General features: G+C 41.9%; 1 protein-coding gene across 4 annotated transcripts; it reads left to right on the top strand.

The window, feature by feature from the left end:
- The first annotated feature begins 20,719 nt into the window (after positions 1–20,719).
- TMEM184B (transmembrane protein 184B) lies at positions 20,720–107,700 on the top strand. 4 transcript variants are annotated; one of them, XM_063426441.1, is made up of 12 exons: positions 20,720–20,832; positions 21,440–21,583; positions 49,975–50,160; positions 63,203–63,368; positions 98,338–98,428; positions 100,403–100,478; positions 100,907–100,998; positions 102,133–102,302; positions 102,703–102,897; positions 104,058–104,089; positions 105,683–105,706; positions 106,734–106,837. In XM_063426441.1, the coding sequence occupies exons 3-12, from the start codon at positions 49,978–49,980 to the stop codon at positions 106,749–106,751; spliced, it is 1,047 nt and encodes a 348-aa protein (XP_063282511.1). In that variant the 5' UTR covers positions 20,720–20,832; positions 21,440–21,583; positions 49,975–49,977; the 3' UTR covers positions 106,752–106,837. The 4 variants fall into 4 exon arrangements, with proteins under 4 accessions (XP_063282511.1, XP_063282508.1, XP_063282510.1 ...); XM_063426438.1 differs by lacking the exon at positions 104,058–104,089 and having other exon boundaries at positions 106,734–107,700; XM_063426439.1 differs by lacking the exons at positions 20,720–20,832; positions 104,058–104,089 and adding an exon at positions 21,110–21,180 and having other exon boundaries at positions 106,734–107,700.
- The last annotated feature ends 3,352 nt before the right edge of the window (positions 107,701–111,052 follow it).

Genomic DNA, 111,052 nt, shown 5'->3' with positions numbered 1-111,052 from the left:
GTTTACAACTATTTTATTCTATTGTATTACTTTTTTTATTATTTTTTAACATTAAAGTACTTTTTTAATTGGACCTAACTTTGCTGCTGTTGGATTATTTGGAGCTATATCCCTGGTGGAAATCATACCACCCAAGTGCTTTGAATTGAGCAAACCGGAACTTGCTCTTTAGCATATGAGTAGGTTTAACTTATTTATTTCTGCTTACACTCCTTTTTACGGTGTACATTATTGTGGTTCTGTTTATTTCCACATATACACGGACGGAATAATTTATATTCACACCTGTATTCTTAAGTGGGGATCATACCACTTCAAGCGCTATCAGAGGAGCCAGGTTTTACGGCTCCATTACACGTGAGTGTACATTTTATAGTTTTTACTTACTCTTGCTTCATAGCTCTACATACTTCACCATATACGATTTTTATTTGTTTTTATGAGGATACCCCCTACCACACCTATAACTCAAAGAATTGATCCATAGGTGGGGATTATTCCACCCAGGCGCATACACGAGCTGTATTGAAGCTCCAGGAAAGTGTGAGTGCACATCTTTTATTTTACTTCTCACCACTACAGTATTAAATGCTACACTATTATTTCTTCTCTGGTTCTCTTAACAAATACCTTGTCAAGGATTACTGAAGCGCTGCACCTACCCCCCTGTTTTTATCAAGTTTTCTGATCGGAAAAGAGAACATATTTGTGTTCAAGCTGCTTTTGGACTATTCTCACTTTTGCTTCCGCGCTAAATTTATTTTTGTGTAATTGTGTATAGATTCTTCTGCACCTGTGGTTCTAGATGCTAACTACTAATGCTAACTGTCAACACATTTGAAAATATTTGCAAGAGCCTATAAATTACTGCAGCTACAAGCAATTGTGTGTGGGACACCGTGACCTATACAAGAAACACGTGTTGGGATACATTGACTAACCTCCTCTAACTAATTGATTTTATCAAAAGTGCAAGAATTCCAAAGGCTGTCATTTAGCTGAAAATGTAAACCAGAGTATTTATGCAGATACATACAGTTTTAAAAAGTGACAGAACATAATTTGCAGGAATTTTTTTTTTTACAGGGGACTTAGTTGCAGATCATGTTTGTGACTCCTGGATATGAGTGCAATCTTCATATTGATATATGGAGTCTCCCAAATAATGGCAGCATGTCAAAATATGAAATGTAATAGCCCTCCTCCAAACTAAGTAAGTGGTACGTAGTTTATTTTAACCCTGCAATGTAAAATATTGCTGTTTTGTAGAAACTGCATTTTTTTTTTTCCGTTATGGGGACACTATAGCCGCCCAGACCCCTTAGCTCATTGGTCTGGGTGCAGTGTCCCTGTTGCACTTAGTGCTGCCATGTTAAATATAGCAGTTCCAGCAAAACTGCAATGTGTACATTGCAGCACTAAGTCTGCCTTCAGTGGGTGTCACGGGATGTCGGAGGAGGCGGAGCCGCAAGCCAGCAGCAAGGGACATCTGTGCTGGCATAAGGTAAGTATAAAGGACTTCTAACCCTTTTGTTACCGTGGTGGTGGGCACGCAGATTGAGCTATAGTGCCAGGAATACAGGTTTGTATTCCTGGCACTTATATCCATTTGACAAACCTCTAGTGGCTATCTTCCAGACAGACACTAGAGGCTTGTCCGCAGAAATAACAGTTAAACTAGGTTATAAATTAAATGACTCTGCTAGAGCAGCATTTGACTGGCATAGTGCAGCGTTTTGACATGCTCATGCACTAGTCTTCCAATGTTTGCTTATGGGGAAACATTGGATTGGCTGCGATCGTCAATCATAATCAGTCAGGAGGTGGAGCAGTAGGATGGTGACCAGAGTGTTGTGAGGACTAAAAGGTAAGTAAAACATATCTTTAAAACCCTCACTGGCATGGGGGATCTAAATAGGTATACTAAGACTATAGTGTTATGAACACATGTTTGTATTTCTAAAGCTATAGTGTTCCTTTAACATGTTACTTTTTGGGTCTTTGCACAACTTACAGGTAACATTTTATTTACAAATGGTTTTTATTTTTTGATTTACATTTTATTTCAGGCAGTCCTTGCACAGCCAGTGTACGCAATGCAAATGACAGACATCAAGGTCAGAAAATGTAACTACAGAGCTAAGGGATAGTCAAATTAAAGGTTAGGTGTATTGTGTTGCACCATCTTAAAACTTCACCAGGCACTACTGCGCCTGACATGGGAAAATGTGTCACATGAGGAAATTGTGTGAGTTTGTTGGTCTAGTTTATGCTGATACCCAAGAAACTGGGGCACTATGTGAAGCTAGGCACCAGCTTAAAAAGTCATTCTTAGTAAGAGATCTACTAGAGCTCAATACATTGGCAATGGTACAGTGTTAAGGTGGTTAAAGGACCACTATAGTGCCAGGAAAAACGAGTGCACTATATAGTGCTTAGGTTCTCCCCCCTCCCGCTGTGCTGAAGGGGTTAAATCCCCTTCAGCCACTTTCCTTAAGCCAGTGTCGGGCTCCCTCGGCGCTGGTGACCTCTCCTCCCCCTCTGATGTCAGCTCTCAAGTGGAGCCAATTGTGCATGCGCGGCCAGAGCTGCACGCGCATTCAAACCGCCCATAGGAAAGCATTTCTCAATGCTTTACTATGGACGTTCTGCGTGCTCAGTGCGATTTTCGCATTGACCGTCCCGGAAGCGTCTCTTGCAGCTATCAGGAAGACAGCCTGTAGAGGCTGTATTAACCCTGCAATGTAAATATAGCAGTTTCTCTGAAACTGCTATGTTTCCAGTTGCAGGGTTAAAACCTGGGGGACCTGGCACCCAGACCACTTCATTGAACTATAGTGATCCTTTAATGTCAAACTGCCTACCAGACAGCCACTAGAGGGAATTCCGGGTGGTTAGGCGACCAAAAGTTGGCAGATGCTGGAAGTCCTCACGCTGTACATGAGGACAGCCAGTGTTTGCTAAATCTCCATAGGAAGGCATTGATACAACGCTTTGCTACGGGGGAGCCTAATGCAAGTGTGGAGGAGGACATCAGTGCTGGATTCAGGTAATTGACTGAAGGGGTGTTAACTTGCACTATAGTATCCCTTTAAAAGGGATAGGTACAAATAGGTGGAGTTTTAAGAGAATGGGGTGGGTCTTAATCAGGAAGAAGTGCGGCCTTGACAGGAAAGGGTGGGGCAAATTTAGATTAGGGAGGTGCCCATGTTTAGTCATTCCTAGTACATGCATTTAATAATGTATTTTTTCAATGGGATTATATATAAAAACTGCAGATCTTTTATCTGCTGCCTTTGCAAGCCCTCCTCTTTTAAACCTGCCCGGGCTTTCTGTGCCTGTCCAATCACAGACTTGCCGATACAAAAACATCTTATTGAAGTGCAAGTCAGTGCAATTGCAGCCTCTTGAGGTCAGCTGCATTGAGCTAATAAAACCAGGAAGTAACATTAAATATTGTCTGCTTGAAAGCAAAGGGGGTGTAACCACGTTAATTAAAAAAAAAAAATGTAAATGTCTATTGAATACATTTCTAGATTACAGTTTAGTTGAGCGGTCTAAAAAGCAAAGAAACAAGGCTTTTATGCTCCTTATATAAGAATGTAGTTGAGAAACCTGATATTAGAAAGTCAACTAAAATACCTGAGAATAGCCTCACCCTTGACCACACACCCACTCACATCTCTAAAATTAAAGTGTGCCTCTGCCCATTTCAAATGTTAAGAGGTGTAAGATATGGCAATGATAGATAGGAAGAGCCAGTGGAGATATGTTAGATCAAGCATATCAAACTCGCGGGCCACAATGAATATCTTTGCGGCCCAGCAAGCCGCGAGTACATGCATGTGCCTACTCTGCTAAAATTTACCCGGCCGGATGGAGAGGAAGCTGGCGGCAGCGAGCACAGTCTGTTTTTCCCCTTCGTATAAATGCAGTACTTACAAGTGGGATGTTCCTTATGGTTCTGGACAAGAAGCTCCCCCTTCTTAGAATTTAATTGCTGTGCTCCGCCTGCTGCCTGCATATAAGCTGTAACCCAGAGTCACATACCAGTTCTTCTTGTCCTGGCAATGGGACGGACAGGTTCCCCCACAGTGCAGGAGGAGATTTGGTGCGGTCAGCACAGGTGGCTGACCGGGAGGTGAGTGCCCGATAGCTTCCCGGGCGGGAACTGAGCGGCAATAGTACTTCCAGGTTCGCGTTACGGAACGCGACCGGGTACTGGCTTTTGTGGCATTTCTGCGCATGCGCAAAACGGTGTTTGGCGCCAAATTCAAAGTTTGGACTTATGTTGCTGTGCAGGACCTTCCTGACCCCAAGGGTGGGTGTACAGTCCTGGTTCTCCGTGTCACCAGCCCTCCTACACGGATCTTAGGTGATTTGAGGTGAGATTTAACTATTTAAACTCTCCCTTTTCACCTTTCATTATGCATGCTCCTAGAATTATTTTATTCTGGTGTTTTTTTCCCACAGACATGTCCTGTCCTATATATCCAGATAACACAGATAAAGACAAGATGTCAAAATCTGTTCCGAAAAAAGCCACAAGCAAATCCAAGCACTTATGTTGTCTGGAATGTGCGGTACCTCTACCTGACGGATGTCGCAAAAAGACATGCAATCAGTGCTCAACAGAATTGCTAGCAAAAGCCAAGCAGACTGATATGGCATCTTTCCTGGGCTGGTTTCAGGAAAATTTGTCCCAGACATTTGAATCTTTTAAAGATGCTGTGAAAAAAGAACCGGCTATTCAAGAGAAACTGCCTACAAAGCGTAGGAGGAATAGATCTCCTTCTGTGTCTGACGTCTCTTCAGGTGAATGCTCTTTTTCTTCACCTTCGGATATTTCCAGCCTGGCTTCAAGTGTGGAGGAGGGTTTTCCACCAGAAGAGCTGAAGAAATTTATTAAAGAAGTGACGACGGCGGTACAAGAAACTGAACCTACCACGGGTAAGGTTAAAGGTTTCCCAATGTCTCCTAAAATCTTGGATCTCCTTCATAGAGAATGGAAGAATCCTGAAAGACGTGCGTTTATTTCAAAGCATTTTAAACTGCTGTTCAAGCTACAGTCTAAAGAAAAATGGGAAGATCTTCCTAAAGTGGGTGTTCAGATTGCCCAGCTATCAAAGAAAACCACTATACCCATTGGCGAAGTCTCAGGACTTAAAGACCCAATGGACAAACGAGACGAAACTTCATGTAGAAGAATATTCCAGGTCGCAGGATATCAGTGCAGAGCTGAAATTGCAGGTTCAGCGGTTCTCAGAGCTCAGAGCGTTTGGCTACAAGCCCTGGAAAATTCCCTTATGGGAAAATCAGATACAGATCCTTCCCATCTCATGTTCCTACTGAAACTATCCAATGAATTCCTTCCGGATGCCTCTGATGAGTTTCTTAGTTTATCAGCAAGAATTATGGGTTTGTCGTCAGTAGCCAGAAGTGCGCTTTGGCTACGAACATGGACAGCTGATTCTGCGTCTAAGGCAGCCTTATGTGAATTACCCTTTGAGAGGAACAAACTTTTTGGTACTCCTTTGGAAGACATTATTAGACAGATGTCGGAAACAAAGAAAGCCCTACCTCTGGAATCAAGAACCCAGGGATATAAAAGATTTCAGTACAAGGGTCAGAGGTCCTTTCGTTACCAAGGGCGGTTTCGCAGGTTTCAAAAACATGGTGGAATCAACAGCCAGTGGTCTAGACAGGAATCCAACAGGCAAGACAAAAAGAGGAAGTTTTGATGCCAAAAGAGTGGGAGGACGCCTTTGGTTCTTTGCCCACGAATGGAAAAAGAGTACTTCAGATGGGTGGATTACAAGAACCGTTTCAGAAGGTTACAGAATAAAGTTTTCATCAAGACCACGTCCATCCTTCCCTACTGTCAAGCTATCCTTCAAGGGTAAAAACAGAGGCACTCCTAACAGATGCTCTTCTTCTTTTAAGAAAAGATGTGGTAGAGAAGGTACCCAAACGTTGGGAATTTCAGGGAGTTTACTCACGCCTTTTCCTGGTTCAAAAACCAGATGGATCCTTCCGGCCGATCCTAGACCTGAAACAAGTAAACACCTGCATACCGTACCAGAAGTTCCGTATGGAAAGTATTCTGTCTGTGACACACATTTTACAAAAGGGAGATTACATGGCAAAGTTAGATTTAAAAGATGCTTATCTCCATGTACCGGTTTCAGAATCTTCCCAGAAGTTTCTCAGGTTTGCAGTTCTAACAAGAAAGCGAAGGATTCTCCATTTACAATTTAAGGCTCTTCCCTTTGGCCTGTCCTCAGCTCCTCGAGTTTTTACGAAGATCCTGGCACCCATAGCAGCAGTTTTACGTCTGAAAGGTATCTCGATTGTTCCATACCTGGACGATTGGTTCCTGAAAGCCCAATCAAGACAACTGCTAAATCTTCATCTCAAGATTGCAATGAAGGTTTTAAACGGTTGGATCCTGAACCTGGAAAAATCCAAGTTCGGGTAGAATCACAGTCCCTCTCTCTTTTTCTACCAATAGTGAAACAAATGAGGATTTTAAAAGCCGTATCAAAGCTGCAAAAAACCTAAGCTCAATCAGGGATGCTATGAGGTTACTAGGCCTCCTCACTTCTGCAATCCCGGCTATAGCCTGGGCAAAGGCAGAATCAAAACCGTTACAATGGGACATTCTTTCCCAATGGACACGAAAACAGGAAGATCTAGACTCTCCCTTCCACCTATCCGAAGGGGTGAAAAGACAACTGAACTGGTGGAAAGACAGAAGCAACATCTCAAAGGGCCTATCGTTTGCACAGAAACAGTGGATTACGATAAGCACAGGTGCCTCCCAGACGGGTTGGGGCGCCCATCTAGGTTCTCAGTTCCATCAAGGTCTTTGGAACAGAGTGGAGGCAGGCGCTTCCTCAAATTTCAGGGAATTAAAAGCGGTTTGGAAGGCACTGGTTTCCTTCAGTTCAGCCATCACCAATCAGTCAGTGAGGATTCAGTCGAACAACGCCACTACAGTGGCTTATTTGAATCACCAGGGAGGCACGAAGGTGAAAGCTCTACAAGATCTCTGCTACCGCATAATGTCTTGGGCCCAAGCGAATCTTCTCGCAATATCAGCTACCCATATCAGAGGGTCTCTAAACATTATTGCAGACGACCTCAGCAGACGCCATTGGTCTCAGGCAGACTGGGCACTGTCAAACCAAGTTTTCTTGGAGCTGGTTTCATGCTTCGGCAGGCCAGAGATAGACTTGTTGGCCACAAGGAGAAACAGAAAAGTACAAAGATTTGCTTCTCTCCTAGACGGTCTATCGATCCCTTGGAACTTCGACATGGCTTATGTTTTCCCTCCTATCGCTCTTATACCACGGATTGTTAAGAAAATAAGATGGGAGAAGGCAAGAATTTTGGCAGTCCTGCCCTTCTGGCCGAACAGAAGTTGGTTTTCAGAAGTGGAAAACATGACCATCTCACGTTGGCATCTCCCAGTCTCTTCTCAAATATTGGAGAATGTGAATCTTCCCGTGGAAACCCTGGAGATGTTTCACCTGACGGCATGGTTGCTGCAAGGATGATCCTTCAAGGTCATGGTCTCCTCTATCCCGGAAATTCTTTCTTTTTTGCAAGATGGGTTTGAAGCCGGCCTGGGAGTATCTACGCTCAAAGGCCAGATTTCAGCTCTAAGTCACTTCCTGGTTCGTGACATTGCCTCAAACCTGCTTATACGAAGATTTCTTAAGTCCATAAGGCTGAAGAGGCCTCCCAAGTTAGTACCTTTTCCTACTTGGGATCTGTCTCTGGTGCTTCAAGCCCTTTGTGAACCACCGTTTGAACCATTACTGGAGGTTCCTATCAAGCTGCTTACCTTCAAGACGGCTTTCCTGGTGGCTATCACCTCTGCTAGAAGAGTAGGTGAGATCCGAGCTCACTCTTCCTCTCCGGAATTCAACATTTTTCATCAAGACAAGGTGGTCCTGCACACCAAGCCTTCTTTTTTGCCTAAGGTTATTTCTAGTGCTGCTATTAACCAACCTATTGTCCTGCCGGCTTTTTGTCAATCTCCTACATCGGATCTGGAAAGAAAGTGGCATCTCCTAGAGGTTAGAAGATCCCTGAAGATCTATCTATCTCAGGGGTTTAGATCCTCAGATCATCTATATGTATACTTTCAAGGCACTAACAGGGGTTGTGCTGTCTCAGGACCATGTTTGGCCAGATGGCTGACAAATACAATCAGGTTGGCTTATCAATCCAAAGGGATTCCCCTTAGTTTCCCGTTAAAGGCTCATTCCACTAGAGCTATGGCGACCTCCTGGGCTGAAAAAGCAGCCGCCTCACCTAAAGACATCTGCAAAGCTGCTACTTGGTCTTCCTTACATACCTTTATCAAGCATTATAGGCTGGACGTATTCTCATCATCTGAAGCTGCTTTTGGGCGTGAGGTGCTACAAGCTGTGGCCTGCTGAGTTCCCACAATTTGTTTTGTGCAGGGATCTTGCTATATCCCACTTGTAAGTACTGCCACTATACGAAGGGAAAAACAGTAATTTTACTTACCGTAAATTCCTTTTTTCTTAGTATAGTGGCAGTACTGGCTTTCCCTCCTCTTTCATATAGATTAAATTCTTTGCATTATTCGGTCTCCGTTTGGTTCTTTTGTATTACTGGTATGTGACTCTGGGTCGCAGCTTATATGGAGGCAGCAGGCGGAGCACAGCAGTTAAATTCTAAGAAAGGGGAGCTTCTTGTCCAGAACCATAAGGAACATCCCACTTGTAAGTACTGCCACTATACTAAAAAAAAAGGAATTTATGGTAAGTAAAATTACTGTTTTTCCTGCTCTTCACTACTCACGTGCGTGCTTTGTGGTGCTGCTGCCAGGTGCCGGAATATGACATCATTCCAGCCCGGAATCACTAAATTGCGAGCATGAGGGAGCAGGAAGGGAGACCTCCAGAGAGAAGATCCCCAGGGAGAGGCCCCACACCAGTCAGTGAGTGTGTGTCGGTCAGTTTGCTCTGGCCGCGGCTGGACAGTGGAGGTGCACGGAGGCACGCAACGCCACATCACATTCCAACGTGACGCCAACATGCTCCACCTTCACAGGGTTTCAAGGAGCAGCAGGAGGATCCGCTTTGGCACAGGGTGTGAATGGGGTAAACTAGAGGCCGGACTTCCGAGTCGCATACTTGCAGCGGCAAAGTGAGTGGAGTCTGCTTGTTGGTATATATGTAAAGGCTTTGCCTGTAGTTGTGGGAGGGGCTTGAATTCCCTTAAAAGGGCTGCCAATCCCCTCCCACCTTACCGTGGACAGTCTGGCGAGTCACGTGACTTCGGACTGAACTTCCGGTTCCCTGATGGCTTGCAGCTGTTTCAGAATGATGGCCAGCAGTTCCTCCTGTCAGCTGGCGTTCCTCCTTTCACGGCTGTTTTCGGCGGGAGGTGAGTAGGCAGGCCGGTATCATTGTACCGACCTGCGGACCACACACAGCCTGACCCGCCGAGGTCCATGGCTGCTGTACAGGGGCATCGGCTCAGGGATTCACTGAGTTCCCCGCAGGGGGGCCGGGCCCCCATGACAACTTACCCGAGTGCCAAACTAACCTAAGTACCCCCTCAGCCGGCACTCACCACAGTGCTCTGCTGGCTACTAGTCTCTAGTGCGGCTCGGTAACCTCCTCCCCCACGGTGTCACCTCCAGGGCAGGAGTGTACCCACATGCCAGGTCCTTACTCCCCCCCGCCCCCCCCCCCCCCATCAACACGGGCACGGAAGATTGTCACTTAGCAACAGGGGCGGAGGGGTTTCACTTACCGGCCACGCATCTCCCTGTAACAGGGACACCAAGGGTAGTTGACGTACCGACTTCCCTCCAAGACCGGCGTCGGTCCATTTACGGCAGTAAAGTAAGATCTTTCCACGGCTCTGCACAGCAGTATAGGCGGGAAAACACTAAGTCAGCTCAAATCCCATCACGCTCAGCCAGTAAGTGAGTAATAATGGCACTGTCAGGGAAACGGCGTTCCCACACAATTTCTGTTTGTATACATGAGGGGGAATTTTGGGCATTCCTTATTATGTAATATCATTTGCTGTGGTTGTGTGAACTGGTATTGCTGACTGATATTAGGTTCGGCTACATTCCAGCTATTCGGTTACACGATTTAGCTTGTTTCAGTCTTGTCGCCACCTGGTGGCCTGATTGTGTAATGTCATGTCCCTGGTTTTAAGTCATATGCCCCTGTTGTTTTAACCCCTTAAGGACCAAACGTCTGGAATAACAGGGAATCATGACATGTCACACATGTCATGTGTCATTAAGGGGTTAAAGGTTTAACCATATGCCCCTGTTGTTTTAAAGGTTTTACAGATTCCAAGTAAATGTATTTATGTGTGGGTGTTCTAAATATACGGTATGCAGCTGGTTAATTTATCTGTTAGCTGGCAATTATGTTGTTCCTACAAGGTCATTTCAGGATGTTAAGCTTACGTTTCTGCGACATCGCTCCAATACTGGCCTTATTAGGTTGATAACATGATTGTAGGTTGTACGCATTGCAAGTTATTTTATTGCATTAACATCTCGCTTTTTAGGTACCTAGGTCATGCTGCAAGGTTGCTTTACAAGCACTGCAATTCCTTTCACCTACCTCTGTCTTATGTTCATTGTTTATCTTTAGGTTCTGGTAGGTTTTCCGTTATGGTTTGAGTCCTCAATCTGGGTCCCTCACATAACTGGTACGCACAGATACTCCCCTTATCAATTTTCTGAATTGCAGCACGTATCTACTGCCACCCTCTCGCTCCTATTTTCCTGCAAGTGATTTCGTCCTGACTCAAACTTTATCAGGCACATTTCACAACCCCGTACTTTCTATTTAGAGTGGTACTGGCTTTTGGAGAATTAGGTTGCCCAACTAGGTTCTGTTTTCCGGTCTTAATCCATACGTTAGTGGTCCCGCGAGGCCAACACCCATCCTCATACTCGGAGGTATACGTCCCTCGGCCCAAATCATAGGTAGCCGCCTCGCATGGTTGCATAGGGAGGGCCTCCCATGTCACTCCCATTCTATCTTATGCTTTAGTTGCCACCGAGAGGCCGACACCCTGCCACAACGTTCGGTGGCCTCAAAATATCCCCTCGGGCCAACGCATAGTTAGCGCCTCTCACGCCGCTTGGCATTTAGTAGGGACTCATCTGTCACGTTGAGGTAGCTTAATTCTTCGCCACTTGGCTTTTAGCTAGCCTGCCAGTACCAGGTCCTTTTTCCTCATATAATACTCAGGTTACATATGCACGGGTACTCAATCCCCTTATCGTTTTACTAGGTTACAGCACATATCTAACACCTCCCTCGCTCCTATTTTCCTGCTGGTAATCCCACAAGGTATGTTTTTCTGGCCTTCTACGCCTTACGTTAGTGGTCCCGCGAGGCCAACACCCATCCTCAATTCGGAGGTACGGCATCCCCTCGGGCCAATGCATAGCTAGCCGCCTCGCTTGGTTGCATAGGGAGGGCCTCACTTGTCACTCCCTTTCTGTCTTATGCTTTTACAAGTCACAGAGAGGCCATCACCCCGCCATAATGCCAATGGCCACGTACCCCACACGAGCCAAATCATAGATAGAGCCTCTCAAAGCCACTTGGCTACTAGCAGGGCCTCACCTGTCACGTTGCTTAGTAATTCTTCGCCGCTTGGCATTAGTAACAATATAAAAATAATAAAATTAATTGTTTCTGTTAGATGTCACAGTTCCGGAGGGGCTGGTGGTTGCTGGTTCAGATGCCGTGGCATGCTCTGGTTTGACGGCCTTCGGAGGGAATATATGGCGTTGCGCGTCATGACCCATAGGCATTAAGTCCCGATCCAGCTTCTCCTATACTCCAAACTTGTTTCATATGATATCCGTTCATGAAGCTGCCATAGCCTGGAGACCAATATGGTCCAGTCACACTGTCAGACATTATTCACATACACCATTGTACATAGGGGCCGATCTTCATCTCTGGTCTTAAGGAGACTAGTAAGGGAAAACACGTGTATAGCTGCTTGCTAATTTTTCTCTTGTATTCACATGCCGGGTTTCACAAACGTCTCAGCGGACCACATTCATCGGTTTCGTTTCGGGGCCTAAGCCAGACACTACTCACCTCTTCCAGGATAGCTTACCGGCCCGCCATTCCGAGACATGCTCATGGAATAAGGTATGGTTTAACCTTGCACATCACATTTCTCACCTTACACTTTCAGTCAACAAAGGTAAAGGGTGTTCACATATTTCACTAAGGCTGTAGGAGGGTTCAAGCTATTGACATGTTTGCTATGGAATCTGTTTTGGGGTTCACTTCTTTTGCCACCTTAAACTCATAATCATTTAACACAATTAAACGGGATCTTATGGATATCCAACACCACATGCTCCTACAACACCCCAACGATACAGGATTCCTTTTATATTATCTGATAAAGACCTACTGAAAGGAATTCATATCCAAACACCTGTGCCATATCAAAGGCTACTCATCCACACGACATATTCATTCACTATCCAACTATGTATTCAGCTCCTGCGGAACACATGACCATACAACAATAAAACAGCCAAACCTCTAGCATACTATGGGTTCTTACATCCCATGACTTACCACTAAGAACCACAGACACCATAGACCATTAGGACCTATCTTTACATCAGCCTATACCTAGCCCTATAGCACATACGGTTAACATACCCCTATTACCTACTCTAAACTATGAGGCCCGGTAAAGTTCTGGATACTTATTGCACCACTTTACAGATACAGCCAGTCCAGCCATTTTCAGAACTTCATGGCTCCCATTCATACAGCATCTTAAGGTATGCTTCGTGTTCACTTACTGTTAACTAGGCTCGGCATATACAAACCTTTCATCAGGACACTCCTACCCCATTGGGGCAGCATTCTCAGCTTCCTTCAACCATATTCTAGCTCATGTCATCGGGACTATGGGATGCTGGACGTGCTCCACCTATACTCTTTACAGCCCGAACCAGTGGAAGAGGTAATACAAGCTTTTGTGACTCATCCAAATAAACGATTGTTGTTATATGATAAATTGGTATGGTATTTTCTTTTTGCCCACTTTTATTACAGGCCTACTGCTCTGTCGGTTCCGGCACACCACAACCGACTGGTGTAATTTGAATATGTCTATTGGTTAAATATACTAGGTTACACTATCATTACGGCTAGATTGCCCCGACCACAAATGTAAAGGCTTTGCCTGTAGTTGTGGGAGGGGCTTGAATTCCCTTAAAAGGGCTGCCAATCCCCTCCCACCTTACCGTGGACAGTCTGGCGAGTCACCCCTCCCACCGCTCCCTCTATTCATATCACCCTCTAAGGTGGGCCCACTTTTATTACAGGCCTACTGCTCTGTCGGTTCCGGCACACCACAACCGACTGGTGTAATTTGAATATGTCTATTGGTTAAATATACTAGGTTACACTATCATTACGGCTAGATTGCCCCGACCACAAATATATATATATATATATATATATATATATATATGTTTATTTTTTTTAAGCAGGGGTTTAGTATAGGGGGAGGACTGAAATTTAGTAGAAGAGGATGCTGTTTATTTTATTTTTTTATATTGTACTTTTCAAAATAAACCTACGTTTCTATGAAAATTTTAAGTTTTTGTTTTTTTGCGGTGCACATAATCTTAAACCTTGTTTATTTGGCCTGTGCTTGCTTTTGAGTTTGACATGCTTGTGTTAAATTTACATGGCAAAAAAAATTTCCTACTCTGCTACAGTAACAAAAACCGAATTACAAATACATCTCCAAGTCAGCTTGTTTCAGGTCACTTTTTTTATTAAAAAATTAAACTTGCTTTGGGAATTATTCACTAATCACAGAATTGTAAACAGAATGTCAATATTTAGACTAAACTAAGCAAGTTGTGACAAATACTGTGTTGGAGAACTTCTCCAACAAACTAATCTCTCGGGCTTATTTACCAAGGTTAATATTGTGCCAGACTTAAATCTAAATTGCAAATATTCATACTAAAAACAGCTGATCTGGGAAAATGCTCCAACTTGGGTATGTATCACAGCTTGACTATTTTAGGCTGAATGTTGCCAGCAATATTTCAGCTGACTAAAAATAGTAGTTTAGTGGATGAGGCGGTGAGTAGATGTGGCTGAGGGTGGATGTGGATCAGGGTGAGTGTGGCGGAGACTGCGTGAGGTGTGAGTGTATGTGGCTGATAGTGAATGTGGCTGAGGGTGAATGGATGATGATAAGGGTAGCTGTGAGTGAGTGGATGAAGTTGAGATTGGATGATGATAAGAGTGGCTGTGAGTGAGTGGATGATGATAAGAGTGACCTTGGGAGCTCGCTCAGCATTGCTCACTGTCCATCACCATACTGTCATTTCGCTAGAAGTGTGGCTGAGGCTGCGTGAGGTGTGAGTATATGTGGCTGTGAGTGGATGTGGATGAGGCAGTGGATGATGACAAGAGTGGCTGTGAACGGATGATGATAACAGTGGCTGTGAGTGAGTGGATGAAGTTGAGAGTGGCTGTGATTGGATGATAAGAGTGGCTGTGAGTAATGAGTGGCTGCGAGTGAGCGGATGATGATGATGAGAGTGGCTGTGAATGGATTATAAGAGTGGCTGTGAGTGGATGACCACCGTCTGCTGACTTTTGACATCGGCATACCTAAGACCCAATTGACACCACCGTCTGAACATCAATCTCACAGAAACCTCCAATATCTTGACCTAAAGCATTTTTCACTGATCTCCAAACTCTCATTTTACATATCTCAAACCTCACCTGTCCTAGCTCTGCAACCTCCTTCTACAATTCCACCCTCTCCTCTCAACTAGACATCATGGCACCTCCTACATTTAAATGTAGCAGGCGCCCCCAACAACAACCTTGGTACACCAAGCTGACTCGATAACTCCAAAAATGCTCCAGAACTGCTGAACGCTGTTGGAGAAAGTCTCACTGTGCGTCTGACTTTCTCCACTATAAATTTATGCTGCACTCATACAGCTTTGCTCTTTCCTCTGCAAAAGTAAATTACTTCAATACCCTCATAACCACACTCTCCCGCGAACCCAAACGACTATTTCACACATTTAACTCTCTTCTTCGCCCTATTGTTCCTCCTCCACCTACTAACTTGACCGCCTCAGACTTTGCAACTCACTTCAAACAAAAGAACCAACAAATGTAAACACCACAAGGTAGTATAGAATTACTTAGCTTCAGTTAATGTGCAGCCTCCCGGGACCGTTATCCACAACAAACGATCTTTACAAATACAAAAAAACACAACCAAATCGGGATACGGCTGTAAATTCTATAAAGAGAACATACAAAAAAAGCACAATGGTGTGATACAGTAAATACAATATGTCTTGCGCTAATAATAAATGCACTCACGAGATGATGTAGATAAAAGCGCTCATAGGGTGCCTCCCCTGATGGTATGGGGGGCTAGTAATCTCCTTTCCAATATGGAATAGCTGAAAGGTACGCGGGACTCCGAATAGGATCAAACTCCAAATATTTTTATTATATAAAAGGTGAAATAAACACCATTAAGATCAAATTTAGAAATGCGGTATTAGGTCCTACGCGTTTCGTTCAAAACATGAACTTCATCAGGGACCGCAATAAAAAATAACCACATACAATCTTACAAGCAGTAAAATCATGCATCCTACTCCCCCCTTAATACAATCCCTTTAAATAGGGCTAGTCCCAATGTCCAATTAATCAGTGCTGTGGGTGTTCCCAGTCTTCTCATTCTTCATTGGTCCTGGGACAAATCCTCTCAGCTGGTCCTGGGACAAATCCAGTCTTCTTATTCTTCATTGGTCCTGGGACAAATCTATATTACCATCTGAGAGGGAATATACAATCAGGGAAGAGATCTCTCATCTTTCTTCTTCCCCTTAAAATACTTCCCCTAACCTCACTCCCTCTGCTGTTCTATGTTCATTCGCACCTGCTACAATGGAAGAGGTTTCTGCTCTGCTCCAGTCCTCCCGCCCCACCACCTGCTCCCTAGATCTAATTCCCTTGAATCTCATCCGTACTCTGTCTTCTTCTCTTTCTCTACCTCTGTCACATCCTGTCCTGTTCTGTGGAGATGTCTGGCCTTGGCTTCTGGTATCCAGTACTCTTTTTACAATTATTGTTTAGATTTCCTTGGTTTTTCTGGTTTTTGATTCCATGTCTGGTTTTCTTTATGCTGTTTTTTCTGGGTTAATTCCTTTATTCCGTTCCTGGAATTCCCAGTCTCCTGGATTCCTTTAAATGTTTCTTTTTTGTTGCTACACCCTTTCCTTTCCCATTAATCCTTTTTGTTTCAGTCTGGTCCTGCAGCAGTGGTTACATTTCCTCTGCTCATTCCTTTGCAGGTAAGTGCTGTGTGTGTTTTATTATGTTTCATTTAGCAGACATTAGGCAGTTAGAGTAGGACCTGCCGAATGTGGGGTGTGTTGACGTTGTGGCGGGCTTGTGTGGTGTATGATCATATAGTGCAGCTAAATCCCCATAGTTTTACATATATAGCACTTAATTATGTCTTCTCTTGTTTTGCCTTGTATCTCTTGTCTTGTTTTATTTTGTCTTGTATTCCTAGTTCATGTACAGTCCTGTCCTGCCCTGTTCATGTTTGCCCTTAAGTCTTGTGTACATGTTCTGGGTTCTGCTTTCTGTCCTGCTCCGGTTCTGGGTTCTTCCAGTCTTGTCCTGTTCTAGTCTTGCCTTGTTTCTGTACTGGATACATTTCTGCTGCAGAGCCCCCCTATCCAGTTCCTGGGAGGTCTGCATATCAAGCTTCTAGCTCTTGGGATCCGCAGTAGCTGCATCAGGGCCCTGGTATGTGGCCGCATAAACGCTGGTGCTCAACACCAGGGGGCGTGTGGTTACCCTGCACTAGGCCCTGATAGTCCATTTCCACGCTGAGACTCCCTTCATTATCATCAGGCACTTGGGGTCCCGGTTTCCGTACCACCACCCGTGACAACCTCTCACTAAAATTCTCAGTCTCTCTCTCTCTCCTCTGGCATATTTCCATCGCCCTTCAAACATGCAACTGTAACCCCAATTCTAAAGAAGCCCAACCTTGACCCTAACTCCCTGTCCAATTACCGTCCTATCTCGCTACTGCCTTTTGCATCCAAGATCTTTGAAAGAGTTGCGAATGCGAGATTGACAGACTTCCTCGAGTCCAATTCTCTCCTAGACCCGATTCAGTCTGGTTTCCACGCTAAGCACTCGCTGCAAAATCTCGTAGTCACTACTCTATCCTAATTCTCCTTGACTTTTCTGCGGCTTTTGACACTATTGATCATCAACAGCTTCTTCTCATCCTCCGCAATATCAGTCTACAAGATATTACTCTCACCTGGTGCTCCTCCAAACCTCTCCCAGTGCTCTTTCAGTGTTTCTTTCTCTGACTCTGCTTCTCCTCAACTCCTCTCTGTTGGTATTCCCCAAAGTTCAATCCTTGGTCCCCTAATGTTCTCCATCTATACTGCCTCCCTTGGTGAATTCATTAGCTCCTTTGGCTTCCAATATCATTTCTATGCGGATGACACTCAAATCTATCTGTCCTCTCCTGATTTCTCCCCATCCCTCTTGACTAGTGTCTCTGACTGCCTCTCTGCTATTTCTAACTGGATGGCTGCCCACTTCCTTAAACTCAACTTGACCAAAACTGAAATTCTGGTCTTTCCTCCCTCAAGTGTTGCTACTCCTGTGTCTGTCTCCATCCAAGTCAACGGTGCTACCATAAGCTCATCCACGCAGGCTCGCTGCCTAGGTGTTCTCTTTGACTATCGTCAAATCCTGCCGCTTCCATCTCAAAAACATTGTGCGCATCCGACCCTACTTAACGCCAGATGCGACTTAGGTGCTGGTCCATTCCACTGTCCTTTCTCGCCTTGACTACTGTAATCCGCTTCTCAGTGGTCTTACGTGCTCCCAACTTGTGCCGTTACAGTCCATAATGAATGCGACGGCAAGGCTCATCTTCCTGTCCGCCCGCACCTCACCCTTCTGTCAGTCCCTACATTAGCTTCCTGTAAGATATAGGGCTCAATTTAAAATTCTGGTTCTTACTTTCAAATCTCTACATAATGCTTCTCCCAGCTATCTATCCTCCCTAATACACAAGTATGTCCCATCTAGGCCCTTACGCTCTGCTGGCTTCTCCAGGGCTGCACAGTTTCTGTGGAACTCACGTCTCTCCTCCGTTAGATGCTCACCCAGTCTCCACTCCTTCAAAAAAAAATCATTAAAAACCCACATCTTCATAAAAGCGTATCAATTAAACTGTTAAGAGCTCCCGACTGATTCCTCTCTTGCAACTGTTATTAGTCTAATACTATCCTTACCTTTTGTGTCACTTTACCCCACTTCCTCTACCATGTATGCTCATTGAGCAGTACCCTCAACCAGGGATGTATTTACCACAAGGCATTTGCCTAGGGCGGCACTTTCAGGGGGGTGCCAAAAAACGCCACCCTAAGTTTCCAGACAAATGCCTTGTTTGCCTCTGTTCTGGGGCTGTCCACCTTACTGTGAGTGAGTGTAACTGTCAGTGTGTGTCTGTGAGTGTGTGTCAGTGTGTGCATGTCATTTTATGTGTATCTGAGAGTGAGTGTAACTGTCAGTCAACGTGTGTGTTGGTTAAACTGTGTGTGCCAATGACTGTCTGTCAGTGAGTGTATATCAGTGCATGTATCAATGAGGGCATGTGTCTGTCAGTCAAAAAAGTGTCCTTGACACGAATTGGGAGGGACAAATTTTGATTTTGGGGGTGCTCGAATTTAGTCGTGCCTAGGGCAGCACAAATCCAAACTACACCACTGCCCTCAACCCCTCTGTTCCTGTGTGTCCAACTTGTTTGTTCATACACCCACTGTAAAGCGCTGCGGAATTTGTTGGCGCTATATAACAACAATAATGATGATGAGAGTGGCTGTGAGTGGTGGATGATGAGAGTGGCTGTGAGTGAGTGGATGATGATGATGAGAGTGGCTGTGAGTGATGCATTAGGTTAGCTCAATGGGCTAATACACTAGCAGTACACTGTCCATATCTTATGGTTCACAGGATCTATCCCAACTGAAGTAGATGAAATAGGAATCACCTATTTGGGTAACCAGAGAATGTGTTCACGATTTTTAGAGAGAGTTCAGAGAAGGGCTACTAAACTGGTTAATGGATTTCAGGATAAAATTTACCAGGAAAGGTTAAAGGAACTTAACATGTATAGCTTGGAGGTAAGACGAGACAGGGGGGGGATATGATTACATGTATTTAAATACATAAAGGGAATCAACACAGTAAAGGAGGAGACTATATTTAAAAGAAGAAAAACTACCACAACAAGAGGACCTAGCCTTAAATTAGAGGGACAAAGGTTTAAAAATAATATCAGGAAGTATTACTTTACTGAGAGGGTACTGGATGCATGGAATAGCCTTCCAGCTGAAGTGGTAGAGGTTAACACAGTAAAGGAGTTTAAGCATGCGTGGGATAGGCATAAGGCTATCCTAACTATAAGATAAGGCCAGGGAGTAATGAAAGTATTTAGAAAATTGGGCAGACTAGATGGGCCGAATGGTTCTTATCTGCCGTCACAGTCTATGTTTCTATGATGATAATGAGAGTGGCTGTGAGTGAGTGGATGATGATGAGGAGGAGTGGCTGTGAGTGAGTGGATGATGATGAGGAGGAGTGGCTGTGAGTGAGTGGATGATGAGGAGGAGTGGCTGTGAGGGAGTGGATGATGATGAGGAGGAGTGGCTGTGAGTGAGTGGATGATGAGGAGGAGTGGCTGTGAGGGAGTGGATGATGAGGAGGAGGAGGAGTGGCTGTGAGTGAGTGGATGATGAGGAGGAGGAGGAGTGGCTGTGAGTGAGTGGATGATGAGGAGGAGGAGGAGTGGCTGTGAGTGAGTGGATGATGATGATGAGGAGTGGCTGTGAGTGAGTGGATGAGGAGTGGCTGTGAGTGAGTGGATGATGAGGAGGAGTGGCTGTGAGTGAGTGGATGATGATGAGGAGTGGCTGTGAGTGAGTGGATGATGATGAGAGTGGCTGTGAGTGAGTGGATGATGATGAGAGTGGCTGTGAGTGAGTGGATGATGATGAGAGTGGCTGTGAGTGAGTGGATGATAATGAGAGTGGCTGTGAGTGAGTGGATGATGAGGAGGAGGAGTGGCTGTGAGTGAGTGGATGATGAGGAGGAGGAGTGGCTGTGAGTGAGTGGATGATGATGAGGAGGAGTGGCTGTGAGTGAGTGGATGAGGAGGAGGAGGAGGAGTGGCTGTGAGTGAGTGGATGATGATGATGATGAGAGTGGCTGTGAGTGAGTGGATGATGATGATGAGAGTGGCTGTGAGTGGATGATGATGATGAGAGTGGCTGTGAGTGAGTGGATGATGATGAGAGTGGCTGTGGGAGCTCACTCAGAATTGCACACTGTCCATCACCATACTGACATTTCGCGAGAAGGCAGAGTTTGACGTCACTCCCAAGCCACGCCCAGTCAGTCACCTTGTGGGCGGAGCCTCACGACACGGATGACGCGCTCTCCCTGGGGCTCTCCCTCTGACGTCGCCATGCAAACAGAGCCAGGCAGGCACGGGTACAGGATGCCAGCGCGAGGCGCATGCGCGGAATAGCGGACCAGGAGGAGAACACATTGACACTGTGTAACAGCATCGCTACTGCGCTATTCCCAGCGACTGCTGCCTGTATCCCCCCCGCCGGGCTCCGTGTCGGGGTATCACCTCAGAGCCGGTATATAGCAGGTGAGAGCGCCTCCTCCGGCCATCGCTCGCGCGCAGGATTCGGTGTGAGGAAATTTTGACCGGCGGGCGCTGATTGGCTGCCGCCCTGCCTGCTCCTGGCTGACCGAGGTGGCCGCGAGCTGCGGTGCCCTGGATACTGCCCTCCTATTGGTCGGTCTCTGGCGCGCGGCTCGGCGCCCCTCCCTTTGCGCTGGGTTGTGTGATGACTTTTCATTGGCTGTCGGGGTGCTCGCTCCACCTCTCACCTGGCCGGCCCGCGGGCCAGTCAGAGGGAATCCTCCTCCGCCCTCATTAGTTACACCAGGGTCTCGGAGTCCTGGGAGTGGTTATATTCAGGGATAGGTAAAGGTGGGTGCAGCACAGCCCTGGGCTGACTGAGCATTGTGAGAGTTGTAGTCCAACAGGTGTTAGCGTAAAGCATTCTGGGAGTTGTAGTTATACAACAGCTGGCAGTTATCCCATGTTTGGACAGCACCCACTCTCAGATCATGTTGGAGACATCCCTATCTATCCATCTATCTATGTATCACATTCCATATGTACTTTGCTAATTTTTGACCCATTTTTGTTCCCTTTAACTGACCTTTGTGCATTTCTCTCCCTGCAGTGGACAGCACCTTCCAGGACTGAATGGCACACACCTGGCTAGAGATGGGCTCCTGATCTTCTACCACAGCAGGGACACTGCTTTCCACTGACATCTCTGGTGCAATCTTTTTTGCCGTATGTCTATCAGCCCCTAATTTGAGAGGTAAGAATACGTAAAGATATATACTGTACTCAAATGGTAAATTACATGTTGCTGACTACTCCATGTTTATCCCATTAAATTAAACAAGTGTGTATGGGTTTATAAGAATATCCCTTTCTGTCACATTAGAGATTTTTTGCCTTTTAGATGAAAGTTATTTAAATGTGCATAGAGATTTGGGATAGTGCACGGGTTACTTTTTTTTTTTTTTTGTTCTATTTAGAATTAGTGGTTGAATGACAGTATGTAATTAAATATTGTAGTCATCGCCACATTATTTTCCAGCGTTGATAAGCTGTCCGGTCACTGCTGTATTAATGCATCAGTAACAACATAAAGGTGAACAGCAATGCTTTACAAAGAAAAAAAATTTGGATTTAGTTGTTCAAAGGCTCCCTTTGCTGAAGCAGTATGTCCGTATGTAATATAAGAATAGTCTGCCTAATTTAAGTAGTACCCAAATATGTGCTGGTACCTGATTGTTGGATACAATCAGAGTTATTCACTAAATTGAAAGTTCAAAGTCAATTTTAAATTTAAGAGCAAAGTAGCAGAGCCAGAAAACTTACTTTGGCCTTCACATTCAAGTCTCACTAAAGTGAATAACGCTGTATTCAATATAAATGTACCTAACTGTATCAGTAGAAATGTGTTGGAGGATTGCAAGCCATATGAGGTTTGCTGAGTGAAATTATTTAACAATGCCATTTGACTAATATCAGAGATTATACGAATTGCACCATTTTGAGCCTAAATGTTTTTGTACCTGCAATTTTCAATCTGAAAATCTTGAGATCATGTGAGTTATGGCCATTCCAGCACTGAATGTTTACAGAATGTCTAATCCAGCTAGGAGTGTCTCTTCTTTATAGATCATATATGTTGCCGTATTTCATAGATATGAGTTTTTTCTGTTTAGTTTATGTCAGTGATACGGACATGGTGATATTTCTGTGATTTAGTGTTTTAGGAAAAATGTATGCATACCTCAAACCAGATAGGGATGAACAGTTTCTTGTTTGCTTACATTTTTAAATGGCCTCTAAAAACCATAACCACATACAGTATGAAGAATGTATGGTTCAGGGGGCATACTGTACACGTTTTTTCCTTCTTTGAAATTCATGTCTGTTTTGAGGATACTTTCGGTTAGTGTGCGCTTAAACTGGTGTTTAGAATTTGTCCAAGGTGATGGTTCAGCATTTGCAATTTTGTTTCTGCTGTACATAATAAAATGCAGAGAAACGGGGACTGTAGAGTTAATTGATAAGAAAAAGGAGCCGAAATGCTGATATAAAAGATTGGTCCTTTTGCCAGATGGAATGTCTTACTCATTTTTTGACCTGAAGGCATTTGCTAACATAAGCATTGACATGGGGGTAAAATATACACATCCTTTATTCATTTGAAGTGTGACACTGAACAGTGGGATGGTGCCATGGGACCATATCCACTTCAGTGCTTCCAGTGCCTCTTTGTAAGGTTAAAAATAAAACGTAGTTTGTTCACTAAAGAGTGAATAATGGAAAATCCAACTGAAGAGAACAACATGGCTTGCTCTTCGTCCAAGAATATGTTTAGAATTCTGAATTGCATATTTGAAAACTATAGCTCTTTAAACGAACAATATAGCGTTAGGAATACAATCATGTATTTCTAATTTAATAGTGTTCTACTCCGTTTTTTGATTCAAAGAGCCCCCGCCAACCCCCAAAGTTTAATAAACAAAAAAAAAAGCTTTACGTACACTTTTTCTAGCACAGTCTCACTCTGTGCAACAGTCTGCTTCACATCCCATGACACTTCTTGGAGGCTGTTTTCTCATCCAATTCAATGCTTCCCATAGAGAAGCATTGGGCCCAATAAGCGTAAGAGCTGGCAATTATACAAACAAATGCTTATCGTAGGCCTCATGGGGTAGCATTAAATCCAATGCTTCCCTTTTGTAGGCATTAGAGGATATTATACATCCTCATGCAATGTGTGTGGAAGTCGAATGTCACATGATAGTCTGCCTTAATTGTAGTATTGGGAGCAGTCTCTAACTGCTGGCAGGAAGACAGCCACTGGATGTGTGTTTTGCCCTGCAATGAAAACATTGCCATATCTACAAAATGGCAATGTTTTACATTTCAGGACTAAAAAAATCAGAATGGACGGTAAGTTCCTGCACCCAGATTACTTCATTGAGATGAAGTAGTCTTGATGCCTATAGTAGTTCTTTCTCTTGTGAGATCCTGGGTTGCTTTCATGACAGAGCTAAACAAAAGTGCCATTTTTTATAATTACACATGCAATTGGACTTTTCCTAAATGTGTACCTTGGCATTAATACTGGACCAGTTTGCACAATTATTCCATCTCCGTAACATTTTACACCTCTCATATGTCCTGCCAGCTTCCCAATGTGTGAGAACATGTTGAATTACGTGTGTGAATTTACTTGCATATATGGTCCGGTAACGTTTGTTTTATTGCAGCTATGGTTTTATAGTTATCATAGACTCTCTTTCTTTGACATGATATGCTTTTCTATTGTGAACATTTTGTATTGATGTCCTTGAATTTTGTGTTCACTTGACAACCACCATGTCTTCAGTTTCCATAGATAACTAAAAGGGTTGGTTTTGCTTCTGTGTTATCGTAAGTACACAATAAGGATGCAATCCTGTTGAAATGTACTGCTGTCAAGATGCTGCTTTAATTTTGATGCTGTTAGGACAGCTGGTGAGAAGCAGTTTTAAAATCTCATGGCTGTGTATCTCTATAGGAGGATTGTTTGTCCTTGGCTGAAAGACTTCTTGCTTGACAATTTGCTGCTTATTGTTATTTTATTTTTTCTAGTGAAGAAACCTAAACAAACTACATTTCTATTGCAGAATGCTGAACCTTCAAATAATTTACTCTCTCAAACCATGTTTGGAATCTGTATAAGACGTTAAATAGATAATGTAAACAGCATAACCAATTCTGCTTGTTGAATTGGTTTTGAAGGAAGGACCATATATGTGCAACTTGAAGCAATGCCATTATGAAGATATTGTAATTTTGCCACCTCCGCAAGCTGCCATATTTGTTGATGATAATAAAATTAGATGTGCCTTAGAAATCTTTCCCTAATTGATATGTAATGGTCCAAAAATATTTGGGAACTATTGACGCAGCTTTTTCTTGGGTTTTTTCTTGGTTTTTGTGGTCTGTGATGTGACACTCTCTGAATCTGGAATTTAGGGCACTGCATTATTGGATATTAGACTTGTGCACAACAAAACATTTTGTTCTTGCAAATTGGTATGGTTTTGATTTTTTTTAAATTGTTCAAACCAATCTGTAAATTGCTGTGGGAAGTCTGAAATGATCGGGGTGAGAGGAGGGGAAGGTGTCCATTGTGTCCCTTTAAACCACCACCCCCCCCCCCAAAAAAAAAAACTCTCAAACTGCAAATGAGTGATTCCAAGCTGGTGTTAAGTGGCAGTGGCTATTAAACTTGTGTATGTTGAAAATGTTTCCATTCTTCTAAATTGATACATTCCAGTTACTTTTGGTTCTGAATAATTTCGGCCAAAGTCCGATTAGAAACTTTAAGATTTAAAATGACACAGAATTTGTTGAAATTCTGACTAATCCGAATCTCCATGTTAAGTAGATATCGGAGAGGAACTTCCTGTCCATTCTTTCCCAGTGAGTAAAAACCAAAGAAAAGAAAATGTTACCTGCGCTTTCTCCTTAATCCCTATGTATATTTAGACAAATGGAGGTCATTTAGTTGCTCCAATGGCCATTGGAGGGAATGGCCATTGGAGCAACTAAATGACCTCCATTTGTCTAAATATACATAGGGATTAAGGAGAAAGCGCAGGTAACATTTTCTTTTCTTTGGTTTTTACTATATATTGGGGCTGATGTGTATTGTAGTCGTTGCTGCTGGCCCAGTAGTAATGGGACTAAGCGCAGGACTTCTCTTTTTGTATTTGTATTTACGTTGTATCACACAGCCTGGTTACAATGCTGCTGCCCATCCCATGTGTTCCCTATTAAGGGTTAATAAGTATAGGGGTGTATATATAAAAAATACCCCTTTCTGTCTCATTAGAGATATCTTTGCCAGAAGCTCAAGGAAGCAGGCTGAAGGGTCAGTGTTAGGACCCGCTTAGGGGGGTCTGCCTTGACGTTGGCAGGCGGGCATTCCCTCCAATGGCCATTGGAGCAACTAAATGACCTCCATTTGTCTAAATATACATAGGGATTAAGGAGAAAGCGCAGGTAACATTTTCTTTTCTTTGGTTTTTACTATATATTGGGGCTGATGTGTATTGTAGTCGTTGCTGCTGGCCCAGTAGTAATGGGACTAAGCGCAGGACTTCTCTTTTTGTATTTGTTTTCCCAGTGAGTAACTGGATTCATATCTTCGGTTACGGGACAGGTTGTGTGGTGGACGCACTACTGTTCTGTGGAAAGATACCTGATATCAGACACTCAGCTCAACCAGCTTTTATTGACCATCTTTTTTTGAAAGCTGTATTTTGGTAGGTTTAAAGTTTCAAACGCATCTGCCTTTGTCCATGGCTAGACCCATGGTAAATAGAGCATTGCAAACTTTTAGGACAGAATATGAAAAATTAGAAAATAATGTTCTCAGCTGTTTTTCTAGTGCATCGATTCTAGCTTACAATTTGCATTTCTTGTTCTGTCCAGACACGCTAATTTTCCCTTAGAAAGCTATGGAAGACCAGCAATACCAGATCTCAGGGGGTCATTTCTTTCTGTGTAAAAACAGCAGTTCTGGGGATAGAATGAGAGATGTGGATCAACTAGGGATGCACCGAAATGAAAATTCTGGACCGAACCCGAAAATTCAGGATGCCCTTGGCCGAACATTTTGTGCCCGGACCTAGGTCCTGGGCGCCACCATCTTTGTGTGGGTAGACGAAGGCCCTGCGGGACACGTCATCTGCCCACACTAGATAGCGCTGTGAAATTCCAGCGCATGCCCAGTTAAACATTTTGGGCATTCGCTGCGGGAATTTCATCCATTCGTGAGAAAGACGAATTAATTGAAATGTCAGACGAACAAACAAACACTCAATACCGGTTTTGTTTTGTTTTTTGTTCAGTTTATTACAAGGAGGGAGCTACCGGCGCACATATGTAAAGAGAGAAGCGAGGGAGCTCCCTGCCACTTCCTAAGCCCCCCATGTCCTCCCTCACTCTGTGGGGGTCAATATGACCCCCCATATTGGCATAAGGGAGATTGAAATCTCCTGAATGCCCCTACTTGCTATGCGGTGAGTAGGGGCATATGTACTAAACAGTGAGCAGCCTGTGGCTTTTCACTGTTTAAAAAAATATAAATACAGCCGTCGTCCCCCCCATGAGCGGCGGGTTGGGGCCCTAAATGACAATAGGGGGGGGCCTATTGTCTTTCCCTGCCCCCACCCATGGGCGACGGGTGGTGGCTAAGTGTAAAAACACCCTCCAATAACTGTAAATAAAAAAAAAAAACACATCTACATTTACCTGTCACAGCACTCTGATTGGTTGGCTTGGAATCAAACCAATAAGAGTGTTTTGTTTATTTTTTTAAATTTATTTACAGTTATTTAGTTTTATTGTCTACCCCCTCACTATTTTTAGGGTGAGAGGGGGTAGGTAGGGCTTTATTTAATTTTCTTTGGGTGGGGACAATAGTTTTTTTTTTTTTTTTTTTTTTTATAATTTTATTAATATTTAGACTTTTTAATGAATTATTTTATAAGACAAATAAAAAGACAAAACGCAGTAATACTATACTTATGCGTTTAGCATAAAAGGATATAAAGTAAGACCCATTTGATTGCAATAAGAGCACATGTCAAACCTTATGTAATGTCACACTACAATTAAATACAAAACTCCCTCAATAGGCACACGTTTTATGCACATTGCAGGAAAATCAATTCGATAATGCAACAGGCATGTGTTATTACTGCCCTCCCACTAGTCATTAAAAATAATGCATTTCTCATTCAATATGCATGGCACGTGCTCTGTCTCTACAGGTGCATTCAACAGGCAGACATTTTGAACATTCTGACATAAAACTTCACACAATATTACTAATATTCTGATGCAGAATGTTCTATGGACACTGGGAATTGTGGAAAAGCAATTCCAGGGCAAAGTTTAGTAAATGGAGCCGTCACTATGTACCGTAATTTAACTTAATGTCCCTGATGCAGATTTTTCATCTTTAGAAGTTTGCCTCAGAATTTTTTTTTTTAAATTTTTTGTTTTACAGAACCCTTAGTCTGTTACCATGGTGAATACCATATGTTCTCCCTTAATGAATATGGATGTCGAAGAAGGGCCATTCCTGCACTAAATGCAGTGTTATCTAAGTAGTTGAAATTGAGTCTAAAAAAAAGGTGGTTTGAAGCAAGTGATGTACCCCTTCCAGGAGGCAAGCTTCATCCGTCTCTGAACATATGGTAACAAGATGCCAAAGTGTTCAAGCTACTTCTACAGGACTTTGTTCGCAACAAAGCACCATTATATACTGAATACAGTATTTTGTTAGCACTCCTTCTTCCCTTTTTTTTTTTTTTGTGCATCGCTATACTTTCTTATTTTTTTTTTTTTTTTTGTCAATCTTTCTTTTATTAGAGGCAAATAAGATGGGATACATAAGAGAAATTGGGGGGAACGTGCAAATGAATTACATTATAGGATCGGTACAGCAAGGTTAAATGACATTTCCTGAATTACGGTGCCTCAATTTTTAAATTTTTTTGTCGTTAAAACAGTAGTTAGAAAATACAGGCTAAGGATCATAAGATCCGGTAATTAACATGCTAAAACATTAGAGGTCCTACAGGTGATTTCACGTGTGTAGACAATAAGCTTACAGTTTAAAGAAACAGGGGTTAAACATTAGATTAAATGTTATAAAAAGTACATTAATGCTTATAATGTGATTTGCAGGTCTTGTGGTACACTTAATAGCAATGAATAAGAGTGACATGCTTTGCACACAGGATATGGACTGAGGCTTAAGTCACAAAATAAAAGTATAGACTATTGGTACAGTAGCTTGTTAATTAAGTAAACGCTAAATATGACATGCTGTTTAGTCATGTCTAGAGTGAATGAGCATATAATGCTTAGCTAGCCTAGGAGAAGCTCTAGACAAGTGAGAAAGGTATAAACATATAACAATTGCTTTATCGTCCTCACATATAGATCTCGTGAGTTTGCTCTAGTGCATTGCTTGGCCAGTCACGTGGTCTAAAGAATAGTGCAGGAGTGGCGTGGGGTGGCGTGTGATCGCTGCAATGGGTACCAGGGTACCGTATAGGCCATTGTGGTCTGTGTCGCTGTATTGCATGGTACTTGCTAGGATGGTTGTACCGCTAAACATAGCGCTATGGAAGTGCTAGGCGCATGCGTATGTCGTGCAGGGTGGGTGTTCAAGTGTAGCGTGAGATATCATAGAAATATATAAAACACAACACCTAAAACTGCATTGCTAACATTTGCAAGTAAAACGAGTACTACGCTAACAGGATTAATGATCAAAACTTTAGGTGTCGCGGAATCGTGCATAGTAAAGGTGGTCTGAACACATCCAAGTAGTTAACAAGTTAAGAGTACTATCTATGGTATGAGGTAACAATTATAACCACAGGCTGGATCGGTACTGGTAAAGTTTACTTAAGGTTTGTCACAGATCAGTCCGTGTACCAGGCAGCAGGGGAGGCGCGAGGGAGTCAGAGTTCTTCAGCCAATACCCCTTACCAGAGGCTCAAAAGGGGTGGTTGAGTGTTTCCATTATGTGGGGATTGCAGCGGTGCTGCGGCTGAGAGCCTCTTTGGACATATATTCCAACGAGTACAAGTAAAATGCAGATAATTAATAATAAAAACCTTAGACCGGAGATGATGAGCAGGAATAGTGTGTGTCAGACGGTTTGTTTTTGGCCAGGGAGAGTCTTAGTTAAGATTGCGTGCACGCTTTGGGTCTGTGCAGTTCTGGCTTGTTTAAGCTAGAGTGATATCAGGCCCAGTATTGAGGGCAGATAGGCTAGTGGAGGCAGTAATATTTTGAAGGGTATGGCAGGGCCTATGTGTGTATCTGTCAGCCTTTAAGAGTTAATCAGGGGCCTAACTCCAGCCCTATGGTAATAACAGTGTGATCGACATAACATGCCTATATTGAACTTGATTTCAGGCTGTCTATATCCCAAGCTTAGTAACAAGCTTATCTAGCGCCAGCATTAAAGTGGAGTTGATGCAAATAGTATAGTACAGTTCCTAACTAACATTTTTGTATAACTAACATTTTGATATCCCCAAACCCTGCATTCCCACGTATTGGTGTGGTGTCGGATCCAGCCATATCTGTCCACATCAGCGGCAAGTCTCTGCTGCAGGTCACCATCACAGTTCAAACGGGGGGCCTTTCTAGTCCGTTTCAGCTGTCCAAACTGGCTGTGCATGTCTGAGAGGGAAGAGCGGGTTATGTCCCTGCCAGTCTCTTGACTCAGGAGGTAGGCTGTCACATTCGGGTTCTTTTCCGAGGTCAGTCTATTTGCTATAAGGAGGCGTGGGGTCGGCCGAGAGTCCTGCTTCGGGTCCGTGTGGCCACTGTTGTACTGAAGCAACATAGTCAATAGTAGTTTCTCCATGGTCTCTATCTGCCTCCGTCTATTGTAGTTGCGGACTCATCAACCAGGGCGGTGGCTAACACTTGGAAGTGGGTTAGGCAATAAATTCGAGGGTACCGTCTTCATAACAGCGGGGTCACATTTGTTTGGCTTGCCAAAAGGGCTAATGGGCAACCTGCCCTTCTGTCTCATCTGTCGGGTAGCCTTAAGTGGTGACTGCCGCGTAGGAGATCGGCGTAGAGCCGTGTGGTATGAATGGAGTGACCCTTGTCGGGTCCCAGGTGTGGGTTGGGGAAGTGTTGTTGGGTGGCCCCTCTTGGGGGAGAGGATCTTGCGGCAAGCCCAGAGCTCGCAGTATGGCTGGGGCGTCTTGGATGTCTTGGACGGTGTGTGTGTTGGTCCCCTCCGTTACTATCAGGGTTCGGGAGGACCGCCAGCGGTATGCGATCTTGTGCTGTTGTAGCATGGAGGTGAGGGGGCGCAGCGACCTCCGCCATGCGAGGGTGCCGCTGGATAGGTCTGTAAAGAAGGCCAGGTCCATGGTTTCGAAGCTGAAGGGGGTTTTGCCCCGGAGGGCTGAGAGGACCGCCACTTTGTCCCTGTTGCTGCGGAAAGTGACTATTACGTCTCTTGTGCCGGTGGCCGGGGCCCTCAGTGGTTTGGGGACTCTGAAGGTTTCCTCTGGGGTGATCGGCTTGCCCTGTCTGTGCGGTAGTATTGCTGTTATTACGCGCCCCATAACTTTCGGCAGCTCAGCGTTCGGTATCCCCTCAGGTACCCCCCTCACCTTTAGATTGAGCCTGCGCCTGAAGTCCTCTTGAGCCGCCATGCGGCGTTCTTGTTGTAGGGTCTGCGATTGTAGATTCTGCACTGTTTGTTGTAGCGCAGCAATGTCCTGGGCTTGGGAGTGTGAGGTTCCCTCCAGCTTCGTGATGCGGCCTGTCAGGCCTTTCAGGTCTGCGCGTATCGCCATAACATCCTCGTGGATGTGCTTTTGGAGGTCCGCAAACATCGCCTTTAGGGCTGCTGTGGTTACCGGCTCTGAGCCCGGTCCTGTGCCGCTCCGTTTTGCCCGTTGTACCGGGGTGGGAGGCGGCTGGTCTTCCTCCTCCAAGTCCTCAGACATGTCTTCCGAGAAGTCGGAGCAGCCGCCATGCAGCGCCGCCATGTTGGCTTCACTGGCGCCTCGTGCGTGGCTCCACATCTCCCCGATCGTGAGCCCCGGGGCAGGCTTGTTTGGTATTGTTTTTTTCCCCTTACGCCCCATGTATCGTTGTTGTGACTTGCAGTCGTTTTGAAGGGGTGGTGGGGTAGGGTAATATTAGATTTTCTCCGTTTGTTGCTCGGAGCGACCTGCACGTGCGACCGTTCTCTCCTGCGGTCTATACTTTCTTATTAATAAAAGTATTCCACTATTGCAGGTGACCATTTGCGCTTGCATTGTTGATGATAAATCTCTCCCTGTCTCCCAACCCTATAGCTTAAAGAGACACTAGAGTTACCAGAACAACTACAGCTTATTGTAGTTGTTATGGTGAGTATAGTCAGTCTATGCAGGCTTTTTGCTGTATTTTTTAACCCCTTCAGGACGGAGTCAATAGTGCACGTTCTGATCAAAACAAAACGTAAACAAAAACTGGAATTTGCTCTATATGTCTGTTCACCCGTAGTTCCCCTCTTTCAAATTATATGCACCCATACTTATTATATATCATTTTGTTCAGGAGAAACAGGGCTTTAATCTATCATTAACTATTCATATATGGAACATAATTTATTATGAATACAATTTAAAAAAATGTGAGAAAATAAGATTTTTTTTTACATTTGCATTTCCGTCTGACATTTTAACTGTGAATGTCATAACACTGTTAGGTTTTACTGCAAAAAAATGCACATATTTGTAATCAGCGATGTCTCACGAGTACAACAGAACCCCCCATTAATAGGTTTTATGTTGTTTTGGAAAGTTACAGGGTCAAATATAGAACATTCCATTTTCAAATAGAAATTTTCCAGATTAGTAATGTTACCTTTGAGACGGTGTGGTAGCCCAGGAATGAGCATTACCCCCATAATGGCATAGCATTTGAAAAAGTAGACAAGCCAAGGTATTGAAAGTGGGGTATGTTTAGTCTTTTTTAGTAGCCACTTAGTCACAAACACTGGCCAAAGTTAGCGTTCATATTTGTTTTTGTGAAAAAAGCAAAAAACTAATATTTGGCCAGTGTTTGTGACTAAGTGGCTACTAAGAAAGACTGGACATACCCCACTTGCAATACCTCGGGTTGTCTACTTTTGCAAATGGTATGCCATCATGGGGGTAATTCTCATTCCTGGGCTACCATACGCTCTCAAAGGCAACAAAACCAATCTGGCAAATTTCAATGTGAAAAAAATGAAATGCAAGCCTTATATGTGACTCTCTAACTTTCCAAAACACCATAAAACCTGTACATGGGGGTACTGTTATTCTCGGGAGACTTCACTAAACACAAATATTAGTGTTTTAAAACAGTAAAACATATTACAACAATAATATAGACCATAAAAGTGCCGTTCGCTTGTAAAAAATGCGAAAAACGTCACTTTTACTTAAAATATCATCGTTGTAATACAATTTACCAGTTTGAAACACTAATATTTGAGTTCAGCGAAGTCTCCCAAGTAAAACATGTACAGGTTTTATGGTGTCTTGGAGAGTTACAGGGTCAAATATAGTGCTTGCGAATTAAATTCTCTGCACTTTCTCCCTGTGTTGTCAGGCATGTCAATCAAATTTTAATTAATCAAATCACATAATTACGTTAAAAGATTATTTAAATATACACGTAGAATTTTAATATATATGCATTTATAGGTATTTAAATTCTACGTGTATACTAATGTAATCTTTTATGTAATTATATGTATTTATCTCTCTATATATATATATATATATATATATATATATATATATTTGCGGTTATTTGTATTTTATATATAGATAGATATATATAGAATGTCATTCTAAGTGTATTTTGTTACTGATATATATATATATAACAACAAAATACAGTTAGAATGAAATTACATATGCATATATAATTTATATTAAATTTTGTTTTAATATTTTATTTATTTTATTATTTTATTTATTTATTATTTTAATTAAACGTATTTATATATATGTACATCTATTATATATAATATATATACATATTATATATATGTAACGTCATTCTAAGTGTATTTTAATATTAATATATGTACTTATATTAATATTAAAATACACTTTGTATGACGTTACATATATATATATGTATATAAATATATTTAATTTATTTTTAAACATGTTTATTTTATTTTTTTTACACCTCCTACCAGCAGGGCGACTGTCTGATATTTCAAACCGTCCTCCTGCTGGCAGATCCATAGCTAGCTATAGGGGGCCATGTGATCGCTCTTTGAGAGCGATCACATGGCCCCCGGGGGCCTCATTTGCCGGAACGGGGCTGCCTGGGCTCTCAGGCAGCCCCCCAGCAGAGGATCGCGGCGGAGGTAAGTACACCTCTCTTCTTGGGGGCTTAAGCCGTTACGGCGTACCATGCCGTCGCAACGGCTTTAAAACCCATTTAATGCGTGACGGCATGGTACGTCGTAACGGCGTTAAGGGGTTAAAGAAAAGACCGTATTTTCATTACTGCTTAGGGACACCTAAGTGTTTGTATTCCTGACCCTATAGTGTTCCTTTAAAATTGTTCTAAGTCGGAAAGACAAACACAAATGTTTGTGTGTTCGTGTATCTATATCTATCTCTCTCAACCATATCCGGCTGAGGAAGCTACAAATCATAGTGAAACGCGTTCCGGTATTATATGTGGATATTGTTCCCTATTTTATTTATATGTTTTTAACAGTATACTAATACATTGTTACTCTATAATCCTGGTTTCCGGTATCACGAGCTGCTTACTTACAAAGGGGGAGTGTAGTCCCTAACTGTACAATATGCTACTACAGAGCCACATGGACTTTATCTTTTGTAAGTATTGATTTGGCACTTAAACTTACAGCATTATTCTATACTGTGCTACTCTATTTTTTGCTTCATATGCTCCCCCTAGGATTGGACGTTTATCTCCTATAGGGGTGGGTCGCCTTAACGGACCTGGACGCTATCCACAACGGAGCTAGGTTTAATAGCTCCTTGTTTGTGAGTGTTCTGTATATACAGTTTCTTATATACCTGGCATCTGGAGAGTTGTATGATTAGGAGTACCTGGAATATTATTTTAAAAGGTAAAGTTGCCTTCTTATAAGCGCTACACTTTTTGATCTATCTACTTCTTGTTTGTGTTATTTCGGAAAAGTTACACGTTTGGTGTTTAGCTGAGATCTATTGATTTGTTTTGGAATATTCCACTTAGTCTCTTAATTTCCCTAAAGTGCTAGTATCTCCAATTTTTGTTATTTTTCTATATCGAACTATGTCTACATTTTTATGTTACTAGTCCAATCAGTTTTCACTGTGTAAACTGAATCTGTAGTCCATTCCCAACACTTTATATCTTTGTGATGAGTAGACAAACAAAACACAAATATATAAACCGCAATCTTGTACTTGGCCTTCATCGGACCAATAAGCTTAACTAGATTAAAGCCAAAGTTCTCTAAGAGCCATATGCGTAATAGGACTCTGTGGGTTCATACCTTGAGCAGCCATCTTATTGCTTAAACCCTCTTCCGTTGTATCAATTAAAGGGGAACTGTAATTTTTGTGAATTTATACCATCAATTGAAAGATTTTGCTAACTTTTGTTTTTGTTTCCACTGAAATGCTCCTTTTTTCTGAGTTATTTATAAGATTTTGCAAATAGCATCAAAATCCTGTTCAGACAAGTCAAAGCCAGGACAACCATTACGAATCTAGTTTGTCTATGCTGACTGGTTATATGGACAAAGCTTATAACAATGACTGACTGAGAAGACGCTAAGAGGGAAGTAATCAATTGCAGGTTAAAAAGATCAGAATTTCCACATTTAATTTTATTTTCATACTTCACAAGTACATATAGTGATAAGTAAACAAAAGCCTGGGAAGTGACAGTTTCCCTTTAAAATCAGGAAGGGACATTGGAATTGTTCTCTAATTAGCATATTTATTTTTATAATCTGTAGCATGTGACATTGCAATTTACATTTTTGTTTTGAGGTGTGATAGAAAGGGCAGTGCTGACACATGCCGTAGAGTTGACAGCTGTAACTGGGAAGCAGTTTCTTGCACGTTCAGCTTTGTGGCGTGTGTGAGTGCACCTGTCAACAGAGTCTGTACTTTGCTTTCAGTGGATTTTATTACCTGGCTGCCTTGGAGGGAATATGGAACACGTCTGGATAAGTTACACTTCTGTTTTTGTAAGCAGCAAGCAGTCAGCTGTGACCATGTTTGAAATGAACTCCATGTTTAGTTAAGGCTCTGCTTCTGCATTTCTCTCATCCCTGTGTATTGTGTGATTAGCGGTTTTACAGCTTGAATAGCCAGTGATTTGAAAAGAGAGAACTAACCCACTTACTGCCAATCCAGACAGGCATTTGACTGGTGCCTGATCTAATGAATATACATGTAATACAATAGCCTGATACCCAGGGTTTAATGGGTGCAGAGTTACATTTGCTAAAAGAGGCTAATTGAGTTGTTTACTAAATGTGTTCTATGAGCCAGTGAACTGGACTGTCATTGGCTTACTTAGCTACCCAACTCCAGTTGTATATTTCATATGATTATCAAGAATGTGCTGTGCATTTGTCAAACCTATGACTGGCCACATTTCTTGATTTCATGATAGGACTTCATAAGCATCTAAAGTGTACTGTCATCTTTAATAGGGGTTGTCTCTGGGCACATACTTGTAACCTGCAGTGTACAAAACATTAGCTAATCTAATCATAAATACATATCATATTTTGCTTTGCAAGGCTGTTTTTCTTCTTTTTCTTTTGCATGATATCCAATATTGCAGATCCAGGCACTTAACATTTTAGTTCCTAACAAGCCATTATTTAAACCTTTATTGAGTGGCAGGGGTGTAAAGTGGCCACACTTAAATTATGCAACCAATTTATTTTCCTTCTCACTTTGCATAGTAAATGATGTCTATATAGACATGGTTAATGTAGTGTGTGTGTGTGTGTGTATCACACACACACAAATGTAAATGTGTAGAGGGAGAGAGAGACGTATGAAGATAGCTCTTATGGAAAAGCATCTTTGAATTCAGAATTGTAGACTTCAGTATAGTCCATTTCCGAGAGTTGCAATTAATGAAGTTTTTCATTCCTTTCCTTCTAGGCCAATGCGCTCTAGATGTGTTAGAATAAATAAGATTAATTTCGTCGTTGAAGGATTTTCTGTCACAAGATGTTCACATTGCTAACAGAAAGATATCCAGGCTGCATTCCTTTCATCCCCTTCACCACACCCAGCTTTGCTACTAATGTTTTCAACTTGCAATCTCTCTGGGAGGACACTTAATTGTTCCCAGTATTTTGTCTCCACTTGTAGTTTGATGCCATTGTTTATGCAGTCAGGTGGTATTGAAAGTGGTAACATTATAATCAGGGCTTAAAATTTGAAGTCCTATGCTATTAGCCAGGGTTGAAAGTGCTTGCCGCTGCAGGCCTTGGCATACTCGCCTGAATTGAATTTCTTCTCACCAGCACTACATTTTCAGTCACCAGTGGTGAGTAGTAAATTTGAGTCCTCTTATAAGTATTACATTCGATAGATAATGTTTTTATTGTATTGTATTGGATTACAAAAAATAAATCATAGTAAGATTATATCAAATCTTAACATAATACATAAATACACTTTATATATACAACAGAGAATAGCTATGCTATTGTTTAATGTATAAAAGGATGCTGTATAGTGTATACGAACATGTATATCGTCCAATGCCTGGGACATGCCGTTCCAGGCGAGTAATTTTCCTGTTTATTTAGCCAGCAGCAGGGCTACTGGGGAAAGGGGAGGCTAATTTGGTGTGGTGGAAGGATTGTCTGCTTCACCTAAAGCCAGCTAGGGGCTGCAGTGGACTGCCAGTCATGCCAGAAATGCTAGGGGCAGCAGCTGCTTTTTGGCGATGCTCAGAACTGATGACAACATATTCTTGAGAAAAATACAACGATGGTAAGAAAGGAAAAACCTTCCACAGGGGAAGCAATGGTTTTGGAATACTCAGGGCATAACCCAAAATGAACATAGAAAGTCAAGGCATTTTAACCTATCAATGATAGAGCAGTTTCTCTAAGGGTAGTAGGTCTGTTAGTGGGTTTGTTTATTTAGATTACCTCTTCCAGTCCAAGTGGGTCAGCGTTTTAGTTTGTGTGTGTGTGTCAGTGATTGTGTGTTGGAGTTTGTATGTATAGGTTAGTGAGGACACAGTTTGATTAAACAATTTTATACTTTCTCTCTTAAATTGTGGAGAATTCGAATTGTAATCCGAATCAGACACTTAAAAAATACAGCCAAGACATACAAACAATACATAGAGCCAACACAAATCCATTACATACAGGCAGCACACACCCATTGGATACAGGCTGCACACTATGACACAGGAAGAGACTACACTCTGGGTAAATTACAAAACTGTTTTGCTATATGAATCCATAAGGCAAAATTGAACCATACTACTCCAGTTCTAACGATAGCAAAGTTAGGAAATATTTCCAGATCAGCTATTTTTCCTCAAAATGAGTTTTAGTAAGCATATATACAAGACAAAAAAAAAAATCTCCTTTCCTGAGTGTTACACTAAAACATCTGCATCTTCAGAAAAAGGTAATACTACATGTGGAATAAAAGATGTTTCCAGGGGGGCGGGGCCTGACCACTGACTGGAGCGGTCGCAGGTTGCAGAGGCTCCCGAGCAATGCGACAATCTTGACCATTTCCACCTGAACCAAGGCAGATTTAAGGTCCCTGGGGCCACCCACTGCCAGGGAAGCTCGAGACGAACCCGCAGACACCAAGCATGAAGGGGTCCCGGACCGCGCGACCCACCAAGCTCTTGAGGCCACGAGGCACGGGCGCCATGGGAGAGACGGCCGCTCTCCCGCCGCCACGACCCTATGTGGACCCTACACGGAGCCCCAGTTCCCCCCCCCTGGACCGGTGGGGGTTATCCCGGTCCGCTTAAGCATGGCATGTGGGCTATCGGAGGCTGAAGGCGGCACGCATGAAGGCAGCACAGGGCCTAGCAAAATGGCGCCTGCAGACCATACTGCCGAGCCTAAACACACCCAGTCCCTACACGAGCGCTTAGACAATCTGTTCCGGCGTTTCTGGGAACAGTTGGAGCAGAGGAAAGCCCAACAAATTACTACATACTACAAGGTGATGGAACCGGCGGAGAGCATGTGGCGGGAAGGGCAGATCCTGGGCATGGCAGTCTCACAACAGCGGGCTGAGCGCCCTTCCAGGCAGGGGGTCACCAGGAGACTACCTCCAAGACACAAGCCACCTCGCAGGAGGGTTACCCGCCGCTGGCGACGGAAGACCACCAGGACCCTCCGCAGCGCCCAGAATGGGAAAGACCCGGCCTCAAGAAGGATCCGAGTCTGTGGCCACAGGGTGTCGACTCCGCACGAGACCTGGAGCTGGGGAGCAACCCCCCACCGCATGCAATCCTCCCCCACACCGCAACACCCACAACCGCTGCCTCTGGGGATACCCAGTGAAGGGGCTCCTGACGCTGAATCCCGGAACATTCCAGCACTGGGTATCGGATGAAGCACCCGACGCCGAGCCTCACGGCAGACATACCCTGCGCTACGAACTGAGAGCATGTTACAGCTGAAGAACGGTGCAGTATACGCCTTACCGATACCCTCACTTCTCCACTCCCCTGGCACTGTTGGCAACCCATACCTTGCTGGAGTTGGTTCCAATGTAAAAATATATGACCCAGTGACTTCCTGGACAATTTTTGCGCATACCTGCAGTGATAATATTGTTTCAGCTAACTGCCGTTAAGTTGCAAACCCCTACTGAGTGACGGTCCCTATAGTGCTTAGCTTGTTTGACTCACGATAATGTATGCATGTCTAGCCTAGTATGTCCTCCATTAATGTTAATATACTATATAAAATGGCTACCTGTGTCTTCATGCAGGCACTCCATGTTTTTACTATTCCTGCTAGCCTAGCCACTGTTTAGCTTTGTATATTAGCCTGCAGCTCTGTAAGCTCTACCAATAAGCATTATGTTCAGCGAGGTATGCGAACCAAGCGCCCCATACTAAGTTCAGAAATGGGTAACAAGGTGCTTTTGAGTTTGTTCTTCTTGGATTTATTAATCGACAAATGCATACGTGCCCTAGTGTAAACGCCTGTAAAAATAACCCACCTTGTATATCCTATGATATGCTTCCATAGCAATTCTAACCTAATACTCTGTGACGCAGACCTCTTGTATTGCATACATTGAGCCTATCTCGCCTGATGAACCATGTCTCTAACGTCTAACCTATACACCAGATGTATCCCGCATATCTAACTTGTTCTCCCTTTATATAAAAATGGCTGTATGTTCTATGACCTTATCAACATAATCCCTATGTTCATGGATAAGGCTTTATGCCTCTCTTGCAATGTTAGGTCATGATATATAATGGAACTGTCACATAAGTGCCATTGCATATTATTCAAGCCTGTTTATAATATGTTTTCGTTAATCAACATAAAAACAAAAATGAGGCATTAATATCGCGGAAATGTACACCATCAATGTTATTGCTGTATTAACCCTATATTGTGTACCACTTGCACGTTTCCCTTTCTCTATTCTGTAACCCATCTTGCATGCCTCAATAAAAGAAAGATTGACAAAAAAAAAAGACGTTTCCATAAAAGAAGTTTTAAATATGTATGTACATGTTGGTCAGGTGGCCCATTTGGCTAATGTCAGATAGTTCTCCTCCTAATAAAGATGTTGAACTCAAATGTTGATCCTTGCATAGCAATTTATACATTCAAATAGGTGATTAACAATGTTCGTACTAAACCAAAGGTGCAGTAAATAATTTCACTTTCCAAAAATGGTAGCATTTTATTACAAATAAACACTCGTATCCTTTCAACGCATATTATTTATCAGTAAAACATCAGCAGATTCCAGTCTTGTGTACAGGGCAGATACAACATACAAGTCAATGATGATATTACTGGGACATTAGTAGAGAATGACTGTGTGTGGTCACACCTTTCTGTACAAAGATTGTTCTCTTTTCTATAAGGAGATCTCTAGGTGAGGTATTTGAGTCATATTTCCGGTTACTGGAAGAAACATGTTGCATGGCCCCTGTACAGCAATACTACTTCTGGCAGTGTCAATAGGCTTAGAATACGGTTTTCCTGCAACAGTGAAATTGTTTTGCAAAGGCCATTATTTGTGCGTTTCACCAGCATTTAGAAACACTTAAACTTTTATCACAGCAATTTATTGAAAGTATTAGGAATTATTTATTGGTGATCTTATGTCCAGCCATGCCTAACTGCTTTGGAATCAGAGCTATTTAGTATTGCTATGTGTTGAGTACAAAATAATTATATAAATATTTAATTTTTATATATAAATATTTAATTGTTTCCCCTCAAAATGTGTTATCCTTTTTGCTATATGTTTGTTCAATCATAATTTCCATCTTTTTCATTTATTGCACCTATACATTATAAATTGTTTTGATAAATATGTATTTGTCCCGATTTTTTTATTTTTTTGTTTGTTTGGCCTCTAAGTTTAATAGCAGTCTGAGAAAACAGGAATTTATGTTGGTGGTATCTTTATTTTTATTTATTATCATTTGTTGTTTCTCACTTCATATTACCATCATTCTGCTAAAGTTAATAACAATTTTGTGGTGGATACAGTGATATCAGTAATGTAGGTTTTCTGGGAACTTGGAGGGTCAAAATTAAAGAGTTACACACTTCATTTATTTATTTCTCTTTAAAGGGACACTATAGTCCCCAGAACAACTACCGCTTAATGTAGTTGTTCTGGTGTCTAAAGTCTGTCCCTGCAGGATTTTACTGTCACTCAGAAAGCCACTAGAAGTGCTTCCTGGGTCAGTGCTGCATAATTTTCAGCACTGACATTCACTCTTCACGCTCTGCATGGGGACACTGACCATTCCTCATAGAGATTGATTGGTATCACATTGGTTTAGTGATATTGATTCAATATGAGGATTTGCTGATTGGCCAGGGTGGCCTTTAACTCCGCACCTGCCCTGCCTCCTTGGCTAAGGTAATCAGTATTGGCGATCTCAGACAATCCAATGCTTTCCAAATGAAAAGCATTGGATTGGCTGAAATTCTCAATTCTGATGTCAGCCAAGAATGTGGATCTGGGGTGGGGCCAATGCAGGTGGATCTGCGCAGTGCTGGAAAAAGTTGAGTTGTATAACCTTTTTAGGGGGAGGAGGGGGAGGGTGAGTGGGGACCAGCAACCTAAATGGGGATTTTTTATTTTTTTTTCAACTATATGGTCAGGAATAAACGTTTGTGTTCCTAAACCCTACACAGGTCCTTTTTTAAAATAAGAAATTAAAAATGTTTTACTAACCTTGTTAACCAGAGCTGGAAATTCTTCATTAGGCAGCTGCACCACTTATTCTGAAATCATCCTGACTGATCATCTCCGATCCAATCAAATCTACTGGGCATGCACAGCAATCACTTGCCAAAGGCAGACTAATGTTTCTCATATAGAAGGATTTAATTGAGTGCTTCTTTGAGAATCATTCAAAATGTTCAATTGTTGAGATTCTACATGAGGAAATTTCACACAAACGGCAATTGTCTCTGCACCAAAACCAGTACATTAAGAGGACTTATGCACAAATCATTCCTGAATCCAAAGACCACTACTCCATAGTATATCTTCTTAAAGTAACCCTATAGAGTCAGGAACAGAAACATGTATTCCTGACCCAATAGTGGTAAAGCCACCATCTAGCCCTCCCTTGCCTCCATAAATATATTGAAATGTATTCAAATCTGCAGCTGCTGCCTCTGCCTCTGCCCCTGTCTGCTGTCATCATCAGAAGTGGTGGTCTGAGCCAATCACAATGCTTCCCCATAGGATTGGCTGAGACTGTCAAGGAGGAAGATCAGGGGCAGAGCCAGCACAAGTCAAACAGAGCCCTGGCCAATCAGATAGACAGCCACTAGAGGGACTTCCGTGTTCTTAGAACACGAAAAGTGTTTTAAACGATGCTGGACGTCCTCACCGCCGAAATCCCCATAGGAAAGCATTGGATAATGCTTTCCTATGGGGAGGTGTAATGTGTGCGCGGCTATTGCCACGCATGCGCATTAGGTCTTCCCTGCCGGCTGATGTTGGCGGGGGAGGAGCATGGGCGTAGCCTGACCCAGCGCCAAGGGACATCGGCGCTGGATTCAGGTAAGTCACTGAGGGGGTTTTAAGGAAAGTTCAGTTTCTGCATGCAGAGGGTGGAGACACTGAATGGCAGTGCTGCTTACTCTGCAACACTGAGGAGTGGCCACTGGAGGTATCCCTAGGCTGTAATATAAACACTGTATTTTCTCTGAAAAGACAGTGTTTAGAGCAAAAAGTCTGAAGGGAGTGATTATAATCACCAGAACAAATACAATAAGCTGTAGTTGTTCTGGTGACTATAGTGTCCCTTTAACCTCTCTGCTGCTTTTGACACTTCTGATCTCGCTTATCCAAACTGTTTACATTATCCTTTCCTTGTTCTTGTATTCTATGTTCCTATGTTTATCTCTACACTGCCTTTCATGGTAAGCATATTAGTGCCTTTAATTTCCAGTACCACTATATAGTGATGCATAAAACTCTCCCAATATTTTTTATAATGTACCCTTTTTCCTCTTTTCCATTTCCAAATGGATGTCTACCTACTTTCTAAAGTACATTTTTCTAAAGCTTACCTTAGTATTGTCTTTAACTCTGCCTTGCATTTACATTCCATATCCAAACTGTCAACAAATCCATCTTTATCTGGAGCTTGTTGACACATTTAATTTCCCACATCAATAACTTTAACTCTCTCCTAATTGGTATTTTCAGAACTGCCCCAGTGCTCAGTCCATACTGAATGTTTCTTCCAGCTTTGTTTTTCTTTCTCCTCTCTTCTCACCAGTTTGCAAATCATTATGTTGGCTTCGTGTATGCATTCGGTTTAATTAAAGCCTAAAAAGCTCCCAGCAACTCTGTTCCTAATTTTATATCGTCACAAATTCATTGGTTCACCACTTCACGAGCACTCCGTTATGCTAGTGACCTTCTTCTTCTATTCTCTGTTTGCACCCGTACTGCTAATTCTCACCTACAGGATTTCTGAAGGGCAACTCCATTTCTATGCAACAGTCTACTTCCGCCCCATCAGATTTTCTTTAGTCTACAATCCATTAATAAGTCCCTTTTATAACCTTCTCTTCAGTCTGTAGCCTACCTAGATTATTTTTATCCCTTAAAATGGCTGCGGCATCACCTTTTGTCCAATCCCAGCAGCCGTCACAATTGAGACTGTGGGATTCATACATCGATCTATTAAAGGTATCATGGGATCCTCCATAGAGGTTGGTGATGTACTCCTTCTCTTCAGTTTTGCAAGGATCCCCAAAAGGTACAAATCTGCTTTAAATCTGACTGCATCCTCGCTTCTAGCATAATCAGTGACTTTATTGTGCATTTTACTTTTCCACCTTCCAACTCTATTGCAAATCTACACACTCGCCCTTCTCATCCCCCATGATCTCTTTCTCTTTATAACGTACCTTCACTGTATTGTAAGCTCTTTCAAGCAAGATCACCAAGAGCCTCTGGTTTACACGTGCCTAAGACAAAGTATTGCAAATTGTGTTATATCGCCACATTAAAGGAGCGCTATAGGGTCATGAACACAAATTTCAATTATTGACCCTTTAGTGTTAGAAAACCATGTTAGCCCCCCTTGCCCCCTTTTATACCTTAAAAGTTATAAAACATGCCTTTCTCCCAGCGCCTTGCAGGTCCGCTGGCGTTGGCTTAGTCCCCATCCAGCCTTCATTGCTGACCTCATCAAAACTGGGAAAGCATTGGATTGGCTGAATCGTCAGTTTTGATGATGTCAGCAATGGAGGCTGGGCGGGTCAAAGCCAAATGCCCCACTGGCCAATCGGCATCTCTTCAGAGATATACATTAAATCAATGCATCTCTATGAGAAATGTGCAGTGTCTCCATGCAGAGCGTTGAGATGCCTAACGACCGTTACTGACCCAGGAAGCACCGTCCTAGTGACTTCCACTGGATGTGCCCCTAGGGAGCAATGTCAACACTGCCTTTTCTCTGCAAGACATTGTTGGAAAGAAATGTAACTTTTATTTAAGAAAAATATATATGCTTAGTGGAGTTCCACTTCAGAGCAAAGTATTGCAATACCTCCTGGTGTATATGTGTGTATCTACACTGGGATGTCTGGCAATTCTGCAGTTGTGCCATATAAATACATTTCAACAAGCTCACTGTACTTTGTAACCGTATTCCTCTGATGGCGATTGCTGCCTTTATGCAGTACATATGGTGAATAGTTTACTCAATAAGTACATTTATCAACAGGAAAATATATTCAGTCAATATTTCCTCTGTGCTGTTTCTGCTCTAATAATTTGTGTTTGGTTGTTTTGACCCACATTCCTTTCATCATACAAGCCCAAATCAGCCTCACGCAGGCCAGGCTTTCTCTTCTTAATCCCCTCATGTTGCGTTTCATTCAGAATGCTAAAAGATGCCAAGCTGTTTCTTTTTCCCTAACAATGTGCGTGTGGCCGCTGGAACCATGGCTGCGTTAACCTCTTCAGGACTAGCAACCTGTCAGAACTATTAAAATAAGCGATTTGCCTAGTTTAGGTTCCAAAGAGGTTACGTTTTAATGTAACCAGTAATGAGATAGCTAGAGTAAAATTCCTTACCCTCATTCAGCACGTTCATCAATCCCTCCTCCCACATCCGATGCTTGTCTTCTGCTTTTAGCTATACTTTAACACTATGTCACTTCTCCAATTCCTACTGGTCTTGCAGACCTTTGTAGTGCATTTCGAAAAGGAGGTAAGATTCTGGTGTCCTCTAACAGAATGGGTCCATTTTATTTTTAGGCCAACAAAAATGTACAGAATTGTGTAAGACAGTATTTGCAATGGCAGAGGTGGACTAAAATATTATATGCCAGCTGTTCAGGCTGACAAAGAATCTTGTAAGTCTATGCAACAGTTTCTTGTTTATCTGGTAGCGATTCCTGTACTGTAGCATCATTTAAACACAGTGTTCTGTCCAATAGAGATTCCCTATGACCTTTAGTACTTGTGGGAGTGAGGTGATATTCTAAACTATCTGAGAATGCGGTCAGGTGGGGCTTTGAGTGAAATCACTATGAATGGAGACAGGTATGTTTTTCACAATTATACATTTGTATAGATATAGAACATCAATTAAATGCTCCCACCACCATTTCTGCAAGATTCTGTTTGTCTCTTCACTTGATGGTAAACCATATTTTGTTTGGCTGGTTATATTTTGCCTTAATAATTAATCCTTTTGTATCATAACTCCTACTTGAGCGTAATTGTAGTTATGGTCAAGTAAGTTTTTTTTTTGCAGAGTATTAGCTTATACTAGTAAATACAGACCTTCACATGTCTGAATGTATTGTATGATTGTGTTACTGATTGTATGATTGTGTTACTGAGGTCCTACATAGATGAATGGTCCTTTCCATTTATTTATGTGTGCTCTTTTTTTTTTTTTTTTTTTTTTTACACACTAGTTGTAACATTAGAATTGGACATCAGTATTAGAACACCTGTCTGTAAGTAATGATAATATGAAAAAAAGTGATGGTTCACCTTTGAAAATAATTGCTCTACCTGGAGCTAGTAAGTAATTGTAGTTTTTCTATTCATGTCCATCTTTTAACCAGGAAGGATTCACTGTCTGATTAATATTGTATGTACATTGCTCACGTGTGAATACCTTCAGACATCTGACACTCCTAAGGTTAAAGTACATTAATATGAAGAGAGTACCCGAATTTACCTTTCCTCCCCTCATCTTTAAATCTACCCCGTATCTCATGTTACCAACTGTCATGCTAGGTGAAGATTTGACCACTCCTTCTATTCCCAAACTTCCCGTTTCTACTGATATTCTAAATTATTAAATAACCAAGGACAATTCCAAAGTGTTGTTATTGTTTTATTCTTATTTTTTTTTTTTACCTTTTTACATTCTTCTCTTCAAAACATTCCGACTTACAAAACCCACCACAATTCTACTCTCGTGCAATTGTTCACCTCCCCATTTGCCCCATATATCTAGAACTAACTTCAGTTGGATGTTTTTCTTGAACTCTTTAACCCCTTAAGTACACATGACATGTGTGACACGTCATGATTCCCTTTTATTCCAGAAGTTTGGTCCTTAAGGGGTTAAGGAACGTAATGGAAATTTTCCATCATACTGGCCTTTTACTTCTGAAACCATGTCCTTATTTAAGCACCATCTTTAACAGTTCCCCTAAAACTTGTGGCTAATGGAGTGATTACAAAGCTTTCTTGACACCCATCGCCTTTTATATTCACCCTACCTATTTATCCTGTCTTCTTCCTCATACCCTTATCTGCACTTTGTATCTCACCTGCCTGTTTGAAAATTTGACTGGAGTACTCCGGAACATCCTGCACTTTTTGTGTCAAACAACATTTTCATTTATCCTTTTACCCATTTTATCTTCTTCTTAGTGTTGTATAAATGATAATTCACCTGGAAATGTTTTACTAGTTAATACATCTGTCTTTTGCTCCTTTGATGTACCTAAACCGCTGCTCGTTAGACGTTTTTGAGAAGAATTGCATTAGATTAGAATGTACTTATGGAACTGTTGTTGCTTTGATCTGGGCTCTCTTTGAACATTAAACTAACATATTCAAACGCTAAACTTTGCCTTTGTACAGCAGTGTTTTTGGTTGTGTTTTTTTTGTTTGTTTTTATAGTAACTTTATAAAGATAGTTTATGGATAATGTTGGCTTTTTGAAAGACAAAAAAAAACCCTAGCACAACCATTTGCTAACTTTTTGTTAGCTTTTTGGTTGTGCTGAAATCACGGAAATGGACGTTCCTCTTTAAACTTGAATCACTGATTATTTATTTGAATTAATCCTGCCTCCCAACATGTCTTCTAAAAGGAGTAATTGATGTTTGCCTGATGTTAATCATGTACAGATTGTCTCTGCAATGAAGAAAAGGCTATACACAAGGATGCTGTCATTTTACAAATACTGCAATCATGTATTCGAGCATATTAAAAGCTTCTCATAAATCTCTTTAGGATTAATTAATAGGGAATAGAATGCCTCTGAAATGTTCATGTTATTAACGTTAAAAAGGAAAACCCTTTTTTACATCATTGATTTTTTTTTTTAAATGTTTGTTTCCCACCCTCCCCAAATGCTGCTGTAGTAGTCTGCTTTCTACAGATATATATATCCCCTTACATAGCCATGAGATGAAGGAGGGGAACTATTATTCCGGCATATATACACACATCTAGGAATTGGCTGGGATTGCTTATTTTAGGGTAAAATAGCCAAGTTTAGAACAATTATCCAACTATGCTGTTTTTCTTGTTTGGCTTGTCTGGCCATAATTTACTATTACCTGGGCAATTCCTACAAAATTCCAGTTTCTGAATAATCTTTCTGGGTTCTGTTGGCAAACATTTCTTTAAGTCCTGTGTATGTTTAAAAATGTGTTTATTCAATAACGTCTCTTGCTTGTGTATAAAATGTATATGGTTGTAATTATACTGTCTAGTGATATGTTACGCATACTATTGCAGTTAGGCATTTAGCTATTAGCTATTTCTAAATCGGTTGTCCTTTTGAATTCATATATCCAGTTATTTGTTGACTGCTACACTTAATGTAAAGGGTATGTATGTATGTAACAATCAAGTTTGATATTTCCTTGTAGTCTTGTAGTAAGCTTTTTATGCTTAACATTTAGCAAAGCCATTTTATTGCCCTAATTATCTCTGTGTAGAATGGGCCACAATGTGAAGATCAGATCATGCTGTCTTGTAAAAGGAGTCTTGACATCTTTGGGTAACAGATTTCCTTTAAATTCCTTTCTACAACCCCCAGAGAAAGATAATGGTCAATGAGAGAGACCATTGTTAGACTGAAGTCAAGTAGCTGTTACTATGTAACACAAAGCATTTTATAATAATAGTGTGATAAGATTTACTTTGTAGTCTGTTCTGATTAGAATTTAGGAGCCAGTGAAGGCTTACAAAATGCAGGGTATGAGCCTTTAAATTACCACCAAGAAAACTGCAAATATTCCTTAGATCGGAGTAGCATGTTATGCTCATCATCTTTACTGGATTTTGAGGGACACCAAAATACCTGTTGCTGCTCAGTTGTCACTTCTAACATTTCTTAGCATATGGGTGCAAGCTAGAGTTTGTGTGTGTGTGTGTGTGTGTGTAAATATGTATATATAATATAATATATATATGAAGCTTTTTGCAGATATGGGGTTTAACCTATAATTACATGGTGGTTCACTTTGGAATCGCATAGTATACCTCAGTGTTGTCAAAACCAGTCCTCAAGTCACACCTAGCAGTCCAGGATTTAGGAATTACCAAGTTATGTCTAAGATTTTTTTTAAACGGGGGAAAAAAACAAAAATACACAACTGAATAATCCCTAAATCCTGGACTGGTTTGAAAATCACTGGTAGTCCAGTGGAGGAGCATGTGGACTGAACCTCTGGCTGGTGCAGACCACAGAAGCCCTTCCAGTTGGCACTCAAATAAGAGGAGCTATACAACATTATGTTCATTATGACTGACTTGTATTCTTAAGTGTCTTTCCATGTCGATGTGTATTTGAAGAGGAACTTACTTTCTCCCCTATAAATTGGTCACTCGCTCTGTGACACATGCTGGCTTTGCAGTTACTAATGGGGCTTGTGTCGAATGAGGGTTACTGGTTGACCAGCAGATTTGTACTGTCCCTTTAAACTGCTGATTACATGATAAAATCACTTAGTTTAACTGCACTACTGGTGGGAATTAATATCAGCGGCAGGGCCACACTTACAATAAACTACTGCTTTCATGCAGCATAAGATCTTTGCCTGTTGTTGACTTAAAGGATCACTATAGTGTAAGGAAAACAAACTTGTTTTCCTGACACTAATCCTTAGGGGCCCCCTCCCGCTGGGCTGAAGGGGCTAAAACCCCTTCAGCCACTTACCGTTACCCAGCGCCGGACTCCCTACGCGCTGGTGACCTCTTCTCCCGCTCCGATGTCAGCTCCCGAGTGGAGCCGTATGTGCAGACAGAGCCGCGCGCGCATTTAAAAATGCCCATAGGAAAACATTTCTTAATGCTTTCCTATGGACATTCTGTGTGCTCAATGCTATTTTCGCATTGAGCGTCGGGGAAGCGCCTCTGCTATGTTTACAGCTGCAGGGTTAAAATCTGGTGGACGTGGCACTCAGACCACTTCATGGAGCTGAAGTGGTCTGGATGACTATAGTGGTCCTTTAATACTTTGTTCTTTTTATTTTCTATATTTTATACTCTCTCTGTCAGAGAAAATAAACTATAATTATGTGACTTGAGAGAAAAAATAATCAGGTTTACATTTGTCATTTTTGTTACCTCACAGATCATGGATACCAGGGCACCTGCTGCGACCATTGCAGGTGCAGCTACATCTGCCAGCCCAAATTATTCCAGGACCCCAGAGGAGGAACCATTTGCCGTAGAGCAGCCTATGTTTCTCATGACAACCACTGCTCAGGCAATATCTGGATTCTTTGTATGGACTGCCCTGCTGATCACTTGCCACCAGGTAAATTAACCTTCCAGTCAATTATTTCTAGAGTGAGTACTTTGTTGTAGAAACATTGAAGACAAACCAAAATATGATAAAATGTAAATAATCTACCAATCTCCCAAATACAGTGCTAAGAATGCTCAAATCAAAATAAGTTACCTACTTTTTGTGTTTCCTGAACTTTTATCATCTTTTATTTTATTACTTAATACAGTATTTTTAGTCCACATTATCTTCAGTTTTTACTCACTTATTTATTAGCATGTTTACAGAAAGCACTCAACTTGATTAGTGGAGGGGAGAGTTTGAGTTGGTAAACCCTAATTATGTATTATTATACTGTTGGGTATGGCTATTCCATCAGTCCTCCATGCTTTGCAAATGTAACTGCCTAAACTCACGTGGCCAGATAAAACCAAAGATAGTTTTAGAAATGGTTTGGGCCAAACAAGAGAATGTCTGCTTCTAGTTATTGCATGGGTTAGATTTCACATTTGTTCACTTACATAAACAATCCAAGCACCATAACCACTACAGCCCACTATATAGTGGTTTTGGTTCCAGGAATGCCTTGGTGCGCACACAAGTTAAGTAGTCAAAAGGTGGTTCGCTGGGTGCCTACTCCTCTTCAGACAGAAGCTACTGTTTACCTTAGGGTCACCCCTGTCACCAAAACCACTGCAGTATGGTGTCTGTAGTGTTTACTGTTTAACTCTCCAAAGAAATTTGGAGCAATTCTGTTTATAAATTTGCTAAATTCCTAAACTTCGCTTTTGAGATGTGCCATATTTCAGCAGAGTTAAATTGCTCTAAATCAAATTTGCTCATTTGAGTGCAATAGTCAAATTTTGACTCAAATTCTCTTTAATTCAAGGGCAGATCGGAATATTTTTTTTATTTTATATAGTTTAGTTATTTTATTCATTTTGGTTGTTACCAATTCATTTTGTTCTAATTATCACTCTCTATGTTCCATGCTTACTGTAGCAGTACTATGTTTTCAAAATGTCAGGACTACAGCTAAGGCTTGTTTCAAGGTATCCTTGCATTACTACAACCTATATAATTATAGACTAGTAACAGATTGTAATTTTTCTTAATCTACCTGAACTACTGCAGAAATTTCTATAAATCCTCCACTTTGGTTACTTTAGCTAAAGAAGCTATTGTACACCATACTAGTTTCATTGTCAGAACTGTGGAAAATGTGAAGGACATAAAAGTTATGATATGACTTATATGAGAGTTGTGTTTATGCTTTTGCCATTTCATTCCTGGTAATATAGAATTTCATATACTGACTTTTATCATGCAAGGATCTGCACTGTTCATGTCCAGTACTGGCTAATATTCTCCAAACTCTCTAAATCATATGAGATAAACCTGTCCCAGTACATTCCATGTATAGTTTTGGTAACGGTTTCAACCATGTGCCACTTTACAACATCTTTCAACAGTTTTATCAAAATACAATATATATATATATATATATATATATATATATATATATATAATGTGTGTATGTGCATGCTGTGTTCTCCTATGTCACTTGTGTGGGTCATCTTATGTTTTCGTATGGGGGAAAAAATGTAATCGTGGTAATTTCTGGCTTCGGACAAGTGTTAGAGATATCTGAAAACCTCCATCTGAGCACTGCGACGACATACAATGTCACTCTGCTGGTTACAGTGAACATGTCATGACCGGTTCACTTCATGTCATAACATCGCTTCATGCACCCAACATGTTATTTAGCATAGTGATACAGAATGTATAACTTTGCTGAAGCAGATGATAAATGGCTACTATAACCATTTTCACCAATCCCTTTGGTGAAAACCCCAATTTTTAGTGATAAACTTGCAATATAGGCTCTAAACTTACCTAGAATTCTGTGCTGTGCGCAGCTTTCTGTGCTGGTTTCCACATCCCTGTCCAACATTACCACTACTGTATTGTGGTGCAAACAAATGCTTAAAAAACACTTTCTTGGACCATTTTTCTGGTTAAGAGCACATGGGTTCACTCTGAGGACGGAGGGAGTGAAAGTAAAGAATTTAAATGTTTTTTTTTATTATTATTATTTTGTATTTTTTTTATGATTGAAAAAGACAATTGGGAGGTGGGGAGGAGAGAGGTATGCTTTCTCTTACAAGTGTGCTACCTTCATGGGGAGAATTGGAAAACGTCATTTGCTAGTGCACAGTATTCAATGGCTACAGATTTATTTTTTGCACAAAATTTACACTAGGCACCCGGAACAGAGTTCTGGGCTGCCTAATTCACATGTGCCGGGAGTGCAACTAGCCCCTGGACAAAAGTGCAATAATCTCTGTATGTGCAGCATTTAAAGTTAAAATGCTACATGTACAAACCTCCTTACTCTGAAGTGTCTTGTGTGGCATGAAACATGTTGGCATCTCCCTTCCTTGTGTCCCCATTCTCTGCATATTCTGTTCAAATATATGGAGGCTTCTTTTTTTTTTTTTTTAATAAAGAAGTATTTTAATACGTTTGATGTAGTTCAGCATTTAGTCCTGAATGTAGTGAATGGCGGTGTATGTCAAGTGGGAGGAGAACCTGGGCTCTCACACAGTAAGACCATCTGATACCTTATAACACTCTGCCACTGCATTATTAAAGTTTAGGTCATAATGTTGGTACAAGGTTCTTAATTATGCTGCCATTTCCATTAAAATCTTGTTCCACGCTGATGGTTCCTTGAGGCTAAAATGTGACTTGTTGCAGCTGTCTCTCCGTGACCTGTCATGTGATTTGCCGTGTGTGACCTCATATGGAGCAACTTTCAATGTGAGCAGGAAGGAAAGGAAGCTGCTTTGCTGGAGCAGAGCATGGCTTCTTGGCTAAAAATAACAATTCAGAACTGCACGTGAGCTGTACTAACTTGTGATTTTAATATAATTAAAAAATCACAGACCTATGCTATACAGTAATTGATGTCAATACTATTTCTGTTCTCTACAGGTTAGTTCCACTCGCCTGACTGCTATGTACTAATACCAGAGCACATCCTTTGGCACAGCACACAGATCAAGCCAGAAACATTGACTACCAAATTTGATGTAATTTGATAGAATCATTTTTATAATTAAGATGTTTGAGATTTTTCCCTAAGAAGATAAAAGTAAGGCATCAGAAACAGTTCTCCTAGCACAGAACAATGGTAACAAGTAATTCAAGAACTAGACGGGTTCACCAATGAGTGGGATAACTGAAATACGGTGACATGTAGGTCGTAAACAATATAGAGAACCGAGAGGAAGGGCAGTAGAGTATCTCCTAGCAAGGCTTATAGCAGAGAGGGTGTAGTCTGCATCCTTCTATGGAGAGGCTTCCCACTATCCTATACTTCCTACACTGCCATAGAAAATGCAGTAGAACTGGGCTATGATGTGTTTGAGTTGCACATAATACTGCGCAGGGGTCCTATGTCCCCATAATATTGCGCAGTGGCCCTATTGTTCACTGAGTTTATCTGGGATAATATTGCAAACTGAGTTGCTTAATAGTATGAGAAAAAATGAGGTGCCGCCATCCCCTGTTAGTTGATTTAGTTGTGGCTTGGTGAACCTTCCCCTGCTGCCCTGCCATGTAAAAGAATTTTCTCATGGAGAGAGGCCAAGTCCCTTTGCTAATGCGGCAATGGTATGGAAAGGAATAGGTATAACATTTTTGGCGTTTTTACAGCGTACATTTGCCCTAAAAATTAAATGTCGGCCATTGAGCTATAAGCCCATAGTTCGCTCCCACAATTTCGGTCCATCACGGGGCGACCTGAATCCAGAAGGAGGTGATGGAGTCTGTTCGCCACTTGAATGGATAGGTCCTCTCCAAATGGGTAACTAGGGATGAGGGCAAATTAAAATTTAGAGCTTTGCATTTGGAGTGATTAATCTGGAAACTTGACCATCCTCCCGATTCTCTCTCGTATCACCAATTTAGATCTACCGAACAGAAGCAGGGCCTCACTTTTAGAAAATGTATCAGAAAAATAGAACAATTCACTGAAGGTATCTTCATTTTAGGAGGTGACCTTAACACGACACAACTTCCCTCACCTCCACATATGCGGCGTCCACTAGAAAAAGACTTAACGCATTGTTAGACTCTGCTCACTTATATGATGCATGGCGAACTGCCCACCCTTACTCAAGGGACTGCTCTTATAACTCCGCAGCTACTAAAACATATTCTAGGATAGATATGTTCTTTCTACAACAAAGGTTTTTACACCTAATTGAATATAGTACATACCGTCCGATCACGTGGTCGGACCATGCACCCCTGTCTCTTGCCATTAAAATCCCATCCCTCCCCATCAAAACGTTTCAATAGAAACTAAATGATATGCTCCTAAATAACAAGGTTGTTATCTCCCAATTCAAGGACACCCTACAACATTACTTTAAGGAGAACTCTACCCCCTCCATATCACAATCACGCGGGAGGCACATAAATGTGTCATTAGAGGCCATATGATTGCCCTGGCTTCCAAACGTAAGTTACAGTGAGAAAGTAGAGTAGACTCACTCACGGATGAAATTAGAGGCCTTGAAAACACACACAAGCTCGATGCGGACTTAACTCCACAAACTATTAACTCTCAAAAGAACAGAACTTCAGCAACTCTTAAATGCACAAATTGCCCGGAAACTGAGGCTTTCCAGACACCAATATTATTCCCAGGGAGGGAAATGTGGAAAATTATTGGCCAAAGCCCTACAAAATTCTAGGCAATCCACCTATATCGCCACCCTCACAACAGGAAATTGAAAGTTTCCTCTCAGAATAAAACAGACCATTCCTGACAATGTCCTACACACTCTAGACAGTCCCATTGTGGAGGAGGAATTCTATCAGGCTGTCAAAGGGCTTCCATTGGGCAAAAGCCCAGGACCAGATGGCTTTACAGCTAAATACTTCAAAACGTTACTGCACACACTCAAACAACCCTTCCTTAAGGCGTTTAACTCCCTATCCACAAGAACTTCCATTCCAAATTCTGCGCTGGAGGCGCATATTACACAGCAGCCCAAACCAGGCAAAAACCTAATGATGTGTGGGAGCTACCGCCCCATCTTGTTGATAAATCTAGACCTAAATATTTTTACAAAAATACTGGCTACCCATCTATGTCTTCTGCTGCAGGGACTAGTCCACCCAGACCAGACAGGTTTTGTGCCAGAACGAGAGGCGAAAAACACCACCACCACCAAGCCTCATACACCTCTCCAAAGCCAGACCAACTGAAAGCTTACTCCTATCAGTCGACTCAGAAAAGGCGTTCAACAGGGTGGACTGGTCCCTGCTGCAGGCAACTCTCTGGGCAATGGGATTTGGACTTCGCTGGCTGCAATGGATAGACACTATTCAAGGCCAAGCGCAAAACTCAAGATCAATGGGCAACTATCTGAACCTGTCCACATCCGAAATGGCACAAGAGAGGGGTGCCCACTCTCCCAATTACTATTCATACTCATTCTAGAACCATTCCTCCAGGGAATGATGGATAACCCCAATATAACAGGCATTAAAGTACAACTACAAGAATATAAAAGTAGATGCTTTCGCGAATGACCTCCTTTTTACACTTACAAATCCGACGACATCCATGGCCCCACTCATCAAGGAAATCACAACATGTAACCATCTCTCAAACTTCAAAGTAAATTTCACGAAAAGTGAAATAATGCCCCTAAAACTCATACTACATATGCACTCAAAAATCTCTTACCGTGCAAACTTGAATACCTCTATGACCTTAACTTTGTACCTCTCCTTCAAACCATATCTAAAGATATTTCAAATTTGGATAAACCTCAGTTTGGATGGCCATGCAGAATACACATACTAAAAATGAACATTCTCCCTAAAATTCTTTATCTGCTCCAAACACTCCCTATAAGGATACCCAAGTCCTTTTTTCCGTAAATAGAAAAATGTTCCATAAATAACCAAGTTCACAAGAGTCACTGTAAACGCATATCACGATGGCATTATACACCAGCACAGATACATTGCGTGTTTCCCACTTCCTCAGACACATGCTGGAGATGCGGTGCCCATGCAGGTACAACAGGACATATATGGTGGACATGCCCAATAATAAGAGAGTACTGGGGTTAGATAATCATACTTGTACACACAATCACTACAGTGACCCTGACCAATACACCTTAGGCATGCCTCTTCCTTCAGTACCCCACTCCAATGCCAAAATTCTGGCGCACACTCATTCACCACCTAATAACTGCGGCCAACCTGCTCATCCCGATTATGTGGAAAAGCGCTTTGGCCCCATCAGTAAGAGAATGGATTAGCTAAGTAGAGTCTGTACCCTTGATGGAGGAATTAACTTATTCCCGATCGTACAAATACACAATATGTAACAATACTTGGAGTCTGTGGACCCAATTCCTAGAAAGGAACCACCCAACCAGATAATCAGGAGTGTTTATTCATCAGAAATCTGAAACAATACCCCTTTCAGACCATAAGCTACTCACCCTTAAGGGATCAGACTCCAATTCCAGCCTCACTAGATGCACACAGGGTTATTAGTCCATTTGGGACTAGTCTTTGACAGACACGATTGAAATACTTTACATTATCTTCCTAACATTAGGCTTTAAGTTAATAGATAATACCTCTCTGGTTATATGCTTGGAAAAACACAATCTCTGAGCAGACGTGGCAATCCACTCTATACACGTCCGGGTCAGCGACAGGAGGAACAAACACTCTTCAGGGACAGTTTCACTTATGGTTCAATCAGCTTCATGCTCACAGATATCTGGGATATGCACCAATCCAGGACTTTCTTCTATGTAATGGTGCTTGAATGCCACCTCAACTTAGAGGTTTGACAAAACGAAATGAAGGCTCTTTGTATCACATATCCAAGATTAAGATTATGGTATGTAAATGATTCAATGTACCATATTCATCCCTCAGATGTCACATGTAATATCTGATTTTAACAATTTGGTATTCTTTCTTTACATGCCAATGTCATCGCTACTGAGCATTTTGTCAATGTCTGTCATATTTTGTATATGTTTAATAAAAGAAAAAACAAAAACAAAACAAATTACCAAAATGAAAAGTAGAGGAAACAGTGGGCATTCCTTTGTCCACCCTCACCACAGATCCAGCAACCTTATTCCCTTCATAAAAATGGCCACTGATGCCAAAGCGACCCAGGGTCCACCATAGATAGGTCCAATCTACCCTATCCCTAAATCTTTATAGTTAGTCACCGAAAAGCCGTCCAGCACTGGTGCTTTAAAGGTTTTAAATTGTTTTAGATTTTCCCTGTTGATATACTTTATATCCTCCCCCTGCTGGGTCGGCAAACTGCACTGTGAGAGGTAACCACCTAATTTCCCCTCCCTCACACCTCCCCGCCCCGCCCTAGAAGGCACATTAAGACACGTCTTGGTTCCCAACTATAGGGACCTAAAGTAAGTCTTAAACATTAAGAAAACGTATGGAGCACACTGTGCATTACCTGATTTGCTGATGTAAGCACTTATCCAAGATTGTATCCAGTTTGTTTCCTTTGTCAAAATATTTTTGATTAGTCCATTGCCCAGTAGGGTAACAGTATGTTTAGTTGGCCCCGCATATCCACCAGGGTGAGCAATATTGCAGGGTCATTAGTACATTTTTGCCTACATTCTAAGGACCGCAACCTAGTTGTTAGGTCTCGTTCAAGTTGTTCACGCTGGCATTTCATCTTGTAGGCTATAGCTATAGCTATCAAGTGTCCACTTATCACACGCTTGTAAGAGTCCCACACTGTCAATTTAGACCATCTGGGGTCTCATTATTGTGAAGTAGTCTTGTAATTCAGCAGAAAACTCAATAAATGGCACTTGGATTCCTTAGGAGGGAGTTGATCATTCTCCATGTGCGGTGTCCTGCATTTGAGGCTAGACCTATAAAATGTGTCTCTACCATAGCGTCTTTCGTCCACATTATCTCATAAATGTGAGCATACTTAAGTTCTGAGTCCAGAAAAGGTAGTCTGTTCTTGAGTACATATCATGTGGATCATAAATGTGTAGTCACACGCTTTGGGATTCAGGACCCTCCAGGTATAGTAAAGTTTATGGGTGTCCATAACAGATTTCAGGGGGCAATATCTAGAGTGACCCAGATCTTTTCAAGTAGGGATTCAGCGCCACATTAAAATTAGTATGATATTGTGGTTCAGGAGGTTCCAAAACTTTGCCACCGAATGTGTGTGACTTTTTCCCCTATGAGGCCATCAACCATTAGATATGTCCTGTCCTTGTCGTGTTATGTAGTCTTGTGAACAAAAGGGACCCTCCTATGAATTAATATACTCCATTGCGTCTGGTCTGGCCCACTGCATGAAACTGGAGGAGAAAGCTGTCACCCCAGTTTGCTGGGATACGAGACCTGGTGAAATGTGTCTCCTGCATAATCACTACATTAAGATTTATCATTATGTGCAGCTTGTCTGAATTTAATAATTGTGATATTACCTTAGTTGAGCATTTTCTCAAGGGAGGGGAGCACCCCCTGCTGCCCGCCTCTCCATCTCTGGAGATGGTAAGTGTGCATTTAAAAAAAGGTTTGGCCAAAGAGAAGAAGGGGGAACATCAGAAGAGTAGCAGAGACTTAAGTTAAGGTAAGAAGAAAGGGGATTAGTAAAGAAGAATAGCAGCCCCACCTAAGAAAGTATGATTACTAGTTGGTTCCACAGAGCGGGAATGTGTAAAGATACAAGGGGAAATGAAACAAGGGAAGGTCTCTAGAGGTTAGTCATTAGTAGCTGAAAGTCCAGGGCTCACTGTCTCCACACTACATTTTTGTGGTCAATTCAAGAGGTTTTCCATTGGTCGTCTGTGTCCTTGTTTACAGTGAACAGATGGAAGCCCCAGCGAGGATCTCTTTATTTGAGCAACAGTCTCCTATGTGATGTACTGGCAGTTTGAGAGAGCTTAATAAAATTATTATAAGAAATAATACATTTTAAAACAGTGGAAAGTAAATAAAATTCCTTGCATCTTGTCAACTAGCTGTGATTTACTTGAATTCCAAGTTTGTCAGCATTTTAAGGTGGGCTCCCCTCGGAGGACCCTGAGGATACTGATGTTTCTTGAGGCATGTCAGAGGAAGGTAGGCCCGGAATCATGGGTGTTATGGTAATTCCAAGCATCTTCGTGAATCCTCTGCAACCTGCTAGGTTAGGGGATGTAGTGTGGCTGTGGACCCATTACGACTAGCTATTAGACGGAAATGGTACCAAGTACTAAACAAAGTTATGGCAGAAGTACATTTGACATCCAATCCTCCAGTTACTAGGCTACTTTAACCTTGATGATGATCATCAGCACTCTGTGTAAACATATACTCTCTGCTCTGAATTGGCTATAATGTTTGCATAGCAGCATGCAGGATAATTTGATATACATGTCTTATGTAAATAAAGATGAAAATGTAAATTAAAAATGTTCTTTATCTACACAAAACCTGCTCTGGAAATTGACCAGACACACAGTACATTTTGTGATGGGGAGTTTTGTTTTCACTCGCGTAATTTACATTTGTGGTTAGGTTGTTTTTTTGTTGCCCCCTCCCTCATCCATTGAGCTTGCATCTTTTATCAACATGCTCTTCGAACAGATGATTATTATTGTTTTAACCATGTAGCACACTGCTGCTACCAAAGCAACATAACTGACACCCAGCAACAGACAACAGGTGTGCAGCAAATGACGTGGGTTAAACTCTCTTACAGTGATCTTGTGAGACTGAAAATGTAATTGATAAAAATCAGTCTGCATTGAGGCTATTTGTAAAAACAACCAATTAACCCATTTCTTTCAGTGAAATAAAAATTCTGGAAATTTAAATGGCTAATAAGGCAGCCTGTCATGCCAGCAAAGCAGTAAGAATGAGATCTGCAAAACCTGTGAATCTACAATTTTTTTTTTTCTGTAAATATAATTTTTATTATTTTTGGTGCATGCCATTGAACATATATGCCAAGCATGTAGCATAAACAAGGAGACACGTAGGTCTCGGGCAAAAATGGCAAAAAGAAAGTGATGCTTCAGTACAGTGTGGGCTTGCAGGCCCCTGTTTCAGTTTATAGCTTTTTGGCTTGCAGGCCTCAATCATGACCCCCCCTTACCAGGAATGAGGGTAATCGCATTACCACTATTATCAAAACTATCACTGGAGTCAGACATCCTAATTGGAGGCCCACTATCGAGCACATGACTCCTTCTCTCACCAAATAACCTAGCGTAGCCGCTCTTTTAACTCTTGTTTAAAAAGTGTTCCTCATAGAATTCTTCTAATGAATGCTCAAAAACAAAATGTGCCAATGTATACCTGTACTTAGTGTTTTTGATGTACATATTCTTTGATATTAATTTAGTGCATGTGACTCACTCTGTTTTTATTGTACACAACCAAAATAAATAATTATAATTTTTTTAAAATAAAAGTAAGGAATGGTGGAATGAAAACGATAGAAGGGATTAAATGAATTGGAAAGTGAAAATAAATCAAATCGACAGAGACCTGTGTTATTACTATTTTACAGAGCCCTGGGATCTAAACTGCAAGGAGCATGTATAACCTTTCTATGGATTTAGAGCTGTATTAATAATTATTCTATTTATGCAATCAAGGTCACTTGATACATAAATTAGATTTGCATTTTAAATGGGTACAAACTGACATTTCTATTAATAGATCATTTTACAATTGTGACGAGGAAATGGGCTCTTAAACTGGAAAATAAATGGCAAAAAAAATTAGCAATGCTCTAAATCGGGGGTAGTCAACCTTTAAATACCTACTGCCAACTTTTGTATCTTTGTTGATGGTAAAATTTCCTTACCGCCCAACAGTGCCGCAGTACCTTGATGGGAGTACTCCACAGATAGTGTGTGCATATCCTCTCTACCTTTGCAAATATCATGACCAGTCTCTGCAGGACTGATAAATATTCTGTTTAGCTAAAACCAAAGTTCAGCTTAGCACGTAAGTGTTTCTGCACTGCCCTGTCTTTGACTAAAATCTTCAATCTCCCTCTGGCATTTTCTTCTCACCCGTCAAACATGCACTAACCATGTGCGTTCTAAAAAACAAAACAAAAAAAAACTTTGCTTGACCAAGATGCTTTGCCTAGCTGCCGTCTTACCGGGGGGGTAAGACGGCAGACGGCATGCTTTCCTGAAGAAGTGTATGACCTGTACCTTTCTTTGCCTGATCTTTCCTCCCATCTGCTGAATCTGTCACAGACTACCTATCCTCTGTCTCTGACCTTTTGCGCTTATGGTCAGCAGAGCTATCATAACCTCTACCACACAGGTATGTTGCCTTGGTGTGCTCTTTGACTCGGACTGTTACTATTCCATTTAACATAAAATACTTACCAAATCCTGTTGTTTTCACCTTAAAATCATTTCTCACATTCACCCCTTTCTCATTCAGGACGCAACTAAGACACTTGTCCGTGCTCTCATTGTTTCCCACCTTGATTATTACCCTCTGCTTATTGGCCTAAAAGGTGCCCAGATTGCCCTTCTATGGTCTATAATGAACACCGATATTAGACACCTCTACATTACATCCAGCAACTCTCAAAACCCACACCTCTGTCAATCTCTACAATTGCTTCCTGTTTCATTTAGGATTCAGTTCAAAGTTCTCATGCTTGCCTACTCTCCATACTCATACCCCTCCTTACATCTCCTCCAGCGTGGCCTTTTCACTTTGCTAATGGCTTAGTACTGTCCCTTTTTTTGCGCCTGCACCCCACATTTTAGCCCGCCGGACTTCTCCAGGGTTGCCCCCTCCTTGTGAAATACTCTTCTACACCGCATTCTACAATCCCAGTCTCTGCAGTTATTAAAAAAAAATCCATAAAAACATACATACTTCTATACAAAAGCCTCTTTTAGAGAAGCTCTCCCCTTAACTCCTCACCCCTTACAAGCCCCCTCAACCCTTTCCCATCTGCTGTGCTCCCTTTCCCCTAATACACCTCCTATCCTTTCAGGTACATACAGATTACTTAATTCACGAACTTCCCATATTGTATTTGTCCCTCATCCCTTAAAGTTGTAAGCTGGTTAGAATTATTTTTCTTGTTTACATACGGTCCAGCTCTGTGGAATATGTTGGTGCTATATGCATAATGTTGTCTACATATAAGGGTAGCCTGGGTTGTGGATGCGCAGGGACCAGGTATAAGATCAATATTAAATAAATGTGGAAGGGAAGTTTTAAAAGATAAGGCAGGTGGGTCCAAAGAGTTGTGATCATTGCCTGCATCATTGCCAGGAATCCGTAAATTATTCAGATTCCTGAAGGGTGTTTAATTTTGCTTCAGAAGGTGTCTCATCACAGTTTATCTGAAAAATGTACTCCTTTCTTCTTGTTGCACTCAACAATGTAAAATGCTGTGGACTACGTTTGGCACTTAATTAAAATGTTAAAATATATAGAGTCGTATAAGTAATTCCTCCTGAGCAGAAGAAATCTGCTTAGCATTGGAATGTTTCCAGGAAAAACAAATTTCAGGACAAACTAATGACTGCTCATGCGACTTTCTGTTGATCTGAAATTACCAATTTTTATAGAGTTACAGACTGCTTAAAGGGACACTCTACGATTTAATATTCTGGTTCAGTTGCCTTGAGTCTATGGGCACACTGATATTGTGTAAATATTAAGATAGTTTTTGTTTTGTGAAACGGCTCCTGAATGATTTGACATAAACATAGTGCCTAGAAACTCAACATTTCAATTACTCTGAGCTCCCCCTTTAAACTAGGCACTGTTACCGGAAGTGCATGTTAAAGTGAGTCACCAAAATGCAGGATGCATTGTTCATACACCTCTTCCACTAATTAGCAGAACTGCTGACCATCCCCCTCCCCTTCAAACCATTCTTGTAAAAAGGTATTTACATTAAATGTAATGTAAATGTATTCAATTTCTTTGACAAGGTGGATTTACTGTAGTTTTCTGTTATTCTCCCTAGATATACATGCACCTACGATCCTATAGCTGCCCTAATGAGCAGAGACACATTGTACGGATCCTCTTCATCGTCCCCATATATGCTTTTGACTCTTGGCTCAGCCTCTTGTTCTTTACAAACGATCAATACTATGTTTACTTTGATACAGTGCGGGACTGCTACGAGGGTAAGTAAAACTGATACTTTTGTAATCTTTGTGTATTAACACTATCTGTGTACAAAATGAGTGATTGATTCATATATAATAGTATATTTCTTTTTAGGAAACTCTAATATAAAGATTAAAACTCTCAGCTAACAGAGTATTGGGTAACCAAGTAGCACAAAACCCTGAATATTAGGCACACATTAGGACTGATCAATCGTGGGAGTCTGAATAAGAGCCAAAGTAAGAAGGTTCTTGCTCGTGTAGTGTCCCTTTGGCAGTGTCAATGTATGTTTTGTAACAGGAACACACCAAGATTTTGATAGTTGATATACAGCTCTTCAAATGTCTTAGTTCAGTTTCAATGCATTCAGTGATGCATACGAATATAAGGTCAGAATCTTGAAGGCTCAAGGTTTGCAACCTGCCAGATCCCAAACATAAGAAACCTAGAACATCTGTACATTTGTAATTTTTATTTTAAAAAAACAACAACTTTTTTTTAAATGATGCTCAGGGAAATAGGGTTTGATTAAGGGTTGAGATATTATTTAGAATACTTATGTGAAATGTTGATAACTGCACTAGGTGGCTAAAGGGATGCAGATGGCTACTTGATTATTTCATTCCAGAATTATAGGCATCATTATGGGATTGGCCCTGCTAATGGCTTTAAAGTATCCACACGCATGAGAAGGGGCTCTACTTGATATCAAAACATTGCTTCAGAAATCAGGTTCTTTTCAGCTAAACGTGCATGGATGAGGTTGAGCATTAATGCTGGGCCAAGGGATTTAGGTCAGGGTTATGTAGGCCAATAACCATTTGAGCATCCCATTTCTTTATGGAGCTTGCTTTCTGTGTGAGCCAGGAAAGGACATTCCCTGAACTGCTGTCACAAATGTGGAAGCACATAGTATACAAGCAGTGTCCATGCATACTAGGTAGCTATATAGACAAATGAAGCGCTATAACTATTGTAGTTATAATAGCTAAGACTCCTATATATAAAATAAAAAACACATGCACACTTTACTACCAAAAGATATATTTGTTGTAAAGTGTGCATGTGTTTTTATTTTTATTCTATAAATAGGCATCTTTGGCTATTATAAACCACTTTTTGTATCTATAAGTTTGTTTGGAAAGAGGGATGTATGTAGAGCGCACACAATGTAGGAAACAAAGCACACAGAGGCATCCAGCCAAACTGGTTCTGGTCAGTAAGTAGCTATTAATCTCATGGCGGGATTTGCTGAAGGAGAGAAAATCTGCCCTGCTATTGCTAATCCCCCATTGAGCAAAGAGTGGGGAGTCTTATCCATGGAGGATTGTATTTATAAGCAAGTGATGAAAAGATTTGCTGCTCAAATGTTGAAGATTTATACATCTTTACACAGCGTTATCCATTGAATATACTCTCTGCATAGTTGTAGGAATTTAGCTGTGTTATACTATTTGTTTTTGTTTGATTACTGTGTGTGATCCTTGCATTTATATCCTGCATTTATTCCTAAAAGCCGATGGATTGTTTGTGTTTTTTGCAAACATGTTTTTGTAATCCCATGGAACTTGAAGCTAGTTTTGATCCTGTTTTAAATCACACAAGTTTTAGTCTTGTTTCCATGGGAAGTTTTACTTGAGATTCTATTAGTGATGAGATTCAAATTGTTTGTATATGACAGATATTTGTGTGATGTAATGGAGACTGGCCGTCTCTTGACTTGAAATGGCTACTTTCATTGCACTGCATCCTAGCAACGTGCCATTGCCACCTCCCTGTAGGGAGATTTGCAGCACACTTAATATAGGTGCAAAGCTTCTCTGTAAACAAAGCATATCTCTGTATGGCTTCATGATAACCTGTTACTTATGTCATTCAAGCAATTGCTTTCTCTCCCTATTCCCTCCGCTCTTAACCCTAAGGTTACCTTAAAATATTTTAGATGATTATATAGGCACCCAGTTATTGCAGGTAATGTCTGGAGCTGTTAATTACTGTAATATTAAGCTGGCATTGCCATCTTTTCATGCTATTTAAAGACACACTATAGTCACCAGAACAACTACAGCTAATTGTATTTGTTCTGATGAGTGTAATTATTCCCTGCAGTGTTTATATTACAGCCTAGGGATACCTCCAGTGGCCACTCCTCAGATGGCTACTAGAGGTGCTTACTGGGCCAGTGCTGTACAATGTGACACTGACATTCAGTGTCTCCACCCTCTGCATGGAGACACTGAACTTTCCTCACAGAGATTCATCGATTCAGTGCATCTCTATAAGGAAATTATGATTGGCCAGGGCTGTGTTTGGCTTGTGCTGGCTCTGCCCCTGATCTACCTCCTTGACAATCTCAGCCAATGCAATGCTTTCCTATGGGAAACCATTTCCTGAAGGAAAATAAGAAACATCAGAGAAATATCATTCCTTCCTCTATAACCTTATGTAAGAGCGTAACTGTTCCTATGAGGAAATGTTTCATGTGCACCTAGCATAGCCATTCCATTCCGTTCAGGTACTATAATTCCAAGATTTTACTATTAACATGACGTAAAGTCATGATTTTATTAATGGCACGGAGGTTCAACCTCCTTGGCAATAAACTGTAAAAAGACAAAAATATGGTAAAATCCAACCTCAGGACCCATCAGCATATTAAGGCAAGCCAACACGCCATATGCACAAAGCATAGAATCATGAAAGGTAACAACATATATGACATTCAAGGAGCATATCCCACATTATCCTTACCTTCACTTACCATGCGGAAATATCACCACACCTCAATTAATATCAGACAACCCACCGGGAGGGTGGGTGGGAATAAAACTCTCCTCCGTGTCATTAATAAAATTATGACTTTATGTCATGTTTAGAAGTAAAATCTTGGAATTTTATTAATGACAGGGAGACTCCTATTATGCTAGTTCAAAGCTGAGCCACAACCGGAGAAGAAAAAATCGGTGGAAATAGATATCCCGAAATGTAGATTCGTGAGACCAAACCGCCTCTTTAAATACATCATCAAGGCGACAAATCATCCTGGAAACCTAAGAGAACATGGCACCCGTAACCAAATGAGATGAAACATCAAAGTATCAATCCCTGTCAAAGATAGGAGGTCTCTGATCCACCGGAAACTGACTTGCAGCCGACTTAGTCCTACGAGATATGTTGAACGATACTCCTTCTGTGGTGAAGGATATCGCGATTCAGTCCAAGACCCTGACATTGGAAGTCCCCTTACAGAAGAACAAAAAAAGGAGCATAAGTAACTTCCCAGACAGGTGTGTCAGGGGCAATTCATCCTTCTTCGACCAGGAGTCCAAGAAGTTCCAAACCACGTTGACATCCCAAACCATAAGTATCATGCTCCTGGGGTTGTAGCGAATATGATGTTTTTCAATACCTCTGAAAAACTGGCTCCAGTGACCATACCATGCATCAATCAGCCCATGAGCGCCATGCGGAACGATAGACCGCTTTAGGCCCAGGTGTCGTCAAGGCGTTGATTGTGGAACGTTTTCAAGTTGCATGACTTCCCATCCGGATCCAGAAGCAAATCTGGTGTCATTGGTATCAGATGTGGGAAATCCAAAACATGTCCAGAGGTCGAAGAAAAATCAAGGTTGTGTTTGCCACATTGGGACCACTATCGCCAGAGAAAACATTTGTGTTTGCACAGTTAAGACGGTGTCCGGGAGAGAAGGTTGAACGGAGGTTAGGCATAGTGACAGGATAGCTGCCACATCAGTAGGAAGGCATCCACCTTCAACACTGTGGGGTCCGGATGTCAACTGCAATATCGGGTTAGATGAGTGGTCAGCCTGAATGAGAACAAATCCACATCCAGTGGTCCCCACAATTGTATCAGATGTCTGAAGTTCGAAGAGGTCCTGTGCTAGTTTCGCCAACTGTATGGACTGTGTGCCACCCATGTAAGTGACGTAACGTATCGCTGACACATTGTCCATGCGGACAACAAACTTCCCCATATTTGAGAAAAGCTGCGATTGGCGAAGGACCTCGTCAGCAATACCAAACAATCGATGTTGAGTTTGGAGTCGTCCGTTAACCATCTGACACCCATGGAAAACAATCCCACAGCGTCTTCCCTGGCCATGTAGGCCGGCATCCGAGTCTATAATCATGTCCGGGGCAGTTCCGCCCAACCGTTCCATGCTTCCATGTCGCCGAGCCACCACTCCAAGTCGTTCCGTGATTTCACGTCCAACAGCAGTTTGGAATCGTAAGAATGACTTGTTCTTAGTTAGGAGCCCCCAATCGTTGCAGAGCCTGGTAGTGCAGGGGTCCCGGGAAGATCGCGTGGATCGATGATGCCAGGACACCTATAACTTTTACCAACTGACGTATGGAGAGGGACGTAGCCCGGAGGGTGCGTATGATTTCCTTTTTAATGGCCCTCAACCTCGCTTCCGGAAGCAATAGAAACTGGGGCATCAAGTCGACTTCGAACCCCAGAAATTCTACCTTTTCCACCGGGGTCACAATAGATTTTTCCTTAGGAGGAAAAATCCTGATCCTCAAGTAGGTGTACGTTCCACTGCAAGTGACAGAGGAGTTGCTCGGGTGAGGAGAATATGAGCAGGACGTCAACCGGGCAGGTAATCAACCGAACTCTCCGTGCACCGAGGAAGGCTACCACTGGCTTCATGATTGTTGTGAAACACCAGGGAGCTGATGAAAATCCGAAGGGTAGATAAGTCAATTTCCATCGCCGCCTTCGCCATGTGAAGTGCAACAGATCCCTGCACTCAACTGCTATGGGGACAATCAAGTATGCATCCTTGAGGTCCAGTATGACCATCCAATCACGGTTGTAGCAGATTCCGGAAGAAGTGAATTCCCTCCATTTTGAGGTGCCGATATAGTAAGAAGGCGTAACACCAGGCGGACGTCTTCGCCTTTTTTATAACCGTGACAAATGACTTGTGAATCCTGGAGCCCCGAATGGGACCTCTTGAATCGCCCGCTTGGACCAGAATCCCGTAATTTCCAAAGAAGGAGGGGGCTGTGCTTGGCGGGGTCGTAATCCGGTCGAGGGGAATAAACCCTGTGCACAATACCTCTGCAGCAGTAGTGATTGAGCCCCATGCATTTGCAAACAGAGCTTGCTTGCCCCCCACACTTAATTGGGAAGAAAGGTGGTGGCCTTCAATCCAAAAGGGTTGCGGTGCATCATAGGAATCATTGTGGGCCCGTCATGGCCACCAAATCCTCAGCCGGGTTGACGGCTCCTAGATCTCCCGGTCCCAGCGAAAACCTAGGGTTCAGAAAAACTGTGGGGATATTTATGGGATAATAATAGTAAACAGTTGAGAATTGCCCACTATTTCAATTCTCAGATCCCAAAGATCGTTATCGTGTAAGTGAAATGTATTCCATATAAATAAAATCACAATTTGTTATAAAAATAGATACAATTTATTGTGACAAATTAGATAATAATAATATGTAACATGCGTGACAATAATCAATGAATATTCAGTATAACATGAGTATGCAATACAATGGCAATACACATTCCAATGGTTAACATAGCAATTGTCAAGACAATGATTTATGATGGGCTTCACAGAGACACTTTCTTTCACACAGCTTGCAGCATAAGGCCATAAAAACTTTAGCTAACAGTTAGAATAACCCTTTCAATGCTGGCTAGACCTCCTAGGTAATTAAGATCTATTCTCATGTAATTTTAAATAAAATAACAGCTCATTAGTCATTTCCTGGAACCATCCAATAAGCGTAATCTACCATGTTCCATAAGCTGAATTTTAACTTGCCTAAACATATATTTTATCTTATTTTAGAGCAAATCAATACATCTGGATAAATATCACGATATGCTAACATGTGATAAATCACATAAATACATAATTATTCTAATTCCATCTGCAGAATGGAATGGTTATAACTATATACTTCTTAGTTAACTAAGATTTCTAAATATCGAAATCTGATCGTGATTTATCCAGTCATAGATCATGCTATTAGAACATTTTTAATTAATTTAGATTAATTAAATGAAACCAGTATAATTACCAGTTGAAGAGATGTTCTCATCAGATGTTCTCAGGTAGCTAAGTGTCAAGAAATGTTTCTTTCTCGCTCTGACTCTGCTTTTCTTTCTTAGCCTGCTTCCGACTCTGACTTTTTCCCCCGACTGCTAACTCTTTTTTTCCTTCGCCTCCCTCTCTCTCTTCCCTTTGTCCTAACTTTTTTTTTTTTTTTTTTTTTTAAAGGGAAAAATTCTCTGTTTGTCACTAGGTGATAGACCAATAGAAAACTGGAGGTGTGGTTACCTTCCAGATAGCAATTTAAATATTTGGTCTATAGAGGGCAGTCTCGTCCCACTAAACATACCTATCCAGGAAAGAGTTAAAGGACCACTCTAGTGCCAGGAAAGCATACTCGTTTTCCTGGCACTAGAGTGCCCTGAGGGTGCCCCCACCCTCAGGGACCCCCTCCCGCCCGGCTCTGGAAAGGGGAAAGGGGTAAAAACTTACCTTTTTCCAGCGCTGGGCGGGGAGCTCTCCTCCTCCTCTCCGCCTCCGTTCCTCCCCGTCGGCTGAATGCGCACGCGCGGCAAGAGCTGCGCGCGCATTCAGCCGGTCACATAGGAAAGCATTCATAATGCTTTCCTATGGACACTTGCGTGCTCTCACTGTGATTTTCACAGTGAGAATCACGCAAGCGCCTCTAGCGGCTGTCAGTGAGACAGCCACTAGAGAATTAGGGGGAAGGCTTAACTAATTGATAAACATAGCAGTTTCTCTGAAACTGCTATGTTTATAAAACAATTGGTTAACCCTAGCTGGACCTGGCACCCAGACCACTTCATTAAGCTGAAGTGGTCTGGGTGCCTAGAGTGGTCCTTTAACTTTTCCTGGTGGCTATTTTGACGTCATTTAGCTTATCTTTATGGTTATTTATAATTTAATTTTTCTGTCAGTTCAAAGAGTTTCTTTGGGCTTTCTTTAGACTATGTGTCTGGCAATTCTGCTATAATTTCTAATATGACAGTTCGTAAACTAAGTTTCACCTCTAAATTGCAATGGGACCTTATACAACATCGAAAGTAAAATTAAATTATTTAATCTTCTCTGTCACAGATGTCTGGGTTTAGAATTTATTCTATTCCATTAGCATTTAGACAGTCTGTCCATCCCCAGTTCTCGTTTCTTATCACTTGATTTGTATATACAAACATTCCTAAGCTCCCAGCTCAGTAGTTAGCGTTACAGAAAGGATAGAAATCTTGTGTCTTTTGTTAGCTTGAAAATAACAAAATGGAGTCTGCTCTGTTCAGAGTGCCTCTGACAATATACATTTTTTAATTTCTATCATAGCACAAAATGTCTGCCGATATAAATATCCTGACAAAACTTAGAAAGGTTGGATAGAACCATATCCAAGGCCATAAAGGTCGTAATAGCCGACCCAAGGTCTTCCTCAAATGGAATCCCCGAACAGTGTGCACTTAGCTGTGGGACGGGATTCCTAAACCGTCAAATCAACCAGTTTCAGTAAAGTCACCTTGTTGCGTTCTGTGGACAGCACTGTGATTGCGTTGCTATAATTCTCTGTATTCAGCCGAGGCAAGTGGGGCTCCCCCCGCCTTAGCGGATGCTAGAAGCACAAGCAACTTGGAATCCGGCCCCAAAATGTCCAGGATCCTGTCCTGACAATTATGCAGGGAGAACCCCAGCCCTTTCCTGGGACTCCAATCCATCATGGCTGGACCTAGAGCAATCCGAGAATCAACCTCCGTCGTCATGCACGCCGCATCTGGGGCATATGACCTGGGCATTCCACCCGTAACTTGCTGCGGTCGTTCCTGGAGAGGGGGTATGCATATGCAAAGACAGACATTCAGCAATGTGGTCCAGAGAAGTCCACTCTGCAGACCGGGGGTACTACATGTAAGGCCGTGGATCCGGGTACTATCCCCCACCCCCGGCGACAGAGCAAAAGGGCCACAAACATGGCCACGAGGGGCTGAGAAGATTTGGAGTTGTCTTCCTCACAGGGGACATAATCAGGGGTAACAGATCTTGTTCCCCACTCTGGTCGGAATCTGACCCATCATCCCGGGCATGCGCCTGTTTCCATTTTCTGGCCGATTTTGCCCGGCAGTGGCTCTCTTGCGTAGTACTAACACACCATCTTGGACCGCCAGAGGCGAGTCATTCTTATCAGGTAAAACCTGAATCAGTGGTATAGGGGCTGTGTGCCTATATTACGCCCGTGACATACGGGACCTCAGGGCCGCCAGAACAGCGCAGGTTGGGAGCGCAGGAGGTGAGCCCTGTTTATGTAAAAGAGTCTGTGTAAATGACTGGGGGGGAAAAAATGAGGTGCACATAACAGAGGCCAAAGCCCTTGAATGGAATCTGCCATATCGGAATGGGGGGGGGGGGGGGGGACGATGACTGGAAGGGCATAGGCCTGTGACTTCTACCGTAGAAAGGCAGTAAGGGGTCAGGATAGGGGTAATTCGGGCCCGGATGCTCATTCCCACGTGTTAGCATAATAGAGTATGGTAAGGGAGTACAGAGTAAATCAATAACCCCACAGGGACTTATGAAGCAGTAGCAGTAAGCCTGCAGATCGGTGTTAGGCCTAATATGAAGCCAATCCAGTCAGATAGAGTAGGTCCCAGGCCTGAAATTTAAACATCGAGGGAGGTAATGGAGTGTGCCACAGGTCCCGGACCCCAGAGGAACTGCTGCATGTCGAGTCGGCAAGGGAACGCCGGGCCGCAACACACGCAGCCGTGGAGGGAATGAGGGAGAGGGGAAAAACAAACAGCCAGGGCTGGAATCCCGAGCCTGTGCTCCCTAAAGGACACCGCTCAGGCAGGGAGATACGGCCCGAACCAACAAGAAACGGGAAGCAGTGGGGAGAAACCCACTGTCTGCCTCAAAAAGCAAACTCAAAACAAAGTATACAAATAATAGAAACCAGAACTTTAAATATATATATATATATATATATATATATATATATATATATATATATATAAAAAATATTGACAGAGTGTTGGGAATGGTGGTCAGGGGTGTATATCTGGCACCCAGACTTTTGCACAGCCACTATCCTGACATGTGGGTAAGCACATGCAGCCCCAGGGAAAGTTAAGTTTAAATGTAGGTTTTTTTTCTCTGTTATTTGTGTCCCTGGGGTGGAGTATTCGGAAGAGCAGGGTGGGACGATTCTCCACCCACTGTCAGAGTGGTTGTGCATGAGTCCAGCCCAGGTTTTATAAGGAGTTCTGGCTCACTGCCTAACGAGGTAATTAGCCTCACCTGTAGGGGCTGTGAGTAGCTATATAACTGCAGTTAAAGCAGGGTGGACTGAGGGAAGAAGGTTTGCTGTTTATTGTATCCTGTTACTTCTGAACAACAGAAAATAAACAGGCCAGAGGCCTTTTTTTGAAACTGGACTTTGTCTTGACCTGGTTTTCTTATAGAAAACGGTACATGCAGTGATAACACCACAAATAAATCAATAAATGAATAAAAAAGAAGAGTAGCAGCTACACACCCACTCTAGCGACTTTATGAGTTATATACTCAGAAATGGAAAATAGGGTGTGTGCGCTTAAGAATATAAAACTAGATAAATAGTATAAAAATTATCAAAAATAATTTATTAATTAAGTATAAAATAAATAAGCAAAGGACTAATTCCGATCACCACTGTTATACCTTAACCGGACAATTAAATACAAAAATATCATAAAACAAAATAAAAAAAAAAAAAATTAAATGACACCAAATGTATCCACAAACTAACTGCACTGAATGGTCGAAAAGATGGAATAACCTCAATATAAAGAATATATATATATATATATATATATATATATATATATATATATATATATATATATATGTAGAAAGGCCATTAGGCCTGAATTTGTGGGAGGAGTAAGTCCCCTACTTAAACACCCAACCCCTACTCACCTTTGACGTTCAAGTTCAAGTGTTCCTTGTACTACTTCCGGTTCGCGAGTCTTCACGTGCGCGTCACTTCCGGTCCGGACGTCCCCTGTACCAGCTGCACGGCTGAATCCTGCTCCCGCTCAAGTGCTACCGGCGGTCCGCTCAGTACTACCGGCGGTCCGGCAGATTTCCCCGGTCTGTTTCCTGCCTAATCGTGAGTCCTCTCATTCCGGTCCCCTCCACATCGCTCGGTGGTTCAGCAGGGGACCGGAAGACTAATTACATTAAAAAATCTTACCGGGGACCACCCACGCTCCCCTCATACTACGGTCTCTTTCTAAACACTCGTCTGGGGGTCTATTCCCCCCCCCCCCCCCCCCCCCCCCCACTCACCCCCTCACGGTCTTAAAACCAGGGAAACGTTACTTTATGCCAGGGGGATACATACATTAAAAAATTAAAACTCATACTGTTACTATGAAGCCATGTTTTCACTATGTGGGGAAATGAAGTCTTACCAGTTTCCATATTCTGCATGTATTACAACGTTCATTCATTCTTTTTTCGATATATTCTGTGTAGTTGTTCACATACCTAGTTTTTTTTTTTTGGTCTGACATCGCCACCTAGTGGTTTTTTGTGGTACTTAATGTTCTGTATAAACATACAGCTTCCCTGCTAGTAATTACTATTTACATAGTCTTTTATTTTTTATTTTTTACTATGCCTTAAAAACGTGCTAAATAAATCTCTGCCCTGTTAAAAATAAATCTCTTTGATCTCCACAGATCGCACTTTGCCACATAGTACGGCAATTAATTGCAATTATAAAAACTGGGGTTCTTATCCCTAATCCAGTTTCCTTTCTACGCTACTACCAACCGTTCGGTCATACTATATTTCAAACCCTGCTTCTTGTCCTTTAAACCAGGTATAGTATTTATTTATTTTTTTTAAACTTTTATTCTCTGTTTGAGGTAACTCAGGCAGCCAACAAGTTACACTTGTCAACTCACTCTGCGCTCACGCGTTACGCCCACTCAGATTTACATCTGTCTCAAACCCTTAGGTTCTACTACGATAGCATCTACAACTTGCCCCGTCTAAATTCGGAGGAATCCTCAATAATTGTACCATATCCAGGTATAGTCTTCTTTAAATCTTCAATATATTACTTCAGTTTCCCATGAAAAGGCCTCAGACAGCCTTCACGGTTCATGCCCCCCCTATTAACTCATTTGGCACCCTTTTGCCACGCTCACGCAGATCTACATCTGTCTCAAACCCCTTAGGCTCTGCTACGACATCACGAACCACTGGACCTCTCTCATACACTTGAAGAAACAAGTCCACGGGTATAATCTCTGTCAAGGTTAGTATCCTACCAGCACATAAAACGCCAATTATCCCATAGTTTTTACGTGAACTGGCTCACAGGGTCTGAACGCCAGACCTAGATCACCGAGGCATTTACAAATCATCTCCCAAACCTCAACACGGAGGTACGGCCCACGCCCAAATCATAGTTAATCGCCTCATTCGCCCTTCTACAGGGCCGTAGTCAGGGCCTCACTCGTCACGGCCACACGTTTTGAAACCTTTTAAACGTCACCGAGAGGCCAACATCCCGCCACCACATCCGTGGCAACATAATCCACTTCGCCCAAATCATAGATAGAGCCTCTCACCGCCACTTGGCATTAGCAGGGCCTCAACCGTCACTAGTCTAAGTTAAGTTTTTCGCTTCGGCAATAATCCTACAGTCCAGTTCACATAAGCTTTCTTCCCCCCCCACCCCTTGAAATAGTCCTCAGACGCCCCTACTTAAACCAGCTCATTTAATTTATTTCTAGAATGTCACAAGATACAGCTCCCATGGATGAGGTACCTGATGAGGATATTACTTCAACACCTATCAGACCAGAGTCCCCAGGAGCTTCTCTCGCCCTTTCTACCCCTACGTCTTTGAGAGCATGGACAATACCTAAGATCGTTGCCGAACTTAGGCTCAGGGGCATCCCCTTTCCGGCTACAGCCCGAAAGGCGGAATTATACAGACTATTAACCAACCTAGCCCCAGAGCCTAGGCCAGGCACAAGCTCTCAAAGCCAAGTTTCTGGCGCTGGCATCGCTACCCAGGACACCCTCGCGGCAATCCTGGCCAACCTGCAGACCCTAAACAGCAGGTTAAGCAAGGTGGAAAGTGCCATAGCCTCCCCAGGTAACCTCCCTGTTCCTATAGCCCCAATCCTGGCTGTACCTATGGCACCAGCACCCGTACCTACACTTCCCCCTCCAGCTCCTGCTCCAGTACCGTCGCCTTTTGTGTCACCAGCTCACTCCGTCCCAGACGCCATTAGGAAAGAAATCCTAGATGGGAAGGACGTGTGTCTGGTGTCACTACTTATTGCCTCCCAAGACGTACTGGAGAACAGGGCTTATAATTTTGGCGACATCTCAGTGGTCCTAAAAACCAGAGATCCAAGGCTCAACAAAAAATTGTCTATCCCCAATTTCGTGTTGGCCTTTGGGATATACCGAGATGTTATCTGCTCGGTATATCCCCACAGGAGAGAGGAACTGGACCTCTATCTCCATAAAGTGGTGGATTTGGGCGTTAAGTACGGGGGCTCATCTTTCTACGATTATCACAAATCGATATCAGCGAAAGCGGCGACCCATCTGAAACAGTTTAATGTCAGAATTAACTGGTGTCAGATGGATACGGAACTATTCTGTCGCCATTTCGCTGGTCTGAGGCCCCCGTCCTGCGCTATATGCAACTCCTCAACCCACTTGGCTGATTTGTGCCCTTCTATGGCTGACCCAGCCACACCCTCTACCACCCCTCAATCCTCTTCCACTCCCCACCTTAAACAGGAAGGCGGCCAGAGGGACAAACTAGGGAGGCCCATCTCCTTTTTGGGGAAGGCGCAGGTGTGCAACAACTTCAACGCAGGTTCCTGCAGCTTTAGCGCTTGTAGATTGTTGCACATCTGTTCCATCTGTTTCAGGGCACACACGAAGACCATGTGTCCGGCCAGGTTGTCTCCTAACAAATGACTAACCGATGTTAATATCGACAACCTGGCCTTTTATCTTAAAGACCATCCAAGCAAACATCTGGTGGAGTACCTAATAACAGGCTTCACTCAGGGTTTCTTCACGGGTCTCGTAGCCATCCCCCCAGGGATACTGGAATGCCCTAATCTCCGATCAGCCTGTCTAGACCCAGAGGCCACGGATCTTCTCCTCTCCACTGAAATCACTCAAGGGTTCATGATCGGCCCCTTCACCACCTCACCTTTTTCCTCCTGGCGCACTAACCCTATCGGGATAGCTGTACACAAGTATTCTAATAAAAAACGTATGATTATTGATTTATCTGCACCGCACTCCTCTTTTGTTCCTAGCATCAACGCACTCATCCCCGCACACGAATTTTCACTACAATACGTTAAAATAGACGACGCCATACAATCCATCATGACAACTGGCAGCAACGCTTGGCTTAGCAAAACAGACATTACCAACGCTTTCAAACTGCTGCCCATGCACCCATCACTTTGGCACTTGCACGGTGTTAAATGGCGAAACAGGTACTATTTTTCCACACGCCTCACTTTCGGTTCCAGAAGCAGTCCTAAACTCTTTGATATTTTTGCGGAAACGCTATGCTGGCTGCTTCTGAACATTATTAGGTGTCACACAGTCATTCACTACTTGGATGACTTCCTCATCATAGAGCCAAGCACATGCACACCCACCGATATCCTCAGCACCTCTGCACTTTTCACCACCCTCGGGGTACCTTTGTCCCCCGCCAAAACAATTGGCCCCACCACTAAACTCACTTTTCTGGGCATAGAGCTAGATTCTGCTACCTTCCGCGCCAGCCTTCCCACTGAAAAACTTGTCCGCCTGAGAGGGGAAATAGACATGTTCCTGCGGAGCGATGTATGCACCAGGAAAGAACTTCAGTCCCTATTGGGGTCCCTGAATTTCGCGATGCGCATCGTTCCGCAGGGCAGATCTTTCGTGTCCAGGCTCCTTTGCCTGCTTCACGGGGTACCGGACGACTGCCCAATCGCGTTGGACCAGCATGCCAAAGCGGACCTACTCATGTGGAGGCAGTTTTTATCCCTTTGGAACGGTATCTCTATGTTTATCCCACCCCTCTCAGACTCCTCTCCCTGCTTTTACACTGACGCTGCAGCCAACACGGGTTTTGCAGCTATATTTGGTAATCACTGGTTTAGGGGTCACTGGCCAGCTGAGACGGATGCCTTGCCGGGGTTTAGAGAAACTTCAGCGCTGTTTGAGATTTACCCTATTGTGGCAGCCGCACACACTTGGGGTCACCTCTGGTCCGGCAAGGCAGTAAAGTGTTATTCCGACAGCTCGTCAGCTTGCGATATCATCAATAAAGGTCGCTCATCCTCTCTTACTATCATGCGGCTGATTCGCAAGCTGACCTGGTTGGCAGCAACCGTCCAGTTCCACCTAATTTGCCTTCACATCCCAGGTATTCACAACACGGCTGCTGACGCTTTATCTCGCTCTCAATTTCAGGTGTTTTTCCAGGCACTCCCGTCAGCCCACCATCAACCATCCAGAACACCGAATTTTCACGAACTAATCTTGGACTAAACACACTTATGCACCACGCCATGACACTCACGCACCAAGCACTATCACCAAGCACTGCAATCACCTACACTAGGGCACTTAACATTTTCAATAAATTTACTGCTGAATTCGGATTACAAGGCGATTTCTCAAACCAAACCATGGTGGCTTTTGCCTCCTTTTGCCATTTACATTTAAAACTTTCACACAACACCATTAAATTATACCTCACGGGGGTGCAGCACCACAGCCTCACAAATTTCCCTAACAACACCCCCTTTTTATCATCATACCCCATAAAGAAAATCTTAAAGGGGATCTCTAAAGTATCGGTTCCATCTATCACCACCAGACTACCTATAGATGGGCCTATCTTTAGATTACTAAGCAACCTCCTTGATGAATCCCCGTTTGATCCCAACACTAACCTGGTGATCAAATCTGCAATCTATTTGGCTTTTTATGGGTTCTTAAGACCTGGGGAATTTACTGTCGTTTGTCAAGGGGATACCACTCACAGCCTAAAAACCTCACAACTCACAAAAGTAGACGACTATTACGTTCTCACAATCCCATCTACCAAAACAAATCAGTCCCTACACCCCACCATCATTCCTCTCTTTCCAACAGACAATGCTTGGTGTCCAGTCAAGACACTGGACACATTACGGTCAGCTTATAGCACACACCTACCAGACTCACCGCTATTACAACTACAAGGACACCCACTCACCACAGCTAAATTTACCACACACGTAAGAAACTTACTGGGTAAATTGGGTTACAACCCAACTTCATTCTCCGGGCATTCCTTCCGTATAGGAGCCGCTTCAGCAGCTTCTAGCACTAACACCCCGGTCCACATCATAAAGAGACTGGGCCGCTGGAAGTCCTCCATTTACAACACGTATATTCCACGACCAGAAAGAGAACTTCGCCAGGCCTTCAGGAACTTGGTTATGTAATCAAATGCAATAAAGTGTGTTTTTTTGAACTTCTCTTTGCCCTCTTTTATTTACAGGCCCACTCGGACGTTGGTTTTCGGCACACCACAACCAACTTTTATCTCTTACACTAGCTATTACATATTAAATTCCGAGCACAAGTAGAAAGGCCATTAGGCCTGAATTTGTGGGAGGAGTAAGTCCCCTACTTAAACACCCAACCCCTACTCACCTTTGACGTTCAAGTTCAAGTGTTCCCCACCCACCAGCACCCTTAGAACATACAATTCTCCTTGGTGGGCCCTCTTTTATTTACAGGCCCACTCGGACGTTGGTTTTCGGCACACCACAACCAACTTTTATCTCTTACACTAGCTATTACATATTAAATTCCGAGCACAAATATATATATATAGAGGTCCGATCACTAAGTGAAGGTAGGGTGGATACAAAAAAGCAAAAAAATTATATACCAATAAACACAATAGTAATAATAAGTGGGAAAAAATATATATCTGTCCTCGGTGTGGGCCCCCACCTGAGGTAGATATAACCAGAAGATGAATAAATGAAATATATAAAAATAAAAGACAAAAGACAAGAAACAATAATACTAAGTGAAATAAAATAAAATGAAAAAACAGTAATTGTCCGGAAGTCCTCCCTGGGTAGGCAGAATAAAGGTGATGTCGGGCGGATCAAAGAGCAACCAGATAAACCCTCCTTATGGGAACTCCAACTCTCTCACACTGCGGTCGGGATCTTCAAAAAAGACCACAGTGGAGGTGAAGCCGTGAAGATGAACAAAGTAGGTGCAGAGTGATACAGCAACCGCCCAGACAGCAACCAGCAGATAGAAACCGCGGTCGGTATTTTCAAAAAAGACCGCGGTATTCAGTCAAAGATGAAGACAGAACGTCAAACCCATGGGAAATGGAAAGAAAGGAACAGCCAGCAGCCCACAGATCAACGCGTTTCGTCCCAAACTGTGGGACTTTATCAAGATCAGTACTTGTGCATAGATCACCACCCAGGGTTTAAATACCTGCTCAAGATAAAACCAGCAGGTGAACCCCGGAGTGGATAATTATCAGTAATCAAGCTACATCAGTGAAACCTGTTAAACATAGAACATGTGCTAATGATACATACACTAAACTGACAGTTTAACACACAGGTAAAAAGTTTAACAAATTAGTTCCACACAATCTGATTTAACATTAGCGTATAAACAAAAATTTAGCGAGTTATTTCCACACAATCTGGTTTAATATTAACATATAAAGCTTAATTAAAACTATACACATAATATAAAAGAAATTTATAATAAATTCTATTAGACAGCAAAAATCTAGGTCAGAGGAAAAAAAACATCTCCATACAAAGAGAATGCAGTGCAGATGCCCCCTATATTATTGTTACATCTCAATAATATAGCTATATCATTTTCCTCAATGGACCAACTAGATATAGAAAAGGGACCTCAAACTAAAAAAGTTCTATCTCCTCGTTTAGGCCATTGGGTGTGAGGGAGTCTAACCTAAAAATCCATAAGGACTCAGCCCTGATCAGGTGTCTTTTCCTAATAGCAAGATCCCTAGTGGGAGGTATAAACTCTATTCCCATCACTTTAATAGATGCCGGGTCACTATTCTGAAACAACTCAAAATGTCGAGCAACCGAAGATCTCCTATCTTTATTCAATATAGCCAGTCTATGCTCTCTAAATCTAGATTTCAGGGGTCTGGTGGTCTGTCCCACATAATGCTGATTACATGGACAAATCAAAAGGTATACAACAAAGGGGGTACTACATGTAATCCTATGGTTAACCACAAAAGTTTCTTCTCCCCTATATGATTTAAAGGTGGACGGATTGTGGCAAATAAACCCACAGGTCAGACATCTGCTCCGCCCGCAACGTAAATTGTTGACACCATTCTTACTAGTAGCTGGCCCCTCCACATTGTCCCTTAGTTTAGAGGGGGCTAATATATTTTTCAGGTTTGGGGCTCTCCTAAAGGTAATCTTCGGGAGTTCTGGAATACTAAAACAAAGTAAAGGGTCCTTTCTAAGGATAGGCCAGTATTTATAAACGACACTAATAATATCATCATAACATTTGTTGAAAACCGTAGTAAAGACAGGAGAAATCCCCACCCCCACATCCTTAGTACTGATATTGTATTTAGCTCTCCTCTTTTGTGGACAGTTATATTCATCCAAAAGGTTAAGGATAAGTTCGTGATTGTTACTGTGTGACACCCTAATCAAGTGGCCCTACCCTATTCTTTAAACGGCCTAACGGAGGGACAAGGACCTCTCTTTTTAGTGCCCCTGCCCTCAAATAAGCCCGTCTGATCTGTTCAGCCGGATACGCTTTTTCTATGAAGCGACGACATAAAACGAGTGACTCTCTCTCATAGTCCATGAGGGAGGAACAATTGCGCCTTAACCTGTACTAAGGATTTACTACGGTTTTCAACAAATGTTATGATGATATTATTAGTGTTGTTTATAAATACTGGCCTATCCTTAGAAAGGACCCTTTACTTTGTTTTAGTATTCCAGAACTCCCGAAGATTACCTTTAGGAGAGCCCCAAACCTGAAAAATATATTAGCCCCCTCTAAACTAAGGGACAATGTGGAGGGGCCAGCTACTAGTAAGAATGGTGTCAACAATTTACGTTGCGGGCGGAGCAGATGTCTGACCTGTGGGTTTATTTGCCACAATACGTCCACCTTTAAATCATATAGGGGAGAAGAAACTTTTGTGGTTAACCATAGGATTACATTTAGTACCCCCTTTGTTGTATACCTTTTGATTTGTCCGTGTAATCAGCATTATGTGGGACAGACCACCAGACCCCTGAAATCTAGATTTAGAGAGCATAGACTGGCTATATTGAACAAAGATAGGAGATCTTCGGTTGCTCGACATTTTGAGTTGTTTCATAATAGGGACCTGGCATCTATTAAAGTGATGGGAATAGAGTTTATACCTCCCACTAGGGATCTTGCTATTAGGAAAAGACACCTGATCAGGGCTGAGTCCTTATGGATTTTTAGGTTAGATTCCCTCACACCCAATGGCCTAAACGAGGAGATAGAACTTTTTTAGTTTGAGGTCCCTTTTCTATATCTAGTTGGTCCATTGAGGAAAATTATATAGCTATATTATTGAGATGTAACAATAATATAGGGGGCATCTGCACTGCATTCTCTTTGTATGGAGATGTTTTTTTCCTCTGACCTAGATTTTTGCTGTCTAATAGAATTTATTATAAATTTCTTTTATATTATGTGTATAGTTTTAATGGAGCTTTATATGTTAATATTAAACCAGATTGTGTGGGAATAACTCGCTAAATTTTTGTTTATACGCTAATGTTAAATCAGATTGTGTGGAACTAATTTGTTAAACTTTTTACCTGTGTGTTAAACTGTCAGTTTAGTGTATGTATCATTAGCACATGTTCTATGTTTAACAGGTTTCACTGATGTAGCTTGATTACTGATAATTATCCACTCCGGGGTTCACCTGCTGGTTTTATCTTGAGCAGGTATTTAAACCCTGGGTGGTGATCTATGCACAAGTACTGATCTTGATAAAGTCCCACAGTTTGGGACGAAACGCGTTGATCTGTGGGCTGCTGGCTGTTCCTTTCTTTCCATTTCCCATGGGTTTGACGTTCTGTCTTCATCTTTGGCTGAATACCGCGGTCTTTTTTGAAAATACCGACCGCGGTTTCTATCTGCTGGTTGCTGTCTGGGCGGTTGCTGTATCACTCTGCACCTACTTTGTTCATCTTCACGGCTTCACCTCCACTGTGGTCTTTTTTGAAGATCCCGACTGCAGTGTGAGAGAGTTGGAGTTCCCATAAGGAGGGTTTATCTGGTTGCTCTTTGATCCGACCGACATCACCTTTATTCTGCCTACCCAGGGAGGACTTCCGGACAATTACTGGTTTTTCATTTTATTTTATTTCACTTAGTATTATTGTTTCTTGTCTTTTGTCTTTTATTTTTATAGATTTCATTTATTCATCTTCTTGTTATATCTACCTCAGGTGGGGGCCCACACCGAGGACAGATATATATTTTTTCCCACTTATTATTACTATTGTGTTTATTGGTATATAATTTTTTTGCTTTTTTGTATCCACCCTACCTTCACTTAGTGATCGGACCTCTATATATATATATTCTTTATATTGAGGTTATTCCATCTTTTCGGCCATTCAGTGCAGTTAGTTTGTGGATACATTTGGTGTCATTTAATTTTTTTTGTTACCTGGTTTTCTTACCCTAGAGGGCTGTGCAGTTGCCAAGAGATCCTGGACAAACACACACAGGAAAGTACGTTTGTCACATATGGTGGAGGATGCGGGCACTGCAATTGATGTAGATTAATTTAGAAATAAACAAATATGTTTAAATGTCTATCTGTTCCTGTCCAAATCTGAGATGATTAAATTGCGTATACGCAGAAGTAAGTTCACACTGACACATGGAGTTCAGGTTAAAAGCACTTTGAGAAAATTTAATGGCATCTGGTAAAAAACAGGCTTGCAAGCCCTTATAAGAGCAAAATTACATCATCGTTGCATATCAAGATAGCAGTAAATAAACATCATTAATTGGATTAAGTGTTAAGTGGTTATGTCAATGTCCACCCATCAATATTATTAATTGGCTCAAGAACTAAGTGGTTAGCTAGGTGCCCTCCCACCGGGAGGTGGCATTATTCTGGACACGGGTGTGGACAGATGGCTCATGTGCCATCTTACCCAGCACAAGGCTTACTCGGTGGGAAGGGGGGCTTGGGCGTCATTTTGGGTAGTTAGTGATGTCAGACTCGTGGTCAGATTCAGGGTCCTTTTTATGAATAGAACATTTCATTAGTGCAGCTTTCTCATGGCCTTGGTTATACTTTGTTGCATGTTACAGGAGCTCAATAATTCCGGTGTTAGTCATGTCTTTCTAGAAAATACAGTCTCTATTCATTATACTAAATGCTGTTAGGAAATTCTGTCATGTAATGTAGTTAAAATGGAGGATCTGTCAGGTAATGGGATTAAAATGGAGTTAGTGCAAAAATTCAACACAGGTTTAATACAGGTTTTTAATAATTCTACATCAGTCCCCCCTATGAAATGTTAGATTCTAAAAAAAAAGATAAACTTTATTGTGTTAATACCAGAAGACGTGTTAGCCCAAAGGCACAGAAACCCCGTGGCCGCTAGCTAGGTGTTAATGCAAAGTGCAATTCTGTCCCTCAAGCTGACCCTAGTAGGCTATCTCATCCGTCAGTACGGCTCTCGAACGCTTCACTCCCATGGGTATCCCACGGTGGCTAGCCCACCACTTCTCCACACGGTAGACTTTACCTATACTGACAGATGCTGTCCCCCCTAAGCTGGTCCCTACCTAGAACTCTTGCACTTTATCGGTATAGGGGATAGTTTGCAGCGGTATACAGGGTGAGTTGAGATCTTGGAAATCTTGGTCATTAACTGTCAGATGTGCAAAAGTGGGTGCCGCTTGGTCTACAGTCTTCAATAGGAATTTTCTCAGACAAGGGAGGACACAACAAACGAGAAGAGCAAAGATAAAAAGAGAAATTAGTATTGCCATACCAATATGCATTAAAGCTTTTTGCCATCCTGTCATCCAACCAAACCATCTTTCCCAGGGATCTTTTATCCCAGAATTCCTTTTTAACTCTTCAGAGAGCTCATTTAATTTTTCTATGGCTAAGGTGACTTTACCATTAGGGCCTGTGTTTTCTGGGATGTAAGTACAACATGTCATGGTGTCGGGCAAAATTTTACATACACCCCCTTTTTCAGCTAGAATCATGTCTAAGGCCATTCTATTCTGGAAGGACATTTGGGATGTAGCCTGCAGCTGTTCGGCTAAACCCTGGAGGGCATCCCTGGTGTAGTTAACAAAGCGTTGTTGGTTGTAATATATGTAATTTATCCAATTCAAATTCTTGTTTGCAGTAACTATGGTAAAAAGTGATTCAAATCCTGCGGCAACTTCATCTCTTGCTTTAAATTCATTGGGCACCCCCCTAGGCACCCCAATGGCATCAATGTAAATGTGAGGGTCAAAACTGCCTTTTACTGGGGCTTCACGCTTAACCTTGGTTGGTGTGTGTTTGGACTCATGTGTGTCAGGGTGTGTGGCAGAGATAATATGTATAGGCATGATGGCTTTAGCCAGAGTACACTCCCCCCACCATTCCTTGTCCATCCTGGATCTTAACTGTAAATCCCCACACAACCAATAAATATCCCCCAATGACCTGGTATGGAATTGTAACAGGTACATAGGAACAGTTCTGTAGGTGGCACAATACCCTTTAGAGAAGTTACCCAAGAATTTACCAATTCCATCATAATTAGCATAACAGGTGTAATTACCTTTATAAACTGTAACACCGTCTGGGGGTTTGACATCCTTGGCTAAGAGAGGATATTCCACTGTCCATGCTTTGCAGAGGGACCTATTGAAATTGTAGTGGTAGGCAAAAAGACTCAAAACACATTCTTCTATATCTACTGGCAAGGTTAAAGGTACGGTGCCGAGGTGAGGCCGGGCACCACCACACACATAGCATGCGGTTCTGTTATGTTTGTTGGCATTATATTTCATCCATTCTAACCATAAATTAACATCATTAAAACCTGTTTCAGCGGCCATGGTATCTTCAAAGGTGGGGTTAGCAATGGCCATCATGTCTTTAAAGGACTGGATGTGTGGTTTTAATGGATTTGAGACCATATGGGTGGCCCCTTGCCACTCTGGAGAGTGGCACATATCTTTAAGGTAGAAATGCCCTAGCTTGTTATAGGAACCTTTCTTCCAATACATTCCCATTACATACTGGTCTGCATCTGTTGGACTGGGGTGCTCAATATTTAGGATTAATTTCATTGGTATACCTCCTCCAGGCTTTCTCTTTGGAGAAGGGATCTACCATGATCATCTACTTTAGATAAGGCACTTTTTGGTTTGTAACCCCAGGCAGGCCCGGCATTCCATCCCGCCGCCCCCAATGGTTACAATTGTGCCCCCATTGTTTGTCAACTACACAAACATAGGGGTCCTTTATATGAGGGATATCTCTATAGAGATTTTGAATTTGTGACGTAGGGAATGGGCAATCTACAATGTCACAGTAATCAAAAGTGTAAGTAGCCACACGGGTACATGAAGAATTGTACCAGAAGGTATACCCACTAACATCTTTGGTGATGGCTACTTGCTGGGCCTTAATTAAACTAATTAAGGAGATAATGTACCAGAGGTACATGGTTGTGCGGTATCTGCTTCCTCTGGGGCAGGAGTCTTCTTGCAATGGGAAGCGTGGATCCAATGTGGCCTGCCAGCCAACTTGAGGTTGAAGTAATTAAGAGAACTTGGAATGGTCCGTCAAATCTTGGTTCCAGGGTGTGTTTCCGCACAAATTTCTTGACCAGAACCCAATCTCCGGGAAGCAGGTTGTGGGTACCCGTATCAGATTCAGGATCTGGAATTGAAGAGAAAACTTGGGCATGTATTTTGTTCAAGGCACTTGCAAGTTCAGTTACATAGTCTACTAAAACATCAGTTTGAAGCTGCAACTGTTGCGGGTAATAACAACCTAGTCTGGGTGCAGTACCAAATAGAATCTCATATGGGGATAGTGAGTGCTTCCCTCTAGGTGTGTGCCTAACGCTGAATAAAGCTATTGACAGGCTTTCTGGCCAGGGCATCTTTGTTTCTTGTGACATTTTTAGCATCCTGGCTTTTAGGGTGCCATTCATGCGTTCCACTTTGCCACTACTTTGTGGGTGGTAAGGGGTGTGAAAAGCTAGGGTCACCCCCAGAGCAGTCCAAATTTCTTTAGTCACTGTTGCTGTAAAGGCTGGGCCCTGGTCACTCTCAATGACTTCTGGAAGTCCAAATCTACATACAATATCTGTAAGTAGGCGTTTTGCTGTTGTTTTGGCAGTGATATTAGCCACTGGATAGGCTTCTGGCCAGCCTGAGAACATGTCCACTATTACTAGTGCATACTCATGAGGCCCACTCTTGGGCATTTGTATGTGATCAATCTGAATTCTCTGGAATGGGTACATGGGCTTAGCCAGGTGTTTCAAGGGCACTTTGGTTGGTTTTCCTGGATTGCATTTTGCGCAAATGACACAGGCCCTACAGAAGCTGTTGATCAATGTTGTGATTCCAGGTGCTTCATAATACTTAATACTTTTGTATGAGGGCGGCCATTAAGTCTTTTGACAGATGTGCAGGTCCATGTGCCCATTGGACAACTGCTGGATATAAATTCTTAGGAAGGCAGAATCTAAAGTTGTTGTAGTATACTCCATCCTTTAGGACTGCTCCTTTCTTCTTCCATTTCTGTATTTCTTCGGGGGTAGTTGCAGCTTGCTGCTCCCGTAAAACTCTTAGGTCAGTAAAAATAGGAATTTCTTCGTGTCCGGACACTTCTTCATCCACTTCCTGCAAATTTCTTGCTGCTTGCTTAGCAGCCTGATCAGCCAAATGGTTGCCCTTTGCTTCATCTGTATCCAACTTCCCATGTGCCTTCACTTTCAAGATGGCCACTTCTTCAGGGAGTAGGAGGGCATCCATTAGTTCCTTGATTGCAGAGCTGTGTTTGACTGGTGTACCGGCAGTGGTAAGAAATCCTCTTGTTTTCCAAATTAGTCCGAAGTCATGTGCCACACCCAGAGCATATCTTGAATCTGTGTAGATGTTGGCACGTTTTCCTTCGGAGATTTTGCATGCTGAAGTCAGGGCTTGCAATTCAGCTTCTTGTGCAGACATTGCTGGTGGTAAAGATGATGATTTGATAACTTCATCTGTTGTGGTTACGGCATATCCTGTATGGTATTTTCCTTCTTCATCAGCATACCTTGAACCGTCCACAAACAGAGTGAAATCAGGATTTGTTAATGGATTCTCATGTACAGTTGGTAGATGTATTGTCTCCATTTTCATCTGTTCAAAACAGTCATGAGGTGTCTCTGGGTCATAATCATTCACTATGACCAGATCTTGAAATTCATTTTCCACGAAGTGGCGTGGCCATGCTTCAAGATGGTCAGTTGTTGGGTATTTAACAATGCCATTTTCCTGTAGCTGTGATTCATCCATGGTGGCCCATAATTTTGCCATGGGCCCAAGATCATTCCATGATTTTGTTTTCAACTTGGTGACAGGGACATGTGGAATGGCAGTATCCCAATGACGGTACAAGTATTTGCGTTCTGAAGGTAGTTGAATCAAGGCCATGCTGTTGCCTTCAGAGTCACAGTAGAAGTCTTGTGCAGTGAGTTTCACCTCCACCAGGTGATAAAGCTCATCTTCGTAGCAAGGTTCAGGAGTGATGTTTGGCTTATACCACATGGTACAGAAGGCATATCCTGGTCCCTCGCAGAGAGGAGCTTGTTCATCATGAAGGGATAAATCAGGATGCATTTTCTTGATGGTACCAGTAAGAAGGTAGATAGATGTAGGTTTCATCCACGATAAACCCATAGTGGATACCCCCCTCAGGTAGTGGGAGAAGAGTGGACGGATTGAGAACTTGACATCTTTGTATGGTAATGTTGTCAGGTAACAGGAGATGACATTGAAGGCGTAGGTGTCTTGCAGGAGACACATGCTTGAGTTGTACTTGGTTGATGATGGCAGAAATGTCATGAGGGGCCAAGACAACTAGAGGGTGGCCAAGGACCAGGTCTGCAGTTCTTTCAATTAGTTCTCTTGCTGCAAAAACAGCAAGAAGGGGTCCCTCTGGCCACGATATCCAGCTGGCAGGAGAAAAATCCAATAGGCCTTTGACGGCCTCTTAAGTCATTTGTTTGGGTAAGGACTCCTGTAGCATGGCATTGTCTTTCAGAGACAAACAACTTGAAGGGTTTGGTATAGTCTGGTAGGCCTAGAGCAGGAGCAGATGCAATGGCACGTTTTAGTGTGCAGAAGTTGTCATGTGCTTCATTGGTCAGGCAGAATGGGTCTGACTTGAGTGCATCATAGAGTGGTTGCATGAGCAGAGAGGCTTCTGGGATCCATGCTCGGCAGTAAGAAATGAGGCCTAAGAAGGCATGTAGAGATTTTGAAGTCCTTGGAGGTGGAATATCCAGTACTGCTCTAACTCGGTCACGAGTGAGATGTCTGGTACCTTGAGATAGACAATGTCCAAGGAAGATTACTGTAGGTTGACAGAATTGCAGCTTGAGAAGTGAAGCTTTGCATCCTTGTTCTGCTAAATAGCAAAGGAGACTAATTGAACATTCTTCAGTTGTAGGTATGTCATCTCCACAGAGCAGTAAATCATCCACATACTGGAGCAGGACAACTTTTGGATGGTCTGCTTGCCATGGATCAAGGATAGAGCACATGGCCTTTGCAAACTGACTTGGAGAGTTTTGTGCCCCTTGGGGCATGACAGTCCATGTGTACTGTTGCATTTCATGTGTGAAGGCAAACAGGTATTGGCAAATTGGATCCAGTGGTACACTGAAGAAGGCATTGGCCAGATCAATGACTGTGAAGTATTTTGCAGAAGGTGGGACCCCAGAGAGCAGAGTGTGTGGGTTTGGCACAATAGGGGTGTCCAGGACTGTTGCTTCATTCACTGCACGGAGATCCTGAACCATCCTGTACTTCTCTGGTTCACCTTTTGGAGTTTTCTTCTTCACAGGAAATAATGGGGTGTTGCATTTTGATTCACATTTCACGAGAGCACCCTTCTCCAAGAGTGCTTTGATTTGACTTGAGATAGCTGCAGCTTGAGCTGGTTTTAAAGGATATTGTGGTTTTCTTGGTAACTTAGCTCCTGGAATGAGCTTTACCACCACAGGTGGAACTTTTAGGTGACCTATGTCCTCTGGACCTGAGGACCATAGTTTTGCAGGTACCTTTGTCTTTAGTGAATCCGGGAAATTGGACCTCTGTTCCTTTGCCTCCCCATGGGGTTCTTCTAAATGGAGCATCAAAGGCAGGGATCACAAGGCTGAGGTGTCTGATACAGATAGAGGGGTAGATAGTTCTACTTGTCCATCTGGAGTGAATATGATAGATGCTTGCAGGCGTGAGAGGACATCAGCGCCTAACAGGTTAATTGGGCATGTGGAGGATACCACAAAACGAGCAAGCAAGTTAGGGTAGTTGCCAACTCGTAATGGAGTTGTTAAGGGATTGTGTCTTGGTTGGCCATCCACTCCTACACAAGAGACATCAATATTTGACAGAAATGATGGATCTGGCAGGTCTTGTTCTCGTAGAACACTTCGGGCTGCACCTGTGTCAACAAGAAATGTAGTAGGTTGTCCTTCAACGGGTAGAGTCACAGTGGCAAGTGGCCCCCCCTTATCCCCTGAAGACACTGCCATGACAGGGGTTAATGACACAGGCTTGCCAATTTCCTATTCATCAGGTTCCTCAACTATTGGAACTGTTTTTGAGGCCTTGGGGCTAGGGATAGGCTTGGACATCTTCTTGGGTTCAGGGCAATCATTTTTGAAATGTCCTTTAGCTTTGCAATTGAAGCAATATCCATCCTCGGGTTTGGTGCCTTTAGGGACAGGTCCGGTGCGGGACACCATGAGAGGAGCTGAATTGGGCCTTTTAGGAGTCTGGGCAGATTCCAGACCCCTAGCTACTAAGAGTAAGGTATCCAGAGGGACTACCTTATATTCAGGGCGTGCAGCAATGATTCCCTTGCGTATGAAGTCTTTAACACCTTGGACAAATGCACCAGACAGCATTTGAGAATGGATCTTGTCTGTGAGATCAAATCCCAAATCTGTAAACAGTTGAAACAGTCTTGCATGAAACCTTTCTACTGATTCTCCTTTGTCTTGTACAATATCAGTAAGGCCAGCAGCCTGATCTGCAAGTTTGTCCTTAGCCCATTCTTTTAGTTGGTTGCAAAAAGTTACTCCGGAGGGGTAATCAATGTCACTTATAAGCAGATCTGTACTGAGGTGGCGGGCCATGCTGGGCCAGTATGCATCACCGGCTTTAATAGCACAAATGCTCAGTAAATCACGCCATGCTGCAGAATAAGTCTTTTGAATCTGAACTATCCCTCGGTAAAAAGGCATAGGTTGCTTTTCTGGGTCAGGGAGTGATTTCATCAGGGCACTAGCCTGAGTAGGATTAAAAGCTACATATTTAGGAGGGGCCCGATCCCCCCGGCCCGTAGGTCCGAAAGGATCATCGAAGAAACGGCGGGGCGGGGGCCCCGTGGCATCCTGTGAGCCCTGGGATCCCTCCTCATACTCATCTTCATCTGTGACCTGGACCCCTCTGAGTAATGGGGCCATTTGAGGTGTCAGAACCGGGGGAAATGAGGGAATCCCAGAAGCTGGAGTGGCCAGTGGATTATGAGCTTGGGGTGAGTAATCACCGGGAAGTACCGGCATTAGGGGTGCTGGATGACTGGGGGCCGCCATATTGGAGGCGTGAAAGGAAGCTGCGTTAGGGTTAAGGGAGGAAGTGGCGGCCATGTTGGATGTGGGCACATCCGGGGCAGACTGTGCCGGATTGGGCATGACCGGGGTCTGGGGAGTGGCTTGGGAAAGGAAGTAGGCTTGGTTTGGATAGGGCAGGGCCAAGGGGTAAGGGAAGGGGTAGGGCCAAGACAACTGGGTAGGGGTTTGGGCGGAACCTGGGGAGGGTGGGTTAGTTGGGCAGGGATTAGGGAAGGAGGTGGGACATCCGGGATACGGATATGAAACTGAAGGGGTGGGAACCTGGGCTGTGGGAGGGGTGGGAAAGGGAGAGAGCGGAGAGAGATTAGCAGAGGTGGGTGTAGTAGGAGGGGCCGGAGCGGGTGTAGTGGGAATGACAGCAGCGGGTGAGGAGGGGTTAGAGAACTGGGTGGATGCAAGTGGGAGGGTAGGATTATTGACGGAGAGAGAGCGTAGGGAAGGAATGGCGGATGAAATGTTAGGATTAGGCAGAGAAGGTAGTGCAGGGATGGATGAGGATGATGGGAATGTTAGGGATGATGATGGGGAAAATAATGATCATCAGAATTCAGGACCGGACAAACAGGGGAAATGACGGGATGGGTGTTGGGAGGATTGGGAGTGGGGAACATGGTCAGCTGGCTGTCACTTATTGCTGACTGAACCTTGGGGATGGACATCCCCGGGGCGCTGGCTGAGGGAATGCCCCAGCAACACAATTATTATGATACACAAACAATTTTACACCTTTGTGATCTATTTCTTCCTCAACCCAACCTTCCTGCTGAATAGCTTTTGCTACTCTATACCATGCTTCTGCAGTACGTAATAAATCATTATCTGTAAGCTTGCCTTTCTTCTCTGTCAGTAATCTACGCCAGCTTTCTGGCTGCAATCTACCACATGAAGGCACAGCAATTTTACACACTTTAGCAATCTTTTCAACCCCTTTAACCATCTCTTCACCCTCTCTATCTTCAACTAGATCACACACTAACCAGCCCTTACCGGGCTTACTCAATCCCTGTCCCATATCCCCCTATAAAAGGCGTCCCAGATATAGGGAAAGGAAAATGAAACAGAGCGTCTACAATGCTCGACTGCCACTCGGAAGGGTGGGTCCCCCCAAGTGCGTCTTCCCAAAACATAGACTAGTCACTAATTCCGCCTAGGAGCGAGGTGAGAAGTGTGTGACCAATAACTTCTCTCACAAGAGAAATAGGAGTGGATAGTGTAAATAACACAGGAAGTAGAGTAAAAAGTAAAAGTAAAGTGAAAGTAGAGACAGACACAGGAGTTTGAATGACTCCCAATTACAACAACAATTCAATTGAAATACAGTGCATGCATCACAGTTCAAATAAATTCAACAGTAATCCCTTTCCTTTACTCATGTGACCAAAGCCACCTCCCTCAACCTCGTAGTGTCCCCGCTCGGAGAACAACTTTCGTAAGTCTCACTACCAGCGGCCAAGGATAACAGCTGACACCGGCCCGAAATCCATATGCCTCCCTCGTTACAGCAGTCCACTAAGTGTGGCCACCACTATCCTCACCCTCGTAGCGCCCCTATGAACCCACTCATAAGTCTCACTACCCCGTGGTGATGGAGACAGCAATGCCTGCCCTAATCCACGCACCACAAATAAAAATTGGAATGCCACCAGCCTCAGCGCTCGAGGCTGGAGGGTACCACCTCTCTGCAAGCAGAGCTATGTGCACAATGAGGCTAGCTAGGCTATCAAAGTGACACCATGGGGAATCCCCAGGAAGCAATGAGTCTACACCCCTCCACAGATTCCCCCCCCTCTTTTTCCTTACTGCTGCAGCTACCCAGCACCTAAAAGAGGTAAACAGGCAAAGAAGACCCCCAGGAAAACTTCCACAGGTCCACCCCCCTTTTTCCCTACAGCCACAGCCACGTGGCTCCTAAAAGGAGTAAACAGGCAACAGAGGACCCCAGGCACACACCCACAGGTCCACCCCCCTTTATCCCAAAAAGGGGTAAACAGACAAACAGAGGACCCCAGGCAAACTACCACAGGTCCACCCCCCCCCCCCCCCCTTTATCCCAAAAGGGGTACACAGATAAACACTCTACCCGGGTACTTAAGCTAAAGACAGACCAATATAAACACACCCAGGCAACAGATAGACTAAATGCAGGTAAACAAGTGGGTAACAACAATAAGACACCGGGCAAGATATTACCTGTCTTTGATGTCCTCCCGGTAGCAGTCACAGACACTTGGACGGGTCAATCAAAGGGGCTGGAACATACCGGATAGGCTCTGCAGTAGTCTCTACCGTGTACAGGGAGGTGATCAGTCTCCTTTCCTTCCCCCCGGATTCCTCCGTCCAACAGCGTCTTCCTTAGGACGGCTTACCGGCCGGAGGCCATAGCCCGGTGCCCCACGTTCTGGGCGCCAAATTGATGTAGATTAATTTAGAAATAAACAAATATGTTTAAATGTCTATCTGTTCCTGTCCAAATCTGAGATGATTAAATTGCGTATACGCAGAAGTAAGTTCACACTGACACATGGAGTTCAGGTTAAAAGCACTTCGAGAAAATGTAATGGCATCTGGTAAAAAACAGGCTTGCAAGCCCTTATAAGAGCAAAATTACATCATCATTGCATATCAAGATAGCAGTAAATAAACAGCATTAATTGGATTAAGTGTTAAGTGGTTATGTCAATGTCCACCCATCAATATTATTAATTGGCTCAAGAACTAAGTGGTTAGCTAGGTGCCCTCCCACCGGGAGGTGGCATTATTCTGGACACGGGTGTGGACAGATGGCTCATGTGCCATCTTACCCAGCACGAGGCTTACTCGGTGGGAAGGGGGGCTTGGGCGTCATTTTGGGTAGTTAGTGATGTCAGACTCGTGGTCAGATTCAGGGTCCTTTTTATGAATAGAACATTTCATTAGTGCAGCTTTCTCATGGCCTTGGTTATACTTTGTTGCATGTTACAGGAGCTCAATAATTCCGGTGTTAGTCATGTCTTTCTAGAAAATACAGTCTCTATTCATTATACTAAATGCTGTTAGGAAATTCTGTCATGTAATGTAGTTAAAATGGAGGATCTGTCAGGTAATGGGGTTAAAATGGAGTTAGTGCAAAAATTCAACACCGGTTTAATACAGGTTTTTAATAATTCTACATCACACTGAAGAAGCCTGTGGGTATTAACTGGGAACCAAACAAGCCTGGACGAATATGGAGGAAATTGTGAAAGTTTTGTTGCAAACTACAGCGGCACCGCAAAAGGCTACAGCCGTACAGCAGGAGGCCACAGCCGCTCAACAGGAGAATATTACAGCCCTACAGCAACTGGTAATTACGCAAAAGGCCAACACAGATGCTATGATCCAGCAGGTTATGGCAGCCCAAGCTGAGGCAAACCGCCTGCTCAGGGAGGAGCAACATCAGGCCACCAGTATGATACAGAAGGAGATACAGGCTTTGACCAAGGGACTTACCAGAGTCTCGGATGGGACGCAGTCCGAGGTTAAGATGATCAGAGCCAGCCGTTACCTGCAGAAGATGACACCTACAGATGATGTGGAAGCATACCTGCAGGCTTTTGAGAGGACAGCTGAGAGAGAAGAGTGGCTGGTGAGTGAGTGGGCAAGCATACTGGCACCTTTTCTTATTGGAGAACCCCAGAAGGCTTTCTATGACCTGGAACCAGCACAGGCACGGGTCTACTCCAAACTGAAGGCTGAGATCCTTGCACGACTTGGTGTGACTATGGCAGTTCGTGCCCAAAGATTTCATGCCTGGACTTTCAATCAAGAGAAACCTATCCGCTCCCAGATGTTTGACTTGATACATCTTGCTAGAAAGTGGTTACAACCAGAAATAAATACAGCCAGCCACATCATGGAACTTCTTGTAATGGACAGATTCCTGCGGGGCTTGTCTGCTTCACTGCGTCGATGGGTCAGTCAGAGTGATCCACAATCAGCCGATGAGTTAATTGGTTTGGTGGAAAGATATGTTGCTGCGGATGACAGACAGTGGCTTAGCAACACAAAGTCTATGCAGAGAGTTAAGACTCCAGCTGCGGAAAGACCTGGTAAGATTTTTCAAGGTTTAAGAGACACAGAGGAACAAGAGACATATTCTCAGAGACCCCATACGCCTTTACTAGAAATGTTAATCCTGGAAAAGGGTCTAGGTGGGGGACAGTTGATAATATTAAATGTTTCCGGTGTAATGAACCTGGACATAAAGCTAGAGACTGTCCCTTGATTAATGAACCTATGCAATGCAATATGATTAATCAGGATGTACAATTGTCTTGTTTGCTGAATTATATGGAATCTGCTGTTGCCAACGGTAGTCACAATCCGCAGATATGTTCCATAAGGGTGAATGGCAAAGCGGTTAGAGCTCTATTAGACTCCGGAAGTATGGCGACATTGATAACAAAATGCCTTGTACCTGAACACGATATTGATGCATTTCAGAAAATTGGTATAATTTGTTCATGGTGACAAACGTGAATATCCTACAGTTTTGCTAAAATTTGAAAGCCTTTTTGGTACAGTTAATCATAGAGTGGGGGTGGGGGATACATTGGCTTATGATGTGGTGTTGGGAAGGGATTTCCCCCAATTTTTAGACTTGTGGGGGTCTCCAAGAAAAATAGCTCATGATTGTATAGCAAATGATGATGATTCTGGAAATGTGTTCCCTTTTTCCGACATAGAATGGGAAGGACTAGGCATAAGACCAGAGAAGGCTGAAGCCTCAAGTCACAGGCCAACTTTAATAGGAGATGACCCGGGCCACGATAGTCAGGAGTCCGATAATGATCAGGATCAAGGCCTTAACTTCCCTGAATTAGAAGTCAGTCCTGTTAACTTCAGGAAAGCACAATGGGAAGACCCCACTCTTGCAGAGGCCCGTAAAAATATCCAGGTTTCTACTGATGATCCAGTACAACTAGATAGAGCCCCTTTTCCTTACTTTGAGGTACAGAATGATTTGATATATAGAGTAGAGAAAAAGGGGATGGATGTTGTAAAGCAACTACTTGTTCCTAAGCCCTTCAGACATACAGTCCTAAATCGTGCACACAGCCATATACTGGGGGGACATTTAGGCATAGAAAAGACTAAAGACACTAATCAAAACCATAAATCAACAGAATGAAACTGAATATACTAGCTGGTCTGAGGGAACAGCAAAGAAAGAGAAATGGAATGCTAGCTCGGACCTTTTATAGACTGTTTCCTGTATTCTGATTGGCTGCCCTGTTCCTAGGCAGATTCGTATGTTTATTCTTTTTATTTATATTGCATTCAAGTTTATATATTTTTTCCTCAATGCTGAGGGAAAATAAAGAATAGGAGCCTCCGTGTCATTAATAAAATCATAGAATTGTAATTAGTAGACTGCCCATCTCTGTCTATATAGCTATCTGTCTACGCAAACATTCAAGGAAAGATGCTTGTTTATAACGCTGAAGTGTTGTGAGGTATACTAGACCCTCCTTTCCTGTAAACATAGAGTTAACATAGCTGTAATCCAGGGACAAGAAAGTCCCGTGACGTAGTTCTGTTCTGTAGTCAGAAAATAATCTCTAGTGATGTTCGTTCAACCAGTCCAGTACTTCTCCCAAAGAAGCATTGGGAAAACGAAAACGTGAATGGCAGTCGCTGCACTGTCAGCAATGCTACCCATAAAGAAACATTGTCTTTCAGTTTATGCAGTTGCACAAAGCAGTCCAGAACAAGACACTTCTAGCTATCTTACATGTAATGTGCAAATTAAGAGCTTTATAAAGTAATAGAACACTGTTAAAGTGGCTCTGTCACCTTCTGGGGTCTTTGCATATTTTACTGACCTCCTATGGTGACATTGCCGCTTGGAGTGCAGTGGCCTGGCAGTGCAGTACAGGTGAGTTATACATACTTGATAAAGACCCTACGGGTGCCACAGTCTTTGATCTTCAGCTACTGGTGCTTCATCCACTTCAGTGCTGTACTCTCACACATGCATAATGTGCTAGTATTGCAAGTCTGTAATACACTATTTTGCAATTATAGTGTGGACTGTGATAGGAGGTATCTCAGCATATCTACTTAACAGTGATTTTTTTTTTTTTTTTTTTTTTTATGCAGACAGGATACAGGACATATGTTTTTCAACAAACTTTTTCAATGTATTTTTTGAATGAATTATTTCAATAAATTTCTTCATCAGACATTGGAGGGACACTTTTTTTTGCATATGAATTTTGTTTGTTGCTATAATTAGTGTACAAAATATGTTTTTGGATTTATTTGTAAATATTGCTGAACATTATATTAATTTCCTTTTCTAGATTGTAGTATTGATTGAAGTGATGCACTAATGAATTACCTTGTACAGAACCTGAATTAGAACTTTCTTTGATTTTATTCAGTGTATATTTCGTCTGAAGTTATTATAGGTGGGTAACCTCGATACCTGCACCCAGTTAAAGATTTGAATGCCAGCATACATTTGTATTTTTACCAATATACTAATGTCACTGCTGGAGGTTACACCTCTGACAACAATATAAGCTATTCTCGTGTGCAGTTTTTCATATTGAAAACCTTTAGACTCCAGGCACCATGACCATGTCAAATAAGTTGTTGAAATTAAGTGGTTATGGTGCTTGGAGCAACCCTTTAAGGTAAGCTGTTTATTGTGTGTAGATACATTTGCAGTATAACGTCCATATTTCATAATAACCTTTACGAAGTCCAACCAGCATAGAATTTATTAGACAGCGTATTAAAATAGGAACAGAGCATACAAGTAATTCTTCTAAATGAACCACATGCAGATGTGCCCATCTTTGCTTATGTTTTTGTTTTGTTTTTCCAATGGTGGTCTCAAGCAACTGTAACCTTGTCAGCAAGTCTTAAAATGTAATTTTGTCTTTTGTGCTCTACAGCTTTTGTCATCTACAACTTCTTAAGCCTTTGTTACGAATACCTTGGTGGAGAGAGTAATATCATGACTGAAATCAGAGGGAAGACCATTGAGTGAGTTTTTGTTCTGAATAAATGTACAGAAGTAAAGTGTGATTTTATTTATACAATGCGGTAATTGATCACATCCATATAAACTATACTTCTTGGTAGATTAATATGTCTTTGTCTTTTTTTTTTTTTTTATGGTGGACATTCCTGCGGTCAGCATGCCAATTGCACGCTCCCTCAAAATTTGCAACATCTGTGGCATTGTGCTGTGTGATAAAACTGCACATTTTAGAGAGGCCTTTTATTGTGGCCAGCATAAGGCACACCTTTGCAATAATCATGCTGTCTAATCAGCATCTTGATATGCCACACCTGCGAGGTGGGTGGATTATCTCGGCAAATAAGAAGTGCTCACTAACACAGATTTAGACAGATTTGTGAACAATATTTGAGGGAAATAGGCCTTTTGTGTACAAAGCAAAAGTCTTAGTTTTTTGAGTTCAGCTCATGGAAAATGGGTGCATAAAAAAAAGTGTTGTGTTTATAATTTTGCTCAGTGTGATAATGTCTCTGCTAGAGGACTGAACAATGTATTAGGCAGACATGGGTGGTAAAAAGGCTGTTCTATAGCAGTGATGACAACACTTCAGATCAAAAACAACGTATTTATCTCAAGGTAAGCATTTACTCACCTCCACTGCCTCTTCTCACAGTTGGTGCCCTGAGTATTCAATCACATCCACTGCCCCATTTCCCAGTCAGTGCCCTAAACACTCAATCACATCCTCTGTCCCTTCTCCCATTCATCCTGTCACAGCAACTTCTATATGTATTCACTCACATTTTACTGACCCTTTTCCTATTCTCTACATCACAGCCAATGCCCTGAGCATTCAATCACATCCTCTCTCTTCTTCCAGTCAGTATCCTAAGCATTACATCATATCCACTGCCCCTTTCCAAGTAAGTGCTCTGAGCCTTCAGTTATATTCACTGCCCCATCTCCCTTTCCTTCAGCCATAGCAACTGCCGTTAACATCCACTCACATTTTGCTGTCCTTTTTCCCATTTCATACATCCCAGACAAAGTTCTGAACATTAACTTATGTAAAATTGTCAAATGCCCCTTCTCCGACTCCCACAATCTCAGTTAGTACCCTGAGCATTCACTAAGCTTTCTACCATTCAATCCATTCTAGCCAGTGCCGTTGGCATTCAATGCCCCTTCACCCATTCCCAGTCCAGGTTACCTAACTCCTATGCCCAGTCCTGTATGACATATCCTCCTGCCAGCTCTTGTTGCATGTGGCTCTAGCTGCAACACCAGAAGGATGGAGAACACTAGCAGCTAGCGAACCACCAACCCAGGGGGCCCAGGGCTGACATCCGACCCCTTATTCCCATCCCACATAAAATACAACTGCACTATGCTGCCCCGACAATCTCTCTCCTAGCACATCAATCAGCCTGACTGCAAAGTACAGACCTATGGCTAGCGTACTGGCAGAAACACCTCTGCATACCATTCTATAGCATCTGGCGATTTACCTAGTGGCTAGGTATTTTGTCTAGTACAGTAACCATGTAAATAGACCCACAATTATTTTTAGAGCAAGACATCATATATAAAGGCAATCCCCCCCCCCCCCCCCCCCCCCCCCCCCCCCGCAATATGACAACATTGTGCTTTTTTAAATAAATGTTTTTACATTTTTTGCTAGTAACCATTTGATTACTTTGTAGGTTCAGACTGTATCACAGTTGTGCTAATTTTGTTACTACTTCCTATATATCTCATCAGCCCCATACTTATGAAAGAAAAACTAAAGTTATATGTACACAATGTTTTAATCTTCAGTAGCACTAGCAGCATTATTGTTAAAAAGTATCAGCCAAATAAACAATATAATTCTCTGCAATCCATAAATTTGACAGAGGCAGAAATGTTGATGTTGGTAAATTGGAAGGGGATTACTTACATATGACACATTTTGTTTTACCATTTATGTTAACTATTTTTTTTATTGTATACTTTAGGTCCAGCTGTATGTATGGGACATGCTGTCTCTGGGGAAAGACCTATTCCATTGGCTTTCTACGCTTTTGTAAGCAGGTGTGTTTAACTTAGACATCTTGGAACCTTTTTTTCTTTCTTTTAAATAAAATAAATGTATTCAATTTGAGAAATAATTTTGAAGCTTTTAAAAACTTATGCTGCACTAGAACTATCTGGGACAGACTAAACAAAAAGGCCGAAAGGTATATCTCCAGATGTTGAAATACATGAGTTGTAATTCTGCGACATCTGGGGATCTTCTTTTATCCTGGCCATCCAATTATTTGTAAACATTAGAATCCCAGGGTACATAGACCTGAATTCTTACCTGGGTTATAAATTGTCTTTTTAAATCTTTATTTTTTTTAAAAAATGTTTTACATTTTCACTTTGGTGTGCAGCTGTATAAAGATTTGATTACAGACATGATAGGGCAGATTTTCTGCTTCCTGGTTTTTTATTTATTACATTTTTTTTCATCACAGGCTACACTGCAGTTTTGTGTGGTGAAACCTTTAATGGCAGTTATAACCGTTATACTTCAAGCCTTTGGGAAGTACAGAGATGGGGATTTCAAGTAAGTATATCATCTCATGACTCAGATAGAAATTAATCCTGGATTCTTATTTTTTTTTTTTTTTTTTTTAACATAGTCTACAGCACATTACATGACAGGTGCCTCATCGTACCCTTGGGCATTAAGAATAAAAAAAAAACATACATACCCAATAATGCACAGACACCAAGATGTTGGGTAAAATTCTGTCCACAGCTTTTAATTTAATATAATATCTATTTTTAATACAAAAAGTAATTGTCAGGTAAACCCTATGACAGTATATAACTAACCCCCACAACATTACAATGACCCCTAAAATTACCAGAGCACTATAACAATATAACAACATAAAAAACATCATGAAACATAATAAAGAGCAAACAACTTGCCCAAATGATCCAATGTAGGGGTATACCGGAATACCACTACACCCCAGGTTCTGAGCCACTGACCAACTCGAAACCTACCATACCAACTTTTAAAACAAATAATTAATCAATCCCTTATAACCCATAACACCCCTATCCATCCCCACAGCACTGTGACCAGACAAAGGATAACTCCAAACCGAACACAAAATCAGGGAGGGTGGGAGGGACAACAACAAGGTCTTTGAGAAAGCATTTGAATGGGAAAAATTTAAGCTGGCTGCCCTATATGTATCAGCCTGCACATCCCAGATAACTAGCCAATCCAAACACACTAACTATGAATGTCTGCCTCCTAGCTCTGTCAAGACCCTATTCCACTAAGCTGTGCTGCTTTATGGGCTACATTATGTTTGTAGCTTCAAAGACAACATTGTCTGACATATGAGTATAGGTGTAAAGGTGTTTTGTTTTTTGTTTTCCTCCCTGTACTACCTTTTAGATGCAGCCTACCTGCACTTTTGAATATTTTTTACTTAGGGGGGAAAAAAATCTATATATAGGTATATATTTACATAGTTTAGTCTTCAATAAACGTAAACCTTTTTATTAAAAAAAGAAAAATGGATATCCTTATAAGTGTAGAGACAATCACATAGCCGATACACATTTAGTCACATTCTGTAAGCAGATGTTCACCAGTAATAAATAGTGGGTTTTAGGTAAACAGACTGTTAACTGCAGTCCAGTGTTAAAATGATCATGTATGTCTATTTTATTCCAGCGTGGCCAGTGGATATCTGTATGTGACAATTATTTACAACATTTCCGTTAGCCTTGCGTTATATGCACTTTTCTTATTCTACTTTGCTACACGTGAATTACTCAGCCCCTACAGCCCCGTACTCAAGTTCTTTATGGTGAAGTCGGTCATTTTCCTTTCTTTCTGGCAAGGTGAGATGCATATTCAGAGATGGTTTTGGCTCATGGTGCATTCTGTATTTACTGATTCAAACCGCATTAGAACTGGCATTTGAAAAATGAATGGCACTAGTCTGGAATCAATACATTATTTTTTTCTGACTTTCATCGAAATGACAATAGTGCTTGAGTCAAAGCGGTCTCCTGGCCTGTTTGGGTCATGACTCATATTAGAAGATCATTAGTGATATCACTACAAGTATTTTTAACATAATAAGTAAATGGAAGATTCCAGAATGTTTAAACGGTGTTAGTTTGACCAATGTGTACTTCTAGGATAACAGAACAAAATGTCCTTAGAGTAAAATGTTTTGTAAGGTTTAAATTAATCTAGAAAGATGCTGAGTGATTCCCTGCTTTGTTCTCCTTTCAGGGCTGCTTTTGGCCATACTGGAAAAGTGTGGAGCCATCCCCAAAATTAACTCTGCTGAGGTGACAGTAGGGGAGGGGACTGTGGCCGCTGGGTATCAGAATTTCATCATTTGTGTGGAGATGTTCTTTGCTGCTATAGCTCTGCGTTATGCATTTACATACAAAGTTTACATGGACAAACGGCTGGATGCCCAAGGTCAGTACAGATCACTCCCATTACATAACTTACCCAAGCTACTTGTGCTGTTGGGGTCTCTTGCATGTAACATTGCTCTCAGTGGAAGAATTGCACTATTTTCCAAAATACTTTGTTTATATGCATTTAATTAATTAACCTAAATTTCTTGTAATAAACTTTTTTTTGAAAATGCAGACTTTTTACTTCATCATGAGCATAGCTATGGACAACTAAAGTAATATTAGATAACGGTGGCCACTACAAATGATGGATTTAGATATGCTTATGTATTTTTATATCGACTAAAAATAGTTGCAATAGATACAATGCTCAACAGAGGGAAATCCAGTTTCCCTATGAGGTTCAAAAAGTACCTACTATCGAGGGACAATCTCTATAAAGTGTAATAAAAAATATAAATCTGCATTAGAATTATTTAAAATCCTAATAAACACATGAGAATATCCTCACACTAGTATGGATACTTTAGCAATGTGTGTCAGATGTTAAGCATACACAGTAGTATCAGATACAATATTGCACGTCTATGACAGTCCCAAATGGAACCGTATTGTTAACCAGAAAAACAGTCAATTAAATGTGTTCTAAAAGCGATATACATATCAAACATTTCCAGCAACAACCATAGAGGAAGGCTACACACCGCAAAAGCCACCTCATCTAATTTTTTACAATCGGTTGTCAGAATGACTCTTATAAAATTGCGATGCAATACCTTTAATTTTGTGTTTAGTGAATAATAAACTTTGGCCCATTTCAGCCCTTGAGAACAGTGTTTGACACTTCTTGTTAACGGATATAAGCATTTCAAATGTGGATCTATAGTAAAAACTCTGGGTTTTTGAAGTTCATATGTTTTAGTTTTAGGTTTTTTTTTTTTTTTAGGCTGCTGTTTGCTAAGGGCTACCATCTCACACATGGCATAAGGTTTCCATGAGAGTAATTGAGCCGAATTTCTAGCTGCAAGCAGCCAGTGATTTATTCATTAAACACTTTGTCGTTGGCCTTCTGCTGTCACCAGCCTTGCAAATTCTCACCAGGTGAACCTCAAGGATATCGGTCTTTGTCTAGTGTTCTGACCGTTTCACCTGTGCTATATATCTAGATTTCACTTGTCTAGAATCAAGTTACCTTCTGGATTTGTTCTCTGTATGCAGGCTTACCAAAATACCACCCTGTATTGCCCACGGTAAGGTATTTTATTCAACTTCTTCAAATTGGGTTTTTAAAACTGTAATGAAACTAATCTGAATTTTTAATTTATTTTTTTCCATCTCACATTGAACTAAAGGTTGTCTTTGCATCGTGTGAAGTCTTTAGGGTAGCATACACTGGTCCAAGTTATCATATCTAATTTTATCTTAAAGGCCCATCTTTAAAAGTGAACAGAAATTAAGAAAGACATGGCTTACATCTTTTACAACTTTACAAAACGCAGGAAAAGAGTCCCAGTCCTTATATCTTCTTATATATTGTGCAATCTTTCCTTACACATGTACCCTATGTTTGTTTGTTTTGTTTTGAAATGCATTCATGAAATGGGTACTATAGACCAATTAAGAGTACCCTCCCTTAATTACATGTTGAAAAAAAAAAATTTCTTTCAGAGCAGGAATTGGTGAGTGACTAACGAATAAAGCATGCATGTTTTTGATTGTAACATCGAAGCTCTGTAGCTGGAGATAAAATGCTATGTTTCCATTTTTTTACATTTCGTGCATTTTTCTTACAGGCCAAAAGCATATGTTTTGAACTTTACATAGATATCTGTTCATGGTATACAGTGCATGTACACTTAGTCTTTGAGAAATTCTGACACCTTGTGGTCACTGATAAAAATTGCTTATAAGCAAAAGTCTTATCTAGTCAAGTGCATCCCTTTCCTTTTTATAAAGAATAAAAAAATAAAATAATTTACTTTAACTATTGCTTTTTTGCACCAAATCTTTTAAGTCCACACAATGCACAATGTTTTCTGAGGCCATTACTTTGCTGAGACGCCTCAACCAGTCATTCACCTCTCATTGGGATCTCTGCAGCTCATACCATTTCTGCTGTACAGATCACCAGACCTATATATTTTATTTTTGCCGTCCTCAATCATGGGGGGAAAAAAATGAGAAGCACTAATACAAGTAACTGGAAGCAGACATCTATCTATCATCTTGCAGCTCGAAACACCCTGCCAGTTCTTCAATATAGAAAATGTATGTTTCAGAGTCTTTTTTTTTTTTAAGGGGAAGACAAATGGGGGCGGTGCTAAGGTTTTAGTGACTTTTGTATTTACAGCAAATATAGCTTGCTACTGGTGCCATGTGAAAGTAAAAATAATAATTTTGTGCAATGCACAATCCCAACCTTATTGCAACATATATGATATGACTGGAATATCACTTGGGCCAAACTGGAAATAAACCTTAAATAAGGTTATCTATAGTGGATGATTTCAGTGTAATGAATGCAACCTAAAAGGCAGTTTTTTATTTTTTTCAATTTGTTGTGCTCCAAGTTCTCTGTATCCAGCTTTTAGAGACATGTGGTAGGATTGACAATGTGCTGAGTCACGATAGGGAGTGTACTGGGAGGGTGGGGAGAACATGTGGCCCTTGTGATGATGGCTGGCTCATACCATACTTGACTCATCAACATATGAGCCTCATCTGATGTGTGCAATCTCATGTCACCTGATACATGTCACTATGTAATCTTTCTCAGTGTTTCCTTATCTGTCCTCTCTCTCTCTTTTTAATCTCTTGCTTTTTGCCCTGGTTCTATGCTGCAGCAGTTCCAACTTACGGGCCTTATGGTAGGTACAGCTCTGTCTCTGCAACACCTTTTTGTTTTTCCCTGGCTGATCAATATCTGCAATAATATTTACAAGTGTATTGACGTAAGATGCCAAATATCCATAAGATTTTTAAAGGCATACTAGTATTTAACAAAACAAAACAAAAAAATATATATATAATTTTGCACTGCATACACATAATAATAAAACATGATTTTTTTTTTTTATATGGTGAGCATGTTTGTCAAGAAGGAGTGTACGTGCTTAAAGGGGCAGTTTAAGTACCATCAGCTCTACATGCTGTTGTTATGGTGATGTTAGGCTGCAGGCACTGTCTCCCATTGTGGGTTATTTTGGGTCTTGTGCCCAAAGAACTAACAGCCAGGCCCTGCTTTTTGGAATTGCCTGTACAGAGGTTCCTTTTCTGTATTAGCAAAATTAATTTCATCCGCACATGGATGGAATTGATTGGTTGAGCGTGTCAGCTGATGCACTCAATCTGTTCTATATGGGTGAAATAATATAAAATGTATATAAAACTAATATACAAGTTCAACTCCACATTATAAATCCCAGTGTGTGGGACTAGCTTGCAGGTGCCCGGGGGACCCACAGTTTTGGTGTAACCACTCAAAACTGTATGTTGTGGTGCCTAGACTATTCCTTGAACATGATTACTTGCATGTCTTGGTATGTTACACATTTCATGAAAAAGTCATAAAAAATTTACTTTTATGAAGCTATATCGAAAAGTACTTTTTAACAGATTTTACATTTTGACTTGACAAAATTAAAGGACTATGAATAAAACTGTTAACACAGATCATTTAACCCCCTAAGGACTAAACTTCTGGAATTAAAGGGAATCATGACATGTTGTGAGGAATAGCCCAGTCAGTTTTTCACTACATTGGGAAATATCCCTGTAAAATGTTAAGATGAGCATTAACTACAACTAGAATTATTTTTGTTGCTGCAGGGGTCTCCGAATTTAGGTATTGGCAAATTAAATTGCATTTTAATTTTATTTTTTATTCTTTTACAGGTCGTTGCGCACCCATGAAAAGCATTTCGAGCAGCCTGAAGGAGACCATGAATCCTCATGACATTGTACAAGACGCAATCCATAACTTCTCTCCAGCCTACCAGCAGTACACACAGCAATCCACTTTGGAGCAGGGCACAACCTGGCGCAATGGGCAGATTATCTCCCGTTCACAGAGTCTCTCAGGGGCCCGAGACACAGAGAAAACCCTGCTTCTGAGCTCTGATGACGAGTTCTGATTCAGGTGAAGATGTCATAGACAACCTGATGGCAATCCAATGGACTCTCTATGGAAGAACAAGCAGAATATCATCTGTAGCTTGACAAAAGGAGTATCACTATTTATAAATTTTTTTTTTATTATTATTATTCCCAAAGGCTTGAAAGATAGTTCAATTTTCTAATAATTATGTAATGTACTTGCGACACCTGTATGCACAGGGTTAATAGAGGAGAGCTCTAGTAGTCTTCGGTTCAGTAACTTTGTTGCAGGTTCATATACTGTTATAAGCCCTGCTGCCATTTTTTTTTCAATTGTGCCAGTTGCTTATTCTAACACGGTTATGCCTTTGAGATCTCCCAATTAATCTGCAGTGTTCACATGGCTGTGGAGCGCCATCTCTCTGCTGAACTGCTTGGTTTTGTGTTTGGTTCTTTTTTTTCTCCTCCACAGGCCTCTCCAAATTCCATGCAATGACAGAATTAAACAGTAGAGTTCTGATGCAAAATAATAGGGATCTTATTAGGATTATAACTAGTGATGTTAATTAAACCTTTATTCCTAGATTACTCATATTTAATAAGCACACACCAGAGACCTAGGTTGTGTGCCCAGCATTGTAGCTGATATTTAGCAACAAAAATGTTTGAATTGAGAATAAGCGTGTAGAGGCCTCTGTGTTCCTTATAGGGACACTACACTACATTTACTAGATACAAGATACACAAATCTGTTTTGGAAAGTGTACCCAAGATCTTTTTAGCTTGCTAATGTGTTTTTTTGTTTTTTGTTTTTTTTTAAGTTGTAGTAAGTTTACAGTAGTGTGTCCACTACAGTCAATGCACATTACTTGTCCACTTAAAATCGATGAGAGCTAACTGTTGCGCATGTGTTGTATTGGCTTCCCTCTATTTCAATTATATAACTACGGTCTAGTAAAGTCTAGCTGACACTTTCAGCCAATATATAGCACCCCTTAACTAAGGCTTCCCATTCAAAAATCTGAGCAGAGGAAGGACAGATGCAATTGGGTGCTGAATACTGGATTGAAGTGTAAGCAGTAGCCAGGTATCTCTTGGCACCATAACAACTTAATTCCCATGAGGTTACTATGGTCCCCAGAGTGTACCTTCAATTATTAGATAACTAATTAAAAGATCTGTCAACTAAGAGGAATTTACTCAGCAATTACAAAAACCTGCCTCTGGGCTTTGTTATTAGAAAAAAAGTTCAGGTGTTTTTTTTTTTTTAATAGATTTAAATACAAAAATATATAGTTTAGACTAAAAGTTCTCTGCAGACCATAATTAGAAAGATCTACCCCCCACTAATTGTTCCCAATGTCTGCATCAATTACAAAGCTGATAAAAAAAACAAAACAAAAAAAACTTTATTGCTAACAGTGCATTTAGGAAAAAAATATAACAAAAGGTGTATGGGGGGAGGTAGCATTTTACGTTTGCATCAGAGCCTTAAGTCTGTATATTCAATATTTAATGAGTGACACTAAACCAGGTACTTCCAGTATCTCTTTGCTAGTCCCTGTTCTCCCATTCAAAGTTGTTGTACGCACTGTCCATAATTCTTCAAAAGTACAAGTAATTCTTCAGAATATAGAACACTTCTAAAAATGGAGAGAGACACTCGTACATGAATGACGTGTGCCATTTGCTTCTCCCTTGATCTGGAAAGCGCAGTTGGTTAAAAATAATACAGACTATCTTAAAGTGGCACTGCAAAATCTTTGCTTCTTGTATCATGCACAAAAGTGTCTGGTTTCAAATTTGAGGCCTAGTGGGTCCAAAAAAAGATTTAGACCAGTAAAATGTTGCTAGGTGCATGATTTACACATCTCTTCCATGGCATCGCTATTTAAAAATCTCAAAGTGCCACATGGGTTTTGAAAGCTGTTGTTTTTTTAATATATAAAATCAGTTATTTTACATTAGTCTGACAGCGGTGAAATAGCAGTATATACTTTTTTAAGATTTTATTTTAACTGACCAGAACTCATTGTTCACTTTGTGAAAGATTGTGTATTAACACAGTAGAAGGGATCCAAACTCTACCCCCTTTGCCTATTTGATACCACTCTCTATTTATGATTCTTACTATGTAGACCATACCTTATCTATTTGCCTTGCCCCTGTTTGGCTTTCAGTTCACTTTTTCTTCCATTATAGCCACACGTTATTTTTTTTAATTTATTTTATTTCATATTCAACAAATACAACAGGTTTTGCAATATTGATTACTGTAAATTTCTCTTGACTGACAGATATTCTTTAATTTCCGAGGCAGGAATTAGAAACCATTTTTTCATCAGTAAACAAACTCGCTGACTTCAAGGGACACTGTAGGCACCCAGACACCATGCTTTGCATGAGGACCTCCAGTGTCGCCAGAGTCCCTATAGGGAAGCATTGAATAATGCTTCCTATGGGGAGTTGTATTGCGCGTGCGCGGCCATTGCTGCGCATTAGGTCTCTCCCGCCGGCTGACGGCAGGGGAGGAGCGTGGTGTAGCCTGACCCATTGCCAAGGGACATCGGCGCTGGATTCATGTAAGTGTCTGAAGGGGTGATAACCTCTTAAGCGACGTAGGATGGTGTGGGGGGGGGGGTCGCTAGTCCATAAATGATGCGCCTTTGGAACATGGGTAATTGTCAAACAATGGCAACGTAGTCTTTATGGTCCTTTGATTATTGCTATAATTTAGTCTCCAAAGTAATGGTGGCAACATATAGTTTGGTCTTTTTAAATTACTTCCTAAGAACATTTAATTTGTAGCTGTTTTCAGCAAAGTGGTAAATAACAGCAGATGGTAAATACCAGAAACTTTAAAATTGTGTCTTATTGGCAGAACCCAATTACTTTCTAAATCACTTGTACACCCAGCTGCTATCTTTTACCCAATTGATCTTATTTTAGTTTAAGTTCTAAAGTTTTTATAAATGTAAAAGTAAACTGGAAAAAACAATTCTCAAACTTGTAATAGGTAATAAAGCTGTATTCCACCATGTCATAGTTACAGGGACCATTTTAGCAGAAGTAGACCTGCATATTTTTATTCTTTTCAGGTTACGATAAGCTTACTAATGGAATAACATTCATGTAGCCTCAACTGGGGTGAGTAGAATGTCCTACTCGAGCTCCTAGTGTAGCTTGTCCCTTGTGAAACTTGTCAGGAAATGCCTACAACTATTTTAGGAAACAGGCCGTTACTGACAATTAAACTATTTTAGGAAAGCCCAACACTCCATCTCAACACTGCAGAAAATAGGCTTTGCTTTTGTAAAAATGTTTCCAAATTTTTTCCAAAGACTTTCAGACTGTGTGTGAATTTTCTTTTTTTTTTTTTGAAATGTTAGGCAAACTGAACTAAAATAAAATTAATTGAATTACTGTCAGTTCACACAAAGGGAACAACCCTTTAACTCTCAGTAGATGTGAACATATATTTACAAATTTATTTTGATATAGATGCAATTAGATGTAATTATGTATTGAAGACATCTGCAAGTCTTATATTGATTGAGAGAATTGGAAATGTAAGCTTTCAGGAATCTTACTTGAGAGGACATATATTGCAAAAATGATATAGTAATTTGTATGCAACACATTCTGTGCCCTCTCTATCATGATATTTCCATACTATGATGATTTGGACAGCCTGAGATACCTGTCAGATACTTGGCACGTTACTAAATGATACTCAAAGGTTTTTGGTTTTTTTTTTTTACATGTTAATGATCTCCTATAGCTCTGGCACAATTTCTGACACTCTCGAACCAAGCTGGACAGTCTAGGATATTTTAAGAGTATGTCTGCTTGGTGCCCTGAAGACTTTATATACTGCTGCCTGTTGTTAGGCTAACTTTCTAGATCTTCTATATTATTTGTTTCCTGTTAGAACATATTTATATTTATTGTAAATAAGCGAACAGATGTAGTAGCCTGTCATGTTCATTCGCTTATTATCCTTTATTTAACCCCATAGCTGCTGGGACTGGCTGCAACAGATTACAAAAGCAATGTGCTGCAATTTATGTTCTGGCACAGGAAAGTGTAAGTGAAGCGGGTATATTTTTATAAATATT

Source organism: Pelobates fuscus, chromosome 7 (genome assembly GCF_036172605.1).
Source record: "Pelobates fuscus isolate aPelFus1 chromosome 7, aPelFus1.pri, whole genome shotgun sequence".
Lineage (NCBI taxonomy): Eukaryota > Metazoa > Chordata > Amphibia > Anura > Pelobatidae > Pelobates > Pelobates fuscus.
The sequence above is the reverse complement of the archived record's forward strand: the minus strand, read 5'-3'. Positions and strand labels throughout refer to the sequence as shown.

Excerpts from the sequence above, each read along its gene's own strand:
- TMEM184B (XM_063426438.1), top strand. The coding sequence starts at position 49,978 with ATGGATACCAGGGCACCTGCTGCGACCATTGCAGGTGCAGCTACATCT. Across the intron at positions 98,429-100,402 it reads ATCAGAGGGAAGACCATTGA|GTCCAGCTGTATGTATGGGA; the intron begins GTGAGTTTTTGT and ends TGTATACTTTAG. Across the intron at positions 105,707-106,733 it reads TCCAACTTACGGGCCTTATG|GTCGTTGCGCACCCATGAAA; the intron begins GTAGGTACAGCT and ends ATTCTTTTACAG.